The 142,701-nt window shown below is 46.9% G+C and overlaps 3 protein-coding genes across 13 annotated transcripts; all 3 read right to left on the bottom strand.

Annotated features, from left to right (window-relative positions):
• Positions 1-13,922: 13,922 nt before the first annotated feature.
• EPS8L1 (EPS8 like 1) lies at positions 13,923-45,863 on the bottom strand. Its single transcript, XM_033170682.1, has 21 exons — positions 45,804-45,863; positions 39,384-39,436; positions 38,147-38,190; positions 36,196-36,254; positions 34,066-34,227; positions 33,768-33,917; positions 33,414-33,496; positions 32,620-32,735; positions 32,424-32,476; positions 31,398-31,524; positions 30,493-30,581; positions 30,316-30,390; positions 29,264-29,412; positions 27,989-28,130; positions 26,428-26,456; positions 19,109-19,205; positions 18,321-18,461; positions 16,972-17,071; positions 15,350-15,521; positions 14,422-14,554; positions 13,923-14,142 (listed from the first exon to the last, which is right to left on the bottom strand). The coding sequence occupies exons 2-21, from the start codon at positions 39,398-39,400 to the stop codon at positions 14,068-14,070; spliced, it is 2,013 nt and encodes a 670-aa protein (XP_033026573.1). The 5' UTR covers positions 39,401-39,436; positions 45,804-45,863; the 3' UTR covers positions 13,923-14,067.
• Positions 45,864-54,390: 8,527 nt separating this feature from the next.
• On the bottom strand, positions 54,391-96,560 carry PPP1R12C (protein phosphatase 1 regulatory subunit 12C). 5 transcript variants are annotated; one of them, XM_033168875.1, is made up of 23 exons: positions 96,098-96,472; positions 81,175-81,305; positions 80,531-80,649; positions 79,566-79,725; positions 78,532-78,676; positions 77,261-77,335; positions 74,464-74,552; positions 73,007-73,149; positions 72,811-72,905; positions 67,572-67,763; positions 65,780-65,875; positions 65,115-65,209; positions 62,295-62,402; positions 60,824-60,914; positions 60,464-60,601; positions 59,862-59,952; positions 59,514-59,635; positions 59,259-59,317; positions 58,783-58,888; positions 58,393-58,497; positions 57,595-57,645; positions 56,995-57,045; positions 54,391-56,586 (listed from the first exon to the last, which is right to left on the bottom strand). In XM_033168875.1, the coding sequence occupies exons 1-23, from the start codon at positions 96,470-96,472 to the stop codon at positions 56,500-56,502; spliced, it is 2,724 nt and encodes a 907-aa protein (XP_033024766.1). In that variant the 3' UTR covers positions 54,391-56,499. The 5 variants fall into 5 exon arrangements, with proteins under 5 accessions (XP_033024766.1, XP_033024767.1, XP_033024769.1 ...); XM_033168876.1 differs by having other exon boundaries at positions 59,550-59,635; XM_033168878.1 differs by lacking the exon at positions 62,295-62,402 and having other exon boundaries at positions 96,098-96,560.
• A 4,809-nt stretch (positions 96,561-101,369) lies between these two features.
• On the bottom strand, positions 101,370-129,928 carry TNNT1 (troponin T1, slow skeletal type). Of its 7 annotated transcripts, none has more exons than XM_033170134.1 (14): positions 129,847-129,928; positions 121,550-121,599; positions 119,312-119,325; positions 118,589-118,612; positions 117,150-117,182; positions 114,982-115,003; positions 113,256-113,316; positions 112,155-112,271; positions 106,834-106,911; positions 105,912-106,025; positions 103,988-104,097; positions 102,591-102,681; positions 102,436-102,476; positions 101,370-101,637 (listed from the first exon to the last, which is right to left on the bottom strand). In XM_033170134.1, the coding sequence occupies exons 2-14, from the start codon at positions 121,576-121,578 to the stop codon at positions 101,592-101,594; spliced, it is 780 nt and encodes a 259-aa protein (XP_033026025.1). In that variant the 5' UTR covers positions 121,579-121,599; positions 129,847-129,928; the 3' UTR covers positions 101,370-101,591. The 7 variants fall into 7 exon arrangements, with proteins under 7 accessions (XP_033026025.1, XP_033026026.1, XP_033026028.1 ...); XM_033170135.1 differs by having other exon boundaries at positions 121,550-121,601; positions 129,844-129,899; XM_033170137.1 differs by lacking the exon at positions 117,150-117,182.
• Positions 129,929-142,701: the final 12,773 nt, after the last annotated feature.

Below are 142,701 nucleotides of genomic sequence, written 5' to 3'. Positions count from 1 at the left end.
AGTTGGAGACTGACTCATGCTCAGTCAGTAGAGCATGAGATTCTTAATCTCAGGGTTGTGGGTTCAAGCCCCATGTTGGGCAAAATACTCTTGCATTGCAGAAGGTTGAACTGGATGGCCCCTGTAGTATGATTCTGTGATAAAACAAAAACCCACTTCACATTTTCAGCTTACCAACGTAACAGATTTATCGTGGAATAAACAGACTTGATCAGATACAGGAAGGGATATCCTCAGATCTACGAGCAGGGTGGGAAATTGCAAAATCATGAAAGTAAGAGATTCTGTCTGTGACAATTCCAGGTCAAGCTTAAATGTATACAAGGTAAGCATATCAACCATTCGCAACTTCAATAAGAGGTGATAACAATGTCTTTCCAGTTTCACTAATTTAATACCACTCTCCTGAGACAGACATGAATGCTAACTAACCAACCAAAGTGGAAGGAGAAACCATTATATTGTGGGAGGCTTAAATAAATAGAACAACATCTACTTATAAATTCTAGTCGAGGAAGTTCCTGTTAGAGTCTCCCTTTGAAGTCTCTTGGCTGGAAAGTAGTCAGTAGCAGAGTGTCCTAGTCCAGGAGAAGGGAATGTTCTCCTGCTGGTTTCTGAAGGCTGCCATTTTTGATGTCTGATTTGTGTCCATTTCATTCTTTTTCATAGGGAATGACTTGTCTGCCCTGAGGCAGAGAGAGCAGCATTCTTGGCAAATTGCAGTTTGTTTATTAGAAGGGTGGTAAAGATTGTTCTATTCCGCCCACTGTGACAATGTATTTTTAAATGGACTGGGTACCGTGTTATGCCCCTCGGGTACTGTTGTTTTAATTATGTAATTGCTATACTGGATTCCATTTCAACCTCATTATTTTTTTATTGCATTTTCGTGTTCGCAACCTGGGCCCTTGGGTGGGGGGAGGGTTGAAAGCCAAGGTAATTTGTTTCATAAATAAATATACCACCTCCTTTGGAAGAGGGTGGACTCTCCGTCCTTGGAGGTTTCTAAGCAGAGGTTGGATGGCCATCTGTCATAGATGCTTTAGTTTAGATTCCTACATTGCAGGGGGTTGGAGTAGATGACGCTTGGAGTCCCTTACAACTCCTAAGATTCTATGAAATATATAAATACCATGGGAGGGTGGTGGGAAACAGGCAAACGATGGTGTTACAGCTATCACTGTGGTTGTGAATAGTCACTGTGTTTATCTTGTTGACATGCACATTATCCATGTTACCCAACAGGACTGTCCCAGCTGCTTGTGCACATTTGTGTGAGTGCGTCTACCGACTAAGAGTAGATGCATGTGATATTGTCTTTTTTTAAAAAAGAATTTATTGGTTTTCCACATTAAACAACAAATAAAAACATACAGTCTACAAAAAATACAAATACAAATATAAAAACAATTACAAACAATTACAATAACAAAAACAAAGAAAAAGAACTTATACATACCTAACAACACATGAACACTGGAACACTCCAATAATTATTGTTTAAATCTTACTTCAATTCTTACTTGGGGACTTCCCCCGTTCTCTCATCTGCGTTCAGTTCAGATTTACTTTAGTAACTTTGTAACTATTTTAACATTCATTCACCATTATCCTTAATCCAAATCCAATAACATCTTAATTTATCTAAATTAACTTATTACTAACCATAATATTTTATAAAAAAATTAATATACAATACTCATGTGATATTTTCATGCATGTGATGAAGTGGGCTCCAGTTCACAAACTCTTCTACTACAATAAATCTGCATGGCTTTAAGATGCCTCAAGATAGTGTTGTTTTTTTGTGGTTACCCTTCTGGAAGTGATATAGAAGCCATCTTCCAGAGTCACTGCTGTTTTCTTCTTGTTGAAGAGCTCCTGGGGAATTTCAGGGTTCCAAGGAAAACATTTGGGATCCACTAGCTAGGCAAATAGGGGAGATGCTTTAATTTGAAGTACAAATTAAGTGTCAGAAAAACTTATCAGGTAACCATTCACACCTCAGGCATGAGGGTATAATTAGCCATTTATCACTTCCGTGGTTTGGAGAGGTGAGAGACACTCTCTCATACCCTCCAACATTTCTCTGATGGAAATAGGGACGTCCCACTCCATAATGACAATTTTACTATTTATACCCCACACATCATACTGGGTTGCCTGAGCCACTCTGGGCAGCTTCCAACATATATAAAAACATAATAAAACATTAAACTTTTTTTTTTTAAACTTCCCTATGTAGGATCGCCTTTAGATGGCTTGGGGGGGGGGGTTGGATAACTCCATACCCTCCAACATTTCTTCTGTGAAAATAGGGACAACTCACCATACCCTCCAACATTTCTCCAATGAAAACAAGGACATCCTAAGGAAAAGGGGGACATTCTGGGATCAAATGAGAAACTGGGATGGCTTATCTAAATCAGGGACGTGCCTGGAAAATAGGGACTCTTAGAGGGTCTGCTCTCTGCAGCTTCTCTTAGGACCATAAAGGCTCATGAGCTTCATAAACGTAAAGACAAAATAAAATAGAAAATTCCTTCCAGTAGCACCTTAGAGACCAACTAAGTTTGTTCTTGGTATGAGCTTTCGTGTGCATGCACACTCCTTCTGATACACACACGAAAGCTCATACCAAGAACAAACTTAGTTGGTCTCTAAAGTGCTACTGGAAGGAATTTTCTATTTTATTTTGTTTTGACTATGGCAGACCAACACAGCTACCTACCTGTAAATAGAAGTAAAGGTTTAATATGTTAGGAGCTGAGTGAATACCAGAGGGTTTTGGGACACTGACACCACAGTGTAGGGCATGCAGATGTGTAATAGCAACAACCAGGCCTTTGGCTGATTAAACAATCTTTCTTGAGACTTAAAAAATGTTCCTGGCAAGGTTATTGCTGGGCTCTTAAAAAAAAAAGTTATGTATTTTGTGCTTTTTTGTTGTAAACCACCCTGTGATCTTCGGAGGAAGGGCAGTATACATTGGGCGTAGCCAAGGGGGGGGCAGGGGGGGCAGCTGCCCCCTCCCGATCAAGTAAAACAATAGAAATACTTAACTAACTGACCAATCAGGTCAGTTCTGCCTCCCCCAACAAAAAGTCCTGCCCAAAAAACAACAAAAAACCCTGGCTACTCCCATGGCAGTATATAAATTTAATGAGCAATAATAACAACAGTGCCACTTCTGCTTGTCTTGCTCTCTTCCTCTGGGCAGTGGGGTAGATTGGACCCAGAGGAAAAGGGCAACCTCCAGGGCAGTGATGATAGTACCAAATACACAGGGAGGGGGTCCTACCGAGGGCATCTTGCCTGTAGGACCCTCTGAATCTGGAGCCAGTGCTTTGTACAGGTGAAACTCGAAAAATTTGAATATCGTGGAAAAGTCCATTTATGTAAGCAATTGTTTTCATTAGCTACTGGAGTTTATAATATATGAGATAGACTCATGACATGCAAAGCGAGATATGCCAAGCCTTTGCTTGTTATAATTGTGATGATTATGGTGTGCAGCTGATGAAAAACCCAAAGTTGAAATTGTTAATTTGAGGTTCTCATCAGCTGTACGCCATAATCATCACAATTATAACAAGCAAAGGCTTGACATATCTCGCTTTGCATGTCATGAGTCTATCTCATATTTTAGTTTCACCTTTTAAGTTGAATTCCTGAAAGAAATGAACCTTTCCACAATATTCTAATTTTTCGAGTTTCACCTGTACATATCTCCTCTATCAGGTCCTGTAGGAGGAAAAGGGAAGGCTTATTTCACGTGCATTTCCGAGCACAGTCACACTCGGCATTAGAGAGGAATCGTCATTTTGTCTACTGTGAAATGGGAGCAATGACCTTCCTCACAATAGTATATGCTGTATCAAGATAGCCAAACACGTTGTAATGTAGAAGTGCTGTAAACATGCTATTACAAGGGGTGCAGAGAAGGTGAGGAGTTTTTTTTCGCAAGGGACAGAAACTGAATTCTTGGAGGGGGTCAAAGAACCTTGGTGAGATGCGAATGGCGAGTGAAACAGGAAAAGTCTCCGTGGGACTTCTGGGTCCTCTGGGAAGGTTTAGGCCATCACGGAGTGGATAAGGGTAGTGCATGGCCCCAAGATGTGCCTCCCGCTGTGGTTCCCACCCCTTTTCTTCCCTACTCTGGGGTCAGGCCAGAGCTGGTGGGATCCTATTTCAGAATGAAAACAGAGCCACTACAAATGTTTTTGGTTAAACACAAGCTTGTTGGCTGGTGCCAAAGGGCTCTGAAAAACAGCTGCCACCATTCCCCCTGGGGTCTGGGTTGAATGCAGCCAGCGCTGGGGGTTTAAATGGGGGTGGGTGGGTGGAGAAGTGTTTATGTGTGAGAGTGAATGCAGCATTGCTAAACTTTTAAAAGATCCATGCTCTCTCTGTGTGGGTGCGCACACACACACACACACACACACACGTGCATGCAAAAAAACCTGTGCTCTCTCAAGCTTATGGCTTGTAAAGTAGGGTTACCGGACGTCCCCGGTTCCTGGGGACAGTCCCCGGATTTGCAAATCTGTCCCCGGGAAATGTGGCAGCGGCAGCCTCAGCAGCCCGGGGCCAGCCTGGTAGCACAGTTGGCTCTGGCTTGGATTCAGGAGCTGCTCGCTGTCATGGCGCCCGCCATTTTTCCTCGCCAGAAGTCCCCACATGATGTGTCTTGTTGCAACACATCACATGAGGACTTCCAGTAAGGAAAAATGGGGGGCACCACAGCAGCGAGTAGGAACAGCTCCTGAAGCCAGCCAGAGCAGTGCTGTCAAGTATCCCGTTTCCCCCGGGATTCTCCCTTATTTCAAGCAGTTTCCCGCTGCTCTCCCTTATTTTTTATTTCCCTTAAATTTCCCATTTTTAATGGAAGCAGCTCCTCCCCTGCTGGCCAGGGACTGGGTGGGAAGACCTCGCCTACTTGGAGAGAAAAGCCTCAGCCCTCAAAGCAAGTGGGAGCCGTTTGCCAAGCTTACAGGAGGGTGTATTCCTCCCCCTGCATCAGCCCCTATCCGTTGCCGCCGAGCCCCTCAGCCGACCAATAGGGTTAGCTGGCGCGCGGAGCCTGGCTGCCTTTGAGCAGCTGCTGCTTCCTGTCCTGTTTTGATGGGATCAGACAAGAAGACAATGGGGCTCCATTGCGCGGAGCACATGGCTGCCCTCCTCTTTGCTCCGCTCCGAGCCCGAGCCCGCTTGGAGTTTACATTGCTGCTCCGCCCACTTTTGCTTCTGGCTCCGCCCACCACTGACATGTGACTGTCCCCGGGATAGGTGAGACTGCTGATCCCTTATTTTCAAATCCGAAACTTGACGGCTATGAGCCAGAGCCAACTGCGCTACCAAGCTGGCTCCGGGCTGCTGACTGCCACTGCTGAAGGGGAACTGGGGACATCTGGTGGTACAGATCTCCAGCCCCCTTGCCCCTTTGTTTTCACTGATGGGGGAGGCTCAGGAGTTGTGGGCGGGCGGCCGTTGCCCAGTTTTAAAAAAAACTCTGCACATTTATGTTTCACAGGGTATGAAAGAAGAGCTTTGCACCTTGCCTGGCAGAGAAACCGTGCGCCTTGTGGCCCTCCTGGGCAACGCCTGCCTGCCTGGGACTCCCAAGCCTCCCCCGATCTGTCAAAACAAAGGGGGAAGGGGGCAGGAGATTGGGGGAGGCTCGGGAGTCACGGGCAGGTGGTGCGCCGTTGCCCAGTTTTTTTAAAAAAACTCTGCGCTTTTATGTTTCACAGGGTGCGAAAGAAGGGCTTTGCACCTTTATACAATATGCATGTGTGCTTGGGCCCAGGATCTTTTCCTCACTATCGCCACTACTGAATTCCTGTTGCTACTCAGCTAAAAAAAAAAGAGAAAAATGTGTCCTCGGATTCATTGAAAAAAATCTGGTAACCATAAGAGGGTTTACTCCTTGAGCGCTGAACCAAAGAGGTAATGTCTGTGTTTAATCTCTGAACTAGGGATCAGCCTCTCCAAAGACCACAGAGTTAGATCTGCCCCTCCCCACCGCCAGAATATCAGCTGGTCAAGAGGCCAAACTCGGAGAGGGTGCAATGGCAGTGCCAAAAAGGGTTTGTTGGCAGTCCACTTTGCAGGAGGCGGAGTTGGCTCTTGGCTCTAAAAAACGGCTGCACCTTGAAACTAGTCATTGAGGTAAAGGGAGGAATAGGGCAACAACAGTATCTGAATTTGCATATTAATATTACAGCATGCAAACACAGAGGATATAGGAAACTTCCTTATACCACCAATGGGACTTCCAGATGCTTGCTGTTTTCACGCGGGATTCAATTACGTGAATGCAAATTCAAGTTGCACAATTTCAAATATTGGGTGCTCCTTTGCAACAAACTTTCTTCCCAAGAAGATCGGACTTTTTGTGATAAGGAAAGTGACAGGACAGGAAATGCACTGGGAAGTGTGGACTAAGTTTGATGTAATGCATTCAAACCTCTCGGCAAACAAATCAGGATAAATGCTCAATAAACAGGTTGCTTGGAAGTGCCCCAAATAGGAACAATGGTTCCTCTAGCTCAGTTTTACCTACTCTGACTGGCAGGGCTCTCTAAAATTTCAGACAGGGGACTTTCCCCATCCTAGACACAGATGCTGGCGATTGAAGCTGGGATCTTCTGCCTGCAGAGAAGATGCTCTAACACTGAGCTGCCCTACCACAAAAACGCTCGTCTGTGTGCAGAAAATGCCCTCCAGCTTGTGAAACGCACACCCAGAGCTTCAAGTCAGTTGGCATCAGGAATCAACTTTGATGGGCACCTGCTGAAGCTCAGGATGGCCAGATCTGTCCATCTTGGTTGCTCTTAGCTTCTCATTTTTCCCGTTTTAGTTCTCAACATTCTCACATCAGCTTGTTGTTGTTGTTGTTGTTTCACTCAGAGAAGATGAAAGTCCCCTTACCACCACCACCCCAAAAAAGCATGTGTTGTTGGCAACTGGGTACAATCCAGGCAAAGTGTTACCATTTGATCCTACTGATTATTTAAACTGCACTCTCTCCTCTCCTCTCCTCTCCTCTCCTCTCCTCTCCTCTCCTCCCCTCCCCTCCCCTCCTCTCTCTCTCTCTCTCTCTCTCTCTCTCTCTCTCTCTCTCTCTCTCTCTCTCTCTCTCTGTGAACATTTCAACAGAAGGTGCCATGACAGAGATGTGACCCTGGCTGGCTGCATGCCTCATTCTGAATAAATTCATGACTATGCACAATGTTATATTTACCTAGTTTAAGGGAAAGGCGGGGGGAGACCCTTGGATGTGTCATTTCCCCAGGACACATTTTAGAGGACAGCAGGCAGTGCCTGTGTGCCTTTCGCAGCTTCTTCTTCTTCTTCTTCTTCTTCTTCTTCTTCTTCTTCTTCTTCTTCTTCTTCTGACCTGTCTTGTTTATACAGAGATCTGTGTTTGGAGTCCTCACTGAGGGGGTCAACTTGCCTCTGATCTGCCCCACATTGTAATGTGGGCAGGGTGGAGGGCTCATATGACTGAATGCTTCCTCCATACTTTTTTTTTAAAAAATTACATACATGAAGACTAGGCCAGAACCCTTCTTCCCAACATTTAATAGTCAAATGGCAGAGTTTGTAGCAATTATTTTGTACAGAGCATTATTCAAGCGTATGAGACTCCACAATATTCCAGGGTGGTACACAACCAGATTTGCTGCCTCAAGTGAGATCGGAGCCTGAGATGAGGCCACCTCTGGGGAGGCATGGATGGGGGGTGGGTGGGGGTGCAATGATGAGGTTGCTGGCTTTCCTTCCCAGCCCTATGCTCTTCCTGGCACCATGTGTGGCTGCTTACCTAATGGGGAATGCCAGTGGTTGTGAAATATACAGCAACGGAGGGTGTGTGCGCGTGTGCATGTATGTTATTTGGTAATCTATGGAATTTGGCAAACAGGAGGGGCACTTTTAACCCGGGACTGAGTCACCCATCTCAGAAACTCCCAGTTTCTGTCTCAAACCCCTTAAAAATATGCTAACCTTCATTAAAAGGCGAAAGATTTATACGATCTGAAGAGAAACCAGAGTAACCTTCACCAGCAGGGCCCCCAAATGCTCAGTGACGCTTCTGTCAGCAATGCTACAAGCGTTGGGGATCCGCCACCAACACGCAAGTAAACACTGGGCCAGGGTGAGGCAGAACTGCGCCATTGCTCCCCCCCCCGGCCTCTTGCAATTGGCAGCTCTGAACCACACCGGGAGCCACCCTCCGGAGCAGGCCGAGGCCCGCTCTGACAGGGTCCGGAATTAGAGGAATCTGCTCCATAAACACAGCTCACCACAACACTCACGTTGCAAAATCACAGATGGTTCTCTCTCTCTCTCTCTCTCTCTCCCCCCCCCCCCCACCTTCAGCCCCCTCAAACAAACTGCTTGGACCAGTTTCCCTCCCAAAGAACGCGGGCGAACTGAGTCACGGGGCCCCCTCCCCATAGCAGTCAGTTCTCAGTAGACTAGACCTTTAGAGAAGGTATGAAGACCCCATTTGGCAGAGAAAAGAGGAAAAAAGAAGACAAGGCAGGGACATGGCTGAGAGCGGTTCAACAGTCTTCCTTGGGAGGTTGTGGACTCTCCCTTCCTTGGAGGATTTGAAGCAGAAGTTGGGTGGCCATCTGTCATGAATGCTTTTAGTTTATATTCCTGCATTGCAGGGGGTTGGACTAAATGACCCTTGGGATCCCTTACAACTCTAAAATTCCGTGATTCTATGACTGGGAAAGGCAGGGAGAGAGGTGGTGCAGATGGTTGGCACAAATTACAGCGAAGTTGAAATTTCTCAAAAGATGTTTTCCTGAGATTACACGCCACCACCACCCCCGGCTTCTCATTGTTTCGTGTTGGCTGGAAGGATGCTAGTCTGGGGACATTGTGGAAGATGCTAATGACTGCCACCTTGTCAACAAATTCGCTGCCGCCACTTGAGACAAACAGAGGGCACCCTTCCCCAACCTGCTACCCTCTGGATTTTTTGGGGCTGCAAGTTCTAACAGGCTGGTGGGCCTAAGAGGAGTTTTAGACAAACGACCTGTAGGGTGTGCCAGGTTGGGGAAGGATGACTGGGTGGCGAGGGGGGGGGGAGAAGCTGTGCCACTGCCAATGCTAAAGGTAAGCTCTCCGTTCATGATCTCTCTCTTCTCGCAGGAGAAACACCCCAACTCTGCTGTTCACAAATAGGGTAGAGAATTCAAGAGATCACCTGAGCACAGTTCTAGGGACGGAAACGGGAGAAGCACAAAGTTGTGTGTGGACCTTGGAGAAGGCTGACTAAGGGATATTCTTAGAGGTAAGAAGAGTTACTGGCAGACCGTTCTTCTGAGAAGGTTAGAAACACAGGATGCTGCCATCTGCTGAGTCAGTTCATTGGCGCACCTAGTTCAAACATTGTCTATTCCAGGGTAGCCAGCAATGATGGACTCCAGATGTTGGATATCAACTCCCACCCGTCCCAGCCAGAATGGCCAAAGTTCAGGGATGATGAGAGTTGTAGGCCAGAACATCTGGAGGGCATCGTAGGCCAGAACATCTGGAGGGCATCATGCTGGCTACTCTTGATCTGTTACTGAAAATTGAGGTCTCTCTCTCTCTGGCGAAGCAAGGAACTGGATGTAGCGCCTTCTGCATATGCTCTGCAATCCCTCGCCCAAACATTATGGACGTGGGGGGTTGAAGCAGCAAGTCAAGTTTCTCCCCACCACACCTAACTCTGAGATTTTTATTTGTATTGAGAGAACATATGTTGGCGCCCCACATGATCAGGACGACTGTTTCTCATAATAAAAGCAAAATAATTGTGGCACTGCCACCTGGTAACAATTTTTTTTTAAGGCCCTATAAGTCAAATTCAATTAAATCTTGGATATTTTAAATAGAAAAGCAGAATGTAGGTATTTCCTGTTGGCACCCATCTGCCTTGAGAGACAATGGAGTACGAAGTCAAACAGCTGTGTTAGCAGCAGCAAAGTGACCTCCCCACGGCGCAAAGCTGTGCCATGGGTATTCCTGGGCTGCCCAGAGATAAGACCCCTCTCTCGGCCTCACCGATGCGGTCTGAAGGAAAGCAGAGCAATATTTTTGGCACCAGCTTGGCTGCAGAAGTTGCTGGAAGGAGGCGCACACGGCTCCATCCAACTGTCTTAGGGACTCCGCTGCGGATTTGTGTAGGGTTTACTCCTTATCTAGCCTTTTCTTCTCCTGAAGATACCCCGCAAGGCAGCAGGTTTAGGAGCTAGGTACCTTCCCAGGCTGACAAGCCTCACCTGCCCCTCTCTTCCCTCTACAGCAAGTGTAGAAAACCGCCTTATTGACCATCGGACTAAATATTGGTCTCATCCACTCAATCCGCCAGAGACTGTCTTTGCATGCAAGTATTTCTAATATAGTAAGTATTAAAATAAAACTGAAATTTTTTTAGGGTGATAAATGGATGTCTTCAAAGAGCCACTGGTTGCTGCTGGACTCCCTTTGACCCCAGTCAGCACAACCAATGGTCAGGAGAGCCACAGGTTCTCCATCTCATCTAAAGATTCCTTTAGCCTGATTCTTTATTCCCTTTCCTCTTCTATGAAGAAACCCTTTCTGGGACCCCCCGTTTAAATTCTTCCCTGGTTTCCTTGCTGGCCCTAGTAGGACCAACTTGGCCAGTTAGCCCTGGTGATCATTTGATGTCTACTGACTGGGGTTGGTTTTTTCCCCCTCCCCAAAATGACCCCTGAATTTTTGAATTTTATTGATATTGATGCTGCATTTTATGTTGTATTTTATGCTGTTTTATGCTATTTATAAGTTGCATTTTAAACAATGTTTTATATTTGCTGTTAGCCGCCTTGAGCCCGGTTTTTAAACCTGGAAGGGCGGGGTATAAATAAAAATTATTTATTATTATTATTATATTTATAAAGATGGACACCACAGAATCCCTAATTGCTGTCTGGAAGTCCCCAGCAATCTTAGTCAGTCACTGATCCTGCCCAGAAAGGGAGTTGTTCATTGCTTTGGAGCATAACTTCAAATGCATTTCAAGCCAGGAAAGTTGCATCAGGTTTGCATATTTTTATTTACATACTTTTTATATAATTAACACGTTTCCCCAAATGAATGCCAAGCTCTCCATTGGCGGCTATGCTGTACTTCCATCATGCGCCCTCCACCCTGAGGGCAAGCAGCAGTTTTAAAAAATAAATCAGATTTTTAAAAGTGCAAGTGCACATTAATAATAACACGAACACAACGACAGAGTAAATTTCTCTCTAGCAGTGTATAGACGTTCCCACGGTACTGAATTTGCCTAGCCAGAATAGCCTGGAGCGCCTTAAAACGTTAAAAGCCCTTCAATGTCATGATAGTTTGCAAAAGCAAAAGGTCCTCAGACTTATAGTCTATGCAACCATGAGGACTGGAAGACTACATTAAGATTCTTGTAGAAGTCCATATAGAATCATAGAGTTGGAAGAGACCACAAGGGCCATCCAGTCCAACCCCCTGCCAAGCAGGAAACAAGTAAAGGTAAAAGGTAAAGGACCCCCGGATGGTTAAATCCAGTCAAAGGCAACTATGTGGTTGCGGCGCTCATCTCGCTTTTCAGGCCGAGGGAGCCGGCGTTTGTCCCCAGACACCTTTCCGGGTCATGTGGCCAGCATGACGAAACCGCTTCTGGTGCAACGGGACACCGTGACGGAAACCAGAGCGCACGGAAATGCCATTTACCTTCCCGCCGCCACTGTACCTATTTATCTACTTGCACTGGTATGCTTTCAAACTGTAAGTTTGTAGGAGCTGGGACAGAACAACAGAAGCTCACCCTGTCGCCGCGGGGATTCGAACTGCCGACCTCCTGATCGGCAAGCCCAAGAGGCTCTGTGGTAGTTGCATGATGATGGAAGACCATGCCCTACCCAGCTCCTTTTCCTTCCCTTTCCAACGATCACATTGGACCACCAGAAACTAATTTTTAGTGTACAATTTGGTATTTTATAATGCTTAATATTCTAATGCAGGTGTGGAGAAGCCCTCCAGATGTTGTTGAACTACAACTCCCATCAGCCCCAGCAAGCATGCCCAAAAGTTCAGTAACAGCTGGAGTGCCAAAGCTTCCCCACACCTGCTCTAAACTTTCCTTTCCACCTTAGGTTTGCAACAGTAGACTGCACTGCTCAGAGGACTATATTTGGCCAATGGGCTGCCAATTACTGACTTGGACTTTATGGGAACTGTCAAAATTAGGCTACGGCAGCTGGTGGAGGAGGAGAATAACTGTAAAAAAAATATGCAGCCTATTCTTTACAAAGCGTTAATGGCAGCCAATGTTAAATTAATACAAATATGCTTTCAAATACATATTCCCTTTAACACTAGGTTAATTTTTTTGGGGGGGACAGCTTTGAGCCATTTGGCCAAAATTTCTTCAACATGTTAATTTTAAAAGGCACACATCAAGGGCGAACCATCTGAGCAGAGCTGCTTGCAAAGTGACACTTAAAGCTAAACAGAGGAAGTTTGAATAATGGAAACAGTTCTAAAGCAGTCGAAATCATTGTGTTCTTCAACAAATTCTTTAACAGGTGTGAAAACTGGGGTGTGTGTGTGTGTGTGGTTATATTGCCAACCCCCTCGCCTCCCAATCCACCACAATGGAAATTCAGCATAACTCGTTCCCAAATAAATCATCAAGCTTTGACATATATATACACATACACAGAATATCATATTCTCTTGCACAAGACTCCTTGAAAGCAGCTGATCTGATTCAATTCCCCCCCTAAAAGAGATACAACTAGAGATGAAAGGGCCAAGTTGTTAAAACCTGGCAAAGCTTCTATGTACACAGTGAAAGTGGGGGAAACGACATTTTCCACATACAGCTTGTGAAGGGTAACTTGGTTTGCCTCAAATAGAGACTGCCACCTGGTGACAGGAGGTGGTAGTGCCCAATGTCAGCTTCCATTAACTCCATGGAATGAAAGTCTGAGTTTGTCAATGGGAAAAAATCCTTTAAGGGTGAAGGAATGATCTTTTAGAAAGGCTTGTTCCATAGCTTCCCGTGTCTCTTCTGAAGAAGGAAACATTCCTGAGATGCTTAATACATTTCAGCCGAGCTATTCTCTTATTCAAGTAAAGATAGATGGATAAATCCTGGCAACAGAAGATTTCTTGCTGAGAAATACTGAGTTGCCAACTCACCCTGATGGAAAGTGGAGACAAAAGTTTTGACTACAACCACTATGATGCAGTGCGTAAAAATGCAGATTTATAGCTGCAAAGATGATGATGCAGTGCAACTGCAAGACAAATAACACATCTGACAATATCCAGGCCTAGATTTAACTGAAAAATTCGGGGATGAGTGAGGAGAAAGAAAGAGATAGCAAACAATAAATAGGAATGCACAGAATTGGAAGAACGGTTGATTTGGTGAGTGGAATTTCCATGGAGATCTGTTGCAAAGCTTGGAAAATTTAATTAATGATAATAATTCAATCTAGTTTTCCTAGGGAGCCAGACCTAGCTCCATTACCTTCTGTAAAAGGTAAACATTATTTCATTTTGTATGAAAGGAGATAAAATGAATGCGGCATGAATGTTCTCTGTTATAATGAGGAAGGGTTGCTGCTATTCCATTTCCCCCCGCATTTGGGGCGGAAAGAAGTGTGGGCTAGGTGAATCGTAGAATAGGGTCATCTAGTCCAACCCCCTGCAATACAGGAATATTTTACCCAACATGGGGCTCGAACCCACAATCCTACAATTCAGAGTCTCATGTTCTACTGACTGAGAGAAGAGATGCTTTTTTTCTGATGACTATTTCAAAAGGGAAATTGAGAGAAAATCTGGGATATGATTTGAAGACGGTAATTTGCTTTACAGGAACATATGCTCAACAACAAGAGGTTTAGCTCAAAACAAACGCTGCTGTAGAATGCAGGTCTTGGGTGCTGTGGGGAGAGAGAGGAATCGTCAAGTCTGAGATGGCGGTGTGGCTTCAGAGCCTGTTACCATGCAGTTTCTCAATGTTTCAACACACCAAACGGGGCGATCTCCCATCTACTGATTCAAACCCTCCAGTTTCCTTTTCTGTTTCGCCATCACAGCCTCTAGCTCTGATACTTTCCCAGAATCCTGGAAGAAAATAATGAAAATGAAGAATGGATATAATATTGTCCTGGCTTCAACCATGCCCCAAACTCCCCCAATCCCACCGTGGTGCATTTAATTCTCAGAAAACTGTAGTGTCATGGAAAATTTGTTTGTGGCTTGCCTAGACCCCAGGAGACTTCCTTGGTTGTTGTTTTTTTTGGCTAAACCTCAGTAGACTGATTCCTGCTCAGGTATACGAGAAGTCTTAACTTGCATCACCACCCTCCCAACCCTTAGGAGAAGCTTCAGGGCTCCTTGTACCTCCAATAGGGCTCTCTGGACTGTGACCTGGCTGTAGACTCGAACTCCTTCCTCTGGGCTGACAGCTCTGAACTCATCCTTCTTCAGGGAGAAAAGCTGAGCTCCGCTTAGGACCCCCAGGGCACTTACAGTCCTGTGAAGAAAGATTGAGTTATGGGGGGGGGTGGTTATGGGGAGGAAAGGGAATTTCTGCTATTTACACTCACAAAACCTTAAACAGGAAACAAGCAGGAAACAAATGTTGCCAAATACACACCATACATTTAAAGCACACCCACCAAGAATCCTGACAACTGTAGCTTGCTAAGGGTGCCAGCAATTGTAGTTCTGTGAGAGGTTAACCAAAGTCCCCAGGATTACTGCAATTGTATATGGTATGTACATACAACTAAGTCGCACCACTACAGGTCTTAAGCTGTGGGATGGAATAACCATGCAGATGGATAGCGGAATGTCTAAAACATCAATTAAAATATCTACAGCAGACAAACAGCAACCCATCGGAGAGTATGGCATCTCATGGAACTCCCCATGACTGGTGTTAGGTTAATGAGGGAATAGGGAGTCACCACAGCCAATCAGAAACCTTAACCAGGAGCACAGGAAAAGAAACCACAGCTAGCAACTGGTTAACGGCAAACCATTAAGAAGCTACGAGCTATTGAGCTATTCAGGAAAGTGGAAGCTGCTTCAGATAGAGGCCAGTAAAGAAGGTGCTCATAAGACAGGCCAACCAGGAAAACTGGGTAGGTTAAGTTGACACATGCAGGCCTCATGACTGGCAAATGTGCAACATGAATCCGAAGAAAGTAATGCCAGACAATATGGGAAAGGCAGGAAGCTGCTTTGGTAGATACCAAGGAATATATGTCTGGACTTTCACGGCCAACCTACATAACCTCTCAAAGGAAAACAGAGGCCAACTCACAATGGGCTGAATCCTTTGGCCTCCAGCCAGGTCCGAACTTGAGCAGGGTCTGAATCGTATCCTAAAGGCACATTGGTGTCTTCAGCCCGCTGGATGTGAAGGTTCCTGCTATGGCTAGTTGTCCCATTGGCCAGCCTCAGGGCGAGCTCCTCGTTCACCGTGTTGAAGCGCTCTGCCGGGGCAGGAAGTGATGTCACAAACGGCGCCAATGAGTCAATTGCAAACGTTTGGATGGGTAGGCAGACCAATTAACCCTACTTCCCACTATCAGATACAGCAGACTCCAATCGCTATTTGTGCGGTTCAGAAATTCTCCCACAGAATCCTGTGTCATGTCGTGCAATATGAGGACAGTTATATAACAGCTTTCAGATAGCAAAAAGCCAGTCCACCACACCTGAAACTGCACATTTCAGTCTAAATCCTTCATCCATGCGACTCTATTCCAGTTCTCACGTAAGTCGAGTGTTTTGCATCCTTATACTGTGCTTCTGAGAGGGAAGGACGACTGTGTTTATACCTTTCAAACTCAAAAAAAACCCTCTTGTGAAAAATGCTAAGTGATGCTTACAGCTTGTCTGACAGGAACCAAAAGGAGATCCCTTTGTCACGGACTGGTTGGACGCAGAGGAATGGGTACAGGAACCAGCTGAGAAACCACCAAGGGAAGAAAGCTCAGAGCCCGGGGAGCGTTGGTGGGACAACCATGAGCAGTTTTGACGTGCTTTTGGCTTCAAAGCTAGCAGAATCTGAGGCCCTGGCAGCTACCAATATTCCAAAGGCTCAGCTTCCCTTAAGAGCCTGTTAGTCTCTGTTAGTCACAACCACCAATTAGTGTTCAGTTGTTTAAAATGTTGTAATAGAAAGTGCTTTGCCCTAGAGCCAAGGTTTGGGTGTCCCTTAGGAAATGTGGCCTTCTTATTATGATCATTAATTCCTTTCTATACCACAAACTCGTATAAACACACACATATATGTGTGTGCGTGGTGGTGAAGAATTTTAACTAAAACCAACTCTGGACTGAGTAGCCATGTTCCCCATGCCACATAGCAATGGGGAAAGTTTCAAAAGCAGTTGGTGATGACTTAAGAACGTCAATTCCACTGGTAGCAGAAACTCCTTGCATGACCCTAACTAGCTCTTTAGATCCAAGCCATTAAGATAATTTGTTGCAAATAACTCTCCCCCCCCCCAATAAAGCAGGTTTTAATACATTTTTGGGGATCTAGAATGATAATGCATTCAAGTATAAGCTTTCGAAGTACAGTATAGGAGGCTTTCAATTTATCAAGTGACATTGAACGTTTCACCAACCCACAATTTCTAATGGAGGCGTGAGCACCTCATAGACCTCTCCCCGGTTGTTCCCCCTGTGCTTTCCGAACCCTTAAATTTTTCGTGTTTTTAAAAAATGTCCTCGTCAGAATTTTAGTGCAAATTTCACTTTATATGCAGTTTGTTTGTTTTTTACACAATTTATTGCCTATAATCCTTGCGGCTTGCCGCCTAAGCTGTTGTGTCCCCTGCTCTAGTGCTGGGATTTCTCCTACACGGCTTGAACCAGAGCTCCGGTAAAACGGTGAAAAAAGTTCCCCAGTTCCACATACAAAGGCAGCCTTACCTCGCTCGCTCAGGTCCATGTTAAGTGCTTCTGTGCTGGCCCAATTTCTTCCATTTGTGTACAGACCTTTGGTCTTGGGTGGCGGCTGAGGTGGACTTTTCTAAGTAGAGGTAGAGGGAAGAAGCAAATATTAACAGCTCGGCCTCCTGAAAAGCCCATCTCCTGGTGGGAGGTCAACTCAGAAAGAAACATGCTATGCTAATATTGCCAGTACATCTGCCTTCCCACTAGGGATGGAAGGATTGGACAATTTCAGTTCTCTCAGTTTCACATTTCCACACACACACACACCCAAATCTTAAATTCAGTCCTCCTTATTCCTGCAACAATTTGTGAATTTTAAATTCTTCACTTTAGTGTGAATTTCTCCTAATAAGCACATTTTGGCCTGCAGTACACCTTTTTGCAAGCAATTTCTTCTAATGGTAAGTATTTTTAGATCTCATTTTCATTCCTATACACACCTTCGCCCAATATATACATTTTTTTGTGAACACTGTTTGGTTGGAGAACTGCATCGCAAAATTCAGATTAAGTGTGGATTTCTTCTGCAGGATGGCTGTGTTTCAGTCCTCATATTGGTTTGGGAAGTGAACATTTGATAGGTTCACCTTCAACTGCAAACTGGATTGAATTTCTCCCCTGCTTCCCCACTGCCTTCCAGACTGTCTTGGTTTTTAAGCATGTCTGAACAGTTTGGGTCCCGTGCATGTTCTTATGCCATGTTGGTTTTAAAAAGTGGCCATAAGCATTAAACTGCTTGGGGGGCGGCATTTCCGCCAAATCTACATGGATGAGAATGGATTTTAAAAGTGGACCTTTTCCAACCTTCCAGGGAAATCTTATTTATTTAATTTAAAAATACATTAAAAAAAATCTTCTGTATCCATTCCCTAAACAGGCCCATGTGAGTCTAACATTACCCAGGCTTCTTCAAGGTGCCATGGCCAGGATCATTTGAGCATAAGAGTTGTGCTGTTGGATCAGACCAAAGATCCATTTAGTCCAAAATCATCTTTCCAACAGCATGTAGACATATTTTTTTTCCTGGGAATCGGGAAAGTATGCAGGGCAGGAAGGCAACATCTATTCCCTGTTTCTGCCCAGCATCTACTATGCAGAGGTACAAGTGGGACCTCTAATAAAACGATGTTATTTGAAGTGCTCCTGTTTACTGTTCCAGCCAGCCAGTCATGTTGGATATTTTATTAGAAAAGTGGCACATAGCTCTACAACAAATAAAGCAAGCAAGCAAGCAGGCAGGCAGGCAGGCAGGCAAACAGGTAGGCAGGCAGGCAGGCAGACAGACAGACAGACAAGCAAGCTCTAATTAGTGCTGTAAGCCTCACCTTGGATATTGCTGGGCTGGTTCCGTTGACCTGAGGAGTGCTGTTGTGGTTTAGAACTGGGGCAAGAATATTATAAGGGACGTAGCCAACCTGACCGTAGCGGTTCTGAACTTTCCACCACTTCTTGCTGTCATCCAGGACCTAACAGCAAAGAAAAAGGAAACGCGTTCCTAGCTAAGCAAAAACAAAATTCCACTCGGTTCTCAAGTTCTCTGTCAGGGGAGGCCCCGATTCCATTTCACAAACAATTCTATAAATGTTACCTAACCCACAACGTTTTTGGTAGGCTCCCAGCCCATGCACATTTCTGTTGAGCCACTTAGGGCTCATTCATGGCCTACAAGTGTGGTGGGAGGCGAGATCAAGAAGTCTAATGCACAAGTATGCTTTGTTGCCTAGGATATTCTGGCTTGGGACCAGGCAACAGGGTACAGTGGTACCTCAGGTTACATACGCTTCAGGTTACCAACTCCGCTAACCCAGAAATAACGCTTCAGGTTAAGAACTTTGCCTCAGGATAAGAACAGAAATTGTGCTCTGGTGGCGCAGCGGCAGCAGGAGGCCCCATTAGCTAAAGTGGTGCTTCAGGTTAAGAACGGACCTCCAGAACGAATTAAGTTCTTAACCTGAGGTACCACTGTATTTCCAAATGCCCCGAGTCCCCAATGAAAGCAGCTTCCCTGCAGCGGTGTCCAACCTGCAAATCACATTCCTTTCTATTCTGACCAGATCAGGAGCGGGGGGTGGGAATCTTCTGGCACTGCAAGTGTTCTGGGACATTAACTCACCTGCAACATGTCCCCATGAACTACTGAGAGTTCGTTGTTGTTTCTGGCTGTGAAGTCATGGGTGGAGATCACAGACTTGCTCTCTGGGTGTTTATGTCTGTCAGGAGGGAAGAAAGAGCACATGGGGTTATGGGCAGGAAGGTCCATGACTTGTGGGCTTTCTAGAATATCAGTGAGGGTTAGGGTGGGAGCTGGAAATCCAGCATCTCCAGCTTAAACTGTAAAAAAAATGGCCATACAGAAGGGCTCTGTCTGCATCAATGTGCTTGTGGAATGCCCTCCTTTTAGAAGTGGGGCTGGCACAGATGCTATCATTTCAGTGCCGGCTCAAGACTTACTTCACCCAGACATTTCAAGAGTTTTTAATTTGATGATCATGCAACCCTCTCTGTGTCTTTAAAACTGTCTTTATTTGTTTGGGTGATGTGTTGAACTGATTATAGCTGATCATAGTACAGCTTGTTTATTTTTAGGTTTTCTACCGTGCATTAGTTTCCATACAGATGATGGGCAGGTTGTATGTATTCCAAACGAACAAGGAAACAGTTTAATTTCACTCCGTCCATTGCTGTTCCCAAAATAATCTTTCTCCTGGATTTGCATGCCTGCGGCATTTATGTAGTTTTGCGATCTTCATTTGGTTTAATCTAGAGCTGCAACGTTTAGTTAATTAATCAGATAGATAAACCCAATAAAAACAATTTGACTGATTAAAAAGGTGCTCTTGATACATGGAGCAGATGGTGTGTGTATGTGTGTGTGCGTGCACACACACACACACACACATTTAAATACAACCATTTATAATAGCATCAGACAGCAAGTGCCATTTTGAAAGAAACGTTCTCATTTGACAGGGAAGACGAGAGGTGGGAAAAGGAACCTCTTATAAGATGCTGCTGTGATAGATGCGCTTGCAGTCTAAGAACAAAGGAAGCATGCATTTTGTTCAGAACTACTGTTAATTCCCCCCCCCTTTCATTTAAGTATTACTGGATAATAATTTTCATAAGAAAAATAAGGGGAGGAAACCATAAATTAAGATCCCCTCGCAGGAAACAGGAATCGAACCATTCAAAGGGAAATTCATCAGTGATGCCCAGGCTGTGCTGAACAGGAAGCAATTAATTTAGAGACACAAGACGGAAACTTTTAAAGGCAGAGTAACCCTGAGAAACCTCCACAGAACCCTTCCTGGCCACACCAGATAGGCTGACGCTGTGGTTACATTTGAAGCAATGGACTTTGCCACAAATTCAGAGGCCAGAACAATAAAAGAGCGAGTATGAGGTATGTCAATTCTGAAACGAACGGGGGATTTGTTGACTGGGCGGCAAATCCATTTTAAAACCAATTAAGATATCAATTAAAGCTTTAGTTCAAGTTGTGGAACACTTTCTTCAAGGTTACTTTGGGGTTCAGTGACATTAGTATAAGAGGAATGAACAAGAAACTATTAAGCACAGCCTTTCTAATAAAGAGTGGTTGCCAGTAAATGTTGTAAGCAAATATTGCACACTTCCTTCAATATCTCAGAAAGGCATGCAAATTTGGGCTTGGCAATATGAAAGTTCACTGAAATTCTTATCACTTGACTAATCTGCTAAAAAGGTTAGGGTGATGAATCAACCGAAAGTTATTTCAACCGTTCAGTCCTAGTTTTTCATCACTTTTTGTCTAGCTGAATGGGGGCAATGATGCAAATTCATGATGACATCAGTTCTGAACAGGAAAAAAAATGTAATATTGAAGGAAGGGCCAGATAATGGACAATGTGGCCGCGCACCACCTGCCTGTTTCCTATAGTGAATGGAATTTCCTGCAAGACAAAAGGGTCTCTCGCCCCTCCATATTGCGGTCCTCCTCCCAGTTGGATGAAGATCACAAATGGAACCCACTGGGATACAAAGTTTGCAAAGCGCTTCAGAACAGATGATAGGAGATGGAGAAGAAAAGGAATTAGAGCCCTTCACCCCCCCCCCCAATCCTACCTTAGCTGGCTGCCTAGCGTCCCCCTCTTGGCTCTCTTCTGGGCGCCATCTTTCTTTAACCGCTGTCCTCTTGTTTTCATCCTGTTATATTTCCCTTCTGCGCCCATCACCAGAGCATCTGGCCTTGCCTTCTGTGATACCTACATTCCTTTACACCTCCCTGTTATAACCAGCCAGCTCCTATTACGCTACCTTAAACCAGTAAAGCCAAGAGCCCTTAATTCCTGGTCTGTTCCTTACATTATTCAGCCCTAACAAAACCCCATTTTGTTTCAAGCTAACCCAGGCAGCCTCGTTGTTCCCAAGCCCTGCTGCCCTGACTCGTTCTCTCTCACAGCCTTTCTAGAAAACCCAGTTCTCCCACTTCTGTCCTCCCACATTGTACACACAGCCTGGAATGGACTTCCTTTGTGTTTATTTAGCTTCCTGCCAAGCCATGGCTGTCCAGGGGCTGAAGAGATTGTCATGTTCTCTTGAACCTGCTACTTGTGTGCTGTTCCATATTAAGAACTCCCTGTGCGCTGTACCCAAATTACAGTGCCTGGCCATTACCAAAGTGTGCTCCCATCTATGGCGGCATTCGTGTTAATGTTAAGTGAAAACAAGTAATTCCACAGGAGGCCTATTTAGGAGGGCAATGTGCCTCACTGTCTCCCAAGCCCTCACTGAAGGGGACATCATGTTCAGCAATGTCTGCCTGGCTCTGCTCCAGACTGCTTACACACCCACACTCTCTGTGGTGCGCAGATGCAGTCTGAGAAGGAACCGTGCGGGCCTTACTTCTGTAATGTGTGCAGAAAGCCAAACTGTGTAGGATCCAGCGTATTAATTCTGTGCTCTTATTGCTTCCCTGCTTGAACTCCTCAGCAGAAGTACTGGGAACCATGCAGCAGCCTAGGTCCAGCATGGTTGTCCTCCATTGTGGACTACAACTCCCGTCATCCCTGACCACTGGCTGGGGCTGATGGGAGTTGGAGTCCAACAACAGCTGGAGGGCAAAAATGTTAGCTACTCCTCCAGCAGGTGGAAAGGTAGCAACCCTAAAATTGCTCCCAGCATTATTAATCACCCTCCATATTTCCTAAAGTAAAACCTTGCAAGGGCTAGAAGGTGACATGGAGTGGAAATGTGGTGACATTGGGCTTATTGGTGTGTGCGTGGGGGGGGGGTTGACAGGAGCCCCTCTGTACATAGAACATGTTGTACGATCTGGTGTATGTGACTATGACCAGTTCACGCCATCTGTCCAGTGCTGAAAGGGGAGGGCACAGGTAAGCAGAAACGTATGCGTAGATGAACGCATGTATCTTCAATCCAGCCACATGGCACTTACAAGAGTCTGGGTACATGTTACACTCGCTGTTATTAGGGGAATCCCAACACATGAGAACTCTGCCTATGGTGACTTCTGAAGGGCTTGCCATCAACAGGCAAAGGAAGCTGGAAGGGACAGGAATCGCACACACAGAGTGAAGGAGAAGCTGCCAGCTGTCCCTTTCGTAGGACCATAGAGTTAAAAGGGAGCAGGATGGTCAATTTAGTCCAACCCCCTGCAACGCAGGATTCTTTTTGCCCAATATGGGGATCGAACCCACAGCCCTGAGATTAAGAGCCTCTGGCTCTAATGACTGAGTTCTCTCTCTTTCTCTCTTTAGCTGCTACTTTCCCCTCCCAATTGGTAGGGAAAAGGAACACAGAAAATCAGCTGCCAAGAGGAGTGGTAGTCAGACAGAGGCTACTAGTGCTTCCTCCTTCGCCGCCATGTGTCCAGTTGTGGGATTCTATTATGTAGTGAATGTAACGGGAAGCCAAGGCTTTAGCCAAGAATTCATGGCACTTTTGCAGAAGTACAATTCCCAGTCTTCTTTTTGGGAAGACATGACTCGGGACTCAAAGTTGTTTACTCTTTTTAATGTAAGTGTTGCTCGGCCCCTTTTCTGAAGGGTTTTCCAGGAAGTGGAGACCTTGGATCTCAACACTTTATTGGAACCTTTTCATGACTTCTCTATGCAAACAGCACCACATCATAAATACTTGTGGAAAATCCACCCTAAGTAATAAAAAGGGGAGAGGTCACTCGCCTAGATTATTTCAATGACCCGTTGGGACCTTAGTCTATCTTTTGTCTTGCCTGAAATCCAGAATTTCTTGTTCAGCTAAAAAAGAGGCATCTGGTTTTGATTTATTTCAAGAACTATGAGGGAACCCACTCCTTCCCTGACACAGTATGTATCAGTGAGCAGTCGTTTCCTCATTTTTTGGGCAGTATGTGCACACACACCCCAACACTTATGGGGCCAGAAGTGTTCCCCCCCCCCATTGTACATGTCTACTTTAGTTCAAGGTATCTGTTGTTGCCCCCATCTCCCTTTGTTAAATTAGTTATATTTCAACCTTGTGGACCTCAAGTAAATCATTAAGGGGCATATCTATACTCAATATGTTTGAAAAAAAGTTTAATATTTTATCTCCCTAAGAGGTGGTTCCTGGGGTGAGGGAGCTAGAGACCACTCACAGTTCTTACCATCCTCATCAAAATGCAATTCTCAAGATTATTGGTGTGTGTGTGTGTGTGTGTGTGTGTGCTATAGTTGGAATAGTATAGAACTGAATTACCTCAAATCCCAGGGTGGTCGTAAGGACAAATCTATCTGTCTGTCTGTCTGTCTGTCTGTCTATCTATCTATCTATCTAAAATTGCTATACTACTGGTTAAAGATAAATTAATTAGTTTGCAGCTGAGGTGCCAGAAAATTTTGTTTCAGTCTACCACAATCCTTGTTCTTGGCAAGTATTAGGACTCACTGGACAGTTAGGGAGCAGAGGATTAAACTAAGCATGGGAGTTGGTATAATGAACAACAAGGACTGTATGTTTTCCTCAGAAACCTCTTTCTTGGCCACACTGGATCTGAATTTACTCTTCAGTGATTTATTAATCTCGTGTCATTTTTTTAAAGTACTTCTCCCATCAGTGAAGAAGTCTAGGAACATTAATTTTTTTTAAAAAAAAATTCCTTCCTTTTTTTTTAAACAGATAAAATTATTAAAGTTTTAATAAGTTGGATTCTTTGGCAGCTGCTAACATTTTGCATTCAGAATTCATTGATGTGACAGTGGCTAGGCAGGTTCATAGCCACAAATGCAAACAGGTTCCAATTTGGGGAGGTAATTTCAAGTCCCCACTCAATGTTAAATGGCTGCTGATTACTGACCCGAAGCTCCCTTACTCCCACTCACCTTAACAGCCACCTGCAATTTATACAGACTTGTACAGAACACCACCCTCACCTAGCAAAAACCCCACCCCCACCACCTTACTAGTCCTATCACTGACTTCCCTGCTCACCACCGGACCCAGCTTCACCCAATGCAGAGAGACAGAGAAAGAGACAGAAACAGAAAAGAACAACACAGAATTTATCTAAATTTCCCGTGATCAAATGGCTCACAAATTTTCCCAGCTGGGAAGACTCTCTACATGAAATGCCTATTATGCTGAGAAAGGTGTCCTTCATCATGACAATGGCCAAGGCCATTCCAATCCCAGCCCTCTCTCTCTCTCTCTCTCTCTCTCTCTCTCTCTCTCTCTCTCTCTCTCACACACACACACACACACACACTTCTTTCAAGTTCCCCCACCCTTAAAGGTAAAGGTGCCAGATTATCCTCCACCAGGGCCAGGGCCTTTTCAGTGATGGCTCCGACCTCGTGGAATGCTCTGTCCCATGAAACTAGGGCCCTGCAGGACTTGATCCCCTTCCGCAGAGCCTGTAAGACAGAGCTATTCCGCCTGGCCTTTAATTTAGCCTGATCCTGTATTCCTGTTTCCCTTCCCTTTTTCTCTATGAAGAAACCCTTCTGGGTCCCCACAGTTAAATTCTCCCTGGTCTCCATGTTGGCTTTAGCAGGACTAACATGGCCAGTTAGCCCTGGTGATGTTACAATTAAGCTGTTTTTAATTTGTTTTAATCAATGTTGTATTTTTGTTGTTAGCCGCCCTGAGCCCGGTTTCTAAACCAGAAAGGGCGGGATATAAATAAAAATGTATTATTATTATTATTATTATTATTATTATTATTATTATTATTGGTGGAAGGGACCCCTGACCATTAGGTCTAGTCGCAGATGACTCTGGGGTTGCGGTGCTTATCTTGCTTTACTGGCCGAGGGAGCCGGCGTACAGCTTCTGGGTCATGTGGCCAGCATGACTAAGCTGCTTCTGGCGAACCAGAGCAGCGCACAGAAACGCCATTTACCTTCCCGCCGGAGTGGTACCTATTTATCTACTTGCACTTTGACGTGCTTTCGAACTGCTAGGTTGGCAGGAGCTGGGACCAAGCAATGGGAGCTCACCCCTTCATGGGGATTTGAACCGCTGACCTTCTGCTTGGCAAGCCCTAGGCTCTGTGGTTTAACCCACAGCGCAACCCACGTCCCATTCTCACCCTTAGGGTCCATCAAAGGCTCTGGAGGTCTGTGAAGCTGTGATTTAATTGGTGCCTGGATGAGAGCCCAGCACGAAAGGGTTTTGTGCAGCATGGTTGGGAAAGGCCTGTGACTCTGGAGAGCTTTTGTCACTCACAGAAGAGGCAACAGAATGGCCAGTACTTTCAGTTCAGTATAAATTTAGCTTTCTATTCCCATATGCTGCCCCCGCCAATGTTGCACAGGGGCCCATGCATCTTAGGTCACTTGTAGACAACCTGTTTATTGAACATTCATTCTGATTTATATGTTGGGAGTTTATATGATGTTGCATCAAGCAATGGTTATATCCCATACTTTCCGGTACATTTCCCCATCATTTTCCTTATTGCAAAAAGTCAGATTTAAGAGGAAAGCGGCTTTGTTGTGCAAGAGCACCAAACTTTAATTGAGCCGGTATGTTACAGGATCTCCCATCTGCAAAACAGCAATAGTCTATATTATCTGCTGCACACAAAAATAATATTCTTAAGGTTTTATGGGGCCCCTCCTCTATGTAGTAACAGAAAATAATAATAATAATAATAATAATAATAATAATAATAATAATAATAATAATAATAATCCTATCCTTCAGTATAAGAACAGCCTGCTGGATCTGGCCAATGACCCATCTAGTCCAGCATCCTGTTCTCACAGTGGCCAACCAGATGCCTGTGGAAAGCCTGCAATATCCCCCCCCTCTCCCACCTTTCCTCTCTCTTTGCCCCTCAGATCCAATTTCCAACCCTGCCTTCCAAGGTCCATCCATCCATCCATCCATCCATCCATCCAAACAAACATCTCAACACACCTTCCCAAATATAAAAATCTATTGGCCAGAGGCTTTAAAGGGACTTACCCATTGGCTGCAATTGTGGGAGCTGATTGCTGTAACAGAGGAGAATGGGGAGGAGAAACAGATAAATGGTTAACTAGCAAGACTGCACAGTCACCTTAGCCCAACATCCAGCTCAAGGCAGGATCCTCCCCAACTTATCACCTCCAACTGGTTAGGCATGAAGTCATACTGACTGTAGTCAGAACCAACCTTCCTCTTGCAACCTGGTGCCTTCCAGGTGTTCTGGACTACAGTTCCCATCAGCCTCAGTCAGCACAGCCGTATGATGCTGGGGCTGATGAGATTTGCATCCCCAAATGTCTGGGGGGCAGCAAGTTGGGAAAGGCTGATTCAGATCCACTCTGCCTCTGGCGTACCCAACCGTAACGAGAGCCAGCGCAAAGTGGTGGCTGCTAGAATGTTTGGCTAGCAAGACCTGCATTCACATCCTCACGTAGCCCATCAAGCTCCCTGGGTGGTCCCGGGCAAGCCTAATTAATGTGTAATTAAGATGCATGGGAAGATACAAGATTAGACACTTCTAGAAGGAAGCTAGACCAATTTATAATAGATAGTTCTACTACTGGCTGAATAGAGCCCCCATTTTCAGTTCCACTATGCTGATGAATATTAGGGAGAAGAGGGACAAACAATGTGGGATAGGTCTTGCCTTAACAACCTGCTTGAGGAAGAAGAAGAAGAGTTTGGATTTGATATCCCGCTTTATCACTACCCGAAGGAGTCTCAAAGCGGCTAACATTCTCCTTTCCCTTCCTCCCCCACAACAAACACTCTGTGAGGTGAGTGGGGCTGAGAGACTTCAGAGAAGTGTGACTAGCCCAAGGTCACCCAGCAGCTGCATGTGGAGGAGCAGAGACACGAACCCAGTTCCCCAGATTACGAGTCTACCACTCTTAACCACTACACCACACTGGCTCCTGAAGCTTCCCTGAAGTATCTAGTTGGTGACAGAAGGAAGCAAAAGGCTAGTTTACTCCTGACAGTAAGAGCTGTTCGACAGTGGAATTTGCTGCCAAGTAGTGTGGTGGAGTCTCCTTCTTTGGAGGTCTTTAAGCGGAGGCTTGACAGCCATCTGTCAGCAATGCTTTGAAGGTGTTTCCTGCTTGGCAGGGGGTTGGATTGGATGGCCCTTGTGGTCTCTTCTCTATGATTCTATGATTCTACGACTTTTAGTCTCACTCAGCAGGTCTATTCTTATAGCAGAGAGAGAGAGGTGGAACTGCAGGAAGTAGTTGTTGTTTTTTTTAAAAAATGTTCTGATTTATGCAGTGAGTAGTGGCTGTGGAATCAAACAGTCATAACGCTCTTCTAGAAAAGTTGGTTCCACCAGATTCTTATTTGTAGCAATTGCAAACAAGCAAGAAATGAGCTATTGGATCCACCTAGAATGTATTGTGATGCCCCAAAATACACCAGAATGGCTCCTTCGAGCCACTTTCTGCCCACAAGGAGAACTTGCTCTTTCTCCCAGGAGCAGCAGATGCTTTTGCCAGCTGTCCTCTTGCCCTTGGTGTGGGTTTTGCAAATGTTTACCCTGCCTGCTTTCCACCTCATCACTCACTTGGGCGCGACGTTCTTCGTGTCGGTGCTGCATCTCCACTGGGTCTTCCCAAGGCTGGCCAGAAGCGTCCAGGCGTGGCGTCTCCCAGCCACTCCGGAAAGTTGGGTTGTAGGGATCTGCGTAGCCCCGGGGGAAGTCCACTCTGGGTTGCACAAGGGCAGAAAGGAGGTAGAAATGAATAGAAGAAAATAATACAATTGAGAATGAGTGAAATAAAGAAATGAGGGGGGGGGGGTTATTGGGTTGTTTTTTGTTTCGATTGTGTGTTTTGCGTTTTCATATTGTGATTTTTATCTTGTGAACCACCCTAAGACCTGCAGGTATAGGTTGGTACACAAATTTAATACAGTAATAAATAATAATAATAATAATAATAATAATAATAATAATACCCTCAATCACATACTGAAACTTGCCCATTCATTTCTACCTCATCACTGAATCACTAGCCAGTGTCACAAATGGATGGGCCTAATTTATCAGCAACATATCAAAGACCTTGGAATGCAAATCCCCAAGGTTTCCAGTGCCTTCCGAGCCTGAAGTGAACCGCTGAGCTCCAGTGACCAGGCTTCTCTGGTGACATCAGCTCAGTTCAGCCAATGGCAGGCAAGAGGGGTCATGGCACCGTGGCTGCAAAGCTGAGCAGCCCAGTGGCACGAAGGGAAACGGGGCCAGCACAGAACTGAGAATCCAAGGAGAAGGTTTAGGAAGAGGTGGGTGGGAAAGCAAGTGAACCAAACCACTGGAAACACAAAACTGGGCAAAATTTGAAGAGGGAAGAACAGGGCCGGATTTAGGGTTGATGGGGCCCTAAGCTACTGAAGGTAATGGGGCCCTTTATATGTCCAGCTGTCCTTTGTCAACAACAAATTGTCTCTGTTTTTTGGTGTTGAATATATGCTATATGGTACAGTAATTTATGGACCTAATAGGTACCTAAAGCCATTTGCTCATGGTGCAGAATGTAGGCACCCTATATATAGAAATGAGCAAACCAGTGATATTTTAGGGAGCAGGCTAGCATTACTTACATCATGGGAGCCTGCACAACACAAAACACTGTTGCTGTATGTAGGTTTTATTTTATTTTATTTTTATCTTATATTTTGGAAATGTACATTCAGTTCCCCCCCCTTTTAATTTTTTTGGGGGCCCCCAAGAAAGTGGGGCCCTAAGCTATATCTTGTTTAGCTTATACGTAAATCCACCACTGGGGAAGAAATAACAAACCAAGAGAAGTCTCGAGTCCCTCCCCCCCCCCCCCCCGCTTACCTTGGCCGGGTCCAGTTTTCACCCAGTGAATACCACAGTTCCGCCTCCTGGTCTCCCAAGCAGCCTCGCATCAGGGTCACTGCTTCCAGGGTCAACATGGGGCTGCGCAGCTCAGAAGCGAACGCCGGTCCCCCCGAAGACTCCACCACCTGAAGTGGGACGCCAGAGTCAAAAACGGCAAGTTATTGTTATTGTTCTATTTATTTATATCCTAGTCCGGGACTCAAGAGGGCCCAAGTTCTTCACGGGAGGTGCTTGACTCTAGAGCAGTGGTTCCCAACATTATTTTGGCCATGCCCCACCTAAGCACCTCTAAAATCCCGATGCCCCCCCCCCCGACACATATTCAAAAAGTGAACACCTATTCACGTGGAGGAAGTCTAAAAGGCCATTAACAGTTAATAACTCATTCTCGAATTCCTCCCCGCCCTAAAAATCAACTTGCCCCCCTGTGGGGTTTGTGCCCCACATTTGGAACCACGGCTCTAGAGCCAATCTGCACACGCAGCAACATCACGCGATGAAGCTTTTTACGGATTGTACCACGCTGCTCTCCAAGGGTGCGGGGTGGGATTACACTTTTAATGCCGCCCCCCATGACAAAGGAGACTTCAAATACAGGTGCCTAGCATGTCAGGGATATGTGTTCTAGGCCAGGCTTCCTCAACCTCGGCCCTCCAGATGTTTTGGGACTACAACTCCCATCATCCCTAGCTAACAGGACCGGTGGTCAGGAATGATGGGAATTGTAGTCTCAAAACATCTGGAGGGCCAAGTTTGCCTATGCCTGTTCTAGGCTCCCCTTTGATACACCAGTTTCCCACATCCAATGATTTTTATTTTATTTTTTTACAAATGGGTTTCAGTCCCAAGTCTGCCACCCGCATGGTATAGTTCACCCTGTCATTCTGTTGCTTGGGCAAATCACTTTCCGTGGTTTAATTACCACTGGTTCGTAGAGCAGCTCTGGACTGGCAGCCAGCAGCCCCCCTGTTCATCTGCCTGGGAGTTCATCTTCCCTTCCCCTCTGCCCCATCGAACCTGTTGCTTACCAGCTTCAAGGGGTTGAAGAGAAAATGTATGAGCTCCTCTGAGGTAGGGTTTGCAATGTTCGATTTCAGCCTTGCCTGGGTGGTGGGAAAAAAAGCGTATCCTAGTGGTTAGCATGAGCCAGGCAGGCGCCCTCTTGCCTTCTTGCGAGAAAAGCGCTCACTCCCAGCCACACTCACCAGAAGACTGAAGGAATATTTCATCTTTGCCAGAGCATCTTCAAACTCCTCTTGGGGAGGAGGCCGGGATCGGATGGTCAGGAGTCCCTCTGCGGATGCAGCAAAGAAAGACGATATTGACACCTGTGCTGCAACCTGGGCTATTGTTCTACGATGACATTACATGCAACCTAAATTATGTATACTTCCTCTTGGAATTGCAGTGGAACAAAGCAAGAGGCATGAAAGCACAAACGAATGCCAAGACAGACTCAGGCATGTGCGTACACCCCACTTCCACCTCACCAGTCCAGAATCTGTTTTGGAGACCAGAGCCCCTGGTCCCGGTGGCTCTAGAGGCTTCCTCAGCACAGGTGCCATAGGCCTCCTGTACATGCTCCGCATAATAATATTACTATGTTACACATGTCAACACAAGATGCCCACATGTGGAGCTGCACACACAGTGTGCGGCAACCGTGTCAGCAACCCTTTTGAAGCCATGACCAAAGCTGCAGGATTTCTGCTTTGCAGACTGGAATCCATTGAGGGGTCTGGAGAAAGGCCCCTAGCCCCAGGTTCCCGCGGGTCTGGTGGTTTTCCCTGAAAGAGCAACTCACGTCAAACGAGCGAAAAACACACACACAAAAAGACCTCTTGTATATGCAAAGCATGACAACTCCGCTATGGTGCTATGCCGAAACAGGAGACCTGGGGCCTGTTATGTTAGGGAAGCCTTTCAGAGCCCAGTGAAACTTTCTGGATTCTGGTGGGTTTCCAGAGTTGTCCAGAGGGCAGAACCAGAATGTTCAGCCAGACAGGAGCAGCATTCAGAGGCATCTAGTTTCTAGCCGCCTCAGTTATCGTGGCAGGAAAGAGAGGGAAAATGTAGCTTCCTGGAGCCCGGTTCGATCTATATTTCTCACCGCCTGGCGCCCGGCGACGCCCCCTTGCGGAGCGCTTGCGTTGATCCAGGACACGGAAAGCTTCGGCCGATTTCTGCAGCTTCCCTATGAAGGCTTCCACGTCATCAAAAACATGGTTCAGCAGCTCCTGTCAGATGGAGAGAGGAAGGGAGGTTAACAACAGACAGCTCCAGCTGAACACTCTATAGAGCCCTCTGTGTAAGAACCAAATGCACAAATCTGAACATGTCTACTCAGAAGTAAGTCCCACTGAGTTCAGTGGAGCTTACTGCTAGGTAAGAGGGTATAGCACTGCAGCCTCAATTTCTAAAAAGAAAGAAAGAAAGAAAGAATTGTGGCATGTGAACTACATGTACTGGAATTCTCTGTTCTATGCAAATTCATGAAGTGATGTCCCCCCTGCCCTAACTACAGTTTACTCCTGTAAAAGCATCAAAGAACATCTACTCAGTCTTGAACTCCTTGAAGGATTGCAAGATATTTGTATCAACGGCAGCATTCCACTGAGCTACAGCAACATAAAACTACACATGGTTTGTGGAACAACAACAAGCTTCCATGAAGTGCTTTTAACATAATGAAAATACACTTCCTAAACTTTTTTGGGGGGTGGAGAGAGTATTTTTAAACATATAGGAGGGGGGGAAAGTATTTAAGAGATTATCCCCGATGCAACAAATATATTCTATACAAATATATTCTACAGGTTGTGTGTGTGTTTCTTAAAGTCCAGATATACCAATGGGCTCTGTACTTTTAACAGCTATACAACAAGCAAGGGAAAACCCCCACCACAGGTGTAATCTCTCCCTATCATTGCTTTGTTACCTGTCCATACCTGCAGATACCTGTCAGGCAGCTGCCAAGGGCACCGAGTATGCATCAGGGACAAAAGGTGACGGGTCCTATGTAGGCAAATCCACAAATCCTACCACATGGCAATCACTCCTACCTCCCACAAATCATTCTAACCTCTTTTACAGGCCACCTGGCTTTTTGACACCACACCTTTCCAGCTAAACTTACCACATTTTGCTCGGACTGAACAAAGGCCAGGTCAGATTCAGCTGCCGAGATATCTGGAAGTAGAAAGAGCCAGGAGGTTAGACATGCTACACTATCCTCTGCCCACCCTAATGTTCAGTGGTGTTCGACTCAGGCATAAAGGCGTGCACAGGTTTGCAGCCTTCAGCTAAGAGAGTCAGGGCTCCTGGCTTCTCACCATTCTCCCTTTGCTCTTGCACGATAACCGTTGTCCTGGAGGGCACCTGCTTAGGAGACTGAGGGAGGGTCTCCGGAGCCTTGTTGGTCTGGCTGCCAAGCCAATTCTGGGTGGCTCTGAAGACGAGAGATGAAAAGCAAGAGGTTGAGATAAAAAAAGGAAGGGCTCTCACCCTGAGAGAGAACGCTATTCCAGACATCTCTAGTTCTCCTCTGGCCCAACGGTGGGGAATCTTTTTCTAGTCAAGGGCTACAGTCCCTTGGGTGTGGGAGGGGCTGGAGCCAGTGGTGGGTGTGTGGCCAGAACCAAAGTGGGTGGGGCCATATCCCAAACTATGTCACTCATAAACAGGTGTACTGGCACTCCAACAGCTGCTTTTACTAGCAAAAACAGCTTTGGTGAGGTTTCTGCTTTGTTTTAGCAGAGAAGCAGTGCATGTGGGTGCTTAACCCTTTCCTGTTGCTTTTTTGCTGCAACTCACTCCCACTTCAAGCCACTTTCCACACCTCCACTCCGCAGGATTCAAGAAGCATGGGAGGAAACTTGCAGGGGGGGAAATCAGTGGGAATTACGTTAGAAAAATAGCACAAGGGTGAAAGGGTTAGATGCCTCCACCCAAACTACTGAAAAACCACACAGACCATTCCTTGCAGCTGCCCTTCCCTAGAAAAAGCCATCAGCAGAGTTGAAATATATTTGTGTGTGTGTGTGTGTGCACTTTGCAGCCTTCATAGTTTTAGAACTCCCCTTCCCCTAAGACCTGTGTCTATACAGGCTTATGGGTCTGCATTCACCTAAGTGCCTCCTTCCGTTGAGCATTTCCACCTGACTTGAAGTCCAACAGAGCTCCATTAATGTCCTGCTGGATCAATTCTGCCTATAAAATAGAAGAGAAACCAAGTCAGAAAATACTCGACAGTGAGAGATAAAACTCTCTCCCTTCCCCAGCTCCAAAATTAGCCTTCACAAACCTGGTGCCCTCCCAATGTTTTGGACTCTTAACTCCCATCTGCCCCTGCCAGCAGAGGAGGGCACCAGGTTGGCGAAGTCTGCTTCAGGTTACATTTCCTGCAGCTGGAAGAGGGTTTCACTGTCAAGAGTGGCTGTTCAAACTTCCCTTATGGAGCCACAGTGTCCAGTTTCCTTACCCCTACATGGTCACATTCAAAGAAGTGGACATCTGGTTTGAGCTGGTGGGGTTCCTGGCACACAAGCAGAAGCAGCGACTGGGATCGGGACTCAGGGCGAACGGCTTCACAACGAGCCACAGCTGCTAATCCGTAGTTCTCTAGCTCCTCCTGTAGGGGGAGACAAAGTCACCAAACAATCCAGACAACCCATACGGAGCCCTCTCCAAATAAGAGATATTGGATCACAGGGCTACAGCCAACAACCTCTTGGTCCCTATTCGCCACCCAACATCACAGTCCTGGGTTGCTCCTTTACCTTTGAGTCTATGTCGAAGAGCTTGACGGCTGACCCGTTGACCTGAAGCAACATCTCCTGCACCCAGATCTTCCCTTGGGCATCCATGACAGATAGTTTCCTGGTGGCATCCTCCACAGTTGCCAAGTCATCCTCGTCCCCGATGGAGAAGGTCACCAAGTGCTGGAAGATAAAGAAGGGAGAGAAGCCTGAGCACATCCATCTTTAGTCACCAAGGTTACTTGTTGCTTTATTTCACTAGTTTGCAAATGGTTCTGGGGACCATCAGAAGGGGAATAATAATAATAATAATAATAATAATAATAATAATAATAATAATAATAATAATAATTTATACCCCGTCCTGTCTGGCTGGGCTTCCCCAGCCACTCTGGGCAGCTCCCAACAGAATATTAAAAACGTGATAAAACATCAAACATTAAAAACTTCCCTAAACAGGGCTGCCTTCAGATGTCTTCTAAAAGTCAGATAGTTGTTTATTTTCTTGACATCTGACAGGAGGGCATTCTGCGGGGAGTGGGAGTGTGTGTGAATGAGTCTGAATATGAGTGAATGAATACATAAATAAATGAGGGGGGGAAGAGAGGGAGAGAGAGGGAAGAGAGAGGAAGAGAGAGAGGGAGGGTGGGAGAGGAAGAAGGGCCTTAACAGGGTCTTTCCGCCATCTGGTGTTAGGTTGGTGGGCAGAGAAGAGAGTGGGCCTTTTGGAGAGGGCTCTCCCCAGAGAGGCTAACTTGGCACCAAGTATGTTGGTTATTTTATGGTAGACCAGCTCATACTCCAGCTGGGCTGTCCTCTCCCTCCACAGAGCCATCTGCTACTACCAGCTGCTCTGTGGGAAGAAGCATCTCAGTGACATTTTATATGTTGTCAGTCATACTCAGCATGCTTCTGAGTACCAGTTGCTGGAAATGGCTGCTCTTGTGCTTGGCTTCTGCTTGAGGGTTTCTCACCAGCATCTCTTTGGCCACTTTGAGAACAGGATGCTGGACTAGATAGGCCATTGGCCCTGAACCAGGAGGGCTTCCCAGGAGGGCAGTTCCCTCACTGGAAAAAGTGAGATTACAGGGAACCAGGCAGAGGGCCTTCTCGGTAGAGGCGCCCACCCTGTGGAACGCCCTAGCATCAGATGTCAAGGAAATAAACAACTATCTGACTTTTAGAAGACATCTGAAAGCAGCCCTGTTTAGGGAAGTTTATCATGTTTTCAATATTCTGTTGGGAGCCTCCCAGAGTGGCTGGGGAAACTCAGCCAGATGGGCAGGGTATAAACAACTTATTATTATTATTATTATTATTATTATTATTATTATTATTATTATTATTTTATGATCTTATAGTATTGTTGACCATTGCTTTTTTCCCTAAAAAGATTGCATTTAATTTTACATGTACACCCCCTTGGAATAATTTATGTCATGAAAGGTGGTATAAAAATAATTGTGAGGAATGCATTTGTCCTGGCCTTCCGGCATTAAACATGAACTTATTCACTCTGCTGATTTTTGCCCTTTGCTATGGCTCTGCTTTGTGCTTACTGCTTCAATGCGGATTGTATAACACGGATGCTTTTTAAAAATTATTTTCTTGTTTGGTTCCCCATACAGTTCTACCAAAGGAAAATCCCAAAATAGCATGAACACAAAAACTTTACACAGGCCTAGGCAACATCCCAAATGAACTAGAATACCCATCTTCCAACCCGGGAGTCAGGATCCCAAAACTAGCTTGTAGGCCAAAATCTGAGTGAGTTGCAGATTATTTAGATGATTTGTTTTGGAGGGAAGACTGCTGTCTTTTAAAGAGGAGACAGGCAAGCAGGCAAACAGAAGCGGAGGGGGAAATATAGAGTTAAGGAGGACACGTGTGTGTGGTAAAAAAAGAAGTCAGAGTCAAGTGACAGATCAAAATAATGGAAGGCGGTTGTTCTAGAATGTTCCTCAGAATCCACTGCAACACATGGACTTTCTATGCAATGGGTTTCCTCAAAATAACTGGAGGCAACCAAGAACCCCCCATCCTTATAACCTCTTCCCTAATATCACTCAGTTTCCCCCCACGTTAATTCACTAGCCACTGATGTGTCACAGCTCTTGCCCCCACTTTAGCACAGCCCAAACCCAAACTTACATTGACGGCATACTGTGAGACATCTGCCATGATAATACTGGAATACTTCTTCCTCTGCTCTGCAGAAAGAGACAAAACATTATTTAAGGAGGAGGAACTGTGTTGCAATGTTGTCTTGAACCAACAAATGAAACCTGAAACTTTAGTGTCAACTGTCAGCTGAGAGTCTGTTTAGCATCAACCTGCAACTTTTATTTTAGAAAGGTGGCAGTGAGGGAGGGGATAGAGAAGGGAAGCACCGTCTTTGGGGGCCGGGCTGCTTCCATGTCCTATCCAGAACAAATGGGCAGGGAGGATGGGATTACAGGATACATACACATTCATTCAAAGCACAAAGAATCCCGGGAACGGCTGTTTGTTACCCTGTGAGAAGTGACCTACAGTAGCCAGGACGGTGCTTTAACTACAGTGTGTACCCAGCCATAATGCACATGAGGTCTGCCTTCTTTGTGACAAGGCTCCTGACAGTGGTGTGACAGTTGAAAATTCAGCAAATAAATCTTCATTTAATTTACATCCTAGGGAAAATTGCACATGCTTAACAGCTGCGTGCCAGGGTCGTTTTCAAGACACAGAAACATCAGCATAAAAACGGGAAATAAGCATAAATGTATATACAGTCGTGCTTTGGTTTTCAAACAGCTTGGTTCTCGAATGTTTTGGCTCCCAAACGCCGCAAACCTGGAAGTGACTGTTCCGGTTTGAAAACTATTTTTGGAAGCAGAAAGTCCGACGGCGCTTCCACAGCTTCCGATTGGCTCCTGCAGCCAATCGGAAGCCGTGTTTTGGTTTCTGAACATTTTGGAAGTCGAACGGACTTCCGGAACAGATTCCGTTCGATTTCCAAGGTACGACTGAATGTACACACATTATACATATTACTATATCTCTCGCTCATGCACACACGCAATGAGTGAGGGTTTGCCTAGTTTAAAGGACAATGGGTTGTATCCAATGCTAATCTGACTCAGAGTAGACCCATGGAAGTTAACGGACATGACTAACTTAGGTTCATTAATTTCAATGGGTGTACTCTGACTAGGACTAGCACAGGTTAAAACTCTTAATAAGAACATCCAGGGATGTATCTCTCTAAGGAACGCTTTTCAGTTCTTAAGAAATTATTACCTCTCCTAAAGAAGAGGGATGTAATTACTGCCTCTCCCTGCGGGAACCAGTTTAGCTTGTGAGAAATACACACACACCCATCTCCTCCCTTCTTACTGCTTCTCAGCTGATTCCTGCTCTTTCCCCACCCCACGCGGCACAAAACCCCTTTGGTTTTTAAATGCCAGGAAAACGAAATGTTCAAGCTTCCTCAAGTCAAAGGGGAGAAACACAGAGAGGATGTACTGTAAGATGAAAGATTGACAGGTTTCCTGGTTTAGTTTGCAGCAGAGGAGCAGAAGTCCGTTGTGGTATCATACACAAGATCCCAACGTTTGAAGAAAAAAAAACTTTTAGTTTCATAGCACACAGCAGAACATGACGGGGAACCATGCCAGCCTTGCAAGCTCTGCAGAAATAGTGATGAACAAGACTAATTTTGCAAAAGATCACCCATATAATTTTTTTTGCAGCACTTTTCAAAGCTGTGCAATCTCCTGTCCTCAAGGAGATTATAAAGCAATAAACTACATTTTGATGGTAGCGGAGTCAGCCAATGAAGAGAGGGCTGTAAACAAATGTGGTTACTGAGGGTGAGGAGCAAAGAGTTAAGCCAAAGGCTTTCCAGGTAAGGTGTTGACGTGAGAAAGGGTTCCTACTTGACATAGGAAGGGAGTTCCAGGTGTAAAGATCATCAGCAGATCTGTTTATGAGAGCTGGTAAACTTTGAAAAAGCTGAGGATGCTACAGCTTCAGGACTGAGAAGGTCTTCAGATTTGAAACGTACCAGCACACTGATAAATAAACAAATCTTCCAGATACATTCCTATACTCCAAAACTCACCATAAATGGCTCTGGCACTGGGCCTGGAGCAGTCACTGCCTAGGCTGCAAGACAAAATGGACAAGTTATTCAACAAGTGGAAAAAATCACCTCAGGTCCGTATTTCCAGACTACTGGACATCCTTCTCAAAGCTTGCTAGGCCATCAGGCTCCCCTCCGCCCAGGAATCATGGAGGCCAGTATCTTCTAGGGGTGGGGATCCTGTCCGAATCCTATCAGCCCCAGACAGCATGGCCAGTGTTCAGGGCATAGCTGTCAACTTTTCCCTTTTCTTGTGAGGAATCCTATTCGGAATAAGGGAATTTCCCTTTTGTTAAAAAGGGAAAAGTTGACAGCTATGGTTCAGGGAGTTGTGGCCCCAGCAACATTTGAAAGGCCACAGGCTCCCCATCCCTGATCTTAGCCCCCACAAAGCCCCACTGTGCACCCAGGAAAAGAAATATTAGGAATCTGTGCCACTTAATTTTCCTTTAGCTCCCAAACAAGGCCATGGCGCTATACCGAAGCAGCCCGGTTTCTGTTCAAAGAGGTTTTGCAGCCATTCGTGCCCCAGCCCACGTCAATTCTAGTCCCGCACCAACCAACCCCTTTTGTCAACCCAGAAGTGAAAGAAAAAGAGAGGCAAGACTATGCCAATACTTCCTTGCCAACACCAGTAGGACCTCAACAATGGTGGTTTTCTAAGCAGTCCCTTGACAATGCTCAGTAAGTTAAAAAAAATCACAACGAAAGGGGCAAGAGAACAAGGGTGAGTTCCTGGTGAGTTCTGGCAGCTCATTTTCTAGAAAAATAGCAGGTGAAGCATAGGAGACACCCTTGCCTTAAGATCTGGGAAGGGTGTGTGGGCTGGAGAGAATCCTGAGGTTCAAACAAGGAGGTTTGGAGGGTTACATTTGCCCCCCGCCAGGCCTGAGGGTCTCCACCTTTTGTGGAGGGCAGTGGCTCTCCAAGGTTTCAGTCGCAAGGCCTTCTTCCCAGCATGACCCGGAGGAGATGTGAAATGTCAGGGGTCACACCTAACACCTTTTCTACGCAGGTCAGGCTCTCTCAACCCTTGGAGCAGAAAGTGAGCGCATGCCTAGAACACTACAGAAGGTTCTGGAAAGCAAATAACTTTTTCCCTTAAGCTGTACTTCCCAGATAAAACTGGGCACACCTCGAATTTGAGTGCCTCCCTAGGTAGTCTTGCTCCCAAATCTGTAGGTGCCGGATGGAGTTCTCTGACAGCCCCTCTTACCTTCCCGAGTCACTCATGATGTCAGCGGCCTCCTCCAAAAGTCCCAATGCAACCTGGCAAGTGTAAGAGGAGAAGATTATGCATTTCACAACAAGGCTGCATAGAGAAAGCAAGTAGCTTTTGTTGTTCTATGGGGCGGGGAACCCCCAGGGCTGGATTTAGGTTTCATGAGGCCCTAAGCTACTGAAGGTAATGGGGCCCTTTATATGTCCAGCTGTCCTTTGTCAACAACAAATTGTCACTGTTTTTTTCGTTGAATATATGCTATATGGTAATTAATGGTATCTAAATCCATTTGCATATGTTGCCATGCAACCAGTCATTGCAGAATGTAGGCATCCTATATATAGAAATGAGCAAACCAGTGATATTTTAGGGATCAGGCTAGCAGGCGGGGCCCATTACTTACATCATTGGAGCCTACACAATACAAAACACTGTTGTTGTATGTAGGTTTGATTTTATTAGTTTTTTATCTTATATTTTGGAAACGTACAACCAGTTTTTTCCTTTAAATTTTTTGGGGGGCCCCAAGAGAGTGGGGCCCTATGCTATAGCTTGTTTAGCTTATACGTAAATCTGGCACTGCCTACCTCTGGCATGTGGCCTGAAGCAGGTCGCCTATAAGGAAATACAGCCTTGGGGCTGAAAAAAGGTTCCCTACCCCTGTGCTAAAAAGAACAATGGCAAATGTCTGTTCTCCCACTAGAAGAGTGGTTTCAGAATTCATTGAGCAGGCCCAGGCAGTTGCCAACGGACACCCAGCGGACATTTGATTTCAGGGATTATTACCCCCGACCCCAACACACACACATATAGGTAAGTACTCTGAGCTCTGCACTCATTCCCCTTGTTCTTGCAGTTAGAATCCAGTTCGCCGAAGCGTCCTAAACAAGATTATATGACTAGCAAATTCAAGCTGACATTGCTAGTTGAGAGCTGAATGCTTTGCATAATGGCTCAGGTACCTTGATGCTACATTTGCATGCCTTCACACCTTAGGTGGGCACTGTCAGGCTTTGGGCCTTAGCAGGAGGGAGGCTCAAAAAGTAACTTTTTAAAGGTCTTGGCTGTGGTGAAGGAAGAAAACCCCGATGTTAGAGAAGTGAGGGATCATTATTCCCTTCTCTTCCCCGCCTTTACTGTCCTAATGGTTTAATTTATTTACATATTTGCTTAATTTTAATCACCATTTCATTTTTTTTGAATAAGAATTTATTGAATTTTGTCCATAAAAAACACACACAAACTACAACAAACACTACAAAAAACAACAACTGCAAAACCATACAAAAATACACAAAAAAAGGAAACTTACACACAATTATTTCTCTACCCTTATCCTCTTTAAAACATTATTTTGGGACTTCCTCACATCCTCTCTTCTGCGTTCATTTCTAATCTTCTTTAGTAACTTTATAACATTGTAAAATCTTCCTTCTCACAACTAATCTTATTCTCATAAATCATAATCATAAACCTAAAATCTTGTTCCTAAAAATAAACATTACACAACTCCAACTTCTTATATCCTCTCTTAACTTAACTTCTGATTACTGTAGCCTAAATCTCTTCTGATTCCAATTTCAAATATTTATTAATAACATCCTATCAAATAATTATGCAATTCTTCCAGTTCTCATACACCGTTTTCCCTCTGGTTTCGGAGTTCCATGATCAGCCATTTTTATTTCCCCTTTAAATAATCTTCCGTTACCCCATACCTTTCCTAACCATTCTAACCCTTTCCTTTTCCCTTCCCATCCCCCACAGGTCCCCCCCCCCCCAAAGTCCTTTCTTTCCAGCTCCTTCATCTTCTTTTGTTGTTTCCATCATGCCCAATTCTGGGCTTAACATTCTTAGTTGTATCTTCTTCTTTTCCAGGTTGTATCTCTCTTCTTGGTGGATGACTGCTCTGACATAACCATAAAGTATCTCTTCTTCATTCTCTGTTACATGTTGCATTTTCCTTTGTTGCTGTCCTTGAACTCTTGGTCTCTCACTCCAAGAGCTCTCTGTTCTGTCCAGTCCCTGGGCTCCAAGCCTTAATCACCATTTCAATCCTGCTCTGATTCAGCGGGGTTTTGTGGGGAATATTTGGGGCAACCCCCCCCCCCAAAAAAAACCCAAAAAACAAACCAAAAACATTATGCTTAGACATTAAAGCGCAGAACTCAGCCTGGAAAGAGTGGGGCTGGGTAAAAGGTAAACCCATTTGTGCTGATGTACTAATCCATGGGTAGGAAAACTAAGGCCCGGGGGCCGGATCTGGCCAAATTGCCTTCTAAATCCGGCCCGCGAATGGTCTGGGAAACAGTGTGTTTTTACATGAGTCCTTTTATTTAAAATGCATCTCTGGGTTATATCTGGGGCATAGGAATTCGTTCATTATTTTTTTTTCCAAAATATAGTCCGCCCCCCCCCCACAAGATCTAAGGGACAGTGGACCGGCTCCCTGCTGGAAAAGTTTGCTGACCCCTGTACTAATCTGATGTCGATTATTTATTCATTTATTGTCACATGTATTCTTCCAGGGTGCCTTTCTGTTTTATCTTCAAAACAACGCCATGAGGCAGGTTCAGCTAAAAGAGATAGCGACTGGCAACCCAGTGGGCTTGGTGTTTGAACCGTGGTCTCCCAAGTCCTATTCTGACCCTTTAACCACTTTGCCACACTGGTATTCTGTATGTTTCACCTACCTCATTGTATTTTGATCTTATTATGCTGACCGGCATGATGTACCTACATGTGGGTGGTATAGGGGTTGGTTTGTGTGTGTGTGTGTGTGTGTGTGTGTGTGTGTGTGCGCGCACACACAAATAAATAAAACCCCAGATCATTTGCAGTACAAGGGTGTGCGATCATGCACACATGGTAAAGAAAAGTAAGTAGGCCTCGCTCCTGCCCAAGAATGCTGCGACATCTCTTGCCAACAGCCACACCTGTTTCGTTTCACCTGGCAAGGCGCTTTGTTTATTAAAGGTGGGATTTAACCTCCTTCTATGCCTGGAGCAGAACCAACCTGCTCTCGTCTAACCATGCTTCTTTTTCAGGGAAGAAGACACACAAGGAGCAAGAGGCCTAATGGTTAAAGCAGAGGTTGTAGTGTTTCATTGTGCGGGTGGCGGCGAGAGAAACAGGATACTCTCTTCCCGATATTTGCTTAAATATCCCAGCTACAGATTTGCAAGCAATGCTCATTTATGCACAGGTCTATCGCCAACCGTGGTTGATATGAAGAAACAATGGTCAATATTGACTCAGTTGGACTGTGTGTTTGGGTTTAGGCCAGAAAGGAAAAAAGGATTACTGCTTAAATGTCACTGCTTTCTCCCCAAAACATTACCTGCCCACCCCCCATCCAAGTTAGGTAGGTTTTAATAAGGGGGTGCACCCCTTTTTAATTTTTTGCAGGGTTCTTGCCTTTATAGAACCCAAGAGGCAGAAATTCAAGATTTCACTAGTGTTCCGCCTCCATTCACAAAGAGACTGCACCTGTTGATTTTCTGTCTGCCATGCACAAGGTGAAAATTCTTTGCTCAGGGCCCCATGACTCCTGGGTCATTTTAATCAACTGCTAGATACCACTGCTGTATCTGATTACTATACCCAAAGCGTAACTCTGAATTCGGTAATCTGTTTTGAAAGCCGCTGCCTAATCCTGGATGTGTGAAATGAAGCGACAAAATATAGGCGCACCTCTAAGCATGCATAATGCATTTTCGCCCTCACCTTTGTGAGACAAACTAGGCCTTAGATATTAAAGGGACTTCCAGGTGAGAGAGGGTATGAATTGTAGGCAGGTTAGAGCTCCACAACCTGTCTCTGGAGAAAGTATACACTATCTACATGTTAGCCCCACTTTTTTCCTCTTCTTACACATTTCTTTCATTTCCAAAACGTCTATACATCCTGCTTTTTGATGCTAAAGGGCACAAACAAGGCTGTTTGCAATAAATAGCATAAGCCCCCTAACTGGGGGCAGTCCCTGTTTCCTGGTTCTGCTCTCTGTTAAATCTCTCTCTCTATTTTTTTTCCTCCTTTGGGGGATGCCTAATTAGTATGTTGCTAGTGCAAATTGCTTGAGTTGTCATTTATCAGGCTCAGCCCTAGCTCCAGGGCTTTGGCAGTAAAAACAGCACCTTTGGAGGCAAACAGGGGTGGGTGGGTGGAATGAGGCATTAGAGCATATTCCAGAGTGGGGCCCCACAGCGGCTTGTTCTTTGAAATTAATGCAGCCAACTTAAGGCGTTTGGCCCAAGTTTATCATAGGAATATAGGAAGTTGAATTATAACAACCCAAACCATTGCTCCATCTAGCTCCGTACTGTCTATACTGAATAGCGGTGGCTTTCTAGGGTTTTAGTCAGGGAATCTCAACCAGTCCTACCAAGAGATGCCAGGGATTGAACCTGCAACCTTCTGCAGATTTTCTACCACTTTTATGTGGCTTTCCCCCTTCTTGTCTCTGCTAGAGATGCACATTAATACATGCGCTTGAACAATAAGCTTCCACATTGGGAACAAAGCCCATTTTACAGATTGTCACTGCTGAGGTCGCAAACCTTTGTTAATGTATAAATTGTGCGTTGTGCTGTTCTGGTGGTGGTGGTAAGGATTAGGCAGCGATCCTTGATGCGAGAGTAGGAGGCTTACAAAAATGGACATCTTCTAATCTAATATATTGGAGGCTAGGCAGCCATAAAGACACTAAGTCAAAGATGCAGCAACCATTCTGGGAAATATACCAATAAAGCCACAGGTTCAATAGAGAAAATTTGCCTAAAAGAAGCCTGCAGAAGCAACCCTGTCCTTGGACAAAAAGGTAGGATATAACTGTAAAATGAAATAAACGGATCAGGTACCCAAATATTTTCAGGTTTAACCCTTGCCCATGTTTGCTGTCCAAGCCTTTAACAAAAGAGGGGCATATATGTATGCTGAAGCTCAATACTTACAGTTATGACCCCTTAATAAGAACACTTAGACCAATGGACAAAAGTCAGTTATGATGACTAAGATTTCGGTGGGTCTACTCTGAGTATGACTTAGCTGCAATTCAGAAAGGTAGGACTAGCTGTTGATGCTTTGGCAAGGAAAGTCTTTCTGCGTATGTTTAGAGCAGGAGTCCCCAAACTAAGGCCCGGGGGCCGGATGCGGCCCAATCGCCTTCTAAATCCGGCCCGCGGACGGTCCGGGAATCAGCGTGTTTTTACATGAGTAGAATGTGTCCTTTTATTTAAAATGCATCTCTGGGTTATTTGTGGGGCCTGCCTGGTGTTTTGACATGAGTAGAATGTGTGCTTTTGTTTAAAACGCATCTCTGGGTTATTTGTGGGGCATAGGAATTCGTTCATATTTCCCCCCCAAAAATATAGTCCAGCCCCCCACAAGGTCTGAGGGACAGTGGACCGGCCCCCTGCTGATCCCTGGTTTAGAGGTTCTCTCGTGAGATCATGAGAGATCACCACACAAACACACACACTTGGTTCTTTAAAAACAACGTATCTCTTTTCTGTTCCACACAAATCTGGAATCTTCCTATTCAGAACCAGAAAGCCTCAAAATAGCTGCTCCCTGGGCTAGAACTTCCTGGATCTCACTGCAAGCAATTGTGTAAAAAGAGATTTAGCCAACACTGAGGAAAGAGAAGCAGAACAAGCACCCTCAAGGGGATTGTGGCGGCAGTGGGAAAATGTGACTGACACACGCAGAATACCGTTAAGAGGAAAAAAAAAATGGCATGTGCAGGCCTATCTCTGCTCAATCTTTCTTTAAAACTATAGGTACATGCGGAAGCTTTTTTTTGTGGGTGGGGAGGATCAATGACACAACCAATGCTCTGGGGGCCTGGTCCCTTGCAGATATCCCAGGTCTCTCTGTGATGTTCTACTTTCAATTAAAAACAAAGTCTCTACCCTTTTTATTTGTGGAAATATAAGTGCCCGGTCAGTATTCTAGTCAGTTACTAAGAAACACAATGAACACAACTTAAAACAAGTTCTGGATGGTTTGCAAGAGATCCCCACCCCCCAACTTACTTTCCAGCCCCCTCTCACCAGCACAACAATGTGATCTCTTTTTGGCAACTGATAAGATCCACGTTAAACCCGTATCTGGGTTTCTTCCAAATAAAAGGTTTAGGAGCCACAGCACGGTCTCTGCTGCAAATCAAGTGCTTCCATTTGTCCAAAATGCTGCCCTTCTCAGAAAAATCTACCCTGCCACGAAGAAAGCCAACTTTCTTGCTTTGGTGAACAAGGCCTTCCCGCCCCCCGCCCCCGCCCCACACACCAGAGAGTTGAGGACCAAGTTCCCCCAGTGCAACCAACTAACTAGGCTCCATCCCCACGAAGCCCAGGCTCCCTGCTTGTCCCTCCCCTCTCCTCCCGCAAGCTCCCACCATACTTTTAGACTTACCTTGTACGCAGCAGCGCTTCTCTTCAGTTCTCAACCATCTCTCCTTTGGGCACCCAGCTGGTGGCATCTGACATGGCAAGCAGAAACTACCAATGTGGCTTGAGACGTACCAGTCCCTATGAGAGCAAGCCTGTCAGCTGAACCACACCCCTTGCATACCTGGGCAGGTAGCAGTCACTCACCAGGTGCCTTTTTTTTAAGCCACAGGAACACACACACACACACACACACACACACACACACACACACCTGTATTTGAAGCGAAACTTGCTAGGGGGAAAAAGTGGCAGGGCTGTTTCTGGAGGCAGCTGGTTGGAGGAAGAGGGAAATGAGGGCATGCTTCAAAACGTGCTTGCAGGCAATGTACGTGCATGGTGAGAAGCTGTGGTCATTTTCCTTGCACGTGTCTATGCACTAAAACGCCTGCATATGTGCTCATTATACATGGCAGATCTACACAGCTTGTTGAATGCCCATTAATTCAGATGGTTCAAGGCTCTTATGTCGATGTACAGAGCCCCGAACAACTTGGGTCCGAGATAGCTTAAGGAGCTTATATCTTTGGTGGACCTGCAAAAGGGTAAAAGATTATTGGGAAATAATCCATAAAGGAGTCCCATGGACTGCAAGAAGATCAAACCTATCCATTCTCAAAGAAATCAGCCCTGAGTGCTCACTAGAAGGACAGATCCTGAAGTTGAGGCTCCAGTACTTTGGCCACCTCATGAGAAGAGAAGACTCCCTAGAAAAGACCCTGATGTTGGGGAAGATGGAGGGCACAAGGAGAAGGGGACGACAGAGGATGAGATGGTTGGACAGTGTTCTCGAAGCTACTAACATGAGTTTGGCCAAACTACGAGAGGCAGTGAAGGATAGGCGTGCCTGGCGTGCTCTGGTCCATGGGGTCACGAAGAGTCGGACACGACTGAACGACTGAACAACAACAATCCATAAAGGATTGGAAAAAAATGTTTAAAAGTACTTTCCCAAAACAACCAGAGTCCTTTTCGTTGGGGATAATTCAGACGGATATTCCCAGGTGTCAAAAAAGGTTATTTATGTATGCCACTACTGTGGCCCGTGTTTTGTTAGCCCCAAAGTGGAAAACGAGTGAGGTCCCAACTAAAGAAGAATGGCAATTTAAGCTGACGGAATATGCGCAGCTTGCAGACTTAACATACAGAATAAGAGAAAAAGAAGAACGTACATTTAGAGAAGACTGGAAAATGTTTATTGAATATATGGGGGGAAATTGTGTACAGTTGAAAACGTGGGCAGCATTAAGATAAATTCAGCAGTCTAAATAAGTTTTGATGGATGTAATACCGAATGGTTTAGCTTTTGTAAAATAAGCATAGATTTAAGATATGCAAATTGAACCATGGAAAGAGAAGAAGGGAAGGAATTGATATTTTAAGGATGTTTAAATGAGTATCCTAAATTGTAAAAAAACGAAACACACACACACACACACACACACACACACACACACCTTATGTCTTAGCTCAATCAATTGAGATCACAAGCAGAGCTTGCTGGATCAGGCCAATGGCCCATCGAGCGAGCCCCAGCTTCCTGTTCTCACAGTGGCGAACCTAATCAACTGGAGGAATACTGGTAGTTGTCCCCTGCGTTACAGATGTCTGCTTGGTCTCCGCTAGAAGTATTTGGTGCCATGCTGTGGACTTCACTTCCAGCAGAGATTGGTCAGGCACCCTCACTTTTGCCTTTCAGGCATCTCTCTAAGACTTTACACAGCAACAGACTTAAGCAGTTGTTCAATTCCCCAACCCCAGCTAGCCCGTCACTTCCATTAGTTTTATTGTTATAAACCACCCTGAAGTTTTGTTTTGGCAGTATATGTAAAAAATACTTTTGTAAGTAAAATAAATATTTTTTTGAGGGGGAAAGGCATTTCAGTTTTGTCCGGTTTTAACATTGAAGGCAACACTGATTTGAGGAAGTGGCACGAAGTCAAGTTGGGCAGAGCAAAGGGGAAGGGGAACTTTCTGTGTTGGCTGTCCAATGCATTTTTACAGAGAACGGCAGAGGTTTAAGACCCTTTTCCAATGAGCACAGTCTATATAACATGTCTGGGGTAGCTATGTAATCTCGTTTCTTATATTTAGGCTTAATGGAAGCGCCAATTTAGTATTTCTCTCTGGTAACCAATATTTTGCTGAACTTCTCATAACTGCTATTTTGACAATCTTTTGAGGTAAATTCACTCAGGTTTCTGGTAGCTTTGTATAGTCCTCTCGTTGGCTCAAGCCGCTTTACAGCTGTTTCCCGAAACATAGGCAATAAACTTCCATTTGCATTTATAGACTTTTATGATCTTTTTTTGCTTTGGTCTGCTATAGCATGTGATGGTTCTTGCTTGTTCAAGGCGCCTGGAATAATTTGCTCTGCATGTCTTGGCCGAGGTCAGTTAAATTGATCTCTGTGTGTGCATGAAGAGGCAAATAGCTGTGTAGAATAGTTCTCCAGCCAACCTGCTAGCCATGTAATCAAAAGGGTGTCAGGCTGTGTTGATTTCCATCGCTGGCTGTGCTTGGTGTGTGTGTGTGATCCCTAAAAGGGTAGTGGCAGTTCCAGTTTCAATCCCTGCCGCTTCCAGATAGGGCTTGGATAGACCCCTGCCTAAAACCCAGGGCTGGATTAAGACCTTTAGATGCCCTAGGCTTTTGGTGCCCCTATATATCTAATTCAAAATATAAACACATGAGCCTCAGTGGACCAAGGGGCAGTTTACCAGTTGCCAGATTCTCATTTTCTTGTTGTATTCCCAAGAATAATGTATATCATTAATGTATATAGTCGTACCTCAGAATTCGAACGCCTTGCAAATGGAATGCTTTGGCTCCCAAAGGCCGCAAACCTGGAAGTGAGCGTTCCGGTTTGCAAACATTATTTGGAACTCAAACATCCGACACAACATCCGTGGCTTCTGATTGGCTGCAGGAGCTTCGTGTAGCCAATTGGAAGCCACACCTTGGTTTCCGAATGTTTTGGAAGTCAAACGGACTTCTGGAACTGATTTCGTTCGACTTCCGAGGTAACACATTATTATTTTCATTTATAGTTGGATCCTTTTTTTCAGCTGCACCATATGGCCCATGGTAAATCTAGCAATGGAAAATGTCTGGTGCCCCTCTTCCCTTGATGCCCTAAGCACGTACTTATTAATGGTTAATCCAGCCCTGCTGAAACTCCAGAGAGCACCCGCCAGTCAGTTGTCGATAATGCTGAGCTAGATGGACCAATGGCCTCACTCAGTATACAGCAACCTCCTTATGTACAGCAACTTCCTCTTGTGTACTTCAGAAGTGACCCATCAGAACAGATCAATGAAGTACCAAGGTCAGAGGGTACATGAGGCAGCCACTGGCAGAAGCTACATGGGTTCGGCCAGTGGGGGACCCCTGGGAACCTCCTGTACAACCCCTCCTTTTTAGTTTCAGGGCAGAGAAAAAGCAGGATATACCGCAAACATTTGGGTGACGGCTGCCTGAAGCAGCTACCCTATCGACCAAAGTAAGGAAATTATTATCTGTGTGTGTTCACAGAGGAAAAGAATGCTCTCTGTTCTCCTTTTGAAAAGATCCAGAACGACGCAGGAACAGTAGCAGCTCAGGTGTGTCCCCACCCAGCCAGTTTCAGGTGTCAATACAACACAGGCTATAAAAAAAAAGTATCAAAGGACATTCCTACCGCACACTCTCATTGTTTAGTTGTTACCCAACACTGCAACGCTCCCACTTCCAGCCTGGCGTACTCCATTTACAGTAGGGTCTCTTACCCGCTGTCAATGAGACCCAGGCGTGAAGTGGGCAGGGAGATGTTTTCTTCTTCTTTGGCGATCACTCGTAGCCGAGTAAGATAGTCTTCCATAAACATGGTTTTAACAACGAGTCCGTAAGTGACTGGGGAGGCCAATTCTGGATCCACACATCCTTCCACAGTGGGGACATAGGTTTATGGATAGGTTTTGCAAAGCATGCCTTCCTCTTAGCATTTCTCCCTTGTGTCCCAAGTTCGAGTGTCTTCAAAGCCCATGAGACCTTTGGTAAAGGCTGTTCTGCTGTTGCCACGCTCACAGGCAAGTGTTTCCCAATTGTTGATGTTTATACTGCCTTGAGACAGTCTTTAAACCTCTTTTGTTGACCACCAGCATTACGCTTTCCATTTTTAAGTTCGGAATAGAGTAGTTGCTCTTGAAGACAATAATCAGGCATCCGCACAACATGACCAGTCCAACGAAGTTGGTGTTGAAGAATCATTGCTTCAACACTGGTGATCTTTGCTTCTTCCAGTACACTGGTATTAGTTCGCCTGTCTTCCCAAGTGATGTGTAAAATGTGTCAATGAGACGCAGGCATGAGTGAAGTGGGGAGGGATATGTTTTCTACTGTAGGTAACACAGCAACATCCTTGAGGCTGCCTCAGAACAGGTCACACTCTTTGCCCATCTAATTCAGTGATGTCTAATCTAATGGGCAGCAGCTATAGGTTCTCTCTCTCTCTCTCTCTCTCTCTCTCTCTCTCTCTCTCTCTCTCTCGAGTGATCATTAGTATTGCTTACTCGCAACCTGCCCTAACTCCCAAAGGAGCAGCAAACACATAAGCGATAAAATAATTGAAATATGGAAAGCTCCACACACACACCCCATTCCAGTACAGTGGTACCTCGGGTTAAGAACTTAATTTGGACCGGAGGTCCGTTCTTAACGTGAAACTGTTCTTAACCTGAAGCAACACTCTAGCTAATGGGGCCTCCCGCTGCCGCTGCGCCGCCAGAGCACGATTTCTGTTCTTATCCTGAAGCAAAGTTCTTAACCTGAAGCGTTATTTCTGGGTTAGCGGAGTTTGTAACCTGAAGCGTATGTAACCTGAGGTACCACTGTACAGATGCAGACTGGGAAGGATCTCTACTTAAAAGGCTTGTTGGGAGAGAAAGGTTGTGAACAGGCGCTGAGAAAAGAACAGCCAGTCTAATATTTAACGAGAGGGAATCCTAAAAAAAGGTTGTTGCCACGAATCTAAAAGCCAGGGTATTTTCTACTCTTCCTTTCGAGAGGCAGGGATTGAGCCTGGGGCCTTCTGTATCCAAAGCATGCTCCCCGACAAGAAAAGTTACAGTTCCTTCCCCTAACTGCCTAGTGCGATGCAGCCAGAGTTATTGGGAGATGGGAGCCCTGTGTGTGGGGCAAAGCCCTGGAGCCAAGTAGGCAAGGCCGCAAGCAAGGCCTCTCTTGCTAGGTGGGGCTGCAGAGCGAAATCATTTCCTCATAAACCACCAAAACTGGCTGTGTACATTTTAACGCCTCTGGGTTGCTATAGCACAGGAAACACGCAAGCAGAACAATAAAGTTCTTTTTTTTTTTTTTAAATGTACTAATGCTGATTAGTACCTTAAAAATGCAGCTCCCATGAACCTGACATGCAACTTGTAGACAGCTTTCTTCCTACATCATGAAAGCATGCCATAGGGGAGGGGGATCTTAAAAGAGGATCCACCCTGAGCCAGGAAGAAACCTAAGCATGCGGGGGGGGGGGGGAGAGCAACCCTATTACCAGAGTTGGGAGAAGCATAAAAGAGAAAGACCCCCCCCCCTTTCTGACACCAAGCTGTCAAAAAAAAAAAATTAGTGGGAGCTAGCTCTAATGTCACAGATCACAAAGGTTTTCCCTAAAACAAATGTATTAGAAAAGAGGTGGGAAACAAATTAGGGCTCCGGGCAAGTTGGCAACCCCCAAACCTCTACCCTGCCTCTAGTCCAGTGGTCCCCAACATTTTTTTGGCCATGCCCCACCTAAGTACCTCTAAAATCCTGACCCCCCTGGGTGACATATAATTCTTTATTACCGTATATTCCGGCGTATAAGACTGGGCGTATAAGATGACCCCCAACTTTTCCAGTTAAAATATAGAGTTTGAGGTATACTTGACTGCAGATTCTCCACCCAGCGTTTAAGATGACCCCCAACTTTTGAGAAGATTTTCCTGGATTAAAAAGTAGTCTTATACGCCAGAATATACAGTATTCAAAAGGTGAACTCCTATTCATGTAGAGGAAACCTAAAAGGCCATTAGGTAAAGGGACCCCTGACCGTTAGGTCCAGTAGCGGAAGACTCTGGTGTTGCGGCGCTCATCTCACTCAATAGTTTGTCCGCAGACAGCTTCTGGGTCATGTGGCCAGCATGACAAAACCGCTTCTGGCGAACCAGAGCAGCGCACGGAAACACCGTTTACCTTTCTGACAGAGCGGTACCCATTTATCTACTTGCACTTTGACGTGCTTTTGAACTGCTAGGCTTGCAGTAGCAGGGACCGAACAACGGGAGCTCACCCCGTCACAGGGATTCGAACCACCAACCTTCTGATCGGCAAGCCCTAGGCTCAGTGGTTTAGACTACAGCGCCACGCACGTCGCAAAAAGCCATTAACTTGGTCTTAAACAAGCTTCCAAAGAACATGGCATCCGTGAAAAAGAAGAACGAAAGGACAGCTGAAGCACTGAGGAAGAAATCACGAAGAAATTGTTAAGAAACGAAGTGATATGAAAAAAGGCAAATACGAGTTTCAAAACATGCAATAAAGATGTGTGTCACAATATATATTTATATACAGTATATGAGGCCCCTAGAACCATAAGAAATGCAAAAAAATAAATCAGTTAATAACTCGTTTTCGAATTGCCCCCCTTAAAAATCTAATTGCCCCCCTGTGGGGCGTTTGCCTCACGTTGGGAACCATGGCTCTAGTCCTTCGCAACCGAGAAGCCAAGACTACAAGGTGGTGCCAAAGTGGAACTTCACGGGCCAGAGGGAGGAGGCCACCTTTGCTACCTAGAGGGATGCTCAGATCCGATGGATCACCCTTACTCGAGGGGTGACACCTTGCCACAGCATCCTTACCATTCCTGAAGGTTAGGTTTGGCCTGGGGAGGAAGGGTGGGGCAGAGACCAGCTCTAATTTTAGCCCAAGGAGGCTTAAGAACAGCCTGAATCACCTTTTGTTTGTCCTGGGGGTGCGGGAGCAAGAGTTACGCAATCTTGTGGCAAAGGTCTTGGCACAGTGAGCAGAAGCGTCGTTTTGGTCTGAGTTTGGCAGAAAGCAACGATCAAAAGCAATAAGGCCGGATGACGGGGGCCTCTTGGGGAGGAGACAAGAGACCTGAGACACATCTGTGCAAGAAGCCTGTAATTGGAAATAACTGTGATTTACAGGGACAAGGGCAACTGCAAAGTAGGAAACAGGTGTAGCTGAGCAAGCAAGAGCAGACAGCCCCAGCAAACACTAACTGACTCAGGTACTCTAGGTCATAGCCAGGACACCTGGGTTTTCCTGAAGTTGGCAGGTCGTTTCAGCCAGGGTTATCCAAAACAGGGCACCCGCATGTGCATCAAGTGTTGATTAGATCCCTGACCATGAGGTCCAGTTGTGGACGACTTTGGGGTTGCGGCACTCATCTCGCTTTATTGGCTGAGGGAGCCAGTGTACAGCTTCCGGGTCATGTGGCCAGCACACGGAGACGCCTTTTACCTTCCTGCCGGAGCGGTACCTATTTATCTACTTGCACTTCGTGCTTTCGTACTGCTAGGTTGGCAGGAGCAGGGACAGAGCAACGGGAGCTCACCCTGTCGCGGGGACTCGAACCGCCAACCTTCTGGTTGGCAAGCCCTAGGCTCTGTGGTTTTTTAGACCACAGCGCCACCCACTTCCCGTTGATATAAGGTACTGGTGCTAATAACTGCAATAAGGTCCTGTATCTATGTCTTCTGATGTGGAAGGGCACAGGGAGCCCCTTATATAGCCATGCATTTATCAATGAAAAAATTGAGAGGGATCAGACCAAAGGTCTACCTAGCCCGGCATTCTGTTTTGCACAGCAATCAGATGACTCTGGAAAGCCAAGGCAGGGCACAAGAAACAGCCCTCCGCTACTAGTCAGATAGGCAGGGTACAAATAATAAATTACTAGTACTACTACTACTACTACTGCTGCTGCTGCTGCTACTACTACTACTACTGTTGCTCCACAGCAATTGGGATCCAGCAACATACTGTCTTTTGAAAAGAGCTGGTTCTATTTAGCCAACACAGTAGAGAGCCATTGACACATCTATGCAGCCATGGGTTTGTTGAACCCACCATCCCTGTGAAGTTAACGATCCATTAAAAACAGATTAAACAAGCCCTTTTCTACCAGGTGGTTATGTGTGGATAGTGACTGCTTGAAGGGTTAGGGCAGGCTTCCTCAACTTTGGCCCTCCAGATGTTTTGAGACTACAATTCCCATCATCCCTGACCACTGGTCCTGCTAGCTAGGGATCATGGGAGTTGTAGGCCAAAAACATCTGGAGGCCGAGGTCGAGGAAGCCTGGTTTAGGGTTTAAGGAAGAGTTAGAACCAAATCCAACACACACCATCTACTAAAACAGCCTTCCAGAAATTCCCATTGTGATGGTTGGGGCTGATGGAATTGTAATCCCAACATTTGGAAGGCAGCAGGTTGGGGAAGGCTGCACTATACCAACCAAAAACACGTACATTTACGTGTTAAAAGAAATGAACACATCTAAGGAGCAATCTTTTTTTTATTTTTAATTATATTCAACACGGTAATTTCAATTCCCTGTTCTTTAAAACATACGCAGCTGAGCTGCTGAATAAACAAGTACAATATAGAGACTTCTTTGGAAAAAAAATACTCATGCGATATTGCACATTTAAGTTTTTCTGCATTTTTTTTCTTCTTGTTTTTTTTTCTTGGCGATGCAACCATATAGAAAATACTTCTGTTATGTACAGATATGTTTGGGGAGGGGGAGTTCACAGATCAGGGCAGGTGGAGAGAGAAAAAATAATAATAAGGGGTGGGCGAAGAAAAGAGAAAGGGGTGACATGGTAGAAAAGAAGGGACTATTTATTTTGGCAGAGGAAATCTTGGCTCATGATAGCGCAGGAAAAAACACACACACACACACAGACAGGATTTTCAGGGTAGTACTTTGGACCCGTTTCTCTTGGAATTACTTCTAGCCCTCAGTTTCACTTGGAAGTACTTCTAGCCCTCAGTTTTAACATTGAAAATATTTGATTGTGTGCGTGCAGGAAGAGGGATGGAGGAGAGCCATGGAAATGGACCCCCACCCCACCCCAATGCATCCTCTAGGAAAGCGGCGGCAGAATCCAACAAACCGGAATATGAGAGGTCAAGGAGGCACAGGTCCTGGAGGAGGAGGAGGAGGAGGAGTGGAGTAGCTGGCAAATGGGACAATGACAAATGTGGACTTGTATGGCAAATGCTGTCCATTACACAGCCCAGGGTTACAGACGTCCAGGAGATCCTCACAGCGGGACTGGGTGTTGGCAAAAGGCTTGGGGGGGGGAAACACTGTCCAGACAGCGGGAAGGGGAATGAGACCGTTTCCCTGGGATTCGGCCTCAAGTTCAGGCAAGGGAACACTAGAAGCATCCTTCAGAGCCAGGCTGGATGCTAGAGGACGCTTGAGTTTCTGAGAAGGGACCAAGCCACACTCGCACCTGAAAAATCGAGATGCTGAGGGAAGTGAAGAACAGGAGCAGAGATTAAGACCCTCCCAATGTAGCCCCCACCCCACAACTGTCTCCCCCAACCCCCAAGCTATGGCACTTAACAGCCTCATCTTCACAGGCAATACTATCTCGGCTACTAAATTAATGCCACCGCAGAACTCTCCTGTCCGTCTGGCTCTAGAGAGCCTCGTGGCAGCCAACCCCAAAGGACCACTAAAAAATCACCCAAACGTTACCCACAATTCCCCGCTGATTAAACAGTGCTAAGGCGCTTCTCTCTTTCTCGCTCTCGTACATACACATACATGCACACACACCCAGGGCTACCACATCCCATTTTTTAACTCGTCTGCTCAAGTTCTCCGACTTCCAGGCCAGCTGCCAGCCTCGGCTCTAAAACCTGGCTGCTGGGTGCCACCTTCAACTCTGCTGCCCTCTTGGGAGAACTTACCCAATTGTCAAATGCACTGGTTTGTTTTGGCAGGATGTGAGTTGGGTGCTTGGACCGAGTCTTGCCACCCTTTCCCTTACGCAGCCTTGAGATTGCGGTCCTCCTGAGCTGCAGAGCTATGGGGCCTAAGCTACGAGCAACACCAATTACCCGAGATATCCTGCCGTTAACTCGACTTTGCCCACAGCCTCAAAAAACTTCCCAACCTATAAAGCAACTTTTATTTGCCTGCTGTCAGGAGAATGACATTAAGGCCACCTCGCTCCTCTTGAGCCCCCAGAAAGACTGGCTCCCGTCATCTCCTCTCCCTTTGTTCGTTAAAGGAAAAGCAATAAGCAAATTGCATCACTTTTAAAAGGAAGCCACAAAATAAATACTGTCTCTGGAGAGGAGGAGTGGGGAAAGAGGGGATGGGGAGGACATTGGGCTGGAGACATCACATCTGGTGAGAAAAAACTTGGCCCCTCTGTGTAAAACAATGGATGATGGGTGTCTGATTGGCTGAGGCTCAGAATCCCCTACATTTGGAGTGTTTTGAGTGGTGAGAGGGAGTTGGCCACCCCTATCCTTGCATTATGTCTCCTGTTCCGATTGAGGATCTGGTACACAAGGAGGTGGGGTGCGGAATAAGGCCCCTGCATCCCGGGGGGTGGGGAATCAGGGGCGGTGGCAGCGGTGGTCACTTGGAGAGTTTGCTGATCACACGGATTAGAGCGGCATTTTCGTCTTTGAGACGCTGGTTGTCTGCCTTCAAATCCGAAAGAGCCTACAAGAGAGAAGACGAATAAGGAGGAGGAGGAGGAGGAGGAGGAGTTTGGATTTGATATCCCCCTTTATCACTACCCGAAGGAGTCTCAAAGCGGCTAACATTCTCCTTTCCCTTCCTCCCCCACAACAAACACTCTGTGAGGTGAGTGAGGCTGAGAGACTTCAGAGAAGTGTGACTAGCCCAAAGTCACCCAGCAGCTGCATGTGGAGGAGCGGGACGCGAACCTGGTTCCCCAGATTACGAGTCTACCACTCTTAACCACTACACCACACTGGCACTGACAAAACCTGCACCACCTGGTAAAATCCTCCAACCCCACCCTCCCCGACCAGGCCACAGCTTCTCTCTGTCAAGCTGTAACTCTAGGGTGAGACCTGACGGCTGATCCAACCAGGTGGGAATTACCTTCAATTCTTCCTCTAGTTCTGCTGCTTTCCTCTCCAAAGCTCGGCGTTCCTGGAGGGAGAAGAGGCAAAGGTGAGGATATGGGGAAAGGGGCAGGGGAGTTCCAAGAATGTATTTAGGGAAAGCCAGTCCCTTCAGAGCAGAAGTAGGCTGACTTCAGCCTTGTGTGTCCTAAAATGCCACCTATGTGTGTGTGTTAGCTTTACAAAGCTCTTTACAGGTTAGCAGTCACTAGCCTACTGTTATGTGACCTTGAACACACACTCTTGCTTAAGATCATAAGAAGCATCTGGCTGGGTAAGACCAAGCTTGACACACCAAAGCATACTTTGTAAGAATCTCAGAAACCCCTGGGGTACACCTGCATCTACCCTCCCCTGTCAGAGAACAAAAGGATAACCCCTCCGGGCCCACAGGGGGCAGCAGAGGGATTCACTCTAGTTTCGTTTCCCTTCCTATGACTATCAAAGAGCAGGGCTTGTTCCCAGGCTTTTCCAGCAGGAGGCATCAAACAAGTCTTGCAATTCAGTTCATTTGAAGCAGCAGAATCCCTAACACACAGGCAAGGGAAGAAAAAGAGGGGCAAAAATAGGTACTTACAAATCTCTCCAGCTCTAGGAGAGCCGGCCGCTCGGCGAAACGCTCTTGCCTCTGTGGGCGAACAACGAAACAAAACACAAAATGTAGGGCACCCAACACAATGTCACAATGAAGCCCCCAACCTTTGAGGGGGAGAGGGGGTTTGTTTATCTGTTAAATCAGGCACCCCCAAACTCGGCCCTCCAGATGTTTTGGGACTACAATTCCCATCATCCCTGACCACTGGTCCTGTTAGCTAGGGATGATGGGATTTGTAGTCTCAAAACATCTGGAGGGCCGAGTTTGGGGGTGCCTGTATTAAATGAAAATTCTACCCCCTTCGAAGACTGTGTTAAAAATTGGGGGAGGGGCACGGGATGAAGGAGCACATAAACTGCTTTCAGGAAACCAAAAAATTTAAATTTTACCTTCTGAAAATGTCAGGTAATACGCCATTAATAATAATGATGATAATAACAACTTGCAAGTACTTTGCAATCATTTTTAATGATTTATATGGAATTTTACACACCTTTTACTTACCAATCAAAACTAAATTATATTAATTTAACTAAAATGTCTTTTGAATTTCCAAGTCATGTTACAGCTTTTTAGCACCCTTCCTTGTTGGGATTTGGAAGCTGAAAAGTTTAACGCGGCCCTTATCTCAATAATGCTGTATCTCAATAGGTACGCATGGAAACCAGGTATATATAAAACGCACCACATCCGTCGCAGAGCTGCCTGTTGCTCTTCATGTCCCCACCGTGTCCCAGCTGCCACGCAACCGAGAAACTTCTGATCTGCCCCTTTCCATACCTGGGTCACTCTTTCCAGCTCCAGCTTGATCTGCGTCAGCTGTAGCTGTGCTTCTTGTAGTTGCTCCTTCAGTTTTTCATTCTCGATCACGAGATCTTCATACAGCTTAGGGTCACACAACACACACACGGTAAAATAAACCGCATAAGGTACTGAGATCCCTATGAATCCCTTTCCCACCCATATCCCTTCAACCTAGGAGCCCCAACCTCCATTCATGTGAGCTGATATAGAACTTGTGCGCCCTCCTCCCTCCCATTCCTTTTTCCTTGTGTGTTATGACTTTTTTAGAAATCTTAGTAATGATTTCTATAAGTTGCTCCAAGACCCTTTTTGGCTAGAGGGTGGGGTATAAATGCCTGAAATGAAAACATAAACAAAACAACTAACTTTCTTGTAATAGTGATCAGGTTCCTCTTTGCAGCCCAAATTGCTGTTCTGTCTCTGGCAGCTGTAGGGAGCTGTCCGGTTTGACAGGACGCTGTTTAGGTGTCCGCTGAAAAAGAAAAGGGGGACCAACATTATCGGAGATCACCCCTCGGGTGGCCCCTCACACTGTGCAATCCAGGTGGGCAGTATATAATTTTAATAATGGTCTGAAAGTTAAGGCACGAGGATTGGGCACATTAGCAAAACCACATGTCGGGTTTTGCATATTAAGACTATTGGATCTTGCACTATTTTGGGTTCACCGTTAAAAAACCCCCCACCATCCTCTTGAGGCCAGCATTAATGTCTTTCTACAATATGAATGGCACGAGTACTGAGAAGCATCAGCAGGCAGGCAGCAACTCGTGAGTCAACCTACCCCTAAGCCCCGTCTCCACACCCCAGTTTGAAGTGCTGGATCCCAAAGAGGAATCTACCTGCCATGTCCTGATGGATCTTCATTGTTGACTTGCTCGCTGTCTTCATCATCCTCGCCCTAAAAGGGGGGGGGGAGAAGTTGGGGGGGGGGTTAAGGTCTCCCCTAAATTGCCTGCGCAGACAACTTGGGTGCTTGTACAAGGCAGCTGTCGCGTTCTCAACGACAGAACGGCACAGAGCCTCGTACGGATGGTCCTAAAATTCTGCCCTCCTTTCAGCGCAACAGCCCCGACTAAGTCCGTTGCCACATTCACCTCCGAGTTCCCTCCCTGTCCGGAGATGAGCCTCTCCCGTCGGCCTTTCCTGCGGTCCCTGATGGCGAGTCTGTTCCGTAGATCCGAATCTGCCTCTGAGCTGGTATCCTCGGCTTCTGAGACTGCAGCGCGGAGAGAAAAAAAAATGCAGCTGAGCTCAGGTCCTTGCATGCCAATAGACTGAATATGTTACAATATCAGCAATGGAGCCCGGGAGAGATTTCGGAAGGTTTAAAATAAAGTTGCAGTGGTACAGAAGTTCCTGCAGGCCCAAAGCTAAACATGCCAAATGAGTGACCTGAAAAACGGAAGAGAAAAGAGGGCACAAAAGTTGAACAGGAGCGTTACCTTTTCTGGGCTGCGAATTCACCACTAAAGGATTCACAGTATAAACCGAAGAACCTTCTGAACTCGGGAGCCGGAATCTCCTAGAAGAGTCCTGCATGAGGCAGCAGGGTTAGGATCAGGGAAAAAGCAAGAAGGGAGAGAGATTACACATAGGCTGCACGCTGGCTCTAGGCAACAGGGCGGCAATTTGCGGAGGGCCAAACGAAAGCAACGAATGAATGAATGAAACGGACTGGTTTATGGGCGCCACTGCGCCATGAGATGTGCAAAAACACAGCAGGCTCTCACCCAACCCAGTGCCGATGTAGAACCCACACTATGCAGTCTGATGGATACAAATAACCCGGCACCTATCATGAAGGTTGGAAGCGGATACCGCACACAGCCTGCCATAAGCTACTTTGATTTTACCTGTATTCTGCTTGGGAAGATTTGTATCCCGAAAAGGCAGGTAACAATTCTAATCACCCTAAATCAGAGCAATAGCCTCGGCATAGATCCACCTATCGTGGTTCCCTCTGAGCAAGCCAGAAGTTCCTCCCCTGGCCTGGCTGCCACGTCTTCCACCCCACCAGAGCCCCTCAGCCTCCTGCCATCTCTACCGTAGTCTCCTGGGACTGCTGCTCTCCATCTTTGTCATGCTTCTCGTCCTCCTTATTTAGCTGCTCCGGGGCTGCTCTGGAGTCCCCAGCCCGGCCCATGGTCTTCTCAGCCTCCTTCAGGTCCGTCAGGGTAACACCCTGGAAGTAGGAAGAGAAGGAAAGGCACATGAAAACGATGCGCCAAACAGAGAACCACCCCGCCACCTAGAGGCTGATGCTGGCACTACACAGCAAGAGTTCCTTGTTAAGTCTCTGAGCTAGGCCAGACAAGCGCATTCCCTTATTCCTGACAGTCCCCTCTTCCGGTCTGCTTAGCGGTACCTCCACGCTTGAACCACCATGACCTGCACCAATCCCTACCTGCGTGGAACGCCTGGACTGCCTCATGAGCCTCGAACGGGCCTTCCTCTGGGACTCCGACTCTTCGTCCCGCACGGGCGTCTGGTACGACCTGGCAGAGGAACGGAGGGTTTGGGCAGCATTTACAAGGCTTTCTCTCCGTGCCCCCCTTCCGTTGCTCCAAGGGGCCTCCCCTTTCTTACTTGCCAACCACCTCAGAGCCTGTGCCCTGGCCTGGTTGCTTCAGTAATGGGAAGGAAGCACTATGCAACCAGGCAGAGGGCCTTCTCAGTAGTGGCACCAACCCTGGGGAACGCCCTCCCATCAGATGTTGAGGAGATGGGTAAATTATATAACATTTAGGAAACCTCTGGAGGCAGCCCTTTATAGGGAAGCTGTTTAAGGTTTAATGTTTTACTATGTTTTTATATATGCTGGAAGCCACCCAAAGTGGCTGGGGCAACCCAGTCAGATGGGTGGGGTACAAATGATAAATAATAATAATAATAATAATAATAATAATAATAATAATAATAATTACTACTACTACTACTACTACAGTTGTGCCTTGGATCCCCAAAGCCTTGGTACTCAGATGTTTTGGCTCCTGAACGCTGCGAAACCGGAAGAGAGTGTTCCAGTTTGCGAACGTTCTTTGGAACCCGAATGTCCGACGGGGCTTCCGTGGCTTCCGATTGGCTGCAGGAGTATCCTGCAGCCAATCAGAAGCCGTGCTTTGGTTTCTGAACATTTTGGAAGTCGAACGGACTTCCGGAACGGATTCCGTTTGACTTCCAAGGTACGACTGTACTACTAGGCATGTCCCTTTGCCAACCCTGGTAGTTTCCTCCCAACTTTTGTGACTGTGGAGTGGGAAAACGCGAGCCTGCCCTCCCTCTGATGCCCTCTTCAGCCTGCCTAACTGGGCACAGAACGCTCTGAGACAGGTCAGATGCCTCAGAGAGAAGCTCACTCCTAGCTTCTAGGAGCCACACGGTGAGAGCTGAGTGCAGGGTGGGGACCAAAGGGGGGCAAACTACCCCCGAAGGAGCATGACGTGCCCCCTATCAGAGATACTACCCCTCTCCTAACACCCCATGCACTGCTAGCATATTTGCAAGAATCAGGGACTGGTATGGTTTCAAATTGGATGGGGGGGGGCATGTGTTGAGATTCCTGTACTGCAGGGGGTTGGACTAGATGACCCTCAGCCCCCTTCCAACTCTACAACATCAGAGGCAGCAAAAGCAGCTGGTGAGTAAGCGCTGCTCCCCCCTCCCCCCCCCGGGCACCAAGATGTGGCTGCCATTGTAACAGTGATGAAGAGTCAACAGGAAAGGAAAGATTATATAGAAATAAGAGAAGCAGCAGAGAACCGGCGGGTGCTGCATCAACAAGGAAACCCCGCTCCTTGGATACAGAGACGAGCCCATCTACTGTGGCGCTAATTGCTTTTCGTAGTCTGCCTGCCCCGGGCCCCACCAACCCTCACCTTCGGCGGTCCCGGGGATCCATGCCAGAGCTGATGGCAGTGGAAGAAGGGGGCTGGTGTGGGGCAAGGGCTGTGTCTATCTTCATCTGAAGGCCACCTTCTAAGTTTCTGTGGGGAGGGAGGAAGGAGAGAAAGGAGAGAGGGAGAAAGAGAGAGACAGAACGTGGAAGAGAGCGTGTACAGAGGAGGTCCCTGAAAAGGCCTTTCACTTGCACTCCCCCAACTCCAGGGTTACCTAGAACTCCTGCTTTGACCCAGGGGTCTCCCAAATTTGTGAGTTAAGCCCCCACCCCTGTTACAGGCTCTTGCTTGTACGAGCCGTTCCCACAAACCACCTAAAATTGACCACAGAGGCTTTCCCCCCTTTGAAACTGTTATATACGATGCACAAATTATTTTTAATGTTAGTATTTTATACGCCACCGGTGCAGCAAGGCAAATCTTTAATTAATCCTGTCTTATGGGTAAGTGAGACATAGCTACCGTATATCGCGGCGTATAAGGCGACTCGGCGTATAAGACGACCCCCAAACTTTTAATGTGAAAAAACAGAGTTTGGGGTATACTCACCCAGCCCGGGATCCATGGCTGCTGAGGCGGCGGCAGCGGCGGGGAGAGCGTCCCCCGCGCCACACAGGAGATTTCCGCGCTTGCCGCCCAAGCGCACAGCGGCCCCCATGGCTGCTGAGGCGGCGGCAGCGACGCCTGGGGCAGCGGGGAGAAGCTCCCCGTCGCCGCAAAGGAGGCCTCCGCGCTTCCTGCTGAAGCGCAGGACGGCCTCCACGGCTGCTGAGGCGTCGGTAGCGACGCCTGGGGCAGCGGGGAGAAGCTCCCCGTCGCCCCAAAGGAGGCCTCCGCGCTTCCTGCTGAAGCGCAGGACGGCCTCCGCGGCTGCTGAGGCGTCGGTAGCGACGCCTGGGGCAGCGGGGAGAAGCTCCCCGTCGCCCCAAAGGAGGCCTCCGCGCTTCCTGCTGAAGCGCAGGACGGCCTCCGCGGCTGCTGAGGCGTCGGTAGCGACGCCTGGGGCAGCGGGGAGAAGCTCCCCGTCGCCCCAAAGGAGGCCTCCGTGCTTCCTGCTGAAGCGCAGGACGGCCTCCGCGGCTGCTGAGGCGTCGGTAGCGACGCCTGGGGCAGCGGGGAGAAGCTCCCCGTCGCCCCAAAGGAGGCCTCCGCGCTTCCTGCTGAAGCGCAGGACGGCCTCCGCGGCTGCTGAGGCGTCGGTAGCGACGCCTGGGGCAGCGGGGAGAAGCTCCCCGTCGCCCCAAAGGAGGCCTCCGCGCTTCCTGCTGAAGCGCAGGACGGCCTCCGCGGCTGCTGAGGCGTCGGTAGCGACGCCTGGGGCAGCGGGGAGAAGCTCCCCGTCGCCCCAAAGGAGGCCTCCGCGCTTCCTGCTGAAGCGCAGGACGGCCTCCCCGGCTGCTGAGGCGTCGGCAGCGACGCCTGGGGCAGCGGGGAGAAGCTCCCCGTCGCCCCAAAGGAGGCCTCCGCGCTTCCTGCTGAAGCGCAGGACGGCCTCCACGGCTGCTGAGGCGTCGGCAGCGACGCCTGGGGCAGCGGGGAGAAGCTCCCCGTCGCCCCAAAGGAGGCCTCCGCCCTTCCTGCTGAAGCGCAGGACGGCCTCCGCGGCTGCTGAGGCGTCGGTAGCGACGCCTGGGGCAGCGGGGAGAAGCTCCCCGTCGCCGCACAGGAAGCCTCCGCGCTTGCCGCCCACGCCCAGCCCGGGCTCCATGGCGGCTGAAGCGCCGGGGAGAGGCTCCATGCAGCCAGTGGCGGGGCGGAACTCCGGGTCATGATGTTGCCGGCGTACAAGACGACCCCCGACTTCAGAGAAGATTTTTCGGGCTTAAAAAGTCGTCTTATACGCCGCGATATACGGTACATTCCCAAAGCAACCCGACTTCTATTTAAAGAGACTCCGTCTCAGAACTCCTCTTTCGAAGTCTATGCTGCCCCTCCTCTCTCTCTGCCAACCATTTGTGCTCAGTGATAAACTTTAGGAAGAGTGTTCTATGAAATAATTAAAAAACCTAAGCACCCTTAAAATCCACTTCAGACCTTTTGTCACTTTGGACGCTACTGTCAGCAGCCCCCAATTACAGATGGTGAAAGGGGAATGAAAACAAGATAAGGAAAAGGCAAGATAAGAGACGGTGCTGAAGACAGACAACAGAGTTCACATCCGCCCAAGAAGCTGAGTACCCAAGGAACATGGCCCATGCTCTTAACCACCAATAAGGTGAGTGGAGCTTGCAGGAAGGCCAGGTGGCAGCAATTTCCTGAGGCTCCCCTGCTCCCCCCCCCATCTGTCTTGATTCTACAAGTGAGCTTTACTTCATACCACACTTCTCTCTCAGATGAACCCAACTCCAGGCTCATCCCAGCTAACATGGCAACGAGGCTTCCATGGCTTAGTTTTACGTTTCCCAACCTAGAGTCCACCAGAGGTTGCTGCACTACAACTCCCATCATCCCCTGCTGCTCGCCGCGCTCGCTGGGGCTGATGGGAGCAGGAAGCCCAATGACGTCCGAAGGCGACCCGGTTCAGGAAGGGATTACACATCGCTTCTGTCTCCAGAGCGCAGAGAGGAATACAAAGAGGAATGTGGCCTGTATTCCTCTTGCACTCCCCCAGAGTCAAGGGCAGGATGCCTTACTACCAACTCAGCTCGTTCCTTTTCATCACATTTCTTTCTAACGCTCAGGGTAGCATGCGAGGATGAAACAGAAGGGAAGATCCATCCCGTCGTGCAGCGAGCTTCCCTGACAACGGTCTGGAATCCCAAATGCTACACGTTGGCTCGCCGATAGTCGATTACTCACGCTCGCCTGGGATCCCGGTGGGGCTCCGTGTCTGGGAGGGCAAATATCCGCCGAGTCGGGGTCGGAGTTACGCGGGCCAGGCGTGGCTCTTTGCTCTGTAAAAAGGGGGGAAAGCCGGAATGAGGAGGAATCCCTATGTGCTGTTACTGTTAACACTGTGAATTCATGTTCTGTCCAGGAGGGGGAGCAGCTCAGAGGCCAGCTGGAGACCTGGGAAGCTTTTGACTGTGCTTTTGGCCAGATACCACAAGCTCTGGCTGTCTTAAGGGAGGCTTCGTGAGTCTCTTGACGGATACCAGAGGCTCTGCTCTACCAGAGAGCAGCACTGAGCCCGATGCCTAACACGGCAGTGACGCTTACGAGTAGCTGTGGCCGAGACAAGAGAAAGGTCAAAGAAACAAGGGAGCGAGGGCAAAGGGCAGAGTTAAGAGGAAAACCACACCAAAGGGCGGAACGAAAAAGGACATTCCGGATACCGGATAAGGTTTTTCTTGTGCCCAAGTGACCCCGGTAGGGGGTTCCCTGCCCATGGGAATTCCCTCCCGCACAAACCCATGGCTCTCAAGCTAAGCCCCACACGCCTAAACCCCCCCCCATATGCAACAAGATGGCTAGCAAGCAAGCAAGGTAATCAGCCACACCCTCTAATGGGCAGAGGCTCCTACCGCATCACCCGCTGGCTCAGAAGCTGTGCTCTTATTGGCTAACCCTGGGCCAATGGGGTTCTTGTTCCACTTCCGTAAGAGCTCCCGGATGTCTTGCTGCAGGTATAACAGGCAGTGATGGGTTGGGGTCGGGAGGAGAGGGGAGGAAGGAGGAAGAGAGAAAGAGAAGAGAAGAGGGCAAAGAAGAGGCTACACTCGTGGCAGAACCCCACACGCCTTGAAACCCCCTTTTGAGAAGGCACCCAGCTGGAATGTGGGGTCCCACATAACTGCAGGCTCTCTTCCCATAAACAGGAGTCTTTAAGGTAGCTAAATCTTGAGATGGAAACTGGGGAGAAAGTCCGAAAAAAGCCTCCCCTCTTCTGACACTCTCTGACCTCCTCCTTTGAATTTAGCCCAAGGTGTTTGTTATAATATGGGAGGTACAGGGACCAAGGTGTGTTTGCCTCCCCAGCTGAGAAGCCGTATCTGTTTAAGACTCAGGAAATATTTAGGCTGACTGAAGGAGACAAAAAAAAAGCATTCTGCACTTGCTCAGAGAAACCAGTTGCTCAGCTTACAGGTGCTCAGCCTTTATGTGGGAGATCCCAGTGCCAACACCACTGTGCCTCTGAGCATGTGCAGAGGCTATTTCCTTAATTGTCCTGGTCAACATGGATGCAGAGTACAGATGGGCCTTCTGAAGCTGCCTGCAAGCTTTAAGAGTTAAACCAGAGCACTAGAAGAATCTATCTTTACCCACATCAAGGTTAATTCAAATGCTATGCCATGATATCCAAAAGAAGCAAAAGGTGAGCCAATGAGGCTGCTTTACAATGAGCCAAGTCATTGGTCCTTCTAGTCAGTATCTTCTCCTCTGATTGGCAGAGACTTTCCAAGGCCTCAAGACAAGAGAACTTTCCAAGCTCTGCTTCCCAAAATCAATTTATCCAAGCAGAGATGCTAAGAGAGTGAACTCTCCACACGCAAACGCATATGCTCTACCACTGAGTTATGGCTTCTACTTATTTGCTTGCTTCCTATAACTTAATACTGCTTCTGTTAGCAGTGGGGAGTGGCAGGGTGTCCTATGCAGAAGACTCCACCTTCCGGGTCCCTGGAAGACCCACCTGCCCTCCTCCAGCTGTGGTTTCTGCAAAATGCTTTCAAGAATACCTGTGCAGCCCTAAGGGCTAGCAGCTTACTATTTTTAAACATTAAGAAAATGAACACCAAAAGCTAAATTCCAAGTGAGAGAAAGCAAATGGAATGCACACAAGCCTGCCTGTATCACAAGATGTTGCTAGGGATACGCAATGTACAAACAGAAAACCCTGAAGGCCTGCCTTCTCCTGTATGCACCTGTGTGTGCACTGAGGTTTTCGGCAGGTACCCTGCTCTGGGTGCCCCCACCCCTGTCCTGATGATGAAATGTCCTCCCCAAACACCTGCCTGTTACACATCCTGCCATTTTTAGGCACCCAGGTAAGTCTTGTCGTGTTTTCCCAATCTGTCAGATGAGACACAATCTGAGACTGCTTGGTAATTTTCAGTTGCAGTCTACTGCACTGTTTGTCTGTTGCTGGTTTCCTTCTTATCTTACTTGACACTGTTTTAAATCTAATCTCATCCTTAAAGAAAAACAACCCAAACCATAATTGCACCTAACAGAGTCTTAAAGTGCAACCCTCTCCTTGCTGCCCCTTCATAGCAAATGGAAAGATCCTTGCTTCTGCTCCAATCCAACGCTGCCAAGCTGAATCGAAATGCTCACTCAGGTTACTCATTCAGGTATTGTAATGGCACAGCTTACCTTTTCCTCCGTATCAAGCCTGGGGCTGGATGCCGACCGCTTGATGCCACTGGCCTCCTTGGCAGCTGCCTCCTCCTCTAGCTTTGCATCCTGCAGCACCCCAAAGCTGCTGGTCTTCCGTAGGCTCTGCTTCCAGATCGCGGGAGCTGCCGTGTCCTCTGGCTCCATGGTGCGGCTAGAGCCTCCAGAGAACTGTTGGGGTGGGAGTGGGAGGGGAGGAGAAAAGAGACAGACAGAGGAAGTGGGGAGAAGAGGAAGGAAGGGGAGTCAGGATGGATGGAGGGAACTTTAGAAACTTGGGACAATGGAGTTAGGAGCGAACAAGCAGGGTAATAACCAGGCAAGGCTATGTGGGGATGCTCAGTCCTTCGCACAGAACCTGACAGCTCCTTGGACAGCAAGCAAGCAAGCACTGCTAGAGAACGGGGCTCTCAATTATCTAGAACAGGGTTTCCCAAACTTGGGTCTCCAGTTGTATTTGGACTACAATTCCCATCAGGGGCATAGCTAGCTGCTCCATTACCTAGAGCGGTGGGGGCAGGGCAAGCTGCCCAGGGGGGCAGTGTGGCGAGCTGTCCACGGAGTCCGCCTGGTGGACGCAAGCCCCACGCTGCCTTTTTGGGCAGCGCGGGGGCCCGAGCCACTCCCAGGAGAGATGTGTGGCTGGGGCCCGCTGCAGGCCAGGCCCCACGGTATGTGCTGCCCCCCGCGGTGTGCCATTTTGTCACCCCCCTCAAGGATGACACTCAGGGCGGGCCACACAGGGTGTAGTGGTTAAGAGCGGTAGACTCGTAATCTGGGGAACCGGGTTCGTGTCTCCGCTCCTCCACATGCAGCTGCTGGGTGACCTTGGGCTAGTCACACTTCTCTGAAGTCTCTCAGCCCCACTCACCTCACAGAGTGTTTGTTGTGGGGGAGGAAGGGGAAGGAGAATGTTAGCCGCTTTGAGACTCCTTCGGGTAGTGAAAAGCGGGATATCAAACCCAAACTCTTCTTCTTCTTCTTCCTGCACCCCCGATTCCCATCATCCCTGACCACTGGTCCTGCTAGCTAGGGATGATGGGAGTTTTAGCCCCCCCCCCCCAAAAGCTGAAGACCCAAGTTTGGGAAACTCTGATCTAGGAGAAGGACTAGAGTGGAGATGAAGGATAAGTCCCAAATCAAGAAAAGAGGGCTCAGCAGGGTGCACACGACCTCCCGATTTCCCTTGGGAAGGAAGCAACACCTATGCAACAGAGGCATGGTCAGAGTTTGGGGGGCTGTGCAGCCAACTAGGGGTGAGCCAGGCCTCCTGGGGTTGTCTCTACAGGAAGACAGATTTAAAAGCAAGTGCCCAGCCTTGATTTCTCCAAACAAGAGGCACTACAGGGAAGGTAAAAGCCGCCAACCCCCTGGAATCCTCAACTCAAAAAGATTTGCATGCTGCCATGATTGCTGGGAGAAAGCCACCCTGCACATGCTCAAGAGACATTTCATTATTGCTTTGCATATTCCAGGCCAAAGACTTGGCACGGAAGTACGTTAAAGGACTGGATTTTGGCTCAATTGGGTGGATGCAGCTCTGTAGCTTTCCTACCACACTCACAAGAGAGATCTGCCCAGAACTGTGGAACAGCTTCTATTAAACAGAGAAGCTATGGAGGCCTCTCTCCTCTGCATGACATACTTGCAGCGTATCCTGGGAGTGCTAACAAGCAACCCTTCACTCAAGGTTGCAACAAGGAAGGGTGTATATGGATATTTAGCCTCAAAGTCCAACATGGCATGTGGGGGATGTACAAGTGTCAGGGCTGCAACGAATGCCAAGCCAGGGGCCACCTCCCACCTCCATGCACTTGGGCGGCCTCTCTCAAAATGAATCATAGAGTTGGAAGAGACCACAAGGGCCATCCAGTCCAACCCCCTGCCAAGCAGGAAACGCCATCAAAGCATTTCTGACAGATGGCTGTCAAGCCTCCGCTTAAAGACCTCCAAAGAAGGAGATTCCACCACACTCCTTGGCAGCAAATTCCACTGTCGAACAGCCCTTACTGTCAGGAAGTTCTTCCTAATGTTTAGCTGGAATCATCTTTCTTGTAGTTTGAATCCATTGCTCCGTGTCCGCTTCTCTGGAGCAGCAGAAAACAACCTTTCTCCCTCCTCTATATGACATCCTTTTATATATTTGAACATGGCTATCATATCACCCCTTAACCTTCTCTTCTCCAGGCTAAACATACCCAGCTCTCTAAGCCATTCCTCATAAGGCATCGCTTCCAGGCCTTTGACCATTTTGGTTGCCCTCCTCGGGACACGTTCCAGCTTGTCAGTATCCTTCTTGTACTATGGTGCCCAGAACTGGACACAGTATTCCAGGTGAGGTCTGACCAGAGCGGAATACAGTGGTACTATTACTTCCCTTGATCTAGATGCTATACTCCTATTGATGCGGCCCAAAATGAGGCTGCCCTGAGCTCCCCCTCCCTGCTTCCCACCCCCACCGGCGGCCCTTGCTGACGGCATTCCAAAGCAGAGCAGCCAACGCTTTTAATGAGGAGGACCATCAAGAGCCACATCATAATGCATCCGCCCTGGGGAATCTTGGAAAGCTTTCAGAACAGAGTTCATGGCAGGTGAGCAGGCCTGGAAAGCTGCCTTGGCAGAACGGAGCATCGAAAGCTGGTCAGGAAGTTGCTGAGCTTTGAGAAGTTTGCATCGGCTTCCCTGCTGAGGAAGGCTTGGACCGCAGCCCTCTCAGCAACACATTCCGCACCGCCTCCCTTCGCAGGAAGCCTTTGGGCTTGGCGGCCAGGCTTCCCCGTTCCGCTCAGGCAGGCTCACGCCGAGCCGTGCTGCTATCTGTGCCCAGGTTCCCAGCAGCCTCTGCCCCCAACCTAGTATTTCCCCGCTAAGTAGCCCACCAGACTCCTGGTCCTCAAGCACACCATGCCACAGGCCACAAACAGCTCACTTTCAACTTCTACCTCTTTCTCCCTCTCTTCCCAAGTATCAGCAATCTTACAGTGGTGCCTCGCAAGACGAAATTAATTCGTTCTGCGAGTCGTTTCGTATTGCGAAAAATTCGTCTTGCGAAGCACGACCATAGGAATGCATAGGAATGCATAGGAATTTAATTCCCATAGGAATGCATTGAAATTTTCGTCTTGTGAAGCATGACCATAGAAAAATTCGTCTTGCGAGTCACCCTTTGGTTAGCGAATGCCTTTCGTCTAGCGAGTTTTTCGTTGTGCGAGGCATTCGTCTTGCGAGGTACCACTGTATATCTGCAGGGGGAACCCCCTTCTCTGCAGATAGAAATAAAACCCCACACCTGCACTCGCGGGAAACCACAAAGCACCAGCTGCCCCTGCTGCACACATCAGACTGAACACCCACCTAGCCCAGTTCCACTCGGTGGCCAAAAAAGAGGCTTTCAGGTTTTTCGCTGGCATATGTTTAAAAGCCTATGGTCATCCCAAGTACTCCCCATTTCTAGGAAATACAAGAGGGACCTGCAATAAAACGTTGCATGGTTGGAATCCTCCTGTTCCTGGGTTCCAGCCAGCCTTTCAGGCCCCTTTCAAGGATACTCCAGTTCTTTCCCCCCAACAATGCCACCCCATCCCCCCACGGCCAGTCATCATTTCATGCCCACTATGGGACACTTTTAGAACCCGCCACAGTTCCCCCGCACCCCAATAATTTCTTGAGGTTTCCCTCCAGTCTCCCAATACCTCTCTCTTGTATGTACACGGGTTGGCGCTCTGAGAACGAGTTTGCGATATGCGGCAGTGGCTTGGACTGGAGGTACTGAAGGCCCCTGCAAAAGCCGCCCAACCAGGAGTGGGGCCTGGTCCGCCACGATAATCTGATTAAAGCAGCTCTCAAAACACACAGCCAGTGGTGACTCACCAGGCAAGAGAATGCTCAGCTTCTTTTCAGGCCTTGGTCTCACGATGCCAGTCTTTTCCAACCTGGTGCCATCCAGATGTAAGGCTTCCAACTCCCATGAGCCTCAGCCAGCATGGCCAACAGGAATAATGGGAACTGTGGCCCGACATCTGGAAGGTACCAGCTCAAGAGACAATTGTGCCAGGTCATTAATGGGGAAAACGAGACCCACAATGGCACATTCTCTCTACACACACACACACCCTTGCATCTGCATGGGACACTCACTGCAGCTTTTTGCTCCTTCTGGGGAACCAGAATGATCCCTGTTTTGCGCAAGCTTTGCCGCCACATGGAAGGCCCCAGAGGGCTGGGGATGGGCAGAACAGGGGTGATGAAGGCAAACTGTGGCTGGAGTGGGCAGGCGGAAGGAAGCAAGAAGCGGGACGAGGTGCAAGCCAGAAGCGGATGGAAGGCATACGAGGAAATGTGAAAAAGGAAAACAAAGGCAGAAAAAGAAAACACAAAAAGTCCTACGTATTTCACACAGTGCAGGCAGAAATGGCATGCGGTGGAAAGGATGGCCGACCAGGCAACAGAATGTCCGTGTGCCCAAGGCCCAACCAACTCCGCCAACTTATTTAGGAGGCCTCTTCTTGGAGAGTCACCTGCCGATCAGATTGCCAGACTTGCCTGTGCTGGCGTCCCAAACAGGATGACGGTCATTCTGGCCTCATCACAGGGTAGATGCAAGAGAGGTGACTGGTTAATCAAGCATGCAAGATGAATGTGTTGGCGTGTTAAGACAGGAGAAGTTATAAATGGGGACTCAGCAAGTGTTGCGTGGCAGAGGGGAGGGGTGCATTCATGCAAGGACCCATGAAAAGCCAACTGAGAGGGGAAAGAAAAGAAGCTAGTCCTTAACAGGCAAGTAGCACCCTGTATAGGACCGAGGTCTTGTGGCTGTCTGCTCCCCCTGTGTCCAAATCCCGATTCCATAGGAACTATGAGTCCTGGTTCCCAGGACATAGAAGCCCTAGCTACCTTCACTCTTCATTCTGCCTCCTCCCAAGAGAACCCCTTAGTGAAGTGACTACTCAAGACGGGTAAGCTGAGGCCTGAAGCCTCAAGTCCAAAAACCATGAATGCAAAAGCGATTGGAAACGTCTCTTTAAGAGGCCCTGCTGCTTGTCACCTCTCAATTCTCAAGAGCAGGATTTTGACAGGAGTCCATTCGCTCCCAGGCCTACACTGTGAAAGGTGACAGGGACAATGGGGGAGGGGGGCGAGGCATGGAGATGTGCCAACCCCCCCCCCCTTTTCACCTAAGGCAGAAGCTAAGAGTTCATGCAGGTGAGCAAAACCTCACCTTCTGCCCCATGGGACTGGGGGACACAGGGCTGACAGGGGTCACGGAGACGCCATTCACTGCACTGTTGTCTGTTGGGGGAGCGGCCTTCACCTCTGCCAAAGGAGAGAAAGCAGTTAGTATCTAACTGGCTGTGCCAGACCCTTCCGAGATCTGGGCCAATGAGGGCCACTGCCCACCACATAGCTCCGCCTACCATTGGAATGTGGCGCCTCCTCCCCCTCTGAGGCAGAGCTGGTCTCCTCCTCGCCCACGGCAATGGTCCCCAGGGTCTTGCGCTCCTTTGATTGGTCCTGGACGGAGATCTTCTCCTTGCTGCTCATGCGGCACACAGAGCTCCTAAGAAGCAGAGAGGAGATGCGGGGAGTTAAGGGCGCCAAAGGAAAGTGGATCATTTCAAAAGAAGCTAAGTTGCTCAGCCCACCGCAGTTAATGACATCAATGGCGTGTTTGCCCAGACAGAGCCAATGGGAGCCATTGGAAGGTTGCAAACTTCAGCCACACTGACAAACTGCTTCGTTCCAACAGCCCTCATTTCCCTATTTATGTTCGGGTTGAAGCGGAGATCTCGAGATGAGAGAGGCTGGGCTTATAAGTTACATGGGCTGGGCTGGCATACTCTGGTGAACTGGTTTAGGCCAGGCATGGCCTCATGGCAGCTGCCCTACAGGGGGACACTGGTTTCTTGCATGAACAGCTGCTCTAGAACGCAAGACAACTCAGGCACATGACGACATGCCATTTCTCCTGAAATTTGGCTTTCATACCACGCAAGGGGCTGCCAACCAACCTAAGCCTAAGGGCTTGCTCCGATGTGCCAATCCTGGAAGTGCCGTACACCTGTATTTCCGTATTAAATATTTTCCTGCTCTTCAGCCAAAAAGGCCCTCGCAGCAGCTGACAGACAGATCAGTGGAAATCAAGATTGTTCTGATCCTCAGGCCTGCGATGCGACTGAGCAACAACAACAGGAGTATCTACAACTCAACGGGCAATGTGGAGGCTGCGCCCCCAAACCTTGCACTTCACACGCTTCATAACTTCACACAGGGGAGAGGTGTCTGAGCTGGCACATGACCTCCATGTCTGAACATGCGCGAGCTAGCGCATGGCTTGCTTTTAGAAAACAACCACCGAGGTTGCCTTGGAGACGTCTCGTAACGAAATGCCCAACCAACGCAAGTTTGAGGCAAGCGAACTGATGCTTCCTGCTAACAGGAGAGGCTTTGCTTCCCTGCTAATGTTTGTGGGACGGCGGGAGACACTTGCAATTTGTACAGGCTCGACGTCTGTAACCACAAAACAGTTGGATAGCCCAAACTGATGTCTGCAGTCTGTAACAGTAAACACTTCTGCAGCAAACCGGGCTGCCAAACTTGCTGCACGCCAAATAAAGACTTCTCTCTAAACCTGTTTTGCAATGTGCACTTGGCGTGGGGTTCGCATGCGCCTGTTCCCATACCGCTGAGCCATTAAGCTGCACCCTAGATTAAAAGAACCGATAGCCGAAAGAGTTGCAAGCCAGGGCCTTTGCCAACTCATGGGAAATGACGGCTGGGAGCAAGGGTGGAAGCGGCAGGCTTTAGAACCAGAAATGTGGCATTAAAAGGTTGGGAGCCTAAGAGACAAATGCCACCCACACCCACACCTCACCTCCGGTGCTTGCTCGTGTACGATGGGGGCTGCTCCAAGCTGGTGTCAATCACTGCCTGCTTCAGATGAGCTTCCTTCTTGCTGCGTAGCTGAAGGTTATGTGGAGAGAGATGGGGGGGTGAGGGTCAAGCTCTCATTCCCTTTGGCTATGTGACCTTTGTAACGACGAACAGATTTTGCCAGGGTAGCAGAGGGCAATGGCATCTGCCCTTCTGGGCAGACATACCTGGGGCGAGAGCACTGCCCCGAGGCTTCTGGATCCGCCAAAATGGAGAAGAGCAGTAACGGCCGAGATCTGTACCGAACAGGCTGCGGGAATCGATACTGAAATGGGCTGCGCTGCTGCTGAATTTAAGGGGGAGGGCGATGCGTTTGGGAAAATAAAAGCGCAGATGTGCCCACAGTTGGCATTTGCATTGAGTGCAGCAGAGTAGAAGCACAGTACTTGCACGGCTTAGGAGCTAAGGAAGGTCCGCCACGGGGATGGTCATGGATACAGGAAGAGCCTTGCTGGATCAGAAGAGTGGCCCATCGAGGACACTGGTGCTCCTTCGGTCTGATCAAGCAGGGCTCTTTTCATGGTCCCGCAGCAACCAGACAGGTGCTCCAGGGATGCCTACGAAGAGGAAACAGCAGCAACCTTCCCCCCCCCACCCCCAGTCACAAGTATTCAGTATTACATTATGTTCTCTGGAAGTGGAGGCAGCGTAGACAGCCATCATGACGTGAAATCAGTGCCACAATACTTATGTTCTGCTCTACAACCGCAAAAGGCTCTCAAAACAGCTTGAGAATCAACCTGAACTCAAATCTGGTTCGCTGCCTGGAGCTGATAAGAGCTGGGAGTCCCAACAAACCCAGGAGGGCACCACAGGCTTCTCACCTTCGCCACATGTGATTTTGGAAACCTCCACCATGTCCCCCAAAATTAAGGTTGCCAGATTTTTTTTCAATGAATCCGGGGACACTTTTCAACTTCCCACTAAATAGATGGATTTGTAAATCTGGGGACTGTCCCCGGGAAATGGGGACATCTGGTAACCTTACCCTAAATCAAAATGCCCCAAACGCTTTAAGGCCAGGCTTTGCCAATCTGGTGCCTTCCAGGTGCTGTTGGACTACAACTCCCATCACCCCCAGCCAGCGCCCTCCAACAACACCTGGAAGGGGCCAGGTGAGTGAGGGTTGCTCCAGGCCTTTCCCTGTTGGGAAGCTGCTCCAGCCCCTTGCTTCTTCACATGCAGCCTGAGCTGAAGTCCTGTGTGTCGAGGCTTCTTTCCCTCTTTATGGCTTACAACCTGGCTCTCTCAGACTGGTTCTCACAGGAAAACTACCAGAGGTGGGGAGAAAGCCCTTTTAAGGCTTCCAAAGGGCCGGGAGGCTGATCTGGTTTCAGTCCACTGCTGGAAAAAGAGCATGCAGCTGACAGGCGGGCGGGAGAAGCCCGTGCTGCTTTCCATCCCCTTGGGAACAAGCCTCTCTCGCCGTGGTAGGTTTTTGCCGGGAGCACTGGAAAAGGGAGGCATGTGGGCTACGCCAGCAGCCGTCGCTCTGAGGAGGCCCACCCTGCAGTTTCAGAAATGCTGCCCTGGGCTGGTGAAACTCAAATTAAGCTGACAGGAGGGATTGGCCTCGCTCCCTGACCTCCTGCCCTGTGGGGTCATTGCTGTTCCTCTCTACTTTCTGCTCTTGTGGCCGATGCTGCACAAGGTTTGGAAGGCTGTGTAAAATAACATTAACCAAGGCTGAGACTCCCCTGCCCGCCTCAAACATTTATTTTTTTAAAAGTCAATTGAAAAAAATTCTGGGAAGGGAACAAAAATTTAACCCATGCCCCCATGATGAGAGGAAACAGTTACACAAAGAAAATATAGGCTGCTGCTTCATCTGAATGCCATATACACGGCCAACACAGAAATCAGCTCCACTTGGTGCTGAATTATGGTCTTTTTAAAACTGCAAAGTACACACAGGTCTGGGTGAGTCTAGTCAGCCACTGCAAGAAACTTTTGTCTGTCCTAATGCACCCAATAAAGGGTGATGGGGGGCAGGAGAGAAAAACTACCCCTGAAGTTTAATGAATTAGCATACAACCACCTCTTAAAATATTGTGTGTGTATACATGCATCTATGTAAACACACACACACACAGCAGCTGTTAAGATGGGAGTCCTAGATAAATCGCAACTATTCATTAAGCACCTGGGCAAATGAAATGTCTTCAGCTGGCGCCTAAAACTCATCAGGTGAGGTGCCAGGTGAGCAGCCCTAAGGGAGCTGACGGAAGAAGTAAAGGGTGTCTTTCTCTGTCACTGCCTGACTAACTGCTGACGGTGGGAGCCACAAGGACCTGCCTGTGAAAAGGGTCAAGACGCAGGTTGTTGTTTTTTTGGCCCAGGGACACCTTTATGTACCCCAAATTTTAGCACAAGACATTCGTGAAGCGCACACACAGCATAATGCCACCCGCACGACAGCCTCTTAATGGGATTGACAGCAGCAATGATGGGACACAAGCATTTCATTGATTGTTGCTTCTATTTGGGACTAGGGGTCTTGCAAGCTTCCCCCAAAGCAGCTCCTCCCTCAGCCCAACTCCTCAAATTGGCACCTGCAAGGTATCCTTCCCATTCCAGAAACAAGGCGTTCAAACGCTGTCTAGCTCCACACAAGAGCGAGGGCTTCATGCGCCATGCACCTTCCGCATACACCCAAGGCAGCAGTCCCGATTCTGTTGTATCTGCCACACAGGGGGGTGGGGGGGGGAGAGAGAAGGGTAAGAAGAAAAGTCACTCACGTCGATTTGCTTGCGTTGGAGATCCTCGAGCAGAGCCAAAGTATCCTCATCCGCAAGGTCGCAGGGACGCTGGCCCTAGGATGGGGAGGAAACAGCTGGGACTGAGAAGGGCTCCTTTTGTCAAGGTTTGCCATCAGAATAAAACTGGGAAGCATGGTGGGTGAAGCAGCTTCCCCCCTGGTGTAGATGCGTCTTCTTTCAACTCACCAGCTGTCCCGCCTTCCTCCCTCCTCCACGAGTTTCACTGATTCCCCACCTGCTTCCCCACTGGCTGCTGTTTTCAATGAGGAAGGAAATAAACCCACCTAGGTAGGTACAAACGGAGGGCTTCTGGTTCTAAGCAAGGGGATAGCCCTTGCAGAAAATAATCTGGAGGGGAGGGGAACGAGAAATAAGGGGACACCCTTTCACAGCTTAAGGGGGGCAACCCTTTAAGATGGGAGAAACATCCCCAGCCATTTCAAGACATTCTCCTCTGTTGTACCCCACAACCAAATCAAGCCTTTCCAGGTCTCTGTCCTTCCTCCAGCGTTTTGCAGGATCCACAGGCTTCTATTTGTGGCTGCAGTCAGCAGATTTAGAATTCCACCCTCCCACATCTCCTTCCCCCTTTGGGTTTTGTAAACCTTGAATTGAACAACGCAGAATAATAATCTATTTCTTTAAAGAAAAGAAAAGAAAAAAAATCTGTAACCTTAAGAGGCAACATTTTATTTTATTTTAAAAAACCTGTTTAGGACACAATTGTAAGAAATGCAGGTGGCATTTCAGAAAAGGCATTTCCCCCCTCACCTCGTGAAAGAGAACAAGCCTCGTCCACGACGCTATCGGCTGTGACACAGAAATGCACCATCTAAAAACAACCTGATGTTTTCGCCTCCTTCATAACCATTTTTTTATTCAAAAGAAAATGCATACAGATGTAAACAATTAATTGACCCATCAGAATGCTTTGACACTAGTCCATTAAGATTTCCTTAAAATATGGTGACGGTCCTCATTTTGCTGTCCTAGAAACCCCTCTGCACCAAGAATAGTTGCAAACGTATGAAGTTGCCTGAGACCAGGCTGGAGTGCTGGGCCACTTAGCTCAGCTAACCTACTCTGACTGGCAGGGCCTTTCCAATGCCTTGGGCAACGCCAAGTCCTCTCCAGCCCTGCTGTTTGGGCTCTTCCAACTGGGGCCACAAGAAGCCTGGGTTCTGCAACACACACACACACACACACACACACACACACACACACACACCAGCCACCTCCTTTGCTCTCACCACGTTGTTGAGTGCCTCCATGTCGCAGAAGTGCTCCGCCAGGAGGCGACAGGCCTCCTCCACTCCCCAATGGGCTGCTGCATGCAAGGGAGCCCAGCCATCTTTGTCCTGCACATTGGGGTCATATCCAGCTTGCAAGAGCAGCCTGCAACGGGGCAAGAGAAAGCAGCGGTCAGGGGTTTCCTGGACTGCGGCAGGGTGCCTTATGGAAAAACTAGATATTAATAGACAAAAGAGGGGAAAGGCAGACTCTGGATGGGACAGAACAAAGACGGTGCTGGATACAGGAGCTACAGGGTCTTCTGTGAGGGCTGGGACAACAGTGGTCCAAGGGAGATACAGAACTCAAGAGTCCCAAATTATCCAGGGACAAGAATTCTCCTGAATTCTTTTGCGAGGTGTGCATAACTAAGGGCCAGGAATTTGAGGTTCTCGTGGCAGGGAGCAGGTTAAGGAAGAACAGGGGGGACAGGAGACTGGGACTTTTGGAAGAGCGAGTGATTGAGTTAGAGAAGCAGCAAGGATGGAACTTGCTGGAAACCTCCTGGGGTCATCTCTCTTTTTCTTTTCTTCTTTTCTGAGGGGAGGGGTCCAAATGCTCAAAGCAAGATGGCTGGGAGCAGGATGCCGAGATCCTGGATTCTTATTGGCTCCGAGTCACCATCAGGTGGCTGGGGTGGGGACTGGCATTGACTTGGCCTACGCTTTTCCCCAGGCCCCGCCTTTGCTCAGGGGATGTTTGGCAAGGCATGGGGGGGGGGGAATCAGAAGAAGTGGTGCAACTAACCACCTGGGTTGGGAGAGTGGGTATGGCAAGTGCCCAAACCTGTTGAGGCAAATAGGAACCTGAGGTGTGACGTTGGCAGCCATTTTGTAAACCTATGTGCTTCTATGATGTTCGACATCTAGCTGAAAACTGTGAGAGGGAGACATGGGGCTCCATTTACTGCTCCAAAAGGGGATGTATAAAAGGGTTTTATGTGCTCGGAATGGATGTCCCTTGGGGCTGGGGGAATCGAGGACCAGGCTCTCACCTCATGACCTCAATGTAGCCTTTGGCAGCTGCCACGTGGAGGGCCGTGGCCCCTGTTTTGGGGTGCGGCTCGTCAGAGATTTTCCCACCGTTCATCCACTGGCGTGCGTCACGAAGCATCACCTCCTCCTCCTCTCGCTTGGCTACTTCTACATCTATCCCTGAAAAGGAGAAGGAGGCGTCACGGGAGAGCCGAGAAGGCAACGACTACAAAATCTGAACAGCTGCGGCTGCACCAGAGAGCTGCGAAGAAATATGCCTTCTCCTAACGATGCAGAGGAATCCTAGCAACTGGATACTTTTAAAGTCCCCCCCTTCCAAAAAAACATGTAGTCATCATTGTTTTGAGGAATTTGTGCATGATGCAATTATGGATGGAGGGCGCAATTACATCATACACATATGGCTCAGGGATGGGGAACCTGTGGCCCTCCAGATGAGGCTGGACTGCAACCCCCATCAACCCCAGGCAGTATGGGTCAATGGGAGTTGTAGTCTGGCAACATCTGAGGAGTCCCAGGTTCCCCATCCTTAACCTTCACTGGGTTTCGATGTAGAATAAATTATGTACAGTAAGCAAATATGTGCAAATATAATCTTGGTAGACACTGTATTTTTAAACTGTTCCAGAGCCAGAGAACTTACCAGATTTTGGAAGTCGCCGTTTCGCTCTGTCTGCAGTAAATAATCCAAGCTGAAAATATTTTGATGGGCCATATATTACAACCCTGTGGTGTAAACCAGGATCCATTTAATTAATCCATTTGTGTGTGTGTCTGTGTGTGAAAACCTGCAAAGTTGATTCTATAATTTTTCTGCAGCACCAACCCCTAAGGAAGGGGGGGAACCCAGCAACCTGGAGGGCTGGTTGGAGAAGCCTGGTGAAGCCCTGAAAGCGTCTACAGAGGGACAGAGCATTAGAGGAAGCAGAGCTACATCATGCGCGGCAGCCTGCTCTCTCCTTACCTCTCTTCCCAATCTCCAAACGCAGTAAGGCCTCCATGTTGTCAGCCTCCGCAATGTCCAATGGCACGTCCCCGTCGCTGTTCACTGCAGCGATGTTGGCACCGTGGTCCAAGAGGTATCTGGGCCAGACAGTGATGCCCAGGGTCAGATCCATGGGCCCATTTAGCCCCCCCCCCCGCAATCCCAGATTAGGCCACACAAAAGCCCGTCTCATGGGGTGACACTTGCCAAGTGTCGGAATCCTTTGCGCCCTTGCCTCGTGATTGCAGACAATAAGCCTCCCTCCCTTTCAAATGCAGTGAGGAGAAAGGACCACCAACTCAGAAATGAAGCCTAATGCAGGTTGCCCTTGGCTTCCGCAACCTCCCCCCTGCGCCTTAGATAGTTGTGTGCATGATGACTGGCACCTGCTAATCTGGACAGGAGCCCTGTCCCCTTCTGCATCCAGCTACCCTGTGTTGGGAAGGGCGTAGATTTTGTGACCGCCGTTCAGCCCCAGGTGAAAAGCACCGTAAGACTGGTCTGCAGATTTATTACTGTAATAACTTCAGGCAAAAGACGTTTATCTACCGCAAGGCCAATAAAGTTATCCGTGAGCTGGCATGGTTTTGGAAGGCCTTCTCCCCTGCAGCCCAAAAACTCACTGTGCAATCTCAATGTAGCCGCAGGAAGCAGCAACGTGCAGTGGAGTCCAGCCCTCATTGTCAGCCTGGTTCACGTCGGCTCCATTTGCCACCAGAAATTCCACCACCTCCATGTTCTCATCAATGCAGGCCTGGGAAAGACAGAAGACTTGTCGCAAGGAAGCTCCCAGCTCCCCGTTTCTCTCTCCTCCGTAACAGTGCCAAAGCTCAGTGGTAGGGCATGTTCTCTGCACACAGAAGGTCCCAGATCTGGCATCTCCATGTTGGGAAAGTCTCCTGTCTGTCTAAAACCATAGAGTGTAGACAATACAGAGCTAGATGGACCAATGGTTTGACGTAGGTGGAACACAGCTTCTCATGTTCCTAAGGAACCTTCGTTCCCCTGAACAAAAAGAGCTCCTTTTCTCCTGCCCCACTCAGCACCTTGCCCTCCTTTCCTGGAAATGCCCCACAGCACCACTGTCCCCTTGACATGCAATGCAGGCGATGACTGAAGCTGGCAGCCCCTGAGCAGAAGGGCAGTGAATGCCACAAACCCCTTCAGAGCTTTTTATTTGCCACATGGTAGGCCAAATAACACCCCAGCCGCCTTGGAATTTTATAGTCAACGGTTCGGGCAGATTAATTTTTTTCGAAATTCCTCCCCCAGTGCTTTACTTTTCTGCCAATAAATAAATAAAAATCCTTCCTTTTCATAGACTAATTAGTAACAGTAAATGAATACCAACTACAAATACGAGGCAAGCTTGTCAGCTTCAAAGCTGCATTTAATGTTTTCCAGGTGATTATATCTAGTGAGTATGAAAATGAGCATATCCTGCAAAGTTCTTTCAGCTGCCAAAATTTATTAGTTTTCAGCACTTTTGTTTTCCTCTTAGATTTAAACAAACAATGTATAGGAAGCACACCCGATTGCCACTGCATTTTTTTTTACAAGTACTGTATTGCAATACAGATTGCTACATTTAAACCACAAGAAGTAAGTGTGGTTTAATTTCTCCTCAGATACTCCAGGTCAAATGTTTGTGGTGTATTAGGACAAAAAAGTTAACATGCGGATACTTTTCCAAAGCTTTGTTTACCAGATAGATGTAAGATAAGCACGCTAAATCTAATCTCGGCATCAGAAAAAAATCTGATGCAAATCACACACACACACTATGCAAACCACCCTAATTTGCATAAGAAAATCTTCCCAGTTCATCCCCACCCCACCCCCCACCCGGAAAATCCCCACCTCTATTGGTAGCCTGATTCGCACAACACACTCCAGCCAAGGTTCGTCTTAGCGTGTTGCCTGAGCTGGAATTCGCGGTTAAGCTCTCTCCTCGCTAACCGTAAGCTGTAGCCAAGGACAAACCATGAAGAGAGAGCTTAACCGGTAGTCCCAATTCTGACAGCACGCTAAACTAAGCCTTGGCACTGCAGTGAAAGACACAAGGCAAGAGCAAAGCAGCTGTGATCTCCATTCTGGGAGCCTGCAGAGTCTCCAAACCAGCTCAGTGCTCCAAAATGCAATGTCAATTGGTGGTGGGGAGAAATCCTGATAGGGAGGCAGGTTTTAGGTAAACATCAAGAAAAGCTTCCTAATGCTAAGAGGATTGCAGCTCAGGAACAAGCTGCTCAGGAAAGGCCACACAATGAATTCCTGGCCATGTAGGGTTTCAAAGAGAGGCTGGACGGGGATGGAAAGACAATGCTGTCATCATTGGGCAGGAGGCCTGACAAGATGGCCCACAAAGTCACTGGTATTTGCACAAATACAGGTAGCCCCATGTGTTAATACCGGTAGCTAAGCTGTGTTAGGGGTACAATATGATTTAATTTTATAATGTAGGGCACAGTGCTGACCAGTTAACCCTGTGCATTCTTTTGCAAACACCCCCACCACAAATGGTAGGCAAGAGAATCCAGCTGCTTCTTGAGCAGGCAGGGAGAATCCTCCCTTATTGCTTTTCCTTATCCACAGGTGAACACACCCAAAAAACTTTCAAGAGAAAAACGGGTGGCGGCAGCTAGTAAGCTGAACATTCGGGGAAGAGTGTAGATAGAATATCCAGTGGTGTCCAGGCCTCATCCCCACCCCTGTTGCCGTGATCCATAAGTGAGTCACATGGCAGCATTATCACCATCTCTTTAAAAAGGGAGGAAGAGTGCTTCTGTTTGCCCCCTTTCTCTCTCCCCCCCCCCAAGAGAGCAGACAGAGGGATGGTGACCAGATGCAAACGAGGGCAGACCTCCTGTACCAACAAATGCCTTGCAGAAGGGGAATTTAACAGATGCTGCTTCTTTCATCTCTGCATGACAAGCTGCCTGTACACCCTGCTGGAATTACTCTTCGGGGATGACAGGAGCCATATTTGGGCAACATCTGGAGGGTCCCAGGATCCCCACCCCCTGAAGTAAAGGGACAGGAAGCAGGCCTTTCCAATATTCCAGGAGGATGGTCATGCACGGGTAAAACAACCTTTAAATACTTGGTTGCCTACACCTCTCAACTTCAACTGGACTTACAACCTGGGTGCAGACATCATTGGGCTTCAACCTGTGGGTCAGGTCTCCTAATGGGATGCAGTCAGATAGGGGGAACCATAGCAGAGCCACCAGCAAGACTTGGTAAGAAATTCTGAAGAGGGTCCCCAAAACACATGTTTGGCTAAAATGCACATCCCAGGTCTGAAAAGGCCAACGCAGCCCATTCCCAAACTAAACTTGGGACAGTACAGACACAACAAGCACCCCTTCCCTTTCTCAAACGCACAAAAAGTGTGGCTGCCATTTGCTGCTCTCTCTCTCTCTCTGCCTTCTAATCTTAAGGGTTTGGGAGAGAAAGCTGCAGGAGGCACAAAAACTCTGGCATTACATTTCCCTGGCTTGGGAAATGTATCGCAGTGCTAGGGCGGCAGTGGATAAGCAGCAGATGCTGTTTGTCACTTGATTGCTCATTTGAAGGCAACTTCATCTCAGCCCAGCTGAGATGTGGCTTTTCCCAGCCATGCAATAAAAACAACAGGAAACATGGGCATATCACTTTCAAGAGTTCAAAGCAGTTCGTGCGCATTGCCCATGACAAGGTAAGTTTATTACAATGCCCCATGTTACAGATGGATGAACTGAGGCTGAGATAGAGAGGGGCCACCCAGTAAGTTCACTGCAAGATTCGAACCAGGCAGTTCCTGATTCATAGCTTAAGTCTCTTGGTCTCTATGCAACATGAGCTCCGCTTAGAATGTTTTGATGTATTTTATACAAGTTGCACAGGGGAGTGGTTGGTCGTTTGACTTTCAGTTTAGCACAAGTTAGGAGCTGCCAGTTTTTGAAAAATGCTCCACTCATTAGGCGGCACAAGTCCCCTGGTGCAGACAGGGCAAGGTGAAATGAGATATATCACATGAGCAGATGGGTAAGACCAAAGAAGGACCATAGCTTCCCTACTCACAGCATAGTCCATAACGGCAGTGTGTTCGATCCAGAAGCCAAACCATGTTTTGCTGTTACACCACAACCAGCAAACTGTGGTTTGTACATGCCCTCTAAATTGCAACTGAAAGCCACAGTTTGCTGGTTTGGATGCAACAGTGAACCACAGTTTGTCTTGGAGCAGATACAACATCAACTGGGCTGCACTCTAACCGGGGAACAGGAGTGAAATGCCAACTATGGCTTGGGCCAAAGATGAAATAATTACATTAGAGATGAAACAATACATTAGGGAGTGCACAAACAATGCTGTTTTGTAGCATCAACCATAATTTGGTGGCGTTGTGTGCAAAGGAGACAATCATTACATCCACCTAAAAATGCAAAGGGGTAACCAGCTTTTCTTTTTTTAACAACAACAAAAAGATTAAATTCAGATTCTCACGGATCTACATTCTATGCCGAACAGCAGATGTGTTGCAGGATTCCACATGCTTAAAAAAAAGTGTCACAGAGACCTGCAGCCTCTTTTGAGTCCTAGTTTATGTATTTTTTTTGGGGGGGGGGGTTGTTAAAGGAAGAGAATTTGGACCAAAGAGCCTTTGATGTCTTTTCGAGTGCCAGGAATATGCAGCTGTGCTACTTTTCTGCTTCCAACACAAAAGACGTCAGAACTGAAGGCAGCAGCTTCTGCTAGATTTCATCTGCCTTTAATAACAGGCTTTGGATTTGCAGTCAAGAGACCACGCAGAATAAAACTGGTTCAGGCAACAAGCGACAGTTATGTGGGTGTATCGTATCAAGCAGCCTTGAAGTAAGAATTTGGGTCATCTTGAGTTATTTTCAAAAAAGAGAAACACCAAGTGAATGAAAGCACGGAGAACTGGGAGATCAGACTCCAGAGTCCTCTCAGAAGAGGACTATTAGGGAGAAAAGACTCCTAGGTTCTTTGGAGAGAGTTGATTTAACCATCTTAACCTACAACAACTACCCTGATTAACAGTAGCTCTCCAGGATCCTAGTCAGAGTATGGCTTCTCCCACCATCTGATCCCTTAACTGAAGACCGGATATGCAGGTAAAACATGTGCTCTACCCAATGAGAAATGTTCCCTCCCTGAGGCAGAAGGCACATTGATCCACATGTGGTGGAACTGTAAAAAGATCAGAGTGTGTTGGGAAATGATCTGGGGTGCCCAAACTTTTTTCAAAGAGGGCCAGATATGATGAAGTGAACATGTGTGAGGGCTGACCAAAGTTGTTGAGCTTTTGGGGGGATTTTACCCCAGGAAATAAACTGCCACAGGGGCCGGATTAAGCCCCCGAAACAGACTTTGGACATGCCTGATCTATAATGAACTTAAGAAAACGTTTAAATGCTCTTTCCCTAAAAAGCACAAAGCCTTCCTGCTAGGAATTACGGGTAACAAAATCTCAAAGAAGTTCAGGAGAGTTTTCATGTACACCACAGCAGCTGCCAGAATTCTAATCGCAAAAGGCTGGAAGGGAGAAGGTATCCCATTAAAATTAGACTGGCAAAATAAATTGAGAGTATGCTGAACTAGCGAGACTATCAGCAAGGCTACGAGACGTTACAGATGAAAAATTTACCAGAGAGTGGGATATATACAGAGTCTACCTAAAAGAACACTGCCAAAATATCAATCTGTTGCCAGGTCTTGATTGAGTTTCTGTGTGTACAGTAATAGGACAACTTTATAAATTTAAAGTAATTAGAATAACAAAGAGAAGATAAAGTTAAGTGCGTAACTAAAGAATGTAATTTTGGAACACAATGGGGAGATCGGAGATTTGTGTTATAGTTTCAAAAGCAATAAAGCAGTTTAAAAAATAGAAAAGAGAAATGGTCCCTCCCTGACAGTCTGCATTTGCTAGTGTGAGAAAGAAACGTAAGAGACAAATTACACAATCTAACTTAAAGTCAGCTAAGTCAACTCCAGAAGTTGTTGGACTCCAACTCCCATCAGTCCCAACTATCGCCCAGTCTCAAATCTACCATTCTTGGGCAAGGTGATTGAGCGGATGATTGCTGAACAACTCCAGGCACAAATCGGGATTCAGGCCTCACCATGGGACTGAAACTGCCTTGGTTGCGCTGGTCGATGATCTCCGGCGGGCTAGGGACAAAGGTGAGAGCTGTTTCCTAGTTCTGCTGGATGTCTCAGCGGCCTTTGACACCATCGACCATAACATCCTTCTGGACCGGCTAGAGGGGCTGGGAGCTGGGGGCACTGTTATACAGTGGTTCCGCTCCTTCCTCCTGGGCCGTGTTCAGAAAGTGGTGGTGGGGGATGAGTGTTCAGACCCCTGGGCTCTCACTTGTGGGGTGCCTCAGGGTTCCGTCCTCTCCATGCTTTTTAATATCTATATGAAGCCGTTGGGAGAGATCATCAGGGGGTTTGGGCTGGGTGTTCATCAATATGCAGATGACACCCAGCTCTACCTCTCGTTTAAATCAGAACCAGTGAAGGCAGTGAAGGTCCTGTGTGAGTGTCTGGAAGCGGTTGGAGGATGGATGGTGGCTAACAGATTGAGGTTGAATCCTGACAAGACAGAAGTACTGTTTTTGGGAGACAGGGGGCAGGCGGGTGTGGGGGACTCCCTGGTCATGAATGGGGTAACTGTGCCCCTAAAGGAGCAGGTGCACAGCCTGGGAGTCATTTTGGACTCACAGCTGTCCATGGAGGCACAGGTTAAATCTGTGTCCAGGGCGGGTGTCTACCAGCTCCATCTGGTACGCAGGCTGAGACCCTACCTGCCCGCAGACTGTCTCGCCAGAGTGGTGCATGCTTTGGTTATCTCCCGCTTGGATTACTGCAATGTGCTCTACGTGGGGCTACCTTTGAAGGAAACCCGGAAACTACAACTAATCCAGAATGCGGCAGCTAGATTGGTGACTGGGAGTTGCCGCCGGGACCACATAACACCGGTCCTGAGAGATCTACATTGGCTCCCAGTATGTTTCCGAGCACAATTCAAAGTGATGGTGTTGACCTTTAAAGCCCTAAATGGCCTTGGTCCCGTATACCTGAAGGAGCGTCTCCACCCCCACCGTTCAGCCCGGACACTGAGATCCAGCGCTGAGGGCCTTCTGGCGGTTCCCTCATTGCGAGAGGTGAGGTTACAGGGAACCAGACAGTGGGCCTTTTTGGTAGTGGCGCCCACCCTGTGGAACACGCTTCCATCAGATGTCAAAGAAATAAGCAGCTATCCTATTTTTAAGAGACATCTGAAGGCAGCCCTGTTTAGGGACGTTTTTAATATCTAACGCTGTATTGTTTTAACATTCGTTTGGGAGCTGCCCAGAGTGGCTGGGGAAGCCCAGCCAATGGGCGGGTTACAAATAATAAATTATTATTATATTATTATTATTTCGGTGTTCTGTTGCGCCAGGAGCGGCTTAGTCATGCTGGCCACATGACCTGGAAAAACTGTCTGCGGACAAACACTGGCTCCCTTGACCTGTAAAGTGAGATGAGCACCGCAACCCCAGAGTCGTCTGCGACTGGACTTAACTGTCAGGGGTCCTTTACCTTTTTACCTTACCCTTGATCTAGCCTGTTGCTTTTAAAATTCTCAAACCATTTATGCAGGATAATCACTGTGTTTAATCACTATGTTCAAATTGGGCTCCAAGGCTGTGTTTGGGTGAACCCTGGTTCAAACTGTACCCACTCTGGACTTATGATTGGATCCCCCTGAAGAGAAAGGGACACACTGGAATTTCTCCCTGCTCCCACCCTCCATTGCATGGGCTTTGGGACAAAGGAGACCCCATGCCGTCATCCTTGCCCACAGCCTGGGTGCAACTAGGGAAGGAGTTACTAGGCATGGAGAAAGATGCCGGCTGTTTCACCCAACCAGCCGAGCACTGATATTAATAGCCACTGCCTGGAATGCAAAGATTTCATTTTCCACAAACAAGAGAGACCGGCTGGTGTTGGCTGAAGCTCTTCGGAAACATTCCCTGACTGACTGTGCCGCGAAAGAGCTACATTTCTCCTTGTTAGGCCCTGCTTCTTCGCAATGAGTTCAGGAATCCTCCTTCCCAAGCTCTGCACCTCCACTTTAACTCCACTGGAACCATGGGAGGCAACACGGAGGTAAACCGTGGCCAAGTCTCTGCCACACCCCAAGTCTCTCCTCTCAGCAGCAGCCCCCACCTGAGAAAAGTCAAGGGAACCGTGTATATTTAGAAGGTACATTCTTTGGAATTCAGAGGGGAACTGACTTTTATTTAAATTTGTTTGTTCCAAAGACTGTACCTTCCAAAAGCCCTTCTTCAGGGAAACATTTATATTTAGAATCTAAATATACAAATACAGTAGTCCCCTGATGAAAAGTCCTCTATGGCACAAGATGTATAGGGTCTTCTGAATTTTGATTATACAGTATTGTTGGTATATCTGAATGCATTAGCCTCTCTGCGTTTTCACCAAGGATTCTTCTAACACACTGGGAAAACCTAATCTGACACTCTCTTCATTTCTAAGCACTCAGAAGACAATTAAGCACTTGTGGCAGAGCTATACCAAATGGACAAGATTTACATAATTTTGAAGAAAATCAAACAAGAGGCCATCAGGGGTTCTACAGCAGCCATCTGCGAAAAATTCTCCATTTTTGTTCTGGCGAGGTATGAAACAGGAGATATTGTCTAACCACATGAGGTGTTTGGAGAAATTGTTGTCATTGTTATGTGACAGTGGCCATCATTCGTGTGTGCACATCTATCTATATCCATTTTACATGTAGATTTGTTGTGTTTATTCATGAACCACCTTTTAGTATCAATTTTTTTTGGAGTTCCTGGGACCCATTTTGAGATTTATTCCTTGACTTCTACAAGCCTGAGGAAAGCCAGTTATGTAATCCACGGCAGGTCTGCAATGAAGGAGACTCTCCTGCCCTTGTTCTCTTCTCTTCTCCTTTCCCATTCCCTCTTCTGAGCAGAACGTAAGATAAATAAACAAAACAAAAAACTTAAGAATCCCATGCCTGCCCGTTGTGCTGCCTATTTATGGCTACACCTTGGAAACTGGTCCTGCATCCAACTCCCAGGCTTATTTTTTCCTTTCCAAAATCCAGGGAAAACACGTTGCAGAAACAGGCTTCAAAATCCACCACGCTCCCTGCCGTTCTCAGAACGTGGTAGAGTAAGTTTGGGCCGTTCCAATTTCTGCCCTGGCCATAAGCCAGAGGAGTATCAGAGGAGCAACCCGGCAGTGAGGACAGGCACAAGGATAACTCTGGGAACGTAAGGCGAGCGGAGGACTCACGGGTTTGCAAAGAAACAAGAGGACTCGAAGCCAAGTGGGAGGCAGCTAGAAGACAAGACTCTTGGTTCAGCTTAGAAAACAAGAAGACAGCAGCAGTTCAGTGGTGCCGCATTCTCCAGCCAGGCATTATTAAACTTATAGATAAACCCTACCTATGTCTTTTATTTGTTTGCTTGATAGTCGGCTGGTTTTATGCTCCACCTCTAGCTAACAATCTAAACAGTTGTTTAGGACCTGTTCAGTTTATGGACCGCTGCATTGGTTCATGCACACAGTAAGAATGCAATGTTAAAGCCATTAATTAAAAACCAAAGGATCGCAGCAATTTTGACTAAGCTCAGCAGTGACAATTATCCGTAATGCAATCATACGGAAACCACTGCCACCTTACTAAAATCACTGCCACCTATGACCCCAAAGCCTGGATAAATAAAAAAATGTGTTTCGCTTTCATGCAAATGCTCTTGTTGTGGGGGCCAACTGGATGTCAGGTGACCATAAATACGGGTGGCCATATGTAGCTGCTAAAAGAAGGATGGGGAACCTGTGGCCCTCCAGATGTTCTTGGACTCCAATTCGCGTCATGCCCAACCACTGTCCACACTAGCTGAGACTGATGGGACTTGGAGTCCAACAACACTGGAGGGACTGCACATTCCCCAGCCCTGCACCAAAGATGCCCGGGAACTGAAAGGTTAATGAAGAGAGTGCTCTTAAGTATAAGATGAATGCTGTCCCCCCCCCCCCGCCCCTTCATCCTTTGCTACTGGGAGAGAATGACAGGCCCAAGGTCACCCAGTGAGCTTCATGACGAAGTGGGGATTTGAACTCAGGGCTTCCAGGTCCTAGTCAGACACTCTAACCACAAGACTACAACACACAGGCTCTTTTTGAAATAAAAGGTTCCACACAGTGATTACTCAAGAGTTTGCTTTTAAGAAAAAGTTTCAATGCAAAGTTAACCAAATTCCTGCTCCCAGGAAAATGTGGATTCCTCAAACTGCATAAATGAAATTGACGGAAAATAAACAGGTTTGCACATAGTACATCACTTATCTTGCTTCAAGCTGGTCACGGGGAGAAGCGAAGAGCTATTAAAAAAAAGAATACTGAAGAACTACTCCAACACCACAGGAAACCCTCCTCAACCTTCCCACTGGTTTCTGAAATTTCACAATGTTAAAGACTAGAAAGTTTCATTTGTGTGTGTGTGTTTTTAAAGGAAGCCAATTCCAGCCCCCGCAATTCCGTAACTGTGGGATGCACAAACTTTCAATCTTCAAAGTGCTTCAGAACCCTCACATCTCAACTCACTTCTATCACATCTCCATACCGTATTTCTATTTTGCAGCAGAATTACCGGTAAGTGAGGTCAATCTCCCCAAAGCCACCTGTGGAAATCTTAGTATGTGAAGTGCCTCCATCATGCTCTGTGGCTTGGAGATCTGCTCCAAATCAAAACCATTTCTGAAAGGCTTAGCAACCCATTTGCTGACAGCTTCCCCCATGATTAGTTCTAAATCCTAAGGTAGAACCCCTCGCACGGGCAGAAGCTGCACCTTCTCCCTAGACCAGGACTCATTCCTTTCACCACCACACGCTCTGCCAGTGTTTGACAGACTGGTGTTTGGAGATGGCGGGAGGATGGGGACCAGGGCAAGGAGCCAAGCAGCATCAAGAGAATGAAGTAATGGAAAATTACCCAGGAGTGTGTATGTGGGGCGGGAGAAGAGCACGGAAGGGGACAGCGGTCCCAGAGCCTCCTAATGAGAAACCCAGAAAAGGGAAATTTGTTTCAGGCATAACTGATCTTCCACGCACAGCTATACAGTGGTACCTTTGGATGCGAACGGGATCCGTTCTGGAGCCCCGTTCGCATTCTGAGCGCTGTGTCTGCGCATGCTTGCTGTGCAATTCAGCGCTTCTGCACATGCGTGTGACGTCATTTGATGCGTCTGTGCATGGGCAAACGGCCGAACCCGGAAGTAACCCGTTCCGGTATTTCCGGGTTTGGCGCGTTCATAACCTGCGCCGAACATAACCTGCAGCGGCCGTAACATGAGGTATGACTGTACTGTGTACACTTTGTGGATGATAAATCGGGTGGGAACTGCAAATAAGGGGGGCATAATGCATCCACGCAGCCAACAGAATAACATCAAGACTAAGGCTGCAATCTTGAAACACGCTTACTAGGGAGTAAGTCCAAATGAGCACAGTGGGATTTACTTCTGAGCATACACAAGGCTCAGTTAATACACTGGAACTGTGCCTTGGACTCGCACTGTCTCCCCGCAGTTAAAATTCCCTCCCTCACTTCCTGGTTCAGGCACAGCATGGCTCCTGAGAGATCTACATTGGCTCCCAGTGCGTTTCCGAGCACAATTCAAAGTGTTGGTGCTGACCTTTAAAGCCCTAAACGGCCTCGGTCCTGTATACCTGAAGGAGCGTCTCCACCCCCATCATTCAGCCCGGACATTGAGATCCAGCGCCAAGGGCCTTCTGGCGGTTCCCTCACTGCGAGAAGCAAAGCTACAGGGAACCAGGCAGAGGGCCTTCTCGGTAGTGGTGCCCGCCCTGTGGAACGCCCTCCCATCACAGGTCAAGGAAATAAACAACTACCTGACATTCAGAAAATACCTGAAGGCAGCCCTTTTTAGGGAAGTTTTTAATGTGTGATATTTTTGTATTTGATTTCTGTTGGAAGCCGCCCAGAGTGGCTGGGGAAATCCAGCCAGATGGGCGGGGTACAAATAATAAATATTATTATTATTATTATTATTATTATTATTATTATTATTAATAATATTATTATTATTATTATCATCTGAAAACAGCAAATACATTTCGCCTGGACCAAGTAGCGATGGGGAGAAATACAAGGGGAAGGAGGGAAGGCATGACACCAAAGCAACATCTGGATGGCCACACCATGGTTTGGTCGTTGGGTGTGACCAAACCATTCATAAACCACGAAGCGTTCATACAGGATATTCTGCTAACCTCAACTTAATATGAGCCTGGTGAATCAGCCCAATGGTCCTAGTCTAGCATCCTGTTCTCACAGTGGCCAGCCATAGGCACCCATGGGAAGCCTGCAAGCTGGACATGAAGCACAACAGCACTCAGTCCACCTGCCAATTCCCTGCAATTGGTATTCAGAGGCATAACCTAGTGCCTTCCAAAAACATATATAGGGCACAACGTTTGGCAAAGGCTGATTTACAGTGTCAAGCACAGAATACAGGCTTTCATGCGGTCATTTCCCTAGTTACCTGTAATTATTTATTCGGCCATCACAAGGTTGGGCACTGATTTATTTTTGGGTGAAGACAGAAGAAAAGTAGGTGTTGAGCAGTTCCATCTTCTCTTTGCCACTCAACAGCATTTCTCATGCAAAGGACCTACCACTTGCTTGTTCTTCCTCTTGTTTTGAACACAGCTGAATAAACATTACTATTATTATTTTCAATCTCTCATGAAAGCTGGAGCTGATTCTGAGCTTGGGCCCACCTGACATTCACCCTGCAACTGTTGGCTACTTGTGTATACTCCTCCATTGTGATTTCTCCTTCCTTTCATTTCTTATACATGCCCTTCTTAAATCTCAGCTCATCAGTAAACTCCTTATGTAGTCACATCCATTTCTTTAGTTACATTTATTTCTTATTTATTGGAATTGTCTGCACATGTGCCTTCAATATGTCACCCCCATCCACCTTGGACTTACTTCTTTTTGAGAATTTCTGACCATGGTATCTCACCCAGCGGTTCCTTAAACTTTCTGAAATCACGACCCCCTTGTTGCTTCTTCTACCTATGAAATTGTCAATGAGGCAACGGAGGAATTTGTTGGACCTTACATTATTGGCAGAGTTTGAGTTCCAATAGATATTGGGGTAGTTGAAGTCTCCTATGACCACTATGTCTTCCCTTTTTGAATGTTTGGTAATCTGCTGTAGGAAGGCATCATCCAAGTCTTCAGTCTGGCTTGGAGGTTCATAGCACACAACTACAGTAAGCTCACTGTTGTTTCCCTCTCCTACAATTTTTACCCATATACTCTCTATATAGTCACACAGGATATACCGTTCTGAAAACAGCAGCCTGCAGTTAGGTGGTTCCAAAGTCCTACAAGTAGACTGGTAGCTGTTAAAGCGTGGTAGAAAATAGGTTTCCCCCCTTTCTATGTATGCTTACAAACATAACTAGGTTTCTGATCTGTGTTATCATTTATCCAGTAAAAGAATAAGAGATGGTGGCATTTGATCTCTATATGCCCCACGGAGGACTTTAAGGTCCATAAATAACAACACTTTGGAAGTCCCAAGCCCCGAGGAGGTTAGATTGGCCTCAACCAGGGCCAGGGCCTTTTCAACTGGAACGCTCTACCGCAGGAGATCAGGGCCCTGCGGGATTTGACATCTTTCCGCAGGGCTTGCAAGACGGAGCTGTTCCGCCTGGCCTTTGGGCTGGACACAGTCTAAACCCCCCCTCTCATTTATTGATTGATTGAACCCCTTATATGGGATTTGTATATGAATTTTCCCTCGGCTCTTTTTGCTGGCCCATGTAGGACCAGCATGGATAGTTGGCCCCGGTGAATATTTGACGTCCCCCGTCCCCCCCCCGGCTTTGATCTATAGGCTACAACTAAAACGAGGCTGCATTTTAAGCTGCATTTTAACTTATATTTTAATCAACTGCTTTGTTTTGTTTTTAATGTTTTTACTCTATTTATATTCAGTGTTAGCCGCCCTGAGCCTGGTCTTGGCCGGGGAGGGTGGGGTATAAATAATTTTTTTATTGTTATTATTGTTGTTGTTATTATTATATGATGGTGATGGAACTAGCAGCTCAACTTTGCACAGTGGAAGCGACTTACATCACTAGGTGAAAGGTGGAATTATATTAAGAAGGAACATAGGAAGCTGCCTAATATCTATTCAGACAATTGGTCCATCCTGCTCAGTAATGTCTAAACTGGAAGCTGCTCTTCAATGTTTCAAACAGCAGCCTTTCCCAATTCCACCTGAAACTGCTGAAGTTTGAACCAGGGACGTTTTTTCAGGGAAAGCACTACAGCACCTGTATCATCAGCACAATCCTACTGATACATGGAATTTGGCACAGAATTTTTGACATCTGCTGTGGAAATAGAGCTTAATAAACTGGACCCGAGAACCCTGGGAGAATGGCTGCCAGCCAAGAGAGGCACTATCGTGACAGAGAGAATGGTCACTGGTGCGACTTGGCATAAAAGCAGAATGTATGTGTGGACCATATAACTAATCAATTAATCTAGTGACAGAGAGCAATCTCAGGCCAGAAGTAGTTGAGATGTGCTTTACAACTTCCTTGAGGATGTTTCTGCAGGCAGTGCAAGTTCCATTTACTGGGTAGCTGCTACACTAACATTTATCATGCAAAGCGTTCTTTAGCCATAATCACATGCCAAACTGGGGGATCATCAAACCTTCATTTTAATTTCACAACTGCTAGCCTCATATAATGCGGTTTTTGTGCGTGGACCTGGAGCAGCATTCATCTTACAGAGAGCTGTTGGGGCTCAAACCCAACCATTAGCTGATAAAAGGGAACAGATCCTTCTAATTTCACATGATCCTGCATGTATGTGTAGAGAGAGATAGGGTGGAGCCGGTTGCAGCTGCTTAATGGTAGAGAATACATACTCTGCAGATGCCACCCCCATACACTTCACAGCCAGGACTTGGCAACATTAAAATAAGGGCTGGGGAGCATTTCTTAGATGCTCAGAAGTACTCTCATCATATAACCCTAAGCCAGGCCTTGACATTATTTATACCAAAGCCAGGGCTGAAGGCAGGGGACTTTCTACACCAGCCTCCCCCAAACTTTGACCCTAGAGTTGTTGGGACTCCAGTTCCCATCACCCCTGACCATTAACCATGCCAGCCAGGACCGGTGCTCGTTGCAGTCTAAGACGCCTGATGTGCACCAAGTCGGGGGAAGGCTGCTTCACACCTCTCAACCCGGGGCGGGGGGGAAAGAGACGCTCTGCACACGTTCAGAGGTACCCTTTTCCGCTAAGGTGTTACGTTTCCAGATTTGAAATCCTGTCGCTTATTTCGGCCAGCGGAAAGGAGAGAAAAAAAGCTTAATGGGAAGAAGGCAAAAGCAGGGAGGGGGAAGGCAGGGAGCTGCACTCGGGGCGCCGCGTACCTGGTGGAGGGCGCTGATGCCGTCCGCGTTGGTCCCGTTCACGGCGCCCGGGTCGGCGCTGAGCATCTCCCGCGCCGCTTCCAGCTCGCCCCCGGCGCAGCAGGCCAGGAACTCGGCGGCCGCCTCGAAGCGGACAGCGCGGGGCCGCCGAACCCCTCTGACGCCGCCGCCGCCGGACCCGGAGCCCATCCCCGCCGCGGGCACAGCCTCGCTCTCGGCCGCCACCGGCAGCCCCGGAGGAGGCGGGGCCGGGCACAGAGAAGCAGCCGCTGCTGCTGCCGCCGCTGCCTCGGCCTCCGCCCAGGCTCGGAGCTGCTCCCGCCGCCGCGCCCGGGCTCCTTCCCCCTCGGAGAGGGACAGCAGCGGCGCCGCCATTTTCCCCCTCCTGCCGCTGCTGCCGCCGCCAGCCCGGCTGGGCGGCCCTCCCGGCCCAGCTCTAGCCCTGGGCTGAAAAGCAGCAGCAGCAGCAGCGGCGGCGTCGGCTTCGACGCCTCTCGGCTTCCGTATCGGAAGCGAGATGGGAGGGGGCGGCAGCAGCAGCAGCAGCAGCAGGGAGGATGATGTGGGAAAGGGAACGGCTGCCGCGCGGCATGACGGGAAGTGCAGTCCTCCAGACGTCGGGGGCTTCCAGACATTCCGTCGGACTGCAATTACCATCGGCCCCACACGGCACGGCCAACAGCACGGAATTGTGGGAGTTGTAGTTTCAACGCCTGGAGGGTCATTTCCACACACACACCCCAAATCCGTAGGGAAAAAGCGAAAAGCACAACCTAAGAAGTGCGGGTGGGAATGGAAAGCGGGGGCACTTAAGCCTTGTTTGTGCCGTTAAAACCACGAGGAGAAGAAAACAGACCCTGGTCGTGATTGCAGGCGGAGAGCAGCAACTATGCGGCGAAGAGGCATGCTTTGTTTCGGAGGTTGCAGTACAAATCATTAGCCCTACGTTGCCAATTACGGATGTAATAGTGCGCAACTCTCAAACTTTCCATCTCTTTGGGGGAAACGAAACCGATGTGTGTGGTATGGTGGGAGATGAGTCTGAAGTCCCCTCCCCCACAAGTGCTCCTGGGAGATGGAGTTTAAAAGAATAAGCAGATTTGTGTGGGATTACCATGGAAAAGTAGTAGTAGTAGTAGTAGTAGTAGTAATAATAATAATCCCTGACGGCAGGTCTTCTATCAAGGGTGTTGCTGGACTCCAGCTACTATTGTTGTTGTTGTTCAGTCGTTCAGTCTTGTCCGACTCTTCGTGACCCCATGGACCAGAACATGCCAGGCACGCCTATCCTTCACTGCCTCCCGCAGTTTGGCCAAACTCATGTTAGTAGCTTCGAGAACACTGTCCAACCATCTCATCCTCTGTCGTCCCCTTCTCCTTGTGCCCTCCATCTTTCCCAACATCAGGGTCTTTTCTAGGGAGTCTTCTCTTCTCATGAGGTGGCCAAAGTACTGGAGCCTCAACTTCAGGATCTGTCCTTCTAGTGAGTACTGAGGGCTGATTTCTTTGAGAATGGATAGGTTTGATCTTCTTGCAGTCCATGGGACTCTCAAGAGTCTCCTCCAGCACCATAATTCAAAAGCATCAATTCTACGGCGATCAGCCTTCTTTATGGTCCAGCTCTCACTTCCGTACATTACTACTGGGAAAACCATAGCTTTAACTATACGGACCTTTGTTGGCAAAGTGATGTCTTTGCTTTTTAAGATGCTGTCTAGGTTTGTCATTGCTTTTCTCCCAAGAAGCAGGCGTCTTCTAATTACTATTACCAGCTACTATTACTATTGTTTATTTTATTTTACATTCTACCCTTCCTCCCGGGGCAGCATACAAGCAATAAACAAGTAAAGCATCAACATCTAAAAACAATTCCTATACAGATGCAGACTGGGGAAGATCTCTACTCAAAAGGCTTGCTGGAAGAGGAAGGTGTTCAGTAGGCACTGAAAAGGCCAATGTCCAAAGTTTAGCAGGTGGGACCAAAAGTCAGGGAGGATGGGAGCAGCAATCAAACAACATCTGAAGGCTCACAGGGTTCCCATCCTTGTAATGTAGTATGTAGCATAATATATATGAAGATGTGGAGTATTGTTTAGCTCACGACATCTCCATAGTGAAAGCCCTACACTTGTTGCCTTGGAAATGAGAGTGAAAAACAGATTCAAATGCTGAGAGAGGAACTGGTGGGCTGTGTGTGTGTGTGTGTGTTTCTTTACCTATTTCCTATCTCTGAGCCCTCTTTATAGACTTTATGGAACCCTAAGGAAGAGGAGAGACTCAGCAAGTGCCCATAGAAATATGAAAAGAATGGGGTCACACTATGCCAGCCCTAATCAGCACCTAAACTTGAGCATCTAAACTTGGAGCTGGCTTTCAACTTCCAAAAGATACATAAAAATAATAACAGAAATGTCACCAGATACAGCACCACCACACCCCTAGAGAATCACAGCCAATGTCAGTTTTAATTTTTACCTGAATTTCAGAGTATACACCATACGAAGCCCATGACTTCCCCCAAAGAATTCTGGGAACTGTAGTTTGTTAAGGGCACTGGGAATTGCACCTCTGTGAGAGGCAAGTTACACTTCCCAGGACTCTTTGGGGAAGCAAAATGATTTAAATGTACGGTGTATACACAACCTATGGGCCACTCTGATCTTTTTCTAACTTTATGCAAAAAGACGGCATCTCCTGGTAGGGCTGGCAAAGACCTGTAGTCATGCCTTTGACCACTGTCAGAACAGAATGCTGGACTCGGCCTTTGTTCTGAACCAGCAGAAAAGGGAACAAGGATTAGCTTGTACTTTTCCCAAGCACCTCCTCCAAATTCCAGACTCTTTCTTTCTGCTTCTTGAGGCTCAGTCTCATTGGTCTTCGGGCTGTGGTCTACTGCTGGCCTTCTCCAACACTCAGGGAAGATTTCTCTCTTAAGGCCTGGTCTCACACCACTAATGCACCCTTTTGCTGTATTAACTGCCACAGAAAATTACTTTTCAGTGGAACATTTGCCTGGAAATCTCTTAGGCATCCTTCAACCAACCATTGGTGGCCAATGGCACCCAGAGGAACCTAGGCAGGGAATTCCTGCCTTTGTGTAGGCCTGGGGCTATATGCCCCAGTTGCCCCATACCTCCCTCCACCCGCCGCTGGCAGCCCTGCAGCTTTGCAATGTTGCCAAGTTGTATGGCTTGCGCAGGATTGCAAAGCATAGAAGTGCAACAGGCCTGCGTCTCTGAAAAGGGCCCAGACTGAGCTACCTCTTACGTGCTGCTCTGCTTTCAGTGCACTCCTGCTCCTCCAGTTCTAGTATCCCAATGAAGCCTCTTCTGAAATGGGATGCGGGTGGCTCTCTCGTGGAGTTGCAGGCCTATGTTCAACACACACACACAAAATGGCTCCTGCTGCAAGCTCTCCTCCCTAACCTCCAGCGCTCCCTCCTCAGCTGCAATAAGTAGGCCCTCTGCTGAAGTGGTACAGCTAGTCTTAAAGGGAGAGCATCGCCATGCACCAAAGTCTCCCAGGTTGTGGTTTTGTTATGTACTGAGCTGAATCCTAGAACAAAAGGATCCAGAATGCAGCAGTCTGATTGGTCTGCAGGAGCCACCCAATCCAGCTCCAGGTGGAAGTGATTCAGCGACCTGATTGGCCTGCAAAAGCAGCCAATCAGGCTCCTGGGGAAGTGAATCCGCAACCTGATTGGCCCACAGGAGTAGCCTGGAATTAGCCAATCACGTGGGGCCCATTGTGTAAATAATGTATATATAGCAGACATTTTGGGGAAAGATCCATTATTTGCTACTACTAGCTGAATTAAGAGCAGGAAATCCACACTCGACTCCAAGTATATTTCAGGTTTCTTCGGTCTTCATCCCTTGCTGCTTTTTTTAAACTTTGAGAATTCCCATCGCTCTAAAGTAGTATAGCAACCATGTGAACAAGCCTAGCAACTGCCTTGTTTTACTTTCAACATTTCTTTGTTTTGTAACAGTTCCTATCTTTATTTTAGATTACAGTAGTACCTCGGGTTGCATACTTAATTGGTTGCGGGTCAATGTATGTAACCCAAAAAGTACGCAACCTGAAAAAATCGGTGTGCGCATGCGCAAACTGAAAACCACTGAAAAAACCGCTTCTGTGCATGCGCAGACCGCGAAAACACTTCTGCATATGCGCGAATCACGTGCGCTTCGGGTTGCGCTTCCAGGTTAGCAGAGTTCGTAACCCGAAAAGTACGCAACCCGAAGCGTACGTAACCCGAAGTATGACTGTATCTATTTTTACCTTCTTTAAAAATAATCAAGGAAAATTATAAATTTTAAGGCATCCAGTTGACCTCTTACAGCTTTGTTGCCAGTACCGCATTCCCCAGAAAATAGCACTGATGATGATTATTATTTGCCTGCCTTTCACTCTAATGTCCCAGTGTGAGTTACAGCATTAAAACACAACCTTAAAAACAGTTTAAAGCAACATGGTAGGTCCTCAAAAATATACTGTACACCTCAAGTTTCAAAAGAGGTGTGGAAGCTGTATAATGTAGGTGTCAGACACACCATTCTGGGGAGGGAGTGCCACAATTTAGGGGCTGCCACAAAACATGTTGTAATACACAGTTACTGACTCACGCTTGCGTACATGAAAATGTTAACCTGCAGCCTGAGTTCAAGTTACTGGTGTGGGTATGGTTTATAGGCTCTCAGTGCCCTTCTCAGTCCTTCTCAGCACCCCCTTCTCAGTCTTTTCTTTCTCCATGCTTCCTGGAACAAGCAAGAAGCCACGTGGCTATCTATGGCTCCCTGCAAATGAAAAGAATCTCTCCAAAAGGGAGATTTTATAGCTTGCTTATTATAGCTAACACAAAGATTGCCTGATTCACTTTGTACGGAAGCCAAGTACGGTACTTTTCTTTTCAAGTTGCTTGGAACCTTTTCCCTCCACTTCATTTTATTTCCAGTGGATGGGAGACTTGTTGCTGTATGGTCTGGAAACTATTCACTTATTTGCAAAGCTAAGGGTCTCTGCAATTTACTGCAGCCTAAGTATTTTTGTGGGGAACATTTGCTTAAAGGTGGAAGAGGGCAAATGCAAATCTAACTGAGTTTTAACGTGCTTGGAGCAATTGTCATTGTGCTGCCATTCAGTGTAGACAATAATGAGCTTGATGGAGAAGAAGTGTGACTCAGTATAAGGCAGCTTCTCTGGAAAGCGAGGAGATAGATAGAAAGAGATTCTACATTCTTTCCACCAATAAAACACAGGAAGGCTGTACTCACTGGGGTGGTACCACAGAGGGGAGAATTTGGTTTATTGGGTCTGGCTTGTGACAAAGAGCTTGTTACAGGCAACACATGACAGGGGTGAAGAAGAATGGACAAAGGGCAGGCTGGTCAACTTTCAACATGAAACAGGGCAGGGGAAGCAATGGGATGCTGCAATCAATTGTGGCTCCCAGATCTCTGCATTAATTGCAGGCGAGTGGGCGTCTTCCTTTTTACTTCCAGCGGCCACCAAGTCTGGCTTTTCCAGCACCTTTCTTGCTGCAAGGAAGAAATGTACAAGTTGTAAAATATCCACAATCATCTATCTATCTATCTATCTATCTATCTATCTATCTATCTATCTGTCCAAGAAGACTCACACCCAGCTCTGTGTACTGCTTGCATATACTGTATATGTATCTGAAATATAATTTGTGAGGGAAACTCAAGCTAAGCAGTCACAAGACCAAAATCTGACACAACCAATTTCCAAATATATGAAATGTTGAAAGTTTGAGAGAATGCTACAGCTGAATTTCAGCTTCCAGTTGGTGCAGATCTTCAGGTTTTGGTGACCTGCATTCCAGCTCTCCAAAATAGTATTTTATCTATTTATTTCAGAAAATTTATATACACTGTTTGATTGTAAAACAACAACAACAACCCTCAAATCAGTTTACAAGAAGATATAACAATAAAATCAAGAAAAAATGCAGCTGTACTTTAAAACATACAAAAGTTAAAATACTAAAATGCTGAAACAGATTAAAATGACCTCAACTTCCTAAGCATTTGGGTAAGCTTGTCTGAACAAAAATGTCATTAGCAGGTGCCAAAAAGAGGATTTTTAAAATACATTTTATAAACCTGGCAGCTGTGGACTTTTTGCATTCACGCACACTTCCACATGAACAGTAGAACCCGTTCCTCAAGCTGTTTCCACACTGTGGATTCCAGTTGTGAAAATACACAAGTTCTGTGGCTATAAAACATGCGGCGGGTGGGTGGGTAATGGGATTTGAGGCCAGAGTAATTTGTGTGTGTGTGTGTGGCTGCTGGAACCACAAGGTTACTCACAATTTCTGGGCGTGGCTGATGCGATTGTAAAGAACATTGATCTGGAAAGGAAGGGAAAACACACAACACAGAGAGAGGGAAATTGATGTTAATATCATTTTGGCACCAGGGAAAGTTCCGCACCCAAAAGCATATTTCTTTTTCTCCCTCCATACCTCATACTTCTGACATTTGTATTTTTCCATCAGGTCAAATTTCTCTGATTCTAGTTGATGGATCCAGTCGTGCAGCTCCTTGGCTGTGTCCCTGGACAGAGAGAGACAAATTGTATTGGGGTTTGGGGGACTTCTCTGATTTTAAAAAAAACCCTCCCCCCCACCCCTCATGCCCCTTCCTGGCCAGACACTCAACGGGGCCAAGAACTGCAGGTGGCCATGGTGGGGGCTTGGGCCATGCCACCTTCCCTGGTCCCCTCCCTCCCTGCCATTGCTGCCAACTGATGGTGCTCTTCTGCCTCATCTTTGCTGCCAGACAGAGCCAAGGGGCAAGAAGGCAGCAGTAGCTCCTCTTCCCAACCACTGCTGTGTCTGCTTGCTTCTGCTCTTTGGGCGGTTATAAGACTTTTAATGTCTCAAATATAGAATAAATGTTCATAAATGCACACATATCTAAATATATGAACCATGTGCCTGAAATAGTATGGGAGAGCAATCCTGAAGCCATTTTGACTCTCCCATTGACCTCAAATATTCCTCTGCAGGAAGGGAGGCAAATGGGGAAAGCCTTCCCATTGTCTTTTTGCTTGCAAATCCTGTCTTAAGGGCATATTTGCGTATGAATAGCCTGTGACCTGGACTCAGGAACTAAAGTATTAAGCATCACAAAATGAATGGCCAGACTGCCCAGGTAATGCAATCAGTGACCATTATCAGGTATCCTGGCAGGCAGGATTTCTGCTGGAGACCGCCTCCTCTGCTTTGGACCGTCTCCTTCTGTGATATATGTATGATGTTTCGGGGGGGGGGTGGTGGTCTTGGGCTACAGGATGGGCAATTTCAAAAGTCTATATAAGTGCTTGCGCACCAATGTTCTGGGTTCTCCTCCCTCCTGCGTGTGGTGAGTGGGGGCCCTGTTGCAACTGTTCCCTGAATAAAGATCAGGCTTACTAGCCGCTTTGCTTTTCAATTTACAGTCGCACCTCAGAAGTCGAACGCCTTGTGTGATGAACGTTTTGGCTCCCAAAAGCTGCAAACCCAGAAGCGATTGTTCCGGTTTGCGAACGTTCTTTGGAACCCGAAAATCCGTCGCGGCTTCTGTGGCTTCCTGAACGTATTCTGTTTGACCTCCAAAGTACGGCTGTACTCTGGTTGGCTTCTGTTATTTCTCCTACCGATAAGGAACCCACTTAAGGACTCTATACAGGCTCTGGAATACCCCATAAGGGGAAAGGAGCACTCCCCCCCCCTTATAACAGGGCTAAAGTGTGGGGCACATGAATAAGCCATCTGCAATGGTGGGGAGGGCCAGGGTCAAGGGGGCTCTTCTCTGGGGGACCCCTGCAGGGGACCCTTGGCACCAGTCTTGCCATTCAGCTCCGCTCTCTGTTACCAACCTCAGCTGTTGTTCGCTTAAGTTCTCTACGTTGAGCGGCTTCCTTCGTTCCGATAAAATCCGGATCTTCATTTCACGGCCTGTCTGCCTCTTGCCACGTTTCTGCTCGGCCTAAGAGAGGTGGGAAGTGTGTGCAAAAGGGAGTCACCTAGGGAAAACTTTTAAAACCAGGATTTTGACCCTTAATTTGAAGGCTTTTAAAGTATTTGCAGCCTCTTTTGGTGTGGGAAGGATCTGTGAGAGCTGTCTTTTATTTGCATAAAATGCTTTTTTAAAAAAAAGGTTTTTATTGATTTTGTTTACTCTAATTGCTTTTTATTTTTTATTTTTTTACTGTGTCTGCAAGCTGCTTACAAACTTTCCAGAACAATACGTGAACTAAAACACTAAACTAAAACTAAACTAAAACTAAAACACTAAACTAAAACTAAAACCCTGTACTCATCTGAATTTTGCAGTTCTGCAGCCAAACAACTTTTACAAAAATGCATGTATTGGGTAGGGGAAACTGTGCACATTGATAAATATATTGGTGAAAATAACATAAAATTAAATTCATTAGGAGAAATTTGCAGCAAAATTCTGGAGAATTTTGACTGGGATTCCCCCCCACCCATATATAAAAAAAAGAATTTGCAAATTGCTACAGTGTGAAGAACCAAATGAAGAATGGGGAAATGGGGAAAAGGAGAGAAGCAAGATGGACAGATTCTTTCTGCCCTAGTTGGGAGTCCAGAAATATCTGGATCGGCTACAGGTATCTATCTACCACCGACAGACTGAATCGCAGGTGGCTGCAATTGTGAAAAGAGCCACCTGGTGGCATCGCATGCTATTATATATTTCGTGGGAAGCAGATTCTCAAAGGCTTGAGAATGGTTGCAGAGGATGAACCTGTATAGATAAGGTGGCCATCAGGTTTTACTTGGGGTTAGCGTGAATTTAGGGACGTGGGTGGCACTATGGTCTAAACCACAGAGCCTAGGGCCCGATCAGAAGGTTGGTGGTTTGAATCCCCGTGACAGGGTGAGCTTCTGTTGCTCGGTCCCTGCTCCTGCCAACCTAGCAGTTCGAAAGCACGTCAAAGTGCAAGTAGATAAATAGGTACCGCTCTGGCGGGAAGGTAAACGGCGTTTCCATGCGCTGCTCTGGTTCACCTGAAACAGCTTAGTCATGCTGGCCACATGACCCAGAAGCTGTCTGCAGACAAACGCCGGCTCCCTCGGCCAGTAAAACGAGATAAACCCTGCAACCCCAGAGTCGCCCGCGACTGGACTTAATGGCCGGGGTCCCTTTACCTTTACCTAGGGTGAATTTGGTCTCTCCAGACTGTTCAGCCCACATCTCCCTTTCCCTGTTAGAAACACCAAATATCCCCCAAACTTTAATAAAGAATGGGAAAAAATTATAATTTATCTGGGAGACCACTGTAAGCAGATGAAAACATTAGCAGGATTGCAATAACACTTGTAATGTAGCAGACACCATGCACAAAATGGAGTGACATAAAATATGGATTACTGAACAATATGCAGTTGAAAAGGTTTACAATCGGACTCATGGAGGGGAAGGTGGGAAGTCCAGAGATTCGGAGAAATCTCTAAATGTGGGTCTGTATTTTGTATTGTTATAATTCTACACTTGTAAAATCAAATGAAAATTGTTTCAAAAAAGGCAAAAAAAATCAAAAAAGAGAAAAAATAAGCACCAAATATCCTATAGCAACACTCCCCCCCCCCCTGCAAAGCACATCCTCTACCATGAAGCTATGGTTTTGCAGTGAGGAATTAGCTAGTACTGTACACCTCTAGAACACGTCCAATTGGATGGCATGCGAGTGATTGAAATATTAGGAAGCAAAGCAAAGCAAAGACTGGGATTATCCAAAAGAGTAAATCCCTCCTTACTATTACCCAGCAACTTACCTTTACCAGGTACCCGCCAAAATGAGCACCCATATTGGATAGCACTTTCTTCTTCTTGGCATCATCTTCTGCTCGTTTCTTGGCCTCCTCCTCCTCCTTCCTCATCTTCTCTTCCTGCACAGGGCGACCGTGTGGAATCCGTTATCCAGTGACAGAACGGGGCAGGGAACCTTTTTTTTACAGATTGAGGGTCACATCCCCAACTGGACCGCCACCCAGCGGTCACATGACAGTGGTGGGCGGGGAGGAGGGGGAGGAAATGTGTGCCAAGCAACCAATATAAATCTCGCCTTTTGTAGAGTGGGCTCATTTCATACTCTCCAACATGTCACCAAGTCAAATCAGCACGTGCATCTTCCAGGGCCGCACTCCTGTGGGAGCCACATGACTCGCACAAGATCATGACCTGCCCCCCAAACGGGCATCTTTCGGTGCCCTGCTCTCGTGGGAGCCAAAAGGGGACATCCTGGGAGCTGGTAAATCTAGGATGTCCCACTTAAAGTGGGGCAGTTAATGGGTATGCCCAATGGTTTTTGTTTTAAATAGAAAAAGGTGAAGTTGTTAGAGTAAGTGCCACATTTTCAACATTTGCGGGTGGGGTGGGGTGGGGGAAGGTTCCAGTACTGTGTACCCTTGGATACCCCCAGAAAAACAGCACCCGTAGGTAATTTCTATGCCCAGGCATTACACACCCCTGTCTGCCCTGTCCAGGAAACCAAGAGGCACTTCCAGAGCTCAGGCATACGTTCCAGCCAGGCCAAAACAGGCACAGAGCATATGAAGTGGAGTTGGTGAGAAGTGTAGCTTGGGGAGAGTCCCCAGGGCCGGGCAGAGAACCCTGGAGGGCCGCATTCGGCTCCTGGCCTGAGGTTCCCCACCCGTGAGCTGGAATGGGAAGCCGCCAGGCGATGGCAATACTCACGGCCAGTTTGTTCTGCCGCTCCCGTTCCTTCTCAGTGCGAACGCGCTGCTGCTCCGCACGTTCCGCCCGCCGATGTTCCTGCCGAAGGACACGAGAAACGGCTCAGGCCTTTGCAGTGCTCAAGGAGAAACGTGAAAGTGACTTTGCAGACAATACCAACAACTAGGCAGGAGAAGCTTCTGGAAAAGTAAGAGCTGCTCAACAACAGAACTTGGGAAATGGGAGGCTCTCCTTCGCTGGATGTAGCTGAGCAAAGGCCAGACAGGCACCTATCTGGGATGTTGCAGTCCAAGGGTTGCCAACCCAGAGAGAGTGAATGCCATGGTACCCATGAAGTCTATCTTCCCTCCCTACCCTGAATGGTCCTGTGGAACACCCTTGTCACTTGGGATAACCATGTATATGACTATTTCTCTTTTTTTCATATTCTTTTTATTAAGTTTCACAAATATACATTATATTTACAATTCATTACATATTAATCATCATATATTTTGGCCTCTTCGGGCCTGGACTTCCAACAATCCTTCCGTCTGGTTTCAGCAATACAAATTCCTTTGTTTTTATATTTATTCCATAAATTATTGCTTTTATCTTCATATCTTAGGTAATTAATCTCTATTTCATCATACAATAATATTTATTTTCGACTACAGAGCTTCCTGTAATCCTATCAACATATTAAATTGTGTATATTTCTTTAAATAATTTGTAAATTTTTTCCAATCTTCAATAAATTTTTGGTCTCGCTGGTCTCTGATTCTCCCTGTCATTTTATCCAGCTCCGCATAAGTCATCATTTTCAAAACTCATTCCTCTTTTGTCGGCAAGATTTCCTGTTTCCAATTTTGGGCCAATAAGATTCTGGCTGCTGTTGCCATATATTGGAACAATTTTGTGTCATCTTTTTTAATTCCTATACCTGTTATGCCCAATAATAAAGACTCTGGTTTTTTGGCAAAGTTATATCCTAGTATCATTTTCATCTCATTATAAATTTCAGTCCAGTAGCTTTTAACTTTTTGGCATTCCCACCACATGTGGTAGAAAGTTCCAACCTTTTCTTTGCATTTCCAGCATTTGTTGTCACTTTTATGCATTTTTGCCAATTTTGCTGGCGTTATATACCACCTATACAACATCTTAAACATATTTTCTTTCAACGCGTTACAAGCCGTAAATTTTAAACCTTCTCTCCAGAGTCTTTCCCAATCTGCCATCATAATATTATAACCAAAGTCCATTGCCCATTTAACCATAACCGACTTCACCTCCTCGTCTTTCAATTCCCATTCCAGCAGATTTTTATACATTTTGGACAATGTTTTGTGATTATTACTAAGTATTTCAATCTCAAATCTTGATTTAACATCACTAAAGCCATATTTTTTCAGATCATTTCTAAATAGTTCGTTTATTTGATGATAATGTAGCCAATCATTTACATATTCTTTAACTTCTTCATATGGTCTTAATTTCCAATTTACTCCATCTTTTTTTAGTAGCATTTCATATGTTGGCCAGTTCTCTCTCATATTTGTCTTTTTTAAAGACATCATCTCCAATGGTGAAAGCCACCACGGAGTCTTTCTTTCTAATAGATTTTTGTATCTCTCCCATACCTCATACAGGGGTTTTCTGAAGACATGGTTACCGAATCCTTTGTGTACCTTAATCTTATTTTGCCATAGGTAGGCATGCCAGCTGAATCTATTGTCATGGCCCTCAATGACTATTTCTCATTTTCCAGCGCTGGTGGACCAGCACTCTTTTTGTCACACAACCTGTGACATCTGAATGTTCTTCAGTAGATTCTGCAAGAGAGCAACCCCGTTGCTGTTTTGGATTCGGTATCTAAGATCTTATGCCTACACAGCTAACCAACCGCTAGGTGGGAGCAAAGAACAACAATCACGGTCTGTCTTTGTGTTTTTTGTGCATGCCGTACTGGCTAAGGCTCGTGGCAGCTGTAGTCCAAAAACATCTGGAGAGTCCAAGGTTGGGCAAAGCTGCCCTAGAGAGAGAGAGATCCTAGACCCCCAAAGTGCATTCACCCCAAACATAGACTTCACTGTTCTTCTCTCTCTCCCCCCTCCTTCCCCTTCTTTCCAGCTACCAACATCTGTCTCAGACTCCACCTGTTTGTAAAAGTTTGAACCTATAGATTTATTTTTTTTAATGAGCCTTTTGCAGATCTGAGCACCGTTCATATTTCTGGGCGCCCAACAAAGAGATGGCCAAATAGCTAAGCCTGGAAGAGGGGAAAATTAAAAGGGGCGGGGGAGGTCAAAAAGGTAATGAAAGGAGTAAAAGCAAAATAGGAGAGAAGGTAGTGGTTTAAGAGAGAGGATAAGCTTCCATAGAAGCCTTTTCATACTGCACAGATCTGCACGCGATGCCCCTGCATATCTTGAGAGCAAGATGGGGAGACCGGGGCTCCCCAGACAGAGGTGCACCTAAGCTCCCTTGCACCCTTGGCAGGGAGATGTATCGGTGCCCACCCCATCCCTTGTGCCCTTGGAAGAGGAGCCTGCACACCTTGCCTGGCTACCCAGAGCAGGGAAGGAGTGGCCTGGGTAGCCTGCGGATGGGCAGACGGGCTCCTAGTCATTCCAAGCCAGAGTGGTGAGGCCTGATTTTTGTGTCTCCCTGTGCTTGAGACCTTGGCTCCGACCCCTAGGTACGCCGCTGCACCCGGATGTCACCAGACTGCAGCTCTCATCACCCCTAATTGTTGGCCTCACTCCCTGTCGTGGTGGGAGCTGGAGGACTCCAAGAGCATTTGGAGGGCCACCAGCTCCCCCAACCCATCCTTTAGACCCAGACCTTGATTCTTCCATGCTGTGACTTTCTTGGCTGCATCTGTGTCAGGCTTCAGGGAATCTGATCCCACCCCCACAGCAGGCTACCAGGAATAGACAAACAGGGAGAGTTCTTACCAAAGTCTTTTATTCAATATTCACAGAGAGAGGCTTAGAAACGCTTAGTAAACTCCACACACACCCCTTCTCTCCACAAACGCCAACAGCACCACCCACCTTACGGTGGCTGCTTAGGGCCATTTGTATCTGATCCCTTTGCTCTCCTACTTTCAATGTTTGCCGGGTTCTGGGAGAAGGGGGTGGGTCTGGGATGCTGTCTAGTGATAACGTGTCAGTCAGCTGCTCTGGCTCTGCTTCCCCCACCTCCTCCTCTCCCATTATTGCCCAACTCTGTTCTTCATCTACCTATGAGCCGTGACCTTCCTCAAAGCACTGTTGTAAATCTATACTGTCTTTCTCTTTTCTGGAAGGTTTTTTTTTTGGGTGGGGGGAGAGGTGGTCTTCACCATTCCTCCTCTGTACAGTCCCTGACAGTCTGGTACTCTATGTATGGTTTTGTCTTTCCTGCTTTTTGGTAGCCAGAATGGCTTTTCTAAGCCAACCCAATGGGTTTGGTTAATAATAATAATAATAATAATAATAATAATAATAATAATAATAATAATAATAATTTATTTATACCCTGCCCATCTGGCTGAGTTTCCCCAGCCACTCTGGGCAGCTCCCAACTGAATATTAAAAACACAATACAGGACAGCATTAAACATTAAAAACTTCCCTAAACAGGGCTGCCTTCAGATGTCTTTTAAAAGTAAGGTAGTTACTCATTTCCTTGACACCAGATGGGAGGGCGTTTCACAGGGCAGGCACCACTACCGAGAAGGCCCTCTGCCTGGTTCCCTCACTTCTCACAGTGAGGGAACCACCAGAAGGCCCTTGGCGCTGGACCTCAGTGTCCGGTCTGAATGGTGGGGGTGGAGACGCTCCTTCAGGTATACTGAAGCCGTTTAGGGCTTTAAAGGTCAGCACCAACACTTTGAATTGTGCTCGGAAACATTGAAACAGGCCCCTAAAATCATAGGCTCGCAAGTGAACCTTGGAGGTTATCCCGCTCAACATGCAGCTCGCTACATGATTTTCAGTACACGATGCAGCTACAAGATTCAAATATTGCTGGGGAAAGTGTGCCAATTTATATTTCGAAAGGCCATTTCCCGTATATCTCTGGGACTGGACGAATGCACTTTACCCACATTTTGAAATGTCTCTTAAAAATACCTCTCAGGTCCTTATCTACACCAGTGCTGGGTGAACCAACATACGATTGTAAGTCAAGTTGCCTGTAAAAGCATGAAGCAGATCAGACCCTTTGATGTAATCTTGAAGAACAGGTTGCGTCTCTCTCTTGTATAAAAATTTGCCTTTCTGTGTAACCTTTAAAAACTTCTTTTCCCTCTGGGCAGCTTCTTAGCCGTCAGCATTTCTTATCCTTGCCACCCCCCACCCCCCAATACCCCTCCCCAACCCAGTATTTGTATTTTAGGGCCAAACTGGACATGGCAATGAAGACCCCTGAACCGCCAGTCTCTTTAAATTTCTGGGGGGAAAAGCAGCTATCTGTACTGATATGTTTTCTCAAATGGAACAAATAGCAGTGGGTGCTGGGACAGGTATCAGAAAAGTAACATGGAGAAAGTGTTAAAGAACACCAGTGGAATTGTTTTTCCTAAGTGCAAGATGGGTAGTGGTGGTTTCATTTCAGGGGTGTGTGTGTGTGTGTGTGAGAGAGAGAGAGAGAGAGAGAGAGAGAGAATTAAAGCTCTCATGGGCTACATCCCCAAGTCACATCCAAGCTATACATTTGAAGCCCATCTGCGCCACTTAACAGTCATGTCTTCCCCCAAAGAATCCTGGGAAATTTATTTACCCTTCATAGAGCTACAATGCCCAGCATCCTTAAACAAACAACAGGGTCCAGGATTCAAGTGGGGGAAGCCATGACTGTCAAAGGGGTGGAAGAGTGCCTTAAATGTGTGCCAGTGGACATTGCCTCCCATGTCTACAACTAAACAAAGGAAAAACCACTATGTGGTTGCCGCGACACCCTTAGAAGTAGGTGGTGTGAACTGTTGGACACCCTTAGAAGTAGGTGGTGTGAACTGTTGGACCGCTGGCCAATTTCAAATGAGCCACCCAATGCAGGGATGGGGACACCTGTGGCCCACCAGATGTTCTGGGACTCCCAACGCCCATCAGTCGCAACAGCATGGCCAACAGTCAGGGATAATGGGAGATGCAGTCCAAAAATGTATGGAGGGTATCAGATTGGGGAAGACTAGAGATGAAACTGGTGGGAGATTTATTCAGGTGTGGACAGTCTTGTGAAATGAATGGGGGCCAGTCTACACACAATATACAAGTGTGTGCGTGTGTCCCGCACCCTGACCAGATGCCCCTCTGTTCCCAGCTTCCCACAATCCTTTGCTGCCCGGAACTCACAATCCTTGACATGAGACCAACGAGCTCCTCCTCTTCTTTCTTCCTCTGCTCAAAGTGCACATCAATGAGGGTCTGCAGCTCCAAGAGGTCCTTCTCCATACGCTTGCGGTGGATGTCCTGTCCATCAGGCAGAGGGAGAGGTTAGCTTGAAGGGGATGAAAGTCACCCAGATAATCCTGTGCATGTCTCTGTGGGTTGGCCTAGGGCGGACCCTTGAAAGGTATTATATGGCAGAAGAAAATTCTACTTGTTGCTGCAGGACTTCTAACAGTACAGGAGGGCATTCGGTCTTGCACAGAGACAGACCACAAGTCTCCTAGCGCCTGCTTGCCCACGATCTCTAATACGTTAAGGCCAAAGTTCATGTTACACACTGCAGGCATTGTCTTTAAAAATTAAAAGCACATATAAATGGAAGAAAGGACTGTTTAATGGTTAAATTTCCATTTCCAGCTATTTTTCCTCTTAAGAACCACCTTGTTTTTCACCCATGGGGGAAAAAAAGGATCCGTATTATCACCAGCTAGTGCAGGGGTCAGCAACCTTTTTCAGCCGTGGGCCAGTCCACCGTCCCTCAGACCATGTGGTGGACCAGACTATATTTTGGGAAAAAAATATGAATGAATTCCTATGCCCCACAAATAACCTAGAGATGCATTTTAAATAAAAACAGAAATTCTACTCATGTAAAAACACCAGGCAGGCCCCACAAATGACCCAGAGGTGCATTTTAAATAAAAGGACACATTCTACTCATGTAAAAAGACGCTGATTCCTGGACCGTCCGTGGGCCGGATTTAGAAGGCGATTTGGCCACATTCGGCCCACGGGCCTTAGGTTGCCTACCCCTGAGCTAGTGTCTGTAGATGGACTATAAACGTGTTTATAGTTGCTAGCAGAGCACCAGGTCCCCAATTTGTCATGTGAGAACCAATTTAATTACTAAGGTTGACCCAGGAGGGCATCTGTGTTAGTTGGCTAAATGCCTGGTCTATTGGCAGAGGCTGTTGGTTTGAAAGACTTGGGGCTATCTGGGAAGTGATGCAAAAAAGGAAAGAAAAAAGCGGGGATTAGGACAGTTTAATAAAGCAGAATACTCACATCGAAATCTACTCTCTCCCCCTCAGGGATTTTTGGAGGAGCCAACTGTGGAACCACCGGCCTTTGTGCGCAAATACAGACAAGGAAATAAGAATATAATTAATATCTGAAAATGCTACTGACCTTCTCTCCCCACCCCACCCAAAAAAACCCTGCCAAAAATTAATGCAAATCTCTGCTACCACTTCCCTTGAATTAGACATGTCAGAGCTAAAATGAATTGCTGTGAGTGTGTTTTGTTTTTGGGGAGGGGGAGAGAGAATTTTTAAACTTGCGTATCAAAAAGCAGAATCTCCAAGTGCCAATTTTGTGTTGGGTTGTCCTTTTTTTTCTTATAGAAGTATCAATACTTATTAAACTTATTCATCACCTTAACTCTCTCTTTGCAACGTACAGTAAAAAAGAAATGTGTTATGTATTGAAGTTCTCACCCTAGGCCACTAGGGGTGTTGTGTATATAGTTTCACTCTGCCCACCGTGGCTGCAGTTCTCACTCAGGTCCACAACATGCAAATGAAGGATTGAGAGTGCCATTCACGGATTGGGTAGCTAGAGAGAGTTGTTACTGTTGCATGTTACTGAGTACTATATAAGCAGGCTGGCCGAGCCCTTCAGTTGAGTTCTGTTCCAGCCTGAGAATAAAGACAGCTGCTTGGAGAATCACTGGGTCATCTGCTATGTCCACCCACTACTTAATAAACTGCACATCAAACAGACAAACAACTGCATATAAAATTTAGAATTTAATTGTAAAAGCATCAGTGCAGTCACAACAAGCTGCTCTAGTGACCACACAAAAAGTCATAACATATTTATTTTTTGTAAAAACCATCTCCTCCCAACTACATAACATGATCACTATGAGATTAATCAGCTAATCTAATTGAGCCTCCACAGAATCAACAGTTAAAAAAAAAATCAAAGCCCATCAGCACTCAAAAGGTTTCGCAGAAATTCCCAGGTGTCAAAAAAGGTTATTTATGTATGCCACTACTGCAGCCTGAGTTTCGTTAGTCCAAAAATGGAAAACAAGCGAGGTCCCAACCAAAGAGGAATGGCAACTTAAACTGATGGAATATGTGCAGATTGTGGACCTAACATATAGAATAAGAGAACAAGAAGAACATACGTTTAAAGAAGGTTGGGAAATGTTTATTGAATATATGGGCTGGCGGGAATTGGGTACATTTGAAAACCTGGGTGGCATTAAGATAAATTCAGCAGTGGAAATAAGATTTGATGGATGTAATAATGGAATACTGAATGGTTTAGTTTATATAAAATATGCAGGGATTTATGCTAAGCAAAATGAACCATGGAAAGAGAAGAAGGGATGTCACCGATATTTTAAGGTTGTTTAAATGAATATTCTAAAATGTAAAACAGAAAATTTAATAAAAATTATAAGGGGGGGGACACTCAAAAGGTTTTGGGGCCTTTTAAAAACTAGACATTCTCTAGGCAGTGATTCAATATAATTACTGTACAGCGTTCCCTCACTCTGATGATACTATCCTAGGCAGAAAACCCTGTTGACTTTCAGCCTGTCAGGTCACTTACAAAGACGCAGGAGACTCTGACCGGGGGAGGGGGAGGGGGCAGCATGGCACCAACTCTGCTTTTGTGTACACACTGCTTGTTCCACCCTCCAGCGAGAATGTCAGCATCCAATGTTCCTGTGGTCAATGAACTTCTGTGGGAAAAGCACCTTATACCTGTTGCTTACCTGGGCCTGGGGCGTTCTTCCTCTGCGAGAAACAGAAGGCAAAGAATGGTCATTAACAGATGCGGAACAAACCGTCAATGGGCTGTACAAAGATAGCCAGCTCCAAAAACTCTGGAGGGCAGGAGGAGGGGTTGGGGAGCTGGTGTCTGTAGCTAGAGCTGAGAAAGGCTTATGCATGAAACCCTGCAGAGATGCTGTCGGTCAACACAGTATGGAGCTAGAGAGACCAATAGGCTGACTTGGTATAAGGTAGCTTCTTACATCCCTGTGGCTGTCAGCAAGGCACTGCCTCTGGAGCCCTCCCAGCTTCCAAGAATTAGATACCCGCATTGAGAATTCTCTCGTGCTGCCTCCAGCTGTCCTGCGTGCCCCTCTGCAAAGTGAGAACAGCTCCCCTGCAGGGCTGGTGGGCTCTTGGCCAGGATTAGGAAATGGCTGTCTTTGCTGCCCTCCGGAGCTAGTTGCGGAAGTGGGGTTTCAGCTACCATTGGTGAAGCACAAACCGTTGCATTCTCACAGAGATATACTGTACTTTTCCGTGTATAAGACAAGGGGTTTTTTTTTTTTTTTTTAAATGAAACAATTGCGTAAAAAATTGGGGGCCGTCTTATACACGGATAGTGCATAGGGGGGGATGTGGAATTGGTTGCTGCCGCGAGCCGGAGATTGTCAGTGGCTATTGGGCGTGTTATTGGTGGCTGCGGCAAGGGCTGGTGTTGATTGGCTGTCACTGCGGCAATTGGGCGGGTGATTGGCGGCTTCTGCCGGCGAGGGGACAGACAATAGGTGGATTTTGCAACGTGTGCGAGTGGTAGCGTAGGTCAGGCGGGTGAGCGATTTCCCCCAATCCCAATTTTGGCAGGTGAGTCCAGGCAGACACCAGACAGAAGACGGTTTTCATGATCATGGTCACAGGCATGTCCATAGGTACTGGAAAATATCTTTTACCCACATCTGGGCTCAGATATGTTGCCTCCCTTATAGACATGATGGGGGTACACATGTTCTCAACACAGATACATAGAGAAAACACGTGACTTGCATGTATCTAGAACATGTGTGGCACACGGACAACACCAGAGGCCTGTAGATATATCTCCGCAAAATATATCAACAAGGCATATTCTGTTAGGAACCTGTGCACACTGTCCTGTTTTGAGGGGTGTGGATGGCTGGGGAGATTACTTCTTGGAAGTCAGAAATACATCATGGGAGCTGCCTGAGGTGTGTGCTTGTGTAAATAAAGCAAGCCGTTAAACTGAACTCATAAAGGTGGCCAGGCGTGGCCTTCCATATGCACTTGACACCATACTTAGGCCAAGTCTACTATGCATCAGAATGAGGCAGAGCTTTTGGCCTAGTATTTCATGCGAGAAGGACAAAAAGAAAACCCCCTCAAAGACTGAGGGCCGAAGGTTGGCTAGCCTTAATTTAGACAAAGCGGCCAAGGTATTTTCCCTTGTAAAACCTTGTGGCAACTTGTAAAAGCACCAGAGCTCTCCACATTCTCCTGACAGTGTTTCCTGGACCAGAACACCCATGATAATAATGTCCTTGGATATTCTTGGGTAAAAAACAAACAAACCCATAGCTGCCGCTATGGATGTCATATGGCAGAGAGCAGATCTCATTTATGAATGCTCCCCTACATTAACAACTCTTTACAAGTAAGACAGACAGACAGACAAACTAACTAATTAACAGCTAGTACAATTGGACCTCTTCAGGCCTGGTGTCTTAGCTGCATAATGGCAGATAAATGTTTCTGTAGGGGAGCACTCAAAAGCAACTCTTCACCCACATTAGGAATGAGGAATCTATGTTGTTGGACTGCAACATCCATCAGCCCCAGCCAGCACAGTCAATAGCCAGGGATGATGGGGGTTGTACTCCAACATCATCGGAGAGTCACAGGTTTCCTAGTATCTAAGATACAGCCTGTTCTATCACCTCATCATGTGTAGAGCAGGGCATCAGTGACCGTGTGTTTATGCTCTCTATCCAGCCATTTGCCTGAGGTTGTGTGGCCTAGCTCTACCCATCACCAGGTGGTGACATGCCAGATTTTGCTGGAGAGGAGGGGAAGTAACGTTTTGACTTGCCCGCTCCTGGTTATGTGTCCCCGTCCCCACCCCCAAAAGGAAGAATGGAGTGAAGAAGAAAGATACCTGGCTCAGCAGCCTGCTCAGGTTCGTCAGCCACTGCAAACAACATATACCACAGGGGTCAGGAGGACGGGGAACACAGATGGAGCAAGGATGAGGTGGAGCAAGGAGAGAGAGGGAAGTTGTAGGGTAGAGACCCAATTAATGAGAGAAATGAAAAGGCAGATCAATCCATCTACAGCAGAGGTGAGGAAGCTCTAGTCTTCCAGACATTGTTGGACTCCAACCCCCATCATCTTTGGCCATGCTGACTATGGCTAATAGGCTTTGAAGTCCAACAATTTCTGGCAGGCCAAAGGTTCCCAACCCCTGATCTACAGGATGTGGATAAAAAAAATGAGAGGGAAATGTCATTAAAATAAAAAAGAAGACATTAGCCAAGGGGGAAAGAGGAGATATGTAGGCCACTTCTCTCCATTCAAATTGAGAGTAATATTGTTTGTTTGGCCTTAGCAATGTCCCCATGTAAAAAAAGAAAAAAGAAAATAGCATTGGACCCAGTTATGACACAGAGTTATTGCACATATGTCAGGGGCTGAGCAGAGGAGGAGGAATGGTGGAGACTGCCTCTCCATCTTGACCCTTCCAGGTAGGAGGAGGAAGAGGAAGACAGTATAGATTTATAACAGTGGTTTGCGGGAGGTCACATCTCAGAGGCAGATGAGAAAAGTTGGGAAATAATGGCAGAGGAGGAGCAGGCAGAAGAGCAGCAGCAGCAGCTGGCTGACACATTGTCACTAGAAAGCATTCCAGACCCACCACCTCCCAGAACCCGGCGAGCCTTAAAAGTAGGAGAGCAAAGAGCTCAAAGACAGAGGGCACTTAGCACCACCTGTAGAGGAGGTGAAGATGATAATGCATGAGGAAGTGGGAGAGATGGGGAGAGGTGGAGATTCACTCAGGACAACGCCATTATCCAAGAGACTGGGTTCTATAGCCTCTCTCTGTAAAGTTTGAAATAAAAAAGGGCTGTAAGAAACTTTTCCTTGTCTTTATACTTTCCTGGGCTGTCAGCCGGGAGCCGCTGACAGCATCCTGACAACACGTGGCACTCAAAAAAGTGGCCTGTGAATTTCATAACAGTAAGGGAGGCTGAGCCCTTATGAATCATCCCAGGCCGAAAACCAGAAGGGAGAAAATTTGTGAATGACAGCAGGCAAACCTTTCAGGCACGGGGGAGAGAAACCAGACATCCTCCTGTGTTCACACAGGCCCCCTTTTCCAATGGAAACAACCCCATTCTCCTACCAGAGAAATGGAGCCCTGACCCCAACTCTTCTGAATCTTAGTCACTAAGATTTGGAGCGACCATGGGGGTCAGGAACATTATTGGTTCTCCACTAAGCAACACTGTGAGCGTGCCTTAGGCCTAACAAACAAACAAAACAAAGGATGCTCAGCAGGAAAAGTAGGGAGGGAATAGACGTGTGACATCACCTCACCTTCTTCTTCAGCTTGTTCCTCTTCTTCAAGAAAAAGAAAGAGAAAGAGAGAGAGAGAGAGAGAGAGAGAGAGAGAGAGAGAGAGAGAGATACCAAAGAAAAAGAAAGTGAGACAGAGGGAGGTTATCAGTTTGGCAAGGGTGGTGTGAACAGATATGGGACAACCTGTTTACCCAGCATTCATCATAATTTGTTTGGAGGGAGATTAGATGACGTTGACTGTTTAGTGATTTTTTTTTGTGGGAAGATTAGATGACATTGCACTCAGCTGGTGTGGGTTTCAGTTTGGTTGCTGAGGGAAGGCTGGGCAAACTGGTCATGGAAGAGGCAGGCAGAGAGGAACCTGGAGGAGCAGAGATAAAACTTTGTTGTTGGTTGTTGTTTTTTTAAAAAAGAATGAATCGGGAAAAGGGGGGGGGGGAAGATGCTACTCAGATAAATTATACCTTCCCCGTCCCTACCCACATAGCTGTGGAATGCCATGTGTGGCTTATAAGGGAAGAACAATGAATGGCTAGCATTAAGAGCTGTCTGCCTGGAAGCACCCTAGGAATGCCACCAGGAAAGACAACAAATCTGTTGATAAGCAGATGCCAGTATATAAATTTTTTTTAGTGCCTTAAAAAAATAATAATACAAAACAAAACACCCACAGCCAGAAAAGATTGTGGAAAAGATCACAACTGATCATGAGTATTAATGGATGCCTTAGGAATGTCTTACCTTCTTGCTGCTCCCTGGTGTGTGGGAAATGGGGTTGGCAGGGAAAGAGAAGGAGAGAAAGCAATGGAGACATATATTAATGTGTCCTTGATGTTGAACTGTGGGCACATCTCAACACCATACAGTTAAATAGCCTTGAAACAATTTTGAAATGTACTTTCAGATGTTATTCAGACTAACATATGTGTTTTTTATGCACATTTTACTCTGGTACGTGCATTTTTGTATGCATTACTTGGCGTTGCAAAATTCAAAGGGAGACTAGTTTTGGTTCACATGTTGTTTGGAAAGGGTGGTCTAAACCACTGAGCCTCTTGGGCTGGTGATTGGAAGGTCAGCAGTTCGAATCCGTGAGACGGGGTGAGCTCCCGTTGCTCTGTCCCAGCTCCTGCCAACCTAGCAGTTTGAAAGCATGCCAGTACAAGTAGATTAATAGGTACTGCTGCGGCGGGAAGGTAAACGGCGTTTCCGTGCTCTCTGGTTTCTGTCATGGTGTCCCGTTGCGCCAGAAGCCGTTTAGTCATGCTAGCCACAGGGAAAGCTGTCTGTGGACAAACACCGGCTCCCTCGGCCTGAAAGCGAGATGAGCACCACAACCCCATAGTCACCTTTGACTGGACTTAACTGTCCAGGGGTCCTTTACCTTTACCTACCTTGTTTTGGAAAATGTGAATTCTTTTAAATGAGAGCTGAATCAGATTTCTCCCCCATCCCTAGTGATTGGGGTACCAACGCATGACTTTCATTTCATGGGCAGGTCAGGCTGGCTGTATTCAATTCTTTATGCAGCATTTTTGGTTGTTAAATGTGGACACCCTCTCGCCCGTCCCTCAAGTCAAGCTAGACATTGTGAGGTGTGATCAAATCTCTGCTAAAGTCTTCCAACACAGTTTGAAAATGTGTGTCCCACTTCACCTTGTAATTTCCTGTGAAGCTTCTTCTCTTACTCACGAAGAATTTCTTATAGATCTTTAGGGCATATGGGGCACTGCCCCCCAACCCCGCCCTGACCTCACCCAGCTTCCACTTGCCGGCTTTCCTACCTACAGTCAGTCCAGGGAGTGGCACTGCTGTTGACCTCCTCCTTCTTCCTCCTCCTCCTCTTCCTCCTCCTCCTCCGTTTCAGTGCCGCTTTGCAGAACTCAGCAGGGAGGGACATGGGGCAAAATTTGAACTGGTTGCTCTGCCTGTCTTTCAGCCTGGATTCAGACATGGCATAGCCCTGGGAAGTACAGCAATAGCAGGACTGCAGGAGGAGCAAGCAGCTGTGATAATTGCTCCAGGACTGCAGGAGGAGCAAAGCAGCTGTGATAATTGCTCCAGGAGCCCACAGGTTTGGTTGTTCAAACTAAGACATGGTGTGGCTTAGTGTGAACTCTGATCTGATTTTAATCCTAAAATACACTTTTTGGCTCGGGGGGTGGTGGTGGAAAAGTCTAAATACACCTTTTGGTACTTTATTTGAGCAAGAACTATATCACACAACTTGGAGAATTGAAAAATCTGAAGGATAATTCTGTTCCAATCTATGTATAGTCCAGGATGTACAAATCATGTGTTTATCTTAACAATTATTATTATTATTTATTGAATTTATATAGCGTCCTATACTGGAGGTCTCAGGGCGGTTCACAGAACAAAATCAAAATATTAAACCACAAAATATATAATCAAACAAAAACAAACAGCAACCCAATTAACCCCCCCCCCAAAAAAAACACCAAAGGGCTGGTTAAAATGAACATTTTTGCCTGGTTGCCTAAAGGTGTATAATGAAGGTGACAGGTGAACTTCCCTGGGGAGAGCATTCCACAGATAGGGAGCCACTGCAGAGAAGGCTCGTTCTCGTATTGTCACCAATTGGACAACTTGGGGAGGAGGCACACGAAGGAGGGCCTCAGAAGATGACCTCAGGGTCCGGGTAGGTTTATATGGAAAGAGTCGGTCCTCGAGGTTTTGTGGTCCTGGGCCATTTAAGGCTTTATAAATCAAAACAAGCACTTTGAATTGGGTCTGGAAACTAATTGGTAGCCAGTGCTGTCAGACCAGGATCGGTGCAATATGCTCAAACCGTCTTGCTCGGTGAGCAACCTGGCCACTGAATTCTGCGCTAGCTGAAGTTTCCAAACCGTCAATGAATTAACAATGAAGTCCAAATGAAATTCTTATCCACCTCTAACCCCAACTTGTGTGCGTTCTTAATTACACATGTGTAAGCGCAGTCTGGATATTACTTACTCCTCGTACTCGGCTTCCTCATCAGACATGGTGGTGGTATTGGGTTTCACCTGGAAGAGAAGAAAGAATCTCATGGTTTGGCCGGGGCGAGGAATGCATTGTGGCATTAAATTTCAGAAACTCTTCAGCAATGACAGCAGGGGAACTTGTGAATAAAGAGCTAAATATGGCTATCTTTGATTGATTCAGCTGGAGGTTCCGCCCCCCCCTTCTCAACAAACTGGCTTATCTTCTGGAGAGTAGCCAAACCAGGGCAAAAATTAAATAGGAGATGATGGCAAGGGCCAAAGGTCATCGCCATTCATTCCAGCCCCTTCCCCGGCAGTTCTCCTGAGAGCCCATCCTAATTCCATCCGGAATCCCTTTTCCCCTTTTATGGTACGAACTGCAGGCCAGGGACAGTGGACAGACAAAGAAGGATTGTGATCAAAGATTGGAGCAGGCGGGGTATGTTGGGGGCAAGGTTAGGGGCGAGAATAGTTCCAAGCCTTCCATCACAATCTATTTATAACCATTGTCACTGCATGGCTCAGTGTGGAAGGGAACAGAAGGTATTCCCCTTGTAGGAAGCAGTGGCTCCCATCAGGGATCCTGGTGGGGGGTGGATTTAGGGCGTTGCAAGTGGGTTCTGAAGGGCGCAGGTGGCACTGTGGTCTAACCACAGAGCCTAGGGCTTGCTGATCAGAAGGTTGGTGGTTCGAATCCCCGATACAGGGTGAGCTCCCGTTGCTCGGTCCCTGCTCCTGCCAACCTAAGCAGTTCGAAAGCACGCCAAAGTGCAAGTAGATAAATAGGTACCACTCTGGCAGGAAGGTCCGTGCGCTGCTCTGGTTCGCCAGAGGCGGCTTAGTCATGCTGGCCACATGACCTGGAAGCTGTACGCCGGCTCCCTCGGCCAGTAATGTGAGATGAGCGCCGCAACCCCAAAGTCGTCTGTGACTGGATCTAATGGCCAGGGGTCCCTTTACCTTTTGCTAAGTGGGTTCTGAGCTGAGGGGACACAGTCTTAGAGCCCGGTAAGCAAGGTGCTGGGTTTGGGGAAGGAGGCATGAGGCCCTGACGTGATATCCTCCTCCCTCCTTCCCAAAGCCTAGTTAGCGCCTTTCCAGCTACAAAGCCACCACAAGCATTGATGTGAGTGCAGTGCTATAATAATCTCGCTTTCTAGCCAATGTTGAAACATTGTACCGGCAGGAAGTGATCTGATGCAAAGATATCACCGCACACACCCACGCCTAAAGGTACGTAACTGTTTAACCCCGATGGCTTCACTCCAAAGTAAACCTGTTGGTGTGATAAGGGAGTTTCATGCCACATATTCAAAACCAGGCTGGCGTGAGGTGCCTGAAGCTCAAGCAACTACGTAGTTCAGGGACGGGGGAATTTTGTGGCCCCACAGATGCTGCTGAACTGCTCTTCCCATTATCCCAGACTACTGGCCATGCTAGCAGAGGCTGATGGTCGCTGGAGGACAACAATATCTGGAAGGCTAGCAGCTCTCCATCCTTGCCTAGTTCCAAATGTATAATGGCTGGTGTAGACTGCCATCCTTCGGTTGACTGGTTAATGAGGCTTCTAGACTTTGGATTCCCCTGCGACTGTCATGGGAAACCAGCAAGTGAAACAGGAAGCAGCTTGTACAAAGAGGATCCTCTTCTTTTTGGGTTTGTGCAGTGGATGCTAATTCCCCCTGCTGTATGTTTAAGATCAGTAGTGACTTGCCTGTCTCCTGGTATTTGCCACACAAAATGATGTGCCAGTCACCCAGCAGAGCATTGCAACCTCCCTGGTAACATTCCAGTATTTGATGCTGTAAAATCGGCAGGCGGTGAGACCGATGAACTTTGAGACAACCCTCCTCTGTGATTCTGTGTAGTGCTCTTGTTGGAATACAACTCCCATCATCCCTGAACTCTGGCCATGTTGACTGCGGCTGCTGGGAGTTGGGGAGGTTGGGGAAGGCAATATACAGTAGCCTTGGATCACGCTTAAACCGTCTGGATAATGGCTAGAGCAGGGCATCTAAGAAGTATAGACGCTGATCAGGTCTGCATTCACCTTAGGCTTCTAGGAAAGAGATGTCCTGGGTCCATGGCAGAGGCCACAAACTCACCAGTGTGCCTTGGCTAGTGAAAAGGGCAGATGCACAAACCAGTCCTAAGCAAGTTGACTCAGAAGCAAGCCCCAATGGTCAGGGATGATGGGAACTGTGGTTGATCTGGAGGCCGCAGGTTCCCTTACCCTGCTTACTTGGATATGAAACTCACCAGTGAAGTATATTTGCAGTTAGCTTCAGACAAAAGACAATCCTTTTTTTGGGGGGTGGGTACAGCAGATAATTAATTTATATCAATCACAAGATGCAGGAATAGCCATCCGGTCAGGTATCTTAAAAAGCAAAAAAAAAGATTCATGGTTCATCCCAATGGAAGCTCCATGTAAAGAGGCAGTGTACAGCAGATAGCCGGGCACAAATGGGGAATGCCAACCCCTATGTGTGGTGCTTGGGAGTGCCCAGAGGCACTTAGCAGGCAGCCATTGAAGCAGAACTCTGGATTAGACTGGCCTTGGCATCATCCAGCGAGACAATTCTTTTTTTTGTGTTTTTATGTGCCAAGGAATAGCTGGTCCATGTGGTATGGCATGCCCCCCCATGCCTTCCCAAAGTCTCAGTTCTCGGGTTTCTTTTCACAGAAGGCATGGCAATTAAACTACTTCATGTTTACAGGCCGCACCACGAGCTCCTTTGTGCAAACTGGTTCAAGTCATCACCTCCTCTACCTCAAGTTCCCTTACCTGCATAATGGATGTCAACAATGCCATATTTCACAGGATTGTTGTGGGGGCAAGCACGTGTAAGGTTGGAAAAGCTATTTACTACTTCTGAGGGGGGCAGGTGGGTGACAGACGACCTGAACCCAAGACATTTTGGCACCTGAGGGAGAAAAATCCACATGGTGCTTTGAATTGTGTGTGTGTGTGTGTGTGTGTGTGTGGAATTAATTTCATATGACCAACAAAACAAAAATACGACGTTCAAAAATACAAAAGCACAAGTATTTAGAAATTAGTGGCCCTTCAAAGGTACCTCACATACTCCCCCCCCAGACAATTACATGGCAGGGCAGGCCCCAATATGAGAGTCAACAGGAGATGGTGCTGAGAGGATTACTTTGGATCGGTTGGTGATCAATTTGGAATGCAAACAAGTTGCTTTTTGGGTTGGTTGGTTGGTTGGTTTATAGAATGGCATTTTATTCTGCCCCTCTCCAAGGAGCTCTGTTTGGCAATGGCAACACAGGAAGACCCTCATTGTATCAGGCCTATGGCCCACCTAACTAACATCCTGTTCTGATAGTGGCTGATGTTCCAAAGCATCTTGGCCGGCATTGGATACAAGCGCTTGACTCGGTGGCTGCTGATCCATTATGGCTACTGGGACTCACGCTGCCCTACCCACCTCACTCTGCCTTCAGCTAGCCCTCACCTGGCAGCTCTGCTGGTACTGGCTCTGGCGCCACCTGCTGTTGGCCTCCTACCTCTTGCCCCATTAGTCCCAATGGGCACCAGCTGCCACTGCCTTGGCCTGTGGGGTCTTGTTTTCTGCTCTCCCTGAGGTGGCAAAATGTCTCGGACCAGTCCCGTAATAACCTACAGGCTTTGGGCTTGCGCAGAGGGCCATTGTGGAGCACAATTTCCCTGCCCTTCCTGTGCCCACTGGGGCTTTGTTCGACACAGTTGAGGTGGTGGCAGTGGGAGTGTTTGTCCTGAGGCAGCTGTTGTGAAATGTCCACAGATATTTTGGAAGTCTCCTCCATTGTTTCTCAGCGTCCCATTTGAGTCCCTTCCTACTATATCTTTAAATAACCTTGACCAGCTTGGGCTGGCATCTTGCATCCTGCCAACCCAAAGCCATCACCTTCCCTCACAGGATTCACTGTTGTGCCAAGCAAATTTAATCTACCTCATGGAAAAGCTTCAAGAACAAACAAACCGGGGGAAAAGCCCCTTACGGTCATGCCGCCTTTTTAAAAGCCCTGATATGGTTTTGAATGATATCTTTCTTTCCATATCCGGGGAAGCAAATCCGACCTTACCATATGCTTGCTGCCACAAAGTATATGAATTGTTTTATAATTTGTTTGCTTACATCTCTAAAGGCAAACATATCGAGCTACATGTTTGGTAAGCTTCCCTGTGTGCAAACACACAAGATAACTTAACCAGACACTAAGACTCTGACTAGACTGGAGCTGCCAAAATGCAGCAGTTAGAACATATCAAGAGGGCATCCAGCTCAACCCCATAGATGATGATGATGATGATACTAATAATAATATTTATACCCCGCCCATCTGGCTAGGTTTCCCCTGCCACTATGGGTGGCTCCCAACAGAATTAATGATGATGATGATGATGATGATAATGGAATAAATGACCCTCAAGAATAGCCCACATTTGCTTAATTCAAGAGCAGTGTAATCCCAAACCCGTGGTACCTCGGGTTAAGAACTTAATTCATTCTGGAGGTCCGTTCTTAACCTGAAACTGTTTCTTAACCTGAGGTACCACTTTAGCTAATGGGGCCTCCCGCTGCCGCCCCCCACGACTTTCTGTTCTCATCCTGAGGTAAAGTTATTAACCCGAAGTACTATTTCTGGGTTAGCGGAGTCTGTAACCTAAAGCGTCTGTAACCCAAGGCACCACTGTACTGTGAATTAAATCCCACTATATTAAATGATGTTTTCTTCCTACAAAGGCTACATAGGATAGCAGTCTTAGCCTAGAACTAGGAACCCTCAAACATAGCGAGCCTCAGAGCACAGTAAGGTCTCCCTTATAACATTTAGCATTTGGGTAGCATTTCAGACTGTTCCAAGCACTCTGTGCTCATTAATTATATCAGTATCCCCTATAACAATCCTGTACGGTAGGTTTCAGGAGAGTTTGTTGATCTTCAGTGAAATGATATTATTATGATCAATAAAGGCAATAATAATAATAATTATGCAGCAACACCACTACACAGCATTTAAGTGCGCATACAAATTAGTTTATGTGTGTTATGTCAGCGATCATCATGACAGTCTTATAGAAAGCAGGCCATGTTCTCTTCATTACAACAAAAAGCCTGTGGTCACTAAGAAACAGCATCAAACGCAAGGTTATTGGACAAGGTTATTGGATCAACCCTAACCATTGGCTATGCTGGCTGGGGTTGATGGAAGTTGGACTTCCACAAGATCTGGAGGGTCACAAGTTCCAAATCCTTGATCTCTGGGGTTCAGAGCACCTTCCCCCACTCCAGCAAAGGCAGACCTCGGGGTCTCAAATTTCAGTGGCACCCTGTGTGACGCCAAAATCCGCCCCCCCGGCTCTCACCACTGAAATTTGAGACCCCGAGGTTCTACATCATTGTTGTGGCACCCTGGTCATGTTCCCCCAAATCTTCCTCTGCCTCCAGCATTTGACAACTGGAAATAGGGACATAGTTCCCTAGAAATATGCCACCACCATGCTAAATATACCTCAGTATGTGTCGTGAAATAGCAGGTAGTGTGTGAACTATATGGTGCCATTAGTGTCCATGCCCAGGCATTTATATGCATGTGATCGAGAGGCATGATGGTGTAGTCACTTTAAGGGACCCTGCAGAGGGAGATGTACCCTGAAGAACGATATCCCTAGCAACTTGGACTAACAAAATATTCACAGGGCACCCACAACATGCCATACTAGGGACAGTGATTTACCTGGGATAGGGAACACAAAGAAATACATGCATAAATTGGAACAGTAAAAAGGAGGAAAGGCGGTCTGCAGCAAAATGTTGTGGTGTATCTTTACCTCCTTATCGCAGTGCTCCTATTCAGGGTTCCAGCCAGCAAACTCTGTTTTCCTTTAGGATACTATAAGCCAAGGGGTATCTAACATGGTGCCCTCCAGATATTGTTAGACTCCAGTTTCCCTCACCCCAGCCAGCATGGCCAGAGTCAGGGTCAGGCATGCTGGGAGTTGTAGGTCAACAACACCTGGGGGCACCATGTTGGCTAACCCTGCTGTAAGCTGTAAGGAGCTCAAATTGGGCACTCCACTCGTTCCCCGACTGAACTAAAACAGGGATTTCGGAGTTCAAGACTTGTAAGTGATGAAATCAGGAATGGGAGAAATGTTTGCCCAGAGCTCCCCCAGATGACATATTTACTGAGCACTCATCCTGATTTGTTTGCATGAAGCTTAATGCTGATTATATCTGGTCTTTATTGAGTATTTGGTTTGATTTGTTTGCAGGGAGATGATACTACAACGAGCACTCACTCTCTGTTCTTCCTGATCTGCTTGTAGGGTGTTTACATTTCAACTTCTCCTGGTTTCTCATTTTTCTACTCTTAAATTCTGTTATCCACATCACCACAGCATTTTGTGATTTTTTGTGTGATGAAAAATTCACCAGCATTTTAGTGTGAATTTCTCCTAATATTCACATTTGTATGCAATTTTGCCCAATTATATACATTTTCCGCAAGCGATTTCCCCTAACGGAATGTGTCTTTCTTTGTTATTTTCACTTATATGCATTTATATGCACACTTTACCCTGGTATTTGCTTTTTCTCACATGTTACTTGGCTGGGGAACTGCATTGCAAAATTTGGCGGAGGGCGAATTTCACGATGTGGCTGCGTTTGGATTCACGTATTGTTTTTGAAAATGAAAATCAGGTAGCTTCACCTTTAAATGAACATATAATCCAATATCTCCCTCATCCCAAAACGTTACTTGTTCCTACAACCTATACTTTTCAGTGCATTTCCCATCACTTTTCTAACCACAAAAGTCTTACTCTTTTTTTAATTGCACAAACCTAAAGTTCAGATCCTGAAGTTGAGGCTCCAGTACTTTGGCCACCTCATGAGAAGAGAAGACTCCCTAGAAAAGACCCTGATGTTGGGAAAGAGGGAGGGCACAAGGAGAAGGGTACGACAGAGGATGAGATGGTTGGACAGTGTTCTTGAAGCTACTAGCATGAGTTTGGCCAAACTGCGGGAGGCAGTGAAAGATAGGCGTGCTCTGGTCCATGGGGTCACGAAGAGTCGGACACGACTGAACAACAACAAAGTTCTGCTGAAACCTCTCCCATTCAATAATAGCAGAACATTAGCAAACAGGTTGCCTTTTGCCATTGACGCAGTTCCATGTGCTCTGCTATCCTGCCGTGAAATGGGCTGGTTGCTTATGGGCTTGAGGAAGAAGGTTCAATTGTTTGTGGCTGAATGCAAACATGGAAAGTATTTGAGGCCGAGCTTACGAACTCAATAACTTCATTTAATTACACAGAGGAGGTTTGTGTGGGGCTCATGCTTTGCCCAGAAACCACTTTCTGTGACCCAGGAGCTCTGCCTCCCTACTCCTAGTGGCATGTGAAAAAGGCACTCTGCACATGTTCAGCAGTGCTCTAATCTGTTATGATTGGTTGGACTGCCCCGCTGATAGCAGGTCCCATGGGCAAAGGACTGGCAAATGATTCCCAATGAGCTTTGAGGGAAAGAGTTAAATTATCGGGGGAAAGAGGGACGGAGTTTGGAAAGAAACAGATTAAGATATGAATTGTAAGGAGGGGAGGCTTGGGGCCATTTCCTCAGTGGAAAACCACATGTTTTGCATGGGAAAAGTCCCGGGTTCAATCCCTGGCATTCTCCATCTGGAAGGAATCTCGGCCAGCAGGGCTTTTCCTACTGGACAACCTTGAGCGCCAAGACCAGTCAGAGTAGGCTGGATGGAAGAATACTCCATCTGGTCAGCTTCTTATTTTCCTCTAAATGTGCGCATGGGTCTTCCAAGCACAGACTTGCTACTGAAAAACCTCACCAACAATCACATTTGTTAGTTTCTCACAAAGGAGTCAGATAAGAACACACACACACACACACACAAAAATTCCTTCCAGTAGCACCTTAGAGACCAACTAAGTTTGTTCTTGGTATGAGCTTTCGTGTGGTATCTGAAGAAGTGCGCATGCACACGAGAGCTCACACCAATAACAAACTTAGTTGGTCTCTAAGGTGTTACTGGAAGGAACTTTTTAATTGTTGTTTTGACTATGGCAGACCAACACGGCTACCTACCTGTAACTAGAACTATGGGAGGCGTCACATTGAGCCGCATGAAATGGGATAAGAACACAGAGCATCTCAGCAGCCCTTCCTTCGGAATACAGAGTCCTGCACCCCAGTTTTACAGATCAAGCTACACACACACACACACAGAGAGAGAGAGAGAGAGAGAGAGAGCGCTCACCTGGAGATGGGCAGTCCAGAGATCCCACTTCCCCTCCACAGGCGCTGGCTACTGCAGGAGCCGAAGTGTGTGTGCGTGAGGCCTTATAATGAGGTAACCAGACACCCCACCTCACCCCCCCACCCCTCACATTTAGAGGATGCAATTTGCCGAGAGGAAAACGACACTGGCATGTGAGTTCATCTCTGCATTCCTGGGGCAGAACGTTCACGGTCACAAATGAGCAGAGGAATCTTGTGTGAGCAACATTTTCTTTTTGTTGCAAGCTAGAAACCCTTTTCAGACGTTCATGTGAGGGCAAGAGTGAAGTGTGTGAGAAACAGAGGACGTCACCAAAGCAGAACATCACTCTGCTGCTGAACATCATGCTTTCTGCAGGACACCCGTTGGGAGCACCCACACGTCCTTGGAAGGTCCCTCTGTTCTAAGGACCATGAAGAAGTTGGAGGCAGATCCTGTCACTGCAATGCTAGTTGGCTCCCTCACCCCAACATGAAAACATGAAAGGGGCAAGTCAAGCTGGTGATGGATGGTCAATTCTGCTTTCTCTCCATTTCTCATCTTTCAGATATTAAGTTCAACAGGCTCTGTTTCCACAACATTTCACAAATTCTATTTTAAACACCCGCACAGAAATATGTACGCATTTGAGTGTGTGATTCTCCTGACATTCTGCATACAATTTTGCCTAATATGCACAATTTTTGAAAAGCAACGTTCCTCAGGGCGACTTTTTTTTGGTTCACTGTTTTCCAGTTTTCGGTTAGAGAACTAACCAAATGAGAGCCAGTTTGGTGTAGTGCAGGGGCCAGCAAACTTTTCCAGCAGGGGGCCGGTCCACTGTCCCTCAGCCCTTGTGGGGGGCCGGACTATACTTTGAAAAGGAAAAAAAGAACGAATTCCTGTGCCCCACAAAGAACCCAGAGATGCATTTTAAATAAAAGGACACATTCTACTCATGTAGAAACACGCTGATTCTTGGACCGTCCACGGGCCAGATTTGGAAGGCGATTGTGCCGGATCCAGTCCTGGGCCTTAGTTTGCCTACCCATGGTGTAGTGGTTTAGAGTGTCGGACCAGGACCTGGGAGTTTCCGAGCTGAAATCCTCACTTGGCCATGAAGCTCACCAAATGACCTTGGGCCAGTTGTTACCTCTCAGCCTAACCCACCTCACAGGGCTGAGATCCAGAGGATCTCCCGCTGAGCTGGGAGGTCCTGGGCACAGCTGGGCTACCCCAGCATAATTCCCCATCCTCAGTTCAGCCAGAAATATGCTAGAGTATCTCTCCCAGCTTGCTGGCTGAACCCATCCCAGTTGTACTTAAGCCAGCATAAGCCCTGAAAAGGGGACATTTCGGGGGGATCATTTTCTCTAAAGTAATGCATTTCTGTATATTATTTTCACTAATGCATACATTTTTATGCACACTTCACCCTAGGACATCCATTTTTGCACACATTACTTCGCCGGAGAACTACATTGCAAAATTCGGAGAAGCACAAATTTGGGAGGAAGGCTGTGCTTTGCTTGATGCATTGTTTTGGAAACGATATGAATTATGAATGTTTGTCTTTAGATGCAAATTGAATTGGATTTCTCACTCATCCCTCACGGTACTACTTCTGACATTATGCACTTTTCAGTGCCAATTGGTTGACAATTGTTTGGGCCTTTTCAGTGGATGGAACCAAGGAGGCCAGCTGCGAATCAATGGACTTCCTATCTGTGGTGTTACTAAGACTGTTTTAACGTTTATTTGCTATTTTAATGTTTCACTCTTAGCTTCCTGCGATTTTATTATTGTTACTTATTTCAAATGATTTATTGCCTTCTCTTCATTGTTCACACCATCACAGAGCAAGTGAGAACATTAAAACAAAACAAAATGAAGTAAAACAATATTTCATTTAAATTCAACCTAAAAAAGACAAGGCACTCACCATATACTGTTGCTGTCTGTTATGCTGTAACCTGCCCAGAGTGGTTTGACAGTCGCTACCTCTTCCCAGGGAATTCTGGGAATTGTAGCTCTGGGAGGGAAATAGGGCTTCTCTTAACAACTCCCAGCACCCTAAACAAACTAAGGTAAAGGTACCCCTGACCATTAGGTCCAGTTGCGGATGACTCTGGGGTTGTGGCGCTCATCTCGCTCTATAGGCCGAGGGAGCCGGCGTACAGCTTCCGGGTCATGTGGCCAGCATGACTAAGTCACTTCTGGCGAACCAGAGCAGCGCACGGAAATGCTGTTTACCTTCCTGCCAGAGCGGTACTTATTTATCTACTTGCACTTTGACGTGCTTTCAAACTGCTAGGTTGGCAGGAGCTAGGACCGAACAACGGGAGTTCACTCCATCGCAGGGATTCGAGCCGCTAACCTTCTGATTGACAAGACCTAGGTTCTGTGGTTTAACCCACAGTGCCACCTGCGTCCCCTAAACAAACTACAGCTCCCATAATTCTTGGGGGAAAGCCTTGAGTATTTAAAATGGCCAACTTTTTTAGCCAGTTTGTGCAGCTGTGACTTTAGCAGTAGTGTTATATGTGAACTTAGGCTGGGGATTCTGTTTATTGCCAGGCTGTGAAAAGCTTCCCCTGTGTCCCTCTGTGCTCAAGCAGATTTTTTTTTGTCCTGGCACTTTCCCCGGGAAAACCCACATTTTGCCACCAAATTGGAGGAAATGGCAATCCATGGAAAATCTGGTTTCCATTTGCTCCAATTCAGTGGTAAAACATGGGTTTTCCCAGGGAAAGTGCTGGGACAAAAAGAAAAACAAATACTCAGACACAGACCTGAAAGCCCAGACCTGTGTCTAGAAATGTGGACCAAAGGTTAAGTGCAGATGAGCCCTAAGTTGGGTAGTCTTCTGGATATTTGGCAATCTTAAAGACAGGCAATCATTTAATAACAAAACAAATGGACAAGAGGTTTTAACATGGATCTTTTGGAATTCATTCTAGATAAATAAGGTCATTTACTTGTTTCTATCTGACTGCCATTCAGATAATCCCTCCAACACTTTGCAGATGAAAAGAGTACTTTCTTGTTTACTTTCCATACCTCTGTAAACCAACCAACACTTCTGCTGTTACAAAGTCCGGGGGTTCATGAACAGGGTTGCCAGCTGTTAAACCAGACTGTGCACTGTATACCTGCGGCTTGAGCACATTCTCGGAACGTAGCTGAACATTTTCATATGCTGATTGAATATTTATTAAAGGCACAGCTATTGTTGCCAGTTGGTAAAGTTGGCAACCTGTGTTGTTGTTGAAAGTACTGGTTTTCTCTGCAGTAGCCTGTCTTGCTTTCGGCTTCTGAAGCAGCTTGTGCTAAGTAATTCTGATAGTTTTTTCTTGTTTATAGTCAGTTTACTAATGCAGCGAAAGGAAGGCATCCAATCTATTTTTAAGGCCTTACCCCAAAGCAAATCAGAAACAACATATTGGAAGTCATAGGGCAGCTAACTAAGTGGTAGGTGGTAACCATTGGGACTTGTAAGGTGGGAGACAAAGAGCTCTCATTGCGAATAAAGAGGAAGGCAAGTATGAGGGGACAGAGATCATTGGGGCAGTGCCCCATTTGCTCTAATGGACCAGCCTCCATTGGCCCAGTTACAAAATGGGACAGGGCTCATACACCTTTAATAGTTATGTGCAAAAGGGAATATGAGTAAAGGTAGCATTTCACGCAAGCCACGCCTGCAGATTTTCCTCGTTTCACACTGTGCTTTTTTTCTGGAAAAAGAGGTGCTGGAATTCACCACGAACACCTCCCTTGTTCTCTTATAATAGCAATGATGCCCAGGACCGGCACTAGGGCTTCTTGCGCCCTAGGCGAACCACCTTGTGGCGCGCCCCCTGCCAAAGCCTGCTGTAGCGGGAGGTGGGGGTGGTAGAGAGGCAAGCAGCAGTTTCTCCACTGTAGCGGAGAAGTTGCTGCTTGCTCGTACCGCTGCCCGCCCCGCAAGCACCCGGCCGCCTGTGGGGGTGGGGGGAGGCCGCCGGTGGGGCCGCGTGGCTCCCCCCGCTCGCTGCGCTCGAAGACGGGGCTGGGCAGCCGGCTCGCAGCCCGCCCGGGAGCAGCATGGGCGGCAGCGGCTGTGCCGCCGGCGCACAAGTGCCCGCCCGTCCACCCGCCCGTGGGGGCGGGTTGGGGAGGGGGTGGCTGGTATGCCGGCGGGCTCACGGGGGCTCCCCTGGGGGGTGGCACCCTGGCGCACCGCCCCACCAGCCCCAAGCCTGGCCAGCGCCCCCTCCATTTTGTTGCCCTAGGCAATTGCCTAGTTCGCCTAAATGGATGCCCCGGCCCTGATGATGCCCACCTGAGAGGTTATGGAACTGAGTTCCAGTGAGTTGCAGCTGGGGAAAAAAAAGCCCTGGTATTGGGTTACTGTTTTACTTTTATTAGGTATTTTGTGGTTATATATCTTGATTTTATTCTGTGAACTGCCCTGAGACCCCCGGGTATAGGGCGTTATATTAATAATAATAATAATAATAATAATAATAATAATAATAATAATACAGCTGTTAAAGGTGCAAGAGACATGCCCTCTTTCGCATCTGGCTGCACACAGATTCACTAGCAGAAGGAACCACAAAATACGGACTGTCTCTGGTTAATAGCTGGAGAGCACATCAGTGTGTAGAACCAGGGAGCTGGCAGGTGCTATAGGAATGTCTGGAGAACAATCTCATATGATCTGACATTGGTGTGGGTGGGAGAGCTGCCAGGGTGGGGGAGAGAAACACTGCCCTCTCCCTAACCCTCCATATATGGCCCCTGCCCCTGCTGGTAGGGCCTTTAGTTATGGATACTGGCAAAACAAGCTTCCCCATTGCAGTGTCCTTGTGTGACAATGACCTGCTGCGTACCAAGAGAGTTTTCTATTTGGAGGCCCTTAGAAGAATGAGAGGAGCTGGCAGCAGCATCCAAGCAGAGAATAGAAACAGCCAAGTGCGGACCCCGTTCCCCACCCCTCCATTGTTCCCAGGCTGGAATGTCAGTGTAACAAGAGCTCTCCCAGCTGTTAGGAGGAAGATAAACTTAGCCCGGGGGGGGGGGGTTTGAGATGGAAAGGCAAAAGGCAGTGTATGTATGTAATCTCGCGGGGTGGGGGGAGAGGCTGCTGGTGAGGACTGAGATCTCAGAGGAACAATAAACACGTTGAGAAAGTGTGGCGAGACTTGGCTTTCTTCTGTATGAGTGTAGATGGGCCTATTGCACTATGATTTTGTTTGACTGGTGGGTGTTGTTGTAAGAATATTAAGGTTATATATATATATATATATATATATATATATATATATATATATATATATATATATATATATATATAATAATAATTGTTCATAAGTGTACCAAGCAAACATGTACATGAATATATGGGCCACATGTCTGAAGCAGCACCATTTTGACTCCCAGCTGACCAAATATTTCTCTGCAAGGAGAGAAGACAATAGGAAAAGCTTCCCAATTCTCTTTGGGACTTAAACCTCCCTGTAAATACAGCCTGGCAAGTATCTGTTAAGCTGAGCACACTATCAATACGCGCAAGAGATTCAGGAACTAAGTCTTTACCATCTCAAAGGAATGGGGCTACCCAGGAAAGGCAATCAGATAAGGCATTATCATATAAACTGGCAGCCAGGAGAATAACAACCTGTTGGAGACCGCCTTTTTCTGTGATGTAGGTATGATGTATCTGGGGTGGTGGTCTTGGGTTGCACCCCTTCTGTGACATTTGTATCATGTTTCTGGGGGTGGTCTTGAACAATTTCAAATTTCTATATAAGGGGAGGTGCTCCTTTGTTCTAGGTCTTTTCCCTACTCTCTTGTGTGTGGGCCAAACACCCTGTTGCAACAGTCTTAATAAAGATCATGCTTACTAGCTGCTTTGCTTCTAAATATTCTCTGTTTGGCCTCTGTTATTTACTCCTACAGATGGAGAACCTGCAAAGGACTCTAAGAGGGCTCTTGTGCACCCCATAAGGGAATAAGGGCAGATTTTTGTTTATTACAGTGTTGATGGTCAGGGACTGAACAAAAAAGACAGTGATCCTCAATGTCTCTCTGTTGCAGGGGTGGGGAGTCTTTTTTCAGTTTGGGGCCCACATTTCCTTCTGGGCAACTTTCTGGGGCCACATGCTGCTGGTGGTGGAGCAACCAATGCCAATTTCACTTGTATACAGGTGGCTGGTGTCTTCACACCTACCTCTCTGTCTCTGCCCAGGCAAGCAAAGTGCACCATAAGAGTTCAAGGACACATTCCAGCCAGGCCAAAACATTTGGGTGTGTGTGAAGCAGCTTTGGCAAAGTAGGAGGGGGTGTGGTATTGGGAGAGTCTTGAGGGCTGGATTGAGAGGCTTGGAGGGCCACATTTGCCCCGCTGGCCTGAGGCTCCCCACCCCTGATTTGGAGTGAGATGCCCAGCAGAAACTGGTGATGAAATGGAAAGGCAGTGTAAGGGCTTCAGTGGTTGCTCATGAGGAACCAGGCGGACGCAAGGACTTCTGAAACTAAGTTCCGTTATTGTGCAGATATTTACAGTGCAGCTAAAGAAAGTACGTCCAGCTCATCCTTCGGCAGAGTCCGGGAATGACCCCTTCCGGTTATTTGTCCAGCATAAAAGGCGTGGGATGCGGAACCCCCGCCTACCCCCTCTGCGTCTTTCCCCCCTGCGCAAAAGGGGAGACGGAAGGGGTGCTTCCCTTCCAGCCTCTGCTTGGTGCGAGGGCTCTCTCACCCTGTCACAGCCCTGGCTCCCATTTCCTGCTCCCATCTCCCCCTCCCCACTAGAGGGATCACTGCTTCCCCCACTGGATGAAGATGAATTGCTCAGCATTTGAGACGGAGGCTCGCGATACTGATGAAGCCCTGGCAACTCCTTGCCTTTCGGCGAGGGCAGTCCTCTGACAGGCAGCGAGAAGGCACTTGGGCACTTTGAATATGGAAAGACAGAGTGCATGGGCACAGCCCTAACTTGGTTGAAAGAGAGCTACCCAAAGACAGCTGCCTGATTAGAGGACATGATATCTTCTTTAGGAGACTGAGGGACAGAACGCACCTTACATTATCCGCGATTAAAAAGAAAATGCATAAACCAGGCATTTTTATTCTAATGAAAAAGCAGCCATGGAGCCCCAATCTAGAACATGCATCTGATCTGGATCTTGCACCAATTTTCTGCCAAAAGGTCTATGGCTCATATGGCTTTTTGCCCCCAAAGCCGCTGTTTGGAACAAAAAGGATTTTGCTGTCAAGGGTAAAGAGCGGTATGACCATGCAGGTACAGTGCCCTGATCCAAATTGGGAGTGCGTTCCAGATTGGGGGCATCATTCGGCTGCTTTTCCTTCTGAATAAAAGTAGCCTGCTTAAGCACACTTCTCTAAAACTGTGAATAATATAACCAGTGGTATTTTTCTAGAAAAAAGAGGTGCCGGAACTCACCACTAACACCTCCCTTGTTCTCTTACCATTGCAATGGCGACCACTTGAGAGGTGCCGGAACTGAGTTCTGGTGAGTTCCAGCTGGGGGAAAACACACCCTGAATATAACATGTTGTTTGGCCTTGATTCACCCCAAAGATCACCCTTTGCCAACATGATGGGCTCCAGAGTTTTTGGACTACAATTCCCATCAGACCCAGCAAGCAATGTTGGATTGTAGTGTATTGCCAAGACCTAACAAGCATAGCTGTCAACTTTCACCCTTTTTGCGGGAAATTCCCTTATTCCAGCACCGTTTCCCACTGCAAAAAGGGAAGGTTGACAGCTATGCTAACAAGTCATTGGAGAACAAGGGAGCCATGAGCTGTGGGATATAGGAGCAAAGCAAGTCACCATTTCAGTCAAATTTTGGAGGAAATCATGAGTGGTTCTCAAAAACCTTGAAATAGATCACATGCTTTTAATAAACAAAACCCTCCTCCAAACAGCTTTGTTTCTGCAAGCTTATTGCTGCTACTGGATGTAACAAGCAACACCGTTCCTGAGCAGTCATTTTAAAAGCAAATAGTTTAATGAGTTTCTTGCGGCTCTGACTTCCATAAAGGTACGGGACAGTCGACATCAACCTGGAGTCATCCAGATGTTTTGGACTGAAACTCCCTTCAGCCCTGGCTAATGCATTGTCGTCCAAAACATCTGGCGAACTCTAGATTGGTATAGGAGATATATGCAACTGTACCCCTCTGGTTCCTACCCTTGCAGATGTGGGGGTGCTTGTGTGCTGATAATTATACCCATGTGGGGAGGAGGTGAACAGAAAACATGCCTTTGAAACCACCAGACATTCCTGTGAAGGCCACCTTTGGTTTCTGAGACTTTTTCTTTCCAAAGAGAACTTTGTAACACTGGAACCTCAGCTCCTTATTTAGACAGGGACAGTTCCAGATACCGGTAATTTAGAGTGGCTTACATATATTATATTTGGAAAGCACAGGTGATAACCCCACATTTGTGCATTCATAACCTCCTTTCCATTCTTTCCTTCCAAGTAAGAACGTGAGTCACTTGGTCAATGCGATTGCTTCATCATTTACTTTTGGTAGCTGTCTTGCTTTGCAGTATGGAAAGGAAATGTGCCCTTTGGTAAACTGCAGATTAGTTAGCACCGATAGAAGGGGCAAGAGTGAAGCAAGATGTGCACATGTGTGTCACTTCAAGTGGCAAGTTGGCAGCCTTTTTATACAAAGCTTTGTTATTAGCAAACCAATTGGATATACAGATACTGAGGGAGGGTTGGAATACAGTGGTACCTCTGGTTACGAACGCTTCAGGTTACGAGCTCCGCTAACCCTGGTAGTGCTCCTGGTTGCAAACTTTGCCTCTGGATGCAAACAGAAATTGCACGCCAGCGGCGCGCGCACAGTGGGAGGCCCCGTTAGCAAAAGCGCGCCTCGGGATAAGAATGGTTTCAGCTTAAGAACAGACCTCCGGAACGAATTAAGTTTGTAACCAGAGGCACCACTGTAAAAAATTAGAGATGTCAATTTTGACCACACAGTGGGAGATTGTTTTAACTGCTATAACGAGGGTGTCTCTGGACCTTAAATTGAGGCCCATACAACCAAACATAATATTTAGAATATACTGGACCCCATTACGTTTGTTTAAAAAAGGTCTTTCTGAGGTATCTAACTGTTGGAGATGCAATAGGGATAATGCTTCTCTAAAACGTATGTTTTCTCATTGTCCTTTATTGAAAGATTTTTGGCAGAAAGTAACTGAAACTATCAACAGAACTGTACGGAACAACCTTACATTTACAGAGCAAAATAGCCTCTTGAATTATATGCCCATCACATGGAACCTTACAACAGGACAACATGAGTGGATTCTTACCACAGCATAAAGACTGATACTGATGAATTGGAAAAATAAAAATGCGGCTCCCTTCTACGATTGGATTGAAGACTTATACAAACTTGCAACATATGAACAACTTGCATTTAAATGCAGACTTGCCTTGGACAAATTCAATTAGATTTGGAATCCATTCTTACAAATACTGTAATAGGTTAAGATCTGGTGAAGTATAATAACAACCTTGTAAAGTACCGGTATACAGTTTTGGGTTTCCCCCCTCCCCCCTTTATTTTCCTCGGGTTCTGTTTCTCTCCCCACCCCCTCTATTATTTATGTCTCACCATGTTTAGTGCACATATAATTCTGTACTTTTTAAACTTTCAATAAAGTTTTTTTAAAAAAAAAAATCTGGCAGCCCTTTTCAGATGTCTTTAAAGTGCATGTGATCATTGTATGGAGGATAGAGTGAGGGCAAATGATAGAGTGAAGGCCGTATGTTGATGGGGGCGGCGATGGGGTAGGGGGGTTTGCTGAATAGGACACTTTCAAGTGTTGTTTCATTCACACAATGGACCCCTGTAGGGCGCTGTGGCCACAAACTCCGGGCCCAGCTGCCCATCTGGCTTCTCTCTCTAGCTGCTCCTGACCATTTTCCTCTCAACCATTCATGGTTGGTTGGCATCCACCTGTCTCAGGAGACAATGGAGGAGTGTGCCTTTGCAGGTGAGGTCAAGCTGTTGGATGGTTGTAGCGCCTGTTGTGCCTATAGAGACCAATGGGGGGCGGGAGACATGTTTTGTTGCAGCTGGGGCAGATGAAGGCGTCCAGTTGTGTTGTTGCAAATGCACCATGATATTTCTTCTCCCCGCACTCCTCCCAGTGGTCTTTTCTCCTCGTCGCTGCTATGGATACTAGTTAATACTAGTATGAGCTGAGCTGGAAGAATGCTGGAAGCTGGAGACATGTTTGCTCTATACTGGCTCCAAAGCTGTGATTTATGAAGAAGCAAGATCCTTTGGGGGTGTCCGTGTTGGAGAAATTTAAAAGGGGTTGCTAGACTGGAGGTATCGCTCACAGAAACCCAAAATAAAAGGATTTAGGTTCCAAGTGAAAAGCTAGGTCTTTACTGAGATACAAATGGACATGGGGACAACCTCAAATATAAGAAAGAGGCTGCAAAGAGCCACATCCCAGGCAAGGTTTCTTATATACTTCCACATTACACATGTGGTTTCTATTCATCAGTCAAAGGATCACAGCAATCTTCTCATATCAGTCACAACCCATTGTCATCATTCTGAATCAATCAAAATAATTTAGCTCTTCACCTCAGCCCTCATCATAATATGTGATTCTATATACCGTATTTTTCGCTCCATAAGACGCATTTTCCTCCTAAAAAGTAAGGGGAAATGTCTGCGCGTCTTATAGAGCGAATGCATGGTCCCTGGAGCTGAAATGCCTAGGGGCCAAAAGCAGATCGTACTCTTTTTTTTTTTTTTTTTTTTACAAAGAGAGAAGGGGGTGTTGAAAGGAAGCCACTGAACAGCTGTTCAGCAAGGGATCGGGAGAGAGATAAGGCTCCCTTGCCCTTGCCCAGGCCTCCATTGTTGAATGCAGAGGGAGGCTGTTTGTTTCCCCAGTGACATGTGACTGGCTGATTAGATTATCTGTCTGGAAACTGTAGAAATGGCTGTAGGACTAGAAGCTGCAGAACTGTGAGTTGGACCCCATAAAATGGGGCTTTTCCTCTTTGCAAAAAAAGCTGCACCACTTTCAGCTGATCCTCAAAAAAGCAGGGCTTTTCCCTTTGCAAAAAAAGCTGCACCACTTTCAGCTGATCCTCAAAAAAGCAGGGCTTTTCCCTTTGCAAAAAAAGCTGCACCACTTTCAGCTGATCCTCAAAAAAGCAGGGTTTCCCCCCTTTCCTCCTCTAAAAACTAGGTGCGACTTATGTTCAGGTGCGTCTTATGTAGCGAAAAATACGGTAACCATTTTTCAGTGTCTTCCTTTATTAAGACTTACTAATTTTTCTATTTATTAAATGCCTTCTAAGATCCTGTTTCCTCTATCTACAAAAATAAATAAATAAGATTAAGCACAATTGCCATGCCTAGCTGATTCTCTTTTTATGCATACAGCAGTCACCATAGAATCTATCCGTTTATTGCTTTCAGTGTTCTGGAATGAACATCCACTACAAACAATAAGTGAAAACAACTTGTTCTAGGTAAAAGTCCTTTTCAATTTAGCCAGGCCATGGGCAAATAACAAACAAACAAACAGATAAAATAAAATAAAATAAAAACAAATCAAAATAATACAAGTTTTATGGAATTATTTTCTCCATCATTAATGCTGTGAGCCCCTACATATTAAGCTCAGGTTGTATATAAGGTAAAAGGTAAAGGGCCCCTGGATGGTTAAATCCAGTCAAATGCAACTATGGGGTTGTGGTGCTCGTCTTGTTTCAGGCCAAGGGAGTCGGCATTTGTCCAGAGACAGCTTTCTGGGTCATGTGGCCAGCATGACAAAACCGCTTCAGGCGCAACAGGACACCATGATGGAGTGCATGGAAACACTGTTTACTTACAATGGCATGCTTTCAAACTGCTAGGTTGGCAGAAGCAGGGACAGAGCAACAGGAGCTCACCCCGTCATGTGGATCCGAACTGCCGGCCTTCTGATCAGCAAGCCCAAGAGGCTCAGTGGTTTAGACCATAGTACCACCCACACATTTATACATGTGCAAATGAAACCATATATCTTAAAGACACCACAGTCTCCACCAACCTTCATTCCAAGGAAACTGAACCCTGGGTAAATGCTGGAACCAGTGGAGTCTTTCACCGATCGGAGATTGGAATGACATGTAACAACAATATGTACATAAGTGAACATAAAACTATCACAATTAAAAAACAAAGATTTAAACCCACAAAAAATTAAAACAACTGTAGGTGACTACATGACATGTCTGGGTAGGTTTACCAATGCTATATGCTGCCATATTCTACCCCTGAAATCCTGAGCCACATAGAGATTGCATACCCTCCAACATTTCTCCGATGAAAACAGGGATGTCCTAAGGAAAAATGGCTCATTCTGGGATCAAATCAGAAACCGGGATTGCTTCTGTAAATCTGGGACTGTCCCTGGAAAATAGAGACACTTGGAGGGTCTGAGATTATTATTTAGAGCTGCAAGTTTATAGGGAAGTGGCAAACTGCACCCCATCTGGTTGGATCTTGTGCCCCTCCTTCAACTCCCCTTCAAGCCAAACTGTTTTCTTTGTCACACAACTGGGCAACTTTCCTGGCTTATCCCCCCAGTCTGTTTGTCTAGCTATCACTCTCTCTTTCTTCAGCACTTGTTCTTGAATTTAGCCCAGCTAGCTTCTGCTTTGGTACCTCTTCACCAGATATCCCACACACGGGCATCCTGTTCTACTAGACTAGAGCATGGGTAGGCAAACTAAGGCCCAGGGGCTGGATCCGGCCCAAACACCTTCTAAATCCGGCCCGTGGACGGTCTGGGAATCAGCA

Source organism: Lacerta agilis, chromosome 14 (genome assembly GCF_009819535.1).
Source record: "Lacerta agilis isolate rLacAgi1 chromosome 14, rLacAgi1.pri, whole genome shotgun sequence".
Taxonomy (NCBI): domain Eukaryota; kingdom Metazoa; phylum Chordata; class Lepidosauria; order Squamata; family Lacertidae; genus Lacerta; species Lacerta agilis.
The sequence above is the reverse complement of the archived record's forward strand: the minus strand, read 5'-3'. Positions and strand labels throughout refer to the sequence as shown.

What these genes read in the sequence shown, in the direction of transcription:
- TNNT1 (XM_033170134.1), bottom strand. Translation starts at nt 121,578, where the DNA reads ATGTCTGATGAGGAAGCCGAGTACGAGGA. An exon ending in TGAGCAGGCTGCTGAGCCAG is followed by an intron (nt 115,004 to 117,149) that starts GTATCTTTCTTC and finishes TGTTTCTCGCAG; the next exon opens with AGGAAGAACGCCCCAGGCCC. An exon ending in TTAAGCGAACAACAGCTGAG is followed by an intron (nt 102,682 to 103,987) that starts GTTGGTAACAGA and finishes CTCTCTGTCCAG; the next exon opens with GGACACAGCCAAGGAGCTGC.
- PPP1R12C (XM_033168875.1), bottom strand. Translation starts at nt 96,472, where the DNA reads ATGGCGGCGCCGCTGCTGTCCCTCTCCGAGGGGGAAGGAGCCCGGGCG. An exon ending in GCATCAGCGCCCTCCACCAG is followed by an intron (nt 81,306 to 96,097) that starts GTACGCGGCGCC and finishes TGTCTTTCCCAG; the next exon opens with GCCTGCATTGATGAGAACAT. An exon ending in AGTCCAGGCGTTCCACGCAG is followed by an intron (nt 60,602 to 60,823) that starts GTAGGGATTGGT and finishes TCCTACTTCCAG; the next exon opens with GGTGTTACCCTGACGGACCT.
- EPS8L1 (XM_033170682.1), bottom strand. An exon ending in TTCAGTCCGAGCAAAATGTG is followed by an intron (nt 31,525 to 32,423) that starts GTAAGTTTAGCT and finishes TCCATCTGACAG; the next exon opens with GAGCTGCTGAACCATGTTTT. An exon ending in AATATTCCTTCAGTCTTCTG is followed by an intron (nt 30,391 to 30,492) that starts GTGAGTGTGGCT and finishes CCCACCACCCAG; the next exon opens with GCAAGGCTGAAATCGAACAT.